At 40.2% G+C, this 144179-nt stretch overlaps 8 protein-coding genes across 15 annotated transcripts in view; 1 reads left to right on the top strand and 7 right to left on the bottom strand.

Annotated features, from left to right (window-relative positions):
• Positions 1–42992: 42992 nt before the first annotated feature.
• Positions 42993–49322, bottom strand: LOC118778088 (galactosylceramide sulfotransferase-like). Of its 2 annotated transcripts, none has more exons than XM_036529426.1 (3): positions 49069–49322; positions 46001–46145; positions 42993–45735 (listed from the first exon to the last, which is right to left on the bottom strand). In XM_036529426.1, the coding sequence occupies exons 2-3, from the start codon at positions 46126–46128 to the stop codon at positions 44580–44582; spliced, it is 1284 nt and encodes a 427-aa protein (XP_036385319.1). In that variant the 5' UTR covers positions 46129–46145; positions 49069–49322; the 3' UTR covers positions 42993–44579. The 2 variants fall into 2 exon arrangements, with proteins under 2 accessions (XP_036385319.1, XP_036385320.1); XM_036529427.1 differs by lacking the exon at positions 49069–49322 and adding an exon at positions 46246–46278.
• A 9401-nt stretch (positions 49323–58723) lies between these two features.
• Positions 58724–59709, bottom strand: LOC118778162 (polyubiquitin-like). Of its 2 annotated transcripts, none has more exons than XM_036529559.1 (2): positions 59630–59709; positions 58724–59284 (listed from the first exon to the last, which is right to left on the bottom strand). In XM_036529559.1, exon 2 carries the CDS (start codon positions 59264–59266, stop codon positions 58757–58759), a length of 510 nt encoding a protein of 169 aa, XP_036385452.1. In that variant the 5' UTR covers positions 59267–59284; positions 59630–59709; the 3' UTR covers positions 58724–58756. The 2 variants fall into 2 exon arrangements, with proteins under 2 accessions (XP_036385452.1, XP_036385451.1); XM_036529558.1 differs by having other exon boundaries at positions 59609–59663.
• Positions 59710–60827: 1118 nt separating this feature from the next.
• LOC118778050 (serine/arginine-rich splicing factor 9-like) lies at positions 60828–66272 on the bottom strand. The gene is made up of 5 exons (XM_036529367.1): positions 66210–66272; positions 64414–64586; positions 64008–64177; positions 63030–63202; positions 60828–61707 (listed from the first exon to the last, which is right to left on the bottom strand). Exons 2-5 carry the CDS (start codon positions 64569–64571, stop codon positions 61480–61482), a joined length of 729 nt encoding a protein of 242 aa, XP_036385260.1. The 5' UTR covers positions 64572–64586; positions 66210–66272; the 3' UTR covers positions 60828–61479.
• A 6463-nt stretch (positions 66273–72735) lies between these two features.
• Positions 72736–92277, bottom strand: LOC118777704 (small G protein signaling modulator 1-like). Its single transcript, XM_036528816.1, has 25 exons — positions 92201–92277; positions 92033–92076; positions 88052–88127; positions 86745–86907; positions 86244–86399; positions 85610–85677; positions 84842–84987; positions 84377–84508; positions 84061–84185; positions 83643–83710; positions 83333–83496; positions 82857–82986; positions 81579–81705; positions 81050–81114; positions 80513–80658; positions 80073–80201; positions 79758–79940; positions 79468–79539; positions 76342–78909; positions 75755–75879; positions 75154–75236; positions 74677–74786; positions 74298–74394; positions 74023–74190; positions 72736–73800 (listed from the first exon to the last, which is right to left on the bottom strand). The coding sequence occupies exons 1-25, from the start codon at positions 92217–92219 to the stop codon at positions 73712–73714; spliced, it is 5253 nt and encodes a 1750-aa protein (XP_036384709.1). The 5' UTR covers positions 92220–92277; the 3' UTR covers positions 72736–73711.
• Positions 92278–97802: 5525 nt separating this feature from the next.
• Positions 97803–106368, bottom strand: LOC118777703 (NXPE family member 4-like). The gene is made up of 7 exons (XM_036528815.1): positions 106319–106368; positions 104802–104851; positions 102721–102888; positions 101251–101903; positions 100531–100592; positions 100193–100408; positions 97803–98347 (listed from the first exon to the last, which is right to left on the bottom strand). Exons 1-7 carry the CDS (start codon positions 106326–106328, stop codon positions 97803–97805), a joined length of 1704 nt encoding a protein of 567 aa, XP_036384708.1. The 5' UTR covers positions 106329–106368.
• A 3405-nt stretch (positions 106369–109773) lies between these two features.
• Positions 109774–112864, bottom strand: LOC118777702 (NXPE family member 2-like). The gene is made up of 3 exons (XM_036528814.1): positions 112239–112864; positions 111070–111209; positions 109774–110318 (listed from the first exon to the last, which is right to left on the bottom strand). Exons 1-3 carry the CDS (start codon positions 112862–112864, stop codon positions 109774–109776), a joined length of 1311 nt encoding a protein of 436 aa, XP_036384707.1.
• Positions 112865–119180: 6316 nt separating this feature from the next.
• Positions 119181–126855, bottom strand: LOC118778191 (NXPE family member 2-like). Of its 2 annotated transcripts, XM_036529598.1 has the most exons (7): positions 126678–126855; positions 125060–125175; positions 124062–124214; positions 122675–123327; positions 122463–122524; positions 121432–121650; positions 119181–120418 (listed from the first exon to the last, which is right to left on the bottom strand). In XM_036529598.1, exons 2-7 carry the CDS (start codon positions 125060–125062, stop codon positions 119874–119876), a joined length of 1635 nt encoding a protein of 544 aa, XP_036385491.1. In that variant the 5' UTR covers positions 125063–125175; positions 126678–126855; the 3' UTR covers positions 119181–119873. The 2 variants fall into 2 exon arrangements, with proteins under 2 accessions (XP_036385491.1, XP_036385492.1); XM_036529599.1 differs by lacking the exons at positions 124062–124214; positions 125060–125175; positions 126678–126855 and having other exon boundaries at positions 122675–123624.
• Positions 126856–136360: 9505 nt separating this feature from the next.
• The window catches only part of LOC118777405 (NXPE family member 2-like), an 8813-nt gene continuing 994 nt past the window's right edge, over positions 136361–144179 (top strand). The window contains exons 1-8 of one of the 5 annotated variants that reach the window (XM_036528256.1): positions 136361–136520; positions 137950–138074; positions 138481–138551; positions 139038–139190; positions 139723–139776; positions 140038–140690; positions 142235–142314; positions 142419–142634. In XM_036528256.1, coding sequence (XP_036384149.1) covers positions 139137–139190; positions 139723–139776; positions 140038–140690; positions 142235–142314; positions 142419–142634 — 1057 coding nt within the window. In that variant the 5' untranslated portion in view covers positions 136361–136520; positions 137950–138074; positions 138481–138551; positions 139038–139136. Of the gene's footprint in view, positions 136521–137949; positions 138075–138396; positions 138552–139037; positions 139191–139722; positions 139777–140037; positions 140691–142234; positions 142315–142418; positions 142635–144179 lie in introns of all 5 variants that reach the window. The other 4 variants (XM_036528252.1, XM_036528254.1, XM_036528251.1 and 1 more) reach the window with 4 other exon arrangements.

The following is a 144179-nucleotide window of genomic DNA, read 5'->3' as shown; positions in this document are numbered from 1 at the left end:
TCCAATTTCACATTACATTCATTTAGCAGACACTCCTATCCAGATCAACTTCCAGCACAACAGAACGTAAGTGTATCCATTCAAGTTGAATGAGCTACAGTGTCAAACCAGGCGAACAACACTCCCAGACCAATGAATGTGAACATAGCACTACTCAAGCCCTACCACAAGTTAACTTATGCAACCTGACTACACAAGGGAAGCCAAGTATACAAACCCAAAATACATCACAATACTACACATAAAATAACAAGCAAGTACTACAAATAGCAGGTGTTAGGAGGCAGGGAAGGGAATCCTCTCACATAGTTTGTACATAAGAATTTTTTTTCAGGGGTCTTCTACTTCTAGCCATTTTTTGAATACAGCTGGTGTTGAGGAGAATCAGTGCTGTTCAGATTTTGATCTTTATGTTATCTGATCAGGCATATGGTCCCGCAGAGAGAATGTATGACAGCTAAACTCTGCTAAAAAGCAGATGAACCGAACACAACTCAAGGTTAATTATGTATACAAACATTCCAAGTTCAGAGGGAGGGAACGGTTTCAAAATACTTTATAATCTAATATTAAACACGAGGAACCTGAATTATGTACTAGGGGAGAATCTACGGAAGACACAAAAAAATGAAAATGAACATGTAAGAAATTTTAGAAAGCTGAACCTGAATTATGTAAGACAATAAAAATGGTGTATTTTGAAATGTCCTTAAATCTTGTAATAATTTAATATATTCTTGAAATTATCATAGGCACATAGTGTGGAATAGATAAGTAAGGATTCTGTTATGTTTTAGTTATAGTCATAAAAGAGCAAGCTTTTAGTCTGTTTCTGAAGATGACTACGGCTTTTCTCAAATGGAATTCACACTAGTAATGAACTCAAAAGCTTTTTCAAAGTTCATTACCAAAACAGAACTGTAGTCACAGCTGCTCCCTTAAAGTGAAAAGGTGAGTTTAACTCAAAGAATGTCTTCACATTTTTCGTACACATATCTCTTCACTGTAATGTTGTGATTGACTTTCTAATTGTTCATTACGGAAAGATGAACCAAAGCAATTAAATCCAGAATGTTAGGAGACCATTTCCTCAATCGAAGAGACTGAGAACTGTAGGACCGTGATTACACTACCTCCACAGACCCCCTTGGACCATGAGAGACAAGCAGGAGAGACCAACTTAGGAGTATAGGAGCTCAGAGAGAAACAACTGCCTGTTTGCTCTGATTTCTGATGCTGGTCTCTGATAGCACAGGAGTGCTGTAGCCAGCACACTATACCCTATCTGCTATACCCTGCTGGGTGAGAAGGAGGGGTGTAATCCGGGTGTGTTTATGAATGCTAGGGCACAGTTGGCTACCATGCTTCAGCGTGTACGTTATAATGCCTCTGAACGGAACTCTGTGTGAGGTTCCACCAGAGTACCGGGAATAAAACCTGTTTTTAGTGTTGTTTTTCTTGAATGACACAGCTGCATTTTACAAAAAGCATCTGGTGCTCAGGATTTAAAGAGGGAAGCAGTCGCCCCTGAAGTCAGAGTCTATATGGATGTGCAAAAAGCACGCATCCCTGCCGCTGTATTGACTTCAGTCACTGTGTGAAAAGGGATTCTTAAAAAAAAAATTGAATTTTACATTTAAATTTGAGTAATGGTGCTGGTGATGTTTAATATCCTGTGCCTGCCTGAAGACAGACACCGAGCTACTCTCCCAGCAGGGCTAATTGTTAACTGATTTTCCAACAGAACAATCCAGTAAAGAGCCTCTATGACAGCTCTTCATTAATCAACACTTAAGGTTTGATCATTTTTATCTCATTTAACAGCAGATAGATTTTTAGAGATGTTTTTCTCCTGTTTTTTCTCCTGTCTCTTTAATTTGAGGTGACTGTGGACAATTGTGATTGGTTCCCTGACATTTTGATATATCTACATCGATGTGATCTTTCCTCTGTTCCCGGGCCAAAAACTGCACTCATGGATGAGACTTTATAGATGCTGGGATGAATCATGGTGCAGCTACAGTTGAACAGAGTCCATACAGTCAAGGATTATCATAATCCACAAACAATCATCTTTTTACTGCTTTAGTGAAGAGGTCATTTGTAAATCCACAATGAACACATTTATCTGCAGAATCACACATGTTTTAACGTGCAAATGTTTGCCCTGCAGATATATGAAGTGTTAATGGAAAGGCAACAGTCCGCCAATCCCATGGAGATGACATGCAGTGAAAGAAAACCAGCTTTCAGATTGATTACTTCAGTTGCTTTGTGGAAGCCTGGTTCTGCTTCGGTTGTTACCTGGTTACCTACTATAAGTCTATACTGTACCTTTGCAGACTTTTTACAGGACGTTTCCATCAGGCCTAGCATATAATGGCATAGTCCCCTGTCCTAAAGACAATGCTTTCATGAATGTGTACAGAGTTCTGTCCATTGCTTTTCATTGAAAAGATAAAGACAGAGGAGCACATACTGTAGGTGTGAACACAGAACATCTCCTTCACTTCTTAGTCATTGATAGTACTGTGATCAGATGTGTTATGATCTTCCTCTCTTTTGAGGTTATTTAGATTTTTTTACATGAAAGACAGAATGGATTGGTATTTTTTTTTTGGTTGGATAAGATGATGTAGCAGAGTGTCAGAACAGCCAGCATAGATGAAGTATTTTTCAATGTTTTTATGCTTTTCTCCCCTTTACACAACCCTGTTTTGGAGTCTCCAATTGCATACTTGGCTTGTCTCACTGCGTCAACCTCTACACTCATGCAGGAGTGCTGAGGTGGGATAAATGTAATCCTCCCATACACTTGTGTGCAGCCAACGGCTATTTTTAACTGTACAAGTAGCGCAGTACGCTCTAGTTTTGTGGGCGCTCATTGTATGATAGGCACTGCTCAATTGACGTCATTCAAGCAGCTTGTATACGCCTGAGAAATTGCAAGGTGCCTGAGAGCAGTGAGTTGCGCAGCCTCTGCAGACCCCTCCACTCCGATCCTTGGTGGAATGAAACAAGTTAGTTCCACTGCTGTGGGCTGACAGCTGATGATCAAAGCTTGGATCAAACACAGGCCAGAGAGCTCACCACTGATCGACTTGTTTTTCTTTGTTTTTAATATCATCGCTGTAGGTGCCTTGTTTGTCAATGTATAACTGCTCATTTTCCCATCCATTCAATGTCATAACAGTTATTAATTGCATTGTTTCATTGAAATGCACTCTGTGAAGCTGTCGGTGACAATGCCTTTGTTGAGAGCAGTGAATTGAATACAATGCCATTGTTTGATTGGTCTATTGCATTTCTTTATATGAACTCCCACGTTTTAACAGAATGTGCTCATTTTACTCCAGCACGCTTCTCACCGTTGAGAAAAAGGGAAATAGAAGCTAATGAATGTGTGCTCCCCAAAAGAAAATAAATCATTCCACCCTGTAATGCCACCATATTTTTATCAGCTGCTGCACTGGTCCATTGAGACATAAGCAGCTCATCTGCATGGAGAAGTCAGTAATTAGATTAGGCCTAATTGAAATATAGTCATTCTTCAGGAATGGATGAAAATGACTGTGGTTCAGAATGTCCATGAGCTGTAGGAGAAGGAGCTTCACAGGTTCAGTGTGCATGTGGTTCGGGGCAGTGTTGGTGTAAGATGTTTGGTATGTCCACCCAAAGACTGCTGATGCCCCTTGTAAGACAACAAAAAGAAATCTATTAATTGATAAGAGCATTCTATAAACTCTTGGAGAAATGATATGTGTTTGGAAGAAAGTCTGCTCATCAGTCTTTAAATCACATTACACTTGGCATATTTCATCTGGGGTGCCCATGGGATAGGTAGTATTATCCATTTTAATTTAGCTGAAGTGAGCCAGGATGGATTCGAAGTATGCTGAATGAATGCCACTGGACGCTTTTCTCCCATTGGAAAAGTTAGACATGAACATGATATTAGTGCAGACTGGAGTGAAAGCTGGCCTGACCCTCTCCCATGAACATGAACAGCTGTGGACTGTGAATATTTATCTTCATTTTATTTCCTGTAACAAGCCTCTTATTGAACACCCATGGGCTTCAGTAGCCCAACTTGTCCTATTATATCACTGACTGACAGTGACCATTTACGTTAATCAATAGTGGGCAGAAGAAAGGACTATTTTTCAGTTCAGAGATTCTTTACACAAAAAGGCACTAAAGGGAAATTATAGAGCTTGTGAGGCAAGCTCAAAGCTGTAATATAGATTTGAGTTGACTGAAATTACCCTTATTAAGCACCTCCTGCAAATCCTTTTCCTGTAGGAACTACCCTAACTGTGCTGAACAGTGCTGAGAATGTGAAGCTGAGCAGGTTATTCTTAAACAAGTTTTGTAAGGGAGTTTTGTCCAGGAGAAAGTCAGATGAGTCTTGAAAACCTTTGTGAGAATCACTGTTTTGGATTACAATATTTACATATGCCTTAAGACTTTAGTCAATACACAGATAATCAATTATAAATTTATAATTAATATTGTCATCCACTATATAGAAAATAATTTACAAATTTAAAGCATAGACTTTAGTCCAATACATAGAACATCAGAGACAAATTAAAGGCAGAATTTGTGTTTAATTATGTACACACCTTTTCTGTTTCTTCTAGGAAAAAAACATTTAAAAATGTGTAAATAAACATGTGTAGCAATGTGTAAAACAAACACAATGCAGCCTTACAGTATATCACTGAATTTAATTCATTCGATCAGTGGCACTATGGCTCACTCTACCTCATTTATTCATGGTTCACTATGTCTTATTGATTGATTCACCTCCTAAGTCCTATGTGTAGTTATGGTTTGGATACATATTTATTTGAGGTCTATCACACTCACATTGTCAAAGTATGTGTGAGTGACTTCTTTCACCTGTCTGTCTGATCCTGGCCCATCTTTCCTTGTGCTCCCAGGAGTCACTGCCAAACACCGTGACTCCAGAGTCACAGCCACAGCTGTGACTTTATGAAAGTGAACAGCTGGGCTCCATCTGGGGAATTCAGTGAGAATGATCTTGGGGACGTATTTGTATGCTTTTTTATACTGCAATACACCTGAGACTTGGCAAGAAGCTGCTGTCACCTGACATGACTCCACACGAGCACAGGTGAGTTGAAGTCGCAAAAACACCTTATCAGTGGAAAAAAGAGCCTCTGTCTCTTTCGCATTCAAAAACACAACCCAGTACAACCTACAGAATGAGAGTCAGCACATTGATCCCACTATGGCATATCAAACTATTGCAGTTGACTTCACCCATTGAGCACTCCTAAATGTGCATTTTAGTCCACACAGCATTCTTCAATGAGTACTTTGTATCTGAATACATAAATCTTAATTATATTGTTTTATCCCTGATTTCCATTCATATAATTTGACCTCAGTCTAAGTTCATTCATATATAATGCCTATATCTAATTTTTTTTTTTTAAATGTGAAGCCTAATCTGCGGCTTTAGATCCTGCTGTGCTGAAGCTCACAGTTTGTTGTGGTGGTGTGGTCCTGTGGGGATGGCAGCTTTGGAGAGAGTCTCCATGAATCAGGCACTTTGAGGAAAAACAGCCCTGCAGTAACAGCACCGCAATGTCGGCTCATTGTGAATTCTGTGCAGGAAGACTCCTTCTCGGCTGCATGGGATGGACAAGTCACTCAATGGGAGGCCTCTCTCCCGTCCTGTTGGCAGGGCTTCAGGGTATTATTCTCTTGGCTTTAATGTGTCTTTCATATGGCATGAATCTGTGTTGTACAGGACTGCATTTGCGATTTTAGCTGTATAGTCCCAAAATCTGCTGAAAAAACACCTAAATTCATATTTACTGTGCAAATATGGGTTTGATTTCATCTTTATTTAATTAGTTAATCTTGAATTTATGTTGTTCTCAAACACATAAAAAACTGACCTTCACTTAGACCTTAACAATAGAATTGTTTTTATTTTCAGCAGGTAATGGCAATAAACAATAGATAACCTTGACATTAAGAGGGTCAATCACCTTTTAAGATGAATGTTTAATCACTTATGGATGGCAAATTGAAGAAAATATATTGTGGTTAATGACAATTTGAAAAATAAAATAAAAAATATATATTGTGCTGTTAGTTGCTGACATGCTTTAAGAATGTGTTTCAAGGCTACACAATTTCTAGACTGCCTTCTGATTTTATCACATATATAGTACTTGTTTTATTCTGGATATTCTTGGCTTTTTCCCTGAGAATTTAAAATTAATTTGAAACTGCACCTGAGTGTGTTACTTGTCAAAAATGGAAAGAATGTTGTGCAATTTCAGTCAACAATTCTAAGTGACCCTGAAATTAACAGGAAAATACAAATTGTCATAGTAAGTATACATGCATGAATATTTCTATTTTCACCAATGCCCCCCCACACACACACAGCAGTGATGCATCAGGTTCATCCCTGCTTCTCCTCCTCAGTTCCGTGAAGATTTTCCATGAAAAGATGACCCATTGTGACCTCATCGAAGGTGGAGGCCAGCCAACCAATCCTCAGCTCCTACCTTCAAAGATTCATGGGCAGTCTCCTGCATCTAATTCCATGTTGACAGTAAGTCATTCTGCAAGATTGTGTTAAACCTGCTGAAAGACACTAAACTGCATACATCAGGAGCAGCCTCCAGCTCAAATGTATTCTATCCTGCTGAAGTGAGTGATGGATCAGGGTTTACAGGTGTTGGCAAATGCTGCTCCTAAACTGAAAAACATTATAACCAACATAATGAATGTGCTTTAATGCATAAATACACAAGTTGATTTCTTTGCTTATGGAAAATACTATTTTCACAACGTCACTCGTCAGGATGAAAGCAGGTACGGAGTAGCATGGTCACGTATAGGCAAGCTTTCTCCCTAATGTCTGAGGCTTTTATAGGACCCAAGTCTTCTTTTCTAATGATGCTCACAGCCTGCTTGTTCTGCATTCAGACATTTCACAAGAAAAGGGACATTTCACTCAAGTAAATAGCAGAATTAGCTGTATCATAAATTACGCTGCAAGAAAACTTGTCACTCGGTCAGTCTGACAGTTTGATGTTTTCCACATCAGCAAAGATTGATGAACTTCCATAGCAAGCGCACACACACATACACTGTACATGTACACAGACTGACAGACACATACATATATATGCATACATAAATGTTCGCACACACACATACGGCCATGTACACATGCACATGTTGTTCACTTATGTGTTACAACAATATTACTGGCGCTGCACTCAATTCCAATCAGGGAAACCTCCATACTTATTTTCTGACAAAGAGACAATGGTTTTGTGGTGTGCTTTTCTAAGGGAAACTAATCACAAGTACTTCAGATTTCAGGTTGACAGTCCAAATGTTGAATTGCACACCTGTGATAATTCTGTTGTAGATGTATTTTGTAGAAGCATGAGATATCATTCTATTGAAGGTTCTTTTGCAGCCTTGAGATTTTAAAACGGCTATGAAAATAACTACTGTGGTTAGTCTGATTTCTGTGTGGACAGCTTCATTCCTTTATTTGCTTTTTTTCTTGGATATAATGGGATTTTCCCCTCATTACTTTGTAAAAATGTAAAATGTAATCAAATACACATTCTTTGTTGTGCTATTTGAGCTCCACCCCATACTCACTCCCAGCACTGTTTTCAGAGTAAAATGACACATCATTTGGATCTGACATATCATTTGGAACTCCCCCCTCTGCTTTTCTAGGCTTATGGGGAAGCATTGGGGCCTTTTGGTCAAAGCTGCAGTTTTGAGTGAAAACAAGGAATGAGGATGGCCTTCAGGGCTGAGCTCAGATGGATAAGGACAGACTCCCATGGCACAGAGCCTCAGCTCGCAGCACAGGAATCGGTGCCACAGGAAAGTGATTCAGCACTCAGTACTGCGCCCTAAACGTCACTGCCACAGACCGAGTCAATCCGAACTGGCTCACCATCTGAGGGCCGCCATGTATAATTAATGTGATCGAGGTTATGCTGGAACACACTGATCTAATTAAGACAGGCAGTGATTTTAAAATGGGCGGTTTGGCAGATTTAAACAGCCCAGCTGGACTCTGAGTGCGATGTGCGCTTTTTTCTCCAGGGTAGCTCCTTGAGCAACATGTTTCCGGATAAACTTTATGGTGGTCAAGTCCTTGGCTGTGACGGTTTGTTAAAACTAGATTAATTGGGTGGGTTGGTTCTGCGCCACTCCTCTAAGAACTGGTGCCCCACACACTCACCCACATATTACTATCCATCCCTACACACACAAATATTATTACCCCTTCCTATACATGTACACAGGTGCGCACACACGCACACACATACATACACATGCACAAGCACATTATTCTTTCCCAGGATCAGCAGGATATAAAAAGAGTCATTAAATTCGATAGATGGTAAAGTATCTTAGGAATTAGGATTTACTTAGGAATGTGAATGAAGCTTCATGTGGCTGTTTAGTCATTCAGATTGCATCAGGTCACAAACGTGCTTGCCGTGTCAACTCTTCTATTGTGAGAGAAATATGACAGATAGTTAATTTTCAGCTCAGACATGCATGTGTGTATGTGTGCATGCATGTTTCTATGCTGATGTAAGCTTGCTCTACTTTTTTACCTCAGCTGATTTTTTTCGGTTTTAAAATATGCAAATCTCAGCTGAATAAGCGGTTTTATATCTGTCTAGCCCAGAACCGAAAAGCACACACTGCAGGTCAAATAAAGTACAGCTTTTTGAGATGAGGTCTCCGAAAATTAGCTGCACTAAAAAGCAGACAGTCTCATCAAAGAGTACCGCCTGTTTGCACCATGTGGACCCAGAGGGACAAGTGGAGGCAAACCCAATTCAAACTGAAAAGACGATTTGGGTCACAGCATCTCAGTGTTCAGTCATGCTCTGCACACCCAAAACAAACACAGCAGCCAGCCGCACAGCTGGAACAAAGCCGTCTCTCTAGAGAGCTTCGCGCTTTACTGTGAACTAAGCCTTCTTTCCAAACAGCTTCAGTTTACACTGTGTCCTCAATGAAGTCCTCTCGCCAGAGTTTCGCTCTGTGCTGTGTCCTCAATGAAGTCTTCTCTCTAGAGGATCACTCTATACTGTATCCTTAACAAAGTCCTCTCTCCAGAGTTTTTCCCTATACTGTGTTTTCACTGAAGTCCTCTCTCAAGACTTCACTCTATACTATGCTCAATCAGTGGAGGGCTGCACAGAGAAAGCAAGTCATCCCATAAAATCACCTGACACATTCAACTAGGCTTCTGAAGAGCTAAAGAGCTAGACTGAAGAGCTCTGAATGATGCAATGTTAAAAAGGAGTCTCCATGCCCCCTGAATTGAAATTCAGAGATTGATTTGGAGTGGACTAACTATCGTCTCCAGCATCTTAATTCACTGCCTGGGAGAGATTTTCAAAGTCCTTTGTGTGAGTTATAGCTCTGAAGTTTTTATTGACCTCGTTGCCAGATTAATTTTAAATGCTAATTCCTAAGTAAATGTCTCGCACCACAACAGCAATTGCAGTGTTGATTATAATGTGCGAGGGCAGCTGCAGGGGGTTACGCAAATGCACTCTTGAGTTAGACGCAAAGCTTTACATCATGTGTAAGAGTCATACCAGAGGTATATGTTGTATAATGGTGGCACTCTAGACAGAAAAATGCTATAATATTATCTCAGTATTGTTGTCTGGGATGGGCCTCAGAAATGTCAGAGCTAACCGACTGGGCAGCATCAGAAGCACATCATTCTGAGATTCCATTAGCCATTCCCTCCATAAGCCACAACACTCTGCCTGTAATGCCAGCACTCCTATGAATGACCAATAAACCACAACACTCCACCTCTAATAGAAGCAGATATATTGCATCATATTGCATTACGTTACTCACCAAAAAACCCACAAGCCTGTCTCTAATAGCAGCACACCTAATACTGACACTTCCAGTCAGTTTTTTACTTTTTTATTTGAAGAGGAAAGCTCCCAGTCCAGTGTTGTAGGCCTGTGCAGGTCTTTAGCTCTTAAACCAGAACATGCTGAGTGGCTCCATACGGGGGACATCCAATAATCTGAATCTGAGAATTAAAACAAAACATTTCCTGTCAGTGAAAATAAATATGTCGAAGTATGTTGATATTCCCAACTCCACCATCTCTCTCCCCCCCCCCCCCCCCCCATCTAGAATCTGGGGTCAAATCCCCCCCACTTCCCCACAAAGTTTACCCCTGACAAGCAGCAAAGAAACTATAAGACTAAAATTTTAATATCTTCAATTAGGAATGAAGCAGCAACCATGTCACTGATGTCACCATCAGATGCAATAATGTCTGTGAGGAATACAGTCTTCACACATAATCTTCCTCCCCAGATGGTGCGATTATGCCACTCTGACACATCAAGTCTCTTACTTTTTGCTGTTTTGTTATGCTAACCAAAAAGCATTACAATACAAATAATTCAAACAAATGATGGAGTTATGCATTTTAAGGAACTTTGATATATGTGAAGAGAGCATGGATTAAATTATTGAAGCTATTTTTGCAGATGAGGCAGCTCAGGTATAGCTGGGGTATTAAGCTTGTGTTGAATGAAAAGGAATAAGCTCTTGGTTTCTGTCTATGGCTGAGGCTTAGTTGTGTTTAAACATCTGATTCATATTTCAGAGGCACCAGAGCAAGAGCTCCAATCAAACATGATTCCTAAATCCCTGCAAACACAAACACAGTCTTGATGCTGCTGCACTGTTCCGGATGAAACGTTTACAGAGCACAAGTATAATATTTATATCAGTGGTAACCTGTTCATCTCAATACTCATGAAAAGGGCATTAACAACAGCACACAAGAGAACCCCCAGAATGCAGAGCACACATAGGAACATGCAAGAGAACCACTGGAAATGATGAGTTCATCTCGAAAGCTTGGTGCTGTGTGAGGAGGTTTCAGACGCTGACAGCACTCCTGTAAGTCTAACAGCATGTGTCATCTGCAGTCAGCAACAGAAAGCTCATTGCGTTGTGATGAATGTTATAATGTCTGAATGCTCTGGTCGCCAGAGCAATGTGCTCCAGTCTCTCCACGGGGACAGGACGTGTGACAGAGGAGTGGGGAGGGATTCACCCCCAGAGCAGAGAGAGAAAAGCTCATACTTACCTGTTAATGTAAAAGATGACAGTCATCACCTGCGTCTGAGTTAGGGGTCAGATGCTGTTCATTGTCATTTTGTGTAGAATTTAAAGGAAATATGCTGGAAAGGGATGCAGGTAAGGACTGGCATCAGGCACTGTTATAAGGGTAACAAGATACTGACAATGAATGTACAGTAGTACTAATAATAAATTTAGCATATTTGTATTATATGTTATGAATGTGAAATACTGTACAAGTGGAGAATAGCTGAATTGCTACACTTGTATCCTTGTGTTGGATTGCATCACTTATCTACCTGAAGAAAATGACTGCAATGCAAGTCAGCTGCTGTACTTTTACCTTGTGCTAAATGCAAAGCATCTATATGCCTGAACTGTGCAATGGCAGTTTAGCACAGAGACCAGGACTGCTCCTGAGCCCACCTCTCAGAGGCACGGTTGTTTCTTGTCCTCTGTGGAATGGTGGTTGAAGCAGGTCTGTGTAATGCCTTATTCATGGCTTCATTAATGTTTTACGGAAGGACCTATTTTTAAACCTTTTTTCCCAACAAGACCGGTACAAATATTACTTATTGTACTTTATGCAACGGCTGGCCTACTTTCCACCAGGGGTGAGTTTAGTAACAGGCAAAACTTTACACCGCCTTGCGTGGAGAGAGGTGATGCCCAGACCACACTGATATGTCATCAGCAAATTCTAGCATTCAACTTCTGTATCAGAACCATTGCGTAATGCTACTCGGTGTTCACCAAGTAAATTCAGTCTTGCTGATGTGAAAAATGCTATTTAATTGCCAAATGCACTGTGGATTACATAAGTATTAAACAAGCACTGTGTATTGGGGATAAGCATTGTGTGTTAGGAGTAGAGCTTCTGAGTTTTAGTTCTTAGTTTTTTTATAAGGACAAACAATACAGAAAAGTGTGACATGTTGTACAGGGGGTTGCTGGCAGCAAGCCTCAGTGGATGTCATTACAGGTTACATTATCAGAAACAAACACAATCACATTAAAATTGATCTTGAAATCTTGTAAGCATTTCACTTTTTTTGAAAATTTGCAATGCTCAGTGGTTTTCTCCTCAATTTTCTCCCATATTTGGAATGGCCAATTGTATAGTACATGTTCTGCAGCTACAACCCCCCCTGTTAATCGGGTGGATGAGACTAACACACACTGCACTCAGAGATTGTCCAGTCTTATGCCACTACTTGGACTAACCAGTGGAGGTCATTATTTGGGTATGAGATGAGCCCCATGCTGACCCACCCTCCTTTATATCGTTTGTGGAGCAAGCCAATTTGTTTAACTGCCTTGGGCTCCTGATTATCATTGGCAGATGCCACAGCTGGGATTGAACCAGGGCAGTAGTGCTCAACCACTTTGACTGGTTGAACCACACAGGAGTCCCCCAAAGTCTTGAAAGCATTTGTCATCTGAGTGATTCCTAGCAGTAAGGTACACTGTGCCAACAAGGATGGCTTTCAAACTGTGATTGATGAATTTTCCTTGCAGAACAAGGATCTGTTGATTCATCTGTGACTAGGCTATATGTAGTTTGTTTTGATCAGTTCTATTTATTTGTTTTTGTACAAGTCGGCTGTCCATGGAAGATAATGCTGTTGAAGTTGTTCTGCTGATGGATTTTCCCCATCGTTTATTACAAGTTTGAACAAAAATGTACATAACTTCACGTTATCCACTTTTCAAAATTAATCAAAGTGTCCATAAGGATAAATTCTTATGTGCCACAATGACAGACAGGGGTGAAAACTAGCTAACACAAACAATGGGGAATATTTGCATATGGGAACACTGTCAAATCATGATTGACAGTGGATACTGTTGCACTCTCTCACTGAAAGATAACCTCTTTGTTGTGGATGTTCTTGACGTTGCTTCGATGGCTCCTTACCTTTCCTCATCTCCCTAAACCGAATGATATATGTTATAATTAGTCAGGTGACTCTCTACACTACTGATAATTAAGTGCCTATATCAACACCTGGAGGATAACGATTGAAATATAGGCTTAAACCCCTGCAGGTCATGAAGTCAACAAAAACAGAAGGTACTTGTTAGAAATAACGAAGACATTGTGCTGAACTGAATATGGACACAGAGCCCTGAAATGATGAAGCCCTTTGTCTTTGCAGAGTTTGAAATGGAAAACAAAGGGTGTATGATGTCAGGATTCTCTTGCACAGTGATTTCATCAATCTGTTGTTCAAGGAGGAAGGTTTGAAGTTAAAAGCAACTCTTCTTTCCTGTTCCATTTTCGCCTCTCTCCTATTTTCTCACTCAGGAGTGACTGACAAACTAGCGACAAACAGCTAAAACCTGATATATGAGCAGACAGAGTGACTGCACAGAAAAACGCAGCATCTGCACAGACCTGGTAAACCTTTTAACTAAACCTTTTAAACCCTTTAGTTTAAATCCAGTGTAATTTTCTCGGTTTGATCCTGTTCTGCCTCAAATCCCCAGCATTCCCTGTGAAGCTGGTCACATGCTTTCTGTCTGTCAGCACAAGGCTAAAGGTTTGCTAAAAAGGACATGAATTCAGTTTACACCAAGACACAGACCAGGTCAATGTATAAGCATGAATATATACCAGCTTTACTAAGTTTTTTGAATCTGTGGAATAATGGAATAATTAACTTGATTTGCAAAGCTGTTTAAGACAGGTAGATAGCATGAAATAGGTTATGAAATCACATAAGGATTTCATATCAAATTTATAAAAACAAATGAAGAGCTTTTCAGTGTTAACCCCTAGTTCAGGTAATGGGTCAATAAGGTACAACGTGTTACATTTGAGGGTTTTAATTAAGTTTCTCTTTTATTTTTTCTTAAGCGAAACCAGAAAATGTGGAGCTGCAGCTGTGCTTTCATTTTACTGGCTTCTTTATCCTGTCAGATGAACTTGCCCATTATCTGCCTCCAGAATTGAACTGTGCCTTTGGTAAAGACTTTACATTATTCCAAAATGGGTTCCTCTTTCTTTAAAAAAGGGACAGGACAAGTGAGTCATCTGCCAATCTGCAAAAACTTCTGTAATGACTAATTAGAAGTCAGAAAGCCACTCTATTTCACAGGTTCAAGAGAGTAGATGGAAAGGTGAAGGTTGGTACGGGCCATTGAGACAGATTTAACTTTCTGGAAGTGTGTGAATATTGAGGGGAAGGGTCAAGATTTTGTGAAGAATCCAATTCCATTTTTTACCTCACTAATGGAATACTCAGAGCACTTTCTCTGCCATTGATTACAAAATTACAAACCCTGACATCAAAATAGCACTCAAAGTTTTTGCATCTTCTTTTTTTTCCTTTGAAAAAATGTCCATAATTAAATACAAAGAAGACTTGCAACTGCAAACTGCATACACAGTACTGCATACTGTATACACAGATACATGGGAACTTGCCTTGTGAAGCCATACAATCCCAAATGAAAGGCAGGTTGACTCAGCTCCTACTGCATGATTAAATCAAAAGGAAAATGACCACACAGTTCAGTGGGCAGAATGTTTAAAAAGGGTTGTTATGTCAAAGTTCTCCAGCCCAGTAATTTAATCGACCTGTTATCGAGCGGGAAAAAGCCCTATTTTTTCCTGTTTCCCAGCAGCGCCTGCGTTGGATGTGGTCTTTGATGGACACAAAGAGAATGCTGCCCCCAGTCCATGGCAAATGGGGAAGGCTAGAGTCAGAGGAGAATTCACAGTGATTCATTTGTGTAATTACTTTAATGAAGTGTAATTAGACAAATCCAGATCAACCCCTTGCATCTGCTGTTCAAGTTAACATCATTTTAATCTCCAGAATTATGAAATATCATGAACTTGCACAATTTCTTTCATATTACATTTTGTAGTACATTTGCTGTTATGTAATTATGATTATGATATCAACTGATATTGGCTTCTACTGGCCTCTTTCAAAGATAGCCAACCAGCAGCTGCCTGTGTCTTATAGTAGCTTGTTAACGTACTAGTTGATTTAGTGTAGTTGGCTACCTAATGTTGTGTGTGTGTGTGTGTGTGTGTGTGTGTGTGTGTGCATGCATGCATGTGTGCATGCATGTGTATGTCTGTGTGTATGTATGTGTATGTATGTATGAGTGTTTGTACACATGTGTGTTTATGTATGAGTGTGTATACTGCACATAAATTCTCAGACTGATGGCTCAGGAGCTAATGACTTTCAGCATAACCAAAGCTCTTGCTGTTTCCCAAGGAAGATAAATTTTACATCTGTGTTGTGATGAAACAACAATACCACTGCTGATTTGTAATGTTTTAATCAAAGATAAAATACCTTTTTTTCCTCAAACAGACCAGTTGTGTGATGTGAAAATATTCCATTCACACTGCTTAGAGTCGGTCACAGAGGGAAGGGGAATGGGGTAGGGGCTTGTTCTGCGTGTTACAGTTCTCTTTACACAGAGACACAAAGGCTAACCTGTCCATCCCATGCAGCTGACTCTGTTCTTACACGAGTTCATATGAGCAGAATTCACAATGAGCCGACATTGCGGTGCTGTTACTGCAGGGCTGTTTTTCCTCAAAGCGCCTGATTCATGGAGACTCTCTCCAAAACTGCCATCCCCACAGGACCACACCACCACAACAAACTGTGAGCTTCAGCACAGCAGGCTGCAAAGCCCCAGATTTAGTCTTCATAAATGAATAAAATTTGGACTTAGGTTCCACATATGAATGAAGTTGGACTTTGTAGACATTGTATATTGATGAAATTCCAGATTAGGAATCTGAAATAAATGACATTAGTGTTGGAATGTTGTGTGTAAAAACCTTTTGTGCGAAAACATCCTGCAGCTAACCATATGTCAGCTCTATCCTGGGAAGTCAAGGTTAAGGCATTGCTAAAGCTCACCTTTTAAAATGCAAATTATTCCTTTCTGAGGTGATGGTGAGACACATTGTCTGCTCTCCACAGGTCATTAGCCTAGAGGTGTCCCCCAAATATTGGTGGTGGGACAGGGCATGCTTAAAAAGCAGTGTCTTCCAGTAGTTGGTGACGTTTTGTTCTCTGTATTTGGGAAGAAGGCCCACTAGTTATTCTACTATATTAACATACCCATTTTGAAATATCAGAACAAAGACTTTAGCCTGCATTCTGTTATATACTGAGAAAATCCACTTTTACTTTTACAGTTAGGATTTTGGTACTCTAATATCAATCCACATCAGATTTATTTATTCTCTATACAGGGAATTGTTTTTGTTAAAACAATAAACAGCAAGACAATAAAATCATAGCTTAATCACTGCAGACTACTATTTTAAACATATTCAGCTTGAGTATTTAATACTTGCACTTGTCAGCATGGCCTTGTGATTTAATAACATAAACACTAATGAATTATTCATAACCCAATTAGAAAACAGAAATGTTAATAAATCACCTGTGAAATGAAAAAAAGAAAAGACCCCTCTGAATATTTACTTCTGTCTTTAAGACCAACCAATATTTAGTGACTGACAGATGCCTCTCCTGTTGATAATCGCTGAGGTGGTGAGAATTGATCGTTTAAGTGCTCTTCCAATAAAGTGTAGTTGAATTGTACTCTGGTTTAGATTGGTTTTGTTAAAGGTCATCCAATAGCTAGCTGCTCTCTGCATGTGATTAATCCCTGTAGGATGGTAAAACCTTTTTGAAGATGTGAGGAAATTACTTTTTCCATTATGCCCGTAGGGGGTAATCCATTAAGAGATACATCTGCTGCTACTGAAGCAATGGTGATTTTTCTGTGATGTTATGAACCAGGCTCACTTATGTGTGATGTCATGAAGAGGGCTCAGTTTTATGTCATGTCATAGACAAAGGTAAGAAAACTCTTCCCTAGAAGCCATAGGGAATAGACCAGAGCAATGTGACATCAGCTTGAAGTAGTTTTGGCGGACACGCCCCGTTTTGGGGGAAAACAAAGCGGTAAAATTGACTGGCAGCAAAAAAGAGATAGAGGTTGTCACCATGCCTAAAAGTTGCTGTGTTGTGTCCTGCACCATCAACAGTAAAACACACCCACACATTCGTTTCTCCTTGCTACCAAGTAGGGAAAGGGAGGGCAAAAGACAGATTTTATGGCTTCAGGCTATTCGGAGGGACAAGGGAGGACCTCAAGGGAAATTTATGGGAACCCGATAGCAAATATGTTTTTGTCTGCAGCAAACACATCATCACTGGTAAGTAATACATGTAGTCTACATTTTATAATTACCATTTTTACTTGTGAATTATTGGACACAATAGGCTATACAATAAAGAAATCAGTAGATCAGAAAACGACCTCAGTCAATGTAATATCAGCTGTGAGGTAGCTGTAAATGTCCAAATATGATACCTCCGGCCATTAATCCATTCCTATCTTCAGGTTAAAGGACACTGACCACCAATACCGCAAACTTTATCTAAATACCGGCACCTGTCATCAGTCGCCAAATTACTAATGTAACTTTCCTGATATGTCATTGCAACTATAATTTTACTATTTTTTAAATTTTTATGTATCTCCTTGTCAAACACCTGCAAAGTCCATTAGCCACCATTCAAATTGAAAGGCTTGTTTTCCCCCAAGAAGGGGAAAAAGAAGTTCCCAGATGATTGCTCTGGTCTATGCACCATATCTACTGCCCAGGGCATGTGATTCATTACATTACATTACATTTTTGCCACATAGCAGCTCTTATCCGACGTGACGTACAAGATGTGAGTATATTTACCATCACATCTACATTTGGAGCCACTCCCAAGATCAAATACGCCCAGCAAAACAGCACAAAGCAAGCAAGGACACCACCATCCACACACAAGTAAGAACCAGTGACAAACACGAAGCCAAGACCACAAATGCGTTTTCAGCCCAACATGCAAGTGCAACATCATACACTTAACAGGAATGTATATATCCTAACGCAACACCAACATACACTCGGAAGTAAAACTTCCACATATTACAGATGGGATTAGATGTACATGTACACGTTTAAGATGTACACAGTTCATTAAGTTGGTTAGAATGGCAATATGGGATGTGACAGGTCCTCCCCCAGTGGCCTCCCTCAATGGACTCATGTAGATAGACGCCATTATCTTCGTACAACTGAGCTTCCGTACAATGAGGCTGCGAAACAAGGCTGCTGCTTCAGTACAGGCACACCCAATATACTCTGTTTATTTACGAAACAGATGAGCAGCCACCTGAGAGGTGGAAGCCTAATGTAAAACTCTCAATTACTTAGGCTAGCAGTTAAAAGGTGTTTGAGAAACTAACCAAGGAAAAAAGTAATAACAATTACCTGATTGCTATACAATACGACATGAATCCTTGTCGTTGCTAAGCAACATACTGACAATAGTCTCATGCAATTACAAGAAGATAGAAAAGTGATACTTAGCTTAGTCCTGTGGAGATACGGAAGTTCACACTATCCAAGCTACATGGTTATAAATAAGTTACAGTTATAATAACAATATGATTCCAGCCATAAATAACACCTGATTCTTAACTATGAGCTGAAGCTGCCTTCAGACAGAGTTCCATTATTTGTAGAATTGTCCTCAGCACTGGCAGGTGATATGTATGAATTAAACAGTGTACAAAATAATTCCAGTATCAATTGGGATATCCCTTCAGGGAAAATGTCTGTTGCAACAGACAATGGTAGTTGCAGATGTTGTAACCTACTGGCATCCCCCTGAACAAAACTACCCAGAACTGACAGCGTGCTGAATGCAAACTGAACTATAAGATTCAATTGATTGTTGTACCAAATGAGTTCACAAAAAGACAAGGCATTAGCCAAAAACTCTTAAGTTTCAACAACAAACCAAATGGCAAACACCAGTGGCTAATATCAGTTACCATCAGATATCCAACTAAGTTTTCTTAACTATAAAAAAAAAAAAAATATGTAAGCACAATCACCTGCCTTTTTTGACACATTCAAACACAATGCTGTTGCCATGACAGTTTAAGTACTGCTTTGATTCCCTCTATTTTATTGTCCTGAAAATCATCAAATCCCAAGAACATGTGACAGTGGTACTGTACAAGGTCAGTGATGACCCATGTCTCAGTGGATCTGAGTCTAAACCATGCCATCCCCTTCTCATGTCCCACCACCAGTGACCTCAACTATATCTATCTCACCTTTAAGCAGATCTATCACAAGCACAGAAACCAACAAACCAGAAAACTCTGAAGGTGTACAATATGCTCTGGTCGGGTCTCACTGTGCACCACATTGTCATCTTTGTGCCTGACACAGTTAGACAGGCTGTAACCTAGTTCACTGGCCTTTGAAAGATTGCGGGGGCAGTTTGCATCCCAAAGGGCAGGACAGCAACATACCAAAAATTGATCTTGAACATCAAATACTATGAAGACAGGGCATCAAACAGTAAATGAAGACAGGACATGCAGTGGAGATAGGACTTTAAATCACTATGAGGACAGAAATCATTGAGAGAGGACATCACAGGCTATGGGAACAGGGCATCAAAGACACATCACAAAAGAGGTTTTATCACTTTGACAGAACAAGAACTCAAAAAGGAAAGCTTTGTACAGAATTACAGTCTGTTAAACTGTAATTCTGTTCTATAGAAATGAAATCAACATTGGAAGGTCAAATTTTCCTTAGGACATTGTAATGATAATAATAATAATAATAATAATAATAATAATAATAATAATAATAATAATTTTTGGGCAGCATTGTTTGTGTGTAAAATATTTTCAGATGTACTGCTTTCTCCAGTCATGGTTTGGTGAGAGACGCTAGTTTTAACAGCTCCCTCACTGCAGTGATTGCTTCCGCATTAGTGCAGTGGGAATAGAGAGAGGTCATTGCAAACTGTTCCTGGGCGGCTGATGATGAACATGGATGTAGCATAGGCCTGAACAATTGGCACAACAGCATTACACCCCACAAGGAGATGTGAGGCTTAGAAACATCCTAGCGAATTCTCATTGATTTTCCAAGCTGTGCCTTTGTCCCTGGATTGACGTATATTCTTCACAAACCAAATTATGAAGTTGCAAGATTTCAAACAGCAATACCAACAGGACAACTGCTTTGACCTTCTGTGGGGGATATGTTTGTGGTATTAAAGCCATCCATCCCACTCCTCCTCCACCCCTGCCTAAGGTGACTATCACCTGTCAAAACCCACATAGAGGGATCTCATCCAAACTGGCCTGTGACTCCACCATCCCCCAAAGCCTAGTGAGCTATGGTACACAAGTATCAGGGGAAATCATTTGACCCATCTCAGGGGGCAATCAAGTGATTCTTAAAGTAATGCAATGTAACATAGGTACAGGCACTACTCAACAGCACCTTATCCAATAAATGTCTGTGCTTGTCTCTTCAAATCAGAAAATTAAGTTTACATCACCAGAGAGTCACTGATCAAAATCCAGCCAGGAGGAACATCAGCAACATTCAAACCAAAAACAAAAGTGTGTGTGCAATCCATCACAAGAGGTTAGATGAAGCACATTAAAGAAAAGCTTCACTTGACATTTATGTGTAGGTTTCTTTAGGACCGTGACATCATCCTTAGGAAACAGGAGAGAAACCCAGGCCTTTAGCATGGCAACCTGATCTTGTCTCTTCTAGGGATATTGTGACCTGATCATGTCTCTACTTGAAACATTATGAGCTGATCTGATCTTGTCTCTTGTGGGGATTTTGGTAGCTGATATTATGTCTTGTGGGGTTGTTGTGGCCAATGGGTTCAGTCTCCTGGATTACGGGTGCAGGGAGACAAACGGGACTATTCTTCTGTAAAATTCCAATCATATACCATTTCCCATCTGACACCCTGATCATATACAATATCCCATGTCTGAAAACTCCAGTCATATACAATATCCCATATCTGAAAATATTGCAAGGACCAACCATTTCAACATGAAGGTCTCTAGCGTAATTTGGCCCTGTAGGGTGTCTTCCACTCGATTGAGCTCCTTATTGTCCCAGTGATATTCAACTGAAAGCATAGCAGAGAGCAGGGAAGTCATTTCTAATGGGGAGATTAAACTGCTCCTCAAGTACTGGAAAAATCCGACAGACGTAAAATTTACATCCTGGAAAAGTGGCCGCAGAGATTTTTTTCACTCAGTGAAAGGGCTTTTTCTTTCAAGTTTTCATTTTCATAAATTGGATTCTTCATGTGTCCTTCTGCTGTTAGAATGAATTTTCTAGCAAAAAAAACCCTATATAGAAATGTAAATCATTTATGTAAATAAATATCCCAGAATTTTTAAAAAGCTCAATGGAAACATTCAGAATTCTTACTACAATAAAAGCACAATGCAGAAGTATCAGTCAAGCATTTAAAAAATGTATTGGGCAAAAATAATCAAAGTTCAAGGAGACCCAAAGAAGGAAGAAAATCCATTTTTAAGTGTTTAAGTGTTTTTCATAGTCTCCACAATTCATAATACAAACCGATGAATTGCTTTAGAGTTAACCTCTCTCACAAAACATGTGTGCCTTTAATAGTATCTGCAAGAATTAGAAACAACAGAACAGATGTACTTCAAAAATTGTTTTTTTTTTATTTTCTAAACACTGGGGATGTTGAAGTATGATTTGTAAAGCATTAAAAGCAGGATATAACAACTGTCAAGATAACAAGTGGAATGACACCCTCAAAATAAACATAAAAACGTTTGACACTTCTAGGGATGCTAGGGAAGAGATTCATTTAGAGATGGGTTGTGGCATCCTGAAGAACAGGGTCAGGGCCAGAACAAGCTGTGCTGCTAAAATACAGTTAGATTTGCCCTTGAGTTTCTGTCATTTAAAAAAAACTAGACATGACAGTAGGCCTGTGGAAGTGTCCATATGTTTGAAGACTCCCTTTGTTTGCATTCTGAGGTTTTTTGTTCATCCAGCTTTCATTGAGGGGGGAATTTTGAGTGAATCACCTGAAAGCTCTCTGTGGATCAACATTACAGCAGCACCGTAAACACCTCTGCTTCTGTCCTTGGTGACTCCCTGACTGTGGAGAAGCTCTGCAAAAAGCTCTGAACAGAACCACGTAACCACAGCATAATTCATGGTTCATCAATAGCATTATTGTATTGCATTATTGAAAACACTATTCATTGTATTATTGATAATAATAATAGAAAAAAACGATAAATCTTGCAATGACAGTATATTTTCTCTACTGAAAGGTCTCAGGTAGCTTAAACACACAGCACGGACTATAGTAACACTTCTCCTTAGTGTAGAAAGAACTGAAACGAAACTGTGTACCAAAAAAAAGAAAAACTGTGCTGCTGCAAACCCAAGTCAGTGCAGCTGACTGGGGCAACACACCTGACCATGCCTTAGCATACCTTAGCATACCTGACCATACTTGATCTGAGCCCAGCATGAAAGCGGGATGCAGGTATGGAAATGATTCTGTTCAGAGTTTCAGAGACATCAGCTCTGAGAATATCAAATGATGGATGTGTATCCAAACATCAGAATCAGTCCAATAGTTGCATCCCACTTTCCTGCTGGGCTCCAGCACGGTTTCTTTCTGTGGGAAATGGTTTCCTTCTGGATATTGATATACTAAGGAGAAGTGTATCTATAGTAGCTCTGGTACTCTCCTGGTAGCTCTGTGAGGCTTCAGCAGTTTGGTATTCAGGGTCAATTTTTACTCATTTTGCAGCTCTTCTTATGTAATACTTTGTGAAACATCTGACTTTGACATGTTAAGGCATAGAATGAGATTCTGGGCTTTCAGGTGATGCAGTGCTTGTGATGAAAAACCTCTGCCTTAATCAAGCACAGAGGCGCTAAAGGCCCACCCTGTGAAATCCTGAAGTCTGGTCATTTCTGCCTTCAGCTCTCTCTGCTAGTCACACCACTCATTTTATAGCATTAGCGTCGCTGTGTTAGGGGTAGGGTTAAGGTTATGTTTATGTTTATGGCCCTGTGAGTAAGGGTTAGTGTTAGGGTTAGACTGAGGATGACTGTCATGACTGCGGCGTCTTAGCCGGTTGTTTTTCTTTTCCCTGTCCATGTGCTTTTGTTTTCCTTGTGTTCTAGCCCTGCCCCGCTCTCCGCCCTGTCTCCGCCCACCTGATTGTCTCGACCTGCCCACCTGCACACCTGCTTCCCATCACCTTATCAGCCTAGCCCTATATCTACCCTGCTTGTCTCTGTCTTGTTTGCCAGTTCGTCTCAGTTTGCTGTTTCGCTACTCGCCGTCTGTTCTGGTTTGCCTGTTGGTTTCTTCGCTTTGCCTGATTATTCGTGACTAAGATATCTGGACCTGATTTGTGGAATGTTTGCTGTGTTTTTCTGGTTTTGGACTTTGCCTGTTTTTTCTGACTTCGTTACTCATTTTTGCCCTGTGGTTTTGGTCGCCGTGTCTGCCCGGTTTTTGACTCTGCCTGCCCTGACTTCGTTTTATGGATTACCCATTCGGATTATTAAACCTGTTTTTGGCATCCATCTCCTCTGTCTGCGCTTGAGTCCCTGCCTGAGTTCTGACAGTGACAATTAAGGTTAGGGTTTCTCCTGATTACATGTCCTTGTTAATATGTTCATGGTGTCTCCATGGCAATGTACATCCTTATATTTTCATGGCATTTCCATGGTGGCTTTCAGGCAGATCTTATTTCAGATATCACAGTTGATCAAGTTTCCACTGGTCCCCATTGCATGTCAACCTAATCTTTGTGCCCCTTCTATCTGAGTATACACACATCCATCACATGAGTTTATCTGAATTCTCCTTTGCTCATATCTTTGTGTGTGTGTTTTTGTGTCATACCTTGCTTTTGTGGAGCCATAATGCTTTTACTCTGTCCCTCCATCTTTCCATGGCTTTGTTGTTCAAAGTGAAGTGCTTTCCAGTCTTTAAGAAGGAGAATGTTCTCCCTTTATTCTCCTTTCCTCCCCTTCCCCATATACATCTATAGGTAGATATATAAATAAAGATCTAGATTTTTTTTCCAATTTATACTACAAGATGTGTATACAGTTACTTACAAGAATGTGGCAACAACATTATTATGATATTCATATATAGGTTTTAAATATAATATAAATGTTCAGTACATTTTAAGATATCAAAAATGCATTTCTAATATTTTAGGCTTGCTGTTAGTTTTTGAAAGGAAAATATATGGAGATGCTGGTGCTACATAGAGCCGTTCATGCTGCAGATGTCTGCAGTGTCCTGTCTGTGGTACAAGCTGAACAGCCTGTTCCGCAGGGACTCCTGGATTTATGGAAATGCGCCTTTGCGCTGACACGCCCCGTCCTCCTCGCGGTCAGGCTTAGCAGGAAGCACTGTGTGCTGTGATTAATCCCGGCAGCCAGAGAGGACGTGTTTTTAAAATAGGGATTCGGAGAGGACGAAGGGTTCATCACCTGCTCCAAAGGGCTCATCATTTGTTCCAAAGGCTTCATCGCTGGGTCAAAGGTAAAGACAAAGACAGAACGGGGCACCTTGTTTGGGTGTGGCTGATACAGACAGGAGGTGGGGCCTTAAGAGTGGCTGATTCAGACAGCAGGGGGAGTTCTAAGATTTTCTGTGTCTTAAAGCCACTGTCCACATTACTAAGGGATCTTCAGTTTAGGGCACTTAGCTACATGTTTGGAAATATGATTGAAGGCAACGTTGCATACTCTGACAGTAAAACTAAGTTTGTGTCCTGGCAACGTCATGATAATTAGGAAGTTCTTATGTGTCACTTTAAGCGGATCTTTCTCCTCATGCAAAATGACTCATGCAGCAGCTTGTGTTTGTTTGATACTCCAGGGAGGAAATGAATTCTGCCTGCTGTATTGCCTGCTGTGCTAAACAGAGACATGGGGCGTCAGCTTTAAATGGAAGTTAAATCCTCATCTACCCTGACCATCTCTCTCCTGCAGCCTTAGCAGGATGTCCTTTAGAAAGGGGACTTTTTATGGAAAGTCTTTTCTTTGGTCTATTTTAATAAGCACAATTCCTGACCACACCTGAGACAATGCATACTGTGGGACACGGGTTTAATGTTGAACTTTTCTGTCTATTTTTTTTTTTCTGAAATGGGTTATAGGTGCATTTGGCACAGGTTTTCTGGTGTATTTATCAGGAATAGCCAGCTTTGGAAAAATTCACTTTCCCTCAATGTTCAATTTTTTAACCAGGAAACTCATCATGTCTCTCCATTATTCTATTCCACTGCTGTCAATAAACTGTATTAATGTGTTTATATGTTTATACATTTATCTTATTGATGACTGTCTCTGTTGATGAGATAAATTCATTTTTGCAAATTACCTTTTCAAAAAAATTACCCTGGAACCTTAAAATCTCACTGAAACAAAACAAATAAACTAATACAGCAAAGACTTTAATGTCAGATTTTTGTTCATATATTTTATTGGAGAGTAAAATGGATCAATAATAAGGATCACAGTGATTGATCACAGAAAATGGCCTCTTTCAATAGAAGCAAAGAAAAATATATATAATGGAAAGGAAAAGCAAGAGTGAAAATCACCCTCCCTCCATCTCTTTCACTCACCCTCTCCCTCTCTCTGTCTCTCTCTTACACCGTGTCTGTCTCTTCCTCTCAGATTTAAATAAGCTATATTGCATGACAAGAGAATGTGTGCTCATAAAACCTTTATACAGGTATGATGTAAGATAAGTGAATAAAACAAAAATTATACAGATGATTAACTCCTGACCCCATTCCAGGCCACAAAATAAAAAAAATAAATAGAAAAAAAAAAACAATTCCAGAACCAATAGTGTAATAGTCCCTGATGAAGAAGTGGTAAAGGGAATAGTGGGCCTCTGTCTCAACCTCTGCCAGGCTGTTTAGAGTGGATAGTCGTGGATTCTGTGCTCCACCAACCCACCCCCTCTCCTGGGCTGCCCTACAGGCGAAGTAAAAGTTCAAAACCCCCAGTCAATTGGGCAAGAGATCTAATGCGGGGCAGTAGATCTAGTGCTTTCAGTCAATCGTATCATTATCCTGTGAGAGGCTCCTTTGCATTCCAAAACAACGAAGGCATCCTCTTTGCAATGATTAGAGCATGTGCTAATGGTGCAGCAGCCTCCCTGTGACTGAGATACACCTAACATCTCGGCTTTGTACAGGAACCAGCAACAATTCAGTCAAATAATCCTGATGTGCATGAAGATTGTGGTCTTCATTAATTCTATTGGGACCAGCTGCCTGGCATGAATGGCATTAACCTTCAATGGCTCAGGCATTCCGACGGGAGTGTGAAATATGAATCCACTCCCACCCTCATCAGAATGAATAATACTGCTGTTTAACAAGCACTACACATACGGATTGAACTCAGATAAAGCCCAAATTAGGCATTAAAGCTAAATCCTTAATCTTCTAATTAATGGATTTTACTGCGGATGAAACCATAAAGAAAAAGAAAATTGCTCTGCATAAAGACTCCCAACACGCCATGTCAGTCAGATAATGGAGAGTGGGCTGACCTCTTTATTTAATGCAGCTTTTATTTGGATTAGGACCTGCATGTACCTTATGAGTATGCAGTCCACAATACCACAATCATGTTCTTCTCTGAAACTACATATTTCTAAAATGTCCAGACTTTGCAATCTACCTAATTGGCTAATTAATGAATGTCCATAATTCATTTGGACAGTCATTGTACCACCATCATTTTTTTAAGGTCAAGCTTAACAATATTCACCACTTGGAAAGATAGTCTCTCTTTTAATTTATAACAAAGAATGTGATGTCAAAGATCAATGCCCCTTTGAAGATTTACTATCTATATACTTGCAATTTATTTACGAAAGAATCATTTTTCATTATATACCAACTATGATTTATTTAAATAGTGGTACACAGCTCCCACAGTTTCATTAGTCTTTATTCTGAGTTTCATCTTTTCATTAACTCATGTTCAGCAGACTTAATCAGGCGTGATTAAAACAGATAACAACAACACCACAAATCCACTGTTTTCAAAAGGAGTGTATTTCTCTGCACTGGACCGAGATTTTGTTAAATGGCTTTTCCCTACCAGCGACCAGATGGTTTCTGGAAAAGTGACTAATGATGCTCTGTTTTGAACCGTAAACACTTTGAGCACTAAAAGCAGTACAAAAAAACACACCTCAAAAGAGATAAAGAATCACCGCTTGACCTGTATCATCAGTGGTATGGTTTCCATACAGGGACTCTAAAGGGTACATTTGCATTTTACATTTATTAATTTAGCAGATGCTGTTAACCAGAGCTACTTACACATTGATGCATGTAATAAGGCTGGGTGAACTGTAGAATAGATGACAAAATTGTGTAATAACACTCTTGAAAGCAAGTGCCATTTTACAAAGCAATACCACAGTAAGCATACTGTCATGCACATATGCCACAGTGAAAAAGACGAAATACTACAAGACAAAAATAAAAGTGTTATAACACCCATCACAAAGTGCATGAGTAGTCAAGAACCTGCAGAGTTATGGTTCACACCATTAACGCTGGGTCTGGAAATAAGGGGCAACCCTTACAACACGTCCATCCTGTAATTTCCAGTAGACTGAAATGGCATTCCATCTGATTTTATACAAAAAGGTTTAATTGCACAGAATGCATGGCAGATTGATGTGAATTACGTGAAAAACAGCACATATGCACAACAATAGTCCTCAGTCTCTTGTTTGAAGTGCTTGTATAATCATTCTGGGAAATGTTATTACTATATTGCTCTATACTTCATATCTTACATTGGTACCTGGGTGCTTATGCCGTGATAGGAAAGTGTTCAGTGAGACGTACCAGTCATATATCAGGTTATTTACCTCTAAAGCCTAGACCTGCCATGCATTTATATTTTAAAAAATAGTGCCTTTTTACAGATTTTACCCCCATATTTTACCAGCTGTTTACATGTGTTTAAAACTCGGTATGATTACATTTGTAAACAAGTATATATGGAATATTTTTATGAACATGAAGGTGCATATTCTTGTACTTAAGGCAAATGTTTCCTGCTGAAATGTCACTGATAACAACACATCTCCTGCTCTGCATTTAATGTCAGAGTGATTTATTTGGGTTACGCATTGAAATTGATTGAAGGCAAAGATTACTCTGGTGCATTCATCAACAGATTAATCTAAGCATTTGAATATATTTGCTCTTAGGGTTTATTATGTGTATACGCTGGCCCACTACTCATTGTAGTCTTTATTTGTAGACCTCAATGTAGTGGAGGCAGATGAGGCATTTTTATTATGCTTCTATCCTGAGCATGTTTTGGATCCTTTCTCCTGCAGAGATGCTCTGAGATGTTTCACATGCATATAACGTCACAGTCCAACACAGTAGAGGTTATTTTTGCAATGGAGCTACAATAAACATCAATGAAACATTGCCTCAGGCACCAACAAAGATACTTCTTCACTGCAATATCATACGGTTTGTTTAGCAATCCTTCTAAACAGAAAAGAAGGGTCAACTAAAATAGTTATTTCCTATTTTCCGTGACTCAAATTCTGTGGTCAAGCCTGATAATTGAAAGAAATTCAAACATTCAATATCTCATATAAAAAATTGTACTCCTTGTGCTGTGTCTTGGTTACGACTCTCCATGTGAACTGTGAGAAAGATTAATAGCCTTATGAAGGGAAAAAACTTTAAAAATGGGAATAATGAGACAGCTTGCAGTGTTAAGATTTGACAGGCAGCATTACTGTGTCAGAAAAGGCAAGAAAGGAAAACTAGTTTTTCATTTTTTCAGATGACAGGCAGAAAACAAAGAGTGATTATGTTCTCTATAAGATCATTATTATTGTCGTTATTCCACAACTGTATAATAACTGTATTATTATAATTACCATAAATGTTATTTACTGTTGTGATATTTCTGTTTTCACTTTATTTTCCTGTGTTTGCTCAGCTTCTGTATTCTTGATCAAAGAGAAATTTTTGATTTTAGGGGTAAACCACATTTAGGAAACTAACATTTAACAAAGAGAAAGGTTCTTTACACCAACTAAAATGCTACTGTTTTATCTATACATGTTCTCTTTGTTTACACATCTATACACGTTTTTCTCACTGATTGCCTTACATCAGAGATGAATGTTACATTTGCATTACTTATATATTAGTGTTAGACATTACATTACAGTGCATTTCCTTATAACAGGAATGAACATTACATTACATTACCATATATTAAGGGTGAATTTTACATCATATTATGTCAGTGGTGGCCAAAATGAGGCCATAAGGCTTCATATAGTCTTTTAGACCCATATGTGACCCTGAATTGGGGGTGAGGGGCAAATGCATGTAGAATAGACTCTGTTTTGCCATCACTGTATTATGTGATTTCTAAGATGAAGGTCTACACCCGATACTACACCCAAATCTAACACCAAAGATTATGTAACCCTTTACACAAATCAAGTCTATTGGAGCAAAACCAGCTCCTTCAGAATCTTCAGAAAGAGCCATGCAGGGGCCACACTACCAGAAGTAAAAAAGAGTTAATAACGTCTTTTCTAACTCTGCATGACATGAAGTGTATAAAGTAAAATATAAAAATCATACATTCATTTACTTCTTCAGAGTGACTTCTTAAGATGGCTCTTTGTTGTCTGAGTGGATAAGTAATTATAAATAAACACAAACACCACATGGCATATTACAGCCTCCATTTAGTCTCCATTAAATGCCTAGGGACTCAAATCCTACTGAAATAACAGAATATACAAATCTGGAGTGAAAGTTAATAAGCAATAATTGCAATTCAGTTGCCTACTACTGCTTCACATTTCCCTCTGGATCTCTAGCACCACCTAGAGGACACCAACAGATGTTACAGCCCAATCCTGAAGGCATTCCCCTCTCTCCAATGGCAGGATTTCAAGATTTTATCATGTTGTTGCCTGGAGTCATTTGCTGTTTGTGCACCAGGAAGGGCAGCTTTATATGTGTTTTTACACAAGCTTCTTTCTTTTGACTTAACCCTTAAATAATTAATTCTGTCAAACAAAAAGAGGAGGTGTTTTTCAAAAAATGCTGCTTGAAATCCAAAGCAGGCAAAGAGCCATTTAGACACATCAGGTATAAACATTCATCTGTATGAAAAAACAGCATGCTTCCAAAAGCCAATAAGCAGTACAGCTTCATATTCCAAAGCCCTGCATGGAATAATGTACCCCATGACAGGTGAATCCAATAAAATTTCTGCACAAGGTGTGTTACTCACTGAACCCCTGTACTTTCATTGACTATTTGATTTAATAAGTAAAGCGCTTTGATTCTTATGTTGATCCCCTTACCTCATCTTATATAGAATCATGTCTGCCTACAGCCCACCTCTTCTGTCTATGGTCATGCTCTCTGTAAATTTGACTGAAAACTCAAACACATCATCCTGAAATTCATAAAGATTCATTTGAACTCCTTTAACCCACTACTCCACTGCTTCAACTCACATTATTGGCAAGTCAAACTTTGCATTACATCAGTTTTGCCAAAGCATTTCCACCATTTCATCAATATGTCAATTCAACATGCACTCAATATCTTCCCCTTCAACTGCAGAATGGATGAAATTTATGCCCTGTTTCTGACCTGGCCACCTACACACCCATGTCCATCCTGCCAATCATGTCCAAATCTATTATTCTCTATGCATAATGAACTTATGTATCTCATAGAAAATTGTCAGCTTCAGTAGGTGTACTGCATCAACTATATAACTTTTCACAGCGCGAACAATTTCCTAAATGCTGGAGCTGTTATGGGAGCCACAGTCAGACTTCATAAGCACATTTTATACTGTCAAACACATTTATAAAACTGCTAAGTTGTCTGCCTCATCCATTACTTTTCTGAATTCCTACAGGTCTCAACTTTTGCATTCAAGCATCGTTTATGCACCCATTCATTCCCCAGAAAGACTGGAATACCTCAATGATCCATTTTTTCATAAACATGTTTCACAAACTTTTAACATGTTCACATTCACATATGGTAAAAACTGCCTCCCTTGTGCATATGAAATTGTAGTTCATACTGTAGACATCTCTACAAGCCAAAACAGCTCACCTCCGATGCTTAATCCTTTGAGCAACAGATTAATCATCTACCCAATAATGCAAAAAATGGAATGCATGTTTTTCTGATCCTGAAACCTGCAAATACCTACAAACCCCATCAAAAACTAACACAACAAATAAATCAGAAAATACACTATATGGACAAAAGTATTCAGATGCCTGACCATTACACCAATAGGGACTGTAATGACATTGTATTCAAATACATATACTTTAATATGGAGTTGGTCCCCCTTTTGCAGCTATAACAGCTTCCGCTCTTCTTGGAAGGCTTTCCACAAGATTATGTTGTGTTACTGTGGGAATTTGTGCCCATTCATTCTGTAGAGCATTTATGAGGTCAGGCACTGATGTTGGACGAGAAGGCCTGGCTCGCAATTTCCGTTCCAGTTCATCCCAAAGGTTCTCGATGGGGTTGAGGTCAGGGCTCTGTGCAGGCCAGTCAGGTTCTTCCACACCGAGCTCATCAAACCATGTCTTTATAGTCCTTGCTTTGTGCACTGGGGCACAGTCATGTTGGAATAGAAAAGGGTCTTCCCCAAACTGTTGCCACAAAGTTAGAAGCATAGCATTGTCCAAAATGTCTTGGTATGCTGAAGCATTAAGCCCCTCATTGGAGATAAGGGCCCTAGCCCAAACCCTGAAAAACAGGTGTGGCCAAATACTTTTGTCCATATAGTGTATGTGTGTGCAACAAAATGTACCAATATCTGCAAGTTTTTTCTATCTGGAATATATCCAAAGAATAATTCCATCCTTTTTAGCCCACTGCCCACTCCACTGTATGACCCCTGACCAGATCCCATAACTAGCATTAGAACATGCATTTTTAGCATAGAACATGCAGATCTACCAAAACTGGTCCCATTGTGCCCTGACTGCAGTGCACACCAATGAGCTAATGTATTCACTTTAGACAATTACTGCATTCTGTTAGTGATAAAACTAAAATCTCCATCTGCAAAATAACCGCCTCCCATGATTATCCTGCATCTTCCTCCTGGCACACTCCATAAACAGACATGTATAAGAATCACCTGCTCCATCACATGCCACCAACCCACACTACAGCCAAGCTACAGAAATGAATATGGTCATAGATCCCTTTTCTACATAAGCACCAAAATGCATATCTCCATCCCCTAACTTCCCACAGCCATCATCTCCCTCACACCTCTCAAATCTTGTGTAAGACATGATGGCACCCTGATAGCAAATAGGGTTGGGCCATCTGTCAGTAGTCTCCTTTTCTGAGAGCATCAGAGACAATGTGTGAGGCTTCCAGAACTCACCTGTCTCTCTCTCTGACAGAGGGAGAAATCGAAGTCTCTTCTGCTTGTGTCCACTGTGCATGGCAACACATCATGCCTGCTGGGCTTTGTTGTTGTCAATTGTTGCAGTTGTTATTGCTGATTTTGTTGTTGCCTTTGTCATGTCTGGTGCTGTTGCTTTTGTTTTTGAATCATGTGATTTTTCCACTGCAGGGAAAGTTAGAGCAAATTCACTCTCTGAAGGACAAACTCTGCAAACAGTAGAAGTCATTTCTCATCATTCATGGCATGTTTCCTTTTGCAGGGTGCTAGGATTTAACACTAAGTGAGGTGTTATTACTCTGCATTATTTATTTGCTTTGCAGAACACTTTACTCAGAGTGCCTCACTTTGCAAAGTTTACGTTTTCCCTATCCTCCATTCACAAAGCAGGAAGCTGAAGCCTTTGTGAGTCACTGGCTAGGTCAAGGGCACAATCGCAATGCCCTAAACCGCAGGGTTCAAACTTGCAACCCTCTGGTTCCCTGAGCTTCTCACATTCTGGGAATGCTCTGAGGATCCATTGGATTCAGGTTTCCTCAACACTGTCTGATATTTTGAGCAAAAATGACACTTGCACTCCTTGCTTTTTAATGAAAACACCTCTATTGAATTAGCACTGCATCAGAAATGGCTGGCTGGGCTCAGAGTGGCCAGGGAGTCAATAAATTTGGACCTTTCTTGATGTTACTTATGTGACACTGAGGGATCCTGAGTTACCACTTGGCATTGATTAATAACAAATGAAGGATAAATAGAAATAATTGTGATTTTTATTCATTTCTGTTTGCAGCTTTTTTACTTTATTACAGAAGTATAAAGACAAAGAAAGAAAGAGAGAGATGCACTTCCATTATTATTCCCCAATAAAGGATCATATTTTTCTGCAGGTTACGCACACCTAAGGCCTCTCTCATAGATTACCCATTTAAACTGACGCTGGCACCCCCCTCTGTCTATGCAGGGATGTGTTGTTTTTGTTAACCTCCTCATTTCTCCTGTATGGTTAGATGGCATACTTCTCATTAAGCTAAAAGTAAAAATGCTTGGTTGTTTTTATTGCTTTGTTATCTGCTCATATCAGCTGTATCATTAATCACTGTGATTCCACCATGAATGCAGCCAGAAAGATGGATCCACACTCTCAGTCACACACAGATGCCAGAGCTGATAGACTGACAGCATTATTAACCACAGCATTCATGTTTTATTAATCCGTTAACACTTATAATGAACAGAGCGGGGTAAGTGTAGTCCTTTCATAATAAATGCTTTGCATTTATGAAAGACTTCAGGGAGCCTGTGTTCTGAGCCTGATTCATCCATCTGTACAATGATCACGATCTTACAGCTTCACAGTTACAAAGTTACTGCGTGAAAGTTTGCACTGATGGGAATTTCTCTCTCTCTCTCTCTCTCTCTCTCTCTCTCTCTCTCTCTCTCTCTCTCTCTCACTCACTCACTGTGCATTTTACTGAATCCTATCCCACTCCCAAAATGCACCTGCCTCATCAGCACCAAGGACAGCGCATCATTCAGTATCATAGCTGCTGCCAGGCTTCTCCATTGTCTTCTGACAGATAATGCCTCAGTACCAAGGAATATCTGCAACACCTCACACTGGTCCTCACAATGAACTCCTAAAATGGTGACATGCTACCAGCTGATACTGCTGCAAGCTAACTTTGCATGTATGACTGCCCAGTTTCCACATGTGGGCAGTAATACTCAGACTTAAGACACCACATCCAAGTGGACACAATATGATTTTACACATAAGTTCCACAAACTCTCAGACAGACTGGTGTGCACAACCGTCAATAAATGCAAGATGGCGAGAGACAATTAAACTGCCCTTCAGCACAGAACAGTAGGTGATGTCTATCCCTCTCTCTCTTTCATCCACTCTCTTCCCTATTCTCACATGCTTTCCCTCTCTTTTCCTCTATCTCTCACACCCCCCCCCCCTTTTTTTTCTCTGTCCTCAGATTACTGCCTGTCACCTCCCACCTGTTATGCTGGCACTGCCAAATAGGTGATAGCACATTTTCACAGACCGTTTTTTCTGTCATCATTTCAGATTGAGTCGAACTTAAGTCACACACAGAAGAAACCAACCTTCTCTGTAAGTAACTGTGTCATCTTAATGTTTTAGGTAGCCATGCCATGGTCAGAGCAGCGTTAAAGTAATCTCTCAATAGTCTGCCCTTTGGCAACTCTGCTTGGTGTGTGACATACTAAACCATCCCCAGAGCTCATTTTAAAAACTCACAGATGGAACCAGAAATAAGTCTGTCAGTCCCCAGAAACCATGGCGACCCATCTAATGAGGCCATGACAGGCAGACCTCTTGGGTACTTGTCCCAGAATCAGAACTGCCTGTAACTACTGAGGGGACAGGAGATGTGCTCTAGAATCTAGACTCCTCACTCGGCAGGTTTCTGATTGACAGAAGTCAAAAATTATTCCACTGAATAGAATGACTTCTAGAATTTTTACAAGCTTTAGACTTTCAGAAGATTTTGAGTTCTGAAGTCCCATAAGATGGCATTGTTTTGAATTGCATCTTGGTAAGTTTTAACGATAGTAGGACTGAAGAAGGAGCACCAGCTGACATGAAAACAATCTTGAATTTGCTGTAATTTCATTATTTCATGGAGAATCATGGGGTATTTTGTAGTAATATACCACGAGGCATACATGATGACACTTGATGGCACAGAGCATTTTATGGTGAACACCAATAACACCAATACTTGTAAAATTAACTGAAATGTTATGGCCTAAAATAGGCTAAAAGCCCCCTAAAAAAGGCAAAATAAATATAAAATAAAATTATCCAGCACAAACCCTCTTTAACAGACTGTCACAGCCCACACATTCCTATTACATCACAATACTACTGCCTGGCAGCTGACCTCCACCACAACCAATGCAATTTACATTTTACAAGTTATCCATTTATTCAGCTTGCTGCCTCTTCAATTCAAGTGAAGCATAAATTTCAGATCACAGTAGCAGTGTCCTGCCTATCGATTTTAGGTCCAGTTTCCCAATCTGCCCCACAGATTCTGAAGATGAATTTTGGCCCACAAAGGTCCTCCACAACACCTGAGCTGATAATGCACTGATAATACAATAATGACACCCTGATAATGCAGTAGAAGTGCACACAATAATGCACTGTGACTTATAACTGCTTAGTTGATTTGTACACACACATGCATGCACACACACTCACAGACACACATTCACGCATGCACACAGGCTGGCACACACACTCACAAACTGCTCATTTTAAGGTCTCTGTTTGTATATGCCTATTCTGTTCCACAGTAGCTGAAAGCTCTCCAACAGCCCAATCTGAATTACACCATGTCCTGACAAAGACATGGTGCAGGCAGGCACTTCACATCTGCTGCAGAGGAGAATGGCTAAATTTGTCAGGATATGGTGCAATTCAGATTGGGCTGTTGTGCATGTTGTGTGTATGTGTGCGTGTGTGTGTGTGTGTGTGTGTGTGTGTGTGTGTGTGTGTGTGTTTTAAAACAGAGGTGCCCAAATTCTTTCCTGTGAAGGGTCAAAAATTAATCCGGATGGAGGGCCGCAGGCCAAAAATAAATGTTGATGCTATGTGAAATTACATTACATTAAAATTTATTATATTTTTCAAAAACATAAAACATCCATATGCTTCTTTTTGGGAGCATAAGCATATTTAAAAGAAAGACACCAAAATAAAACATCCATTTTAGCCATCAATTTCAACACTCGTTCCTGCACAGAAATAGCCACGGTTTGTTTCCACGGTTAGAAATTCATTGTAAGTAAACACTTGGCAGAGTGGTGTTTTAGTGGTTTTTCCAAAGCAAACCTTGTCAGGAATCGGTTTTGATAGCGTGTAACACGATTTCTGCTTTTTATGTGACATCACTGGTAACCCTGTCGAAAAGGCCGACTGTAGTTTATCACAAAGACACGCTTCTTTAGTGCATTTTATTTCCTATTCAATCAGCGCTCGCTACGCCCCTGCCCCTTTCCACTCATTGGTGGAACATCAGTTTTAAGGGGTGCGTCATCTTACCCGGAAGAATGTGGCGGCGGGAGCGCATAGCTCATGGCGGGCCAAAACAAAGGGAGGCCCACGGGCCCCAAATTGGGCGGCCCTGTTTTAAAGCCACACATTAAAACATACATATATATTTACAAAAAAAAGATCCTTTCCACTTCCACTCAGTAGTCCATGTACACAGCTGGACCATTAATCCCCAGAGTCTTCTGCTGTGTCTCAGCCAGGTTATGAACCCACAGCCTTCTGAGTCACACTCCCTAGCCACTACATCATATGGCATTGCAATATGCTGTATCGCCTGCCCTACAGTGCCATATGCAGATCTGCAAACAGTCACAGATCATTCAGCTGCACCTGTCCTTCCTGCTGCTCTGTGTCTGTCTTTCCTTCTCGCTCTGCGTCCTGCCAAAGAGAGGGCTCGGACACAGGAGTTGCCTTCAGTTTTTCCTTGTTCATTTCCTTTTTGTCAGATGATGGGATGATTATGGAGGTAAATAATAAATAATTTCCCTTGCAGCTCTTGTGGTGCCTTGCCTGAAGATGTGATTGTGCCATGCTGTTACCATGCTGTCACCATGGAAACTGTCATCTTGCCTCACAATAGAGATGCTCCCTTTTCAATGAAGGTGAACCCTTCCCAGGACACCACTCTGCGGTACCCTCACCTTTTCATGGTAACTCCGACCCACATCTAACGATCCTCTCTTTCCATCCTCCTCTCTGGAAGAATCCTCTTCTTCTGTTTTATTTCTAAATGCATTTCCTGATTTCAAAGCTAACAATCATGGCACATCAAACTCTCATTGTAAGAGACTTTCACATCCACAGCAATGATGATAACGAATGTACACCTAGACAGTGATAGTTAACACTGTCTTTAATTCTATTCTTGAGCCTAACCATTAGACCCTAGACTAGAGTAAGTTAGATGTTATGCATTAATTTAAGCAATGCTGTTGTCTTTCCTTATAATCCATTACTGTTTGTCCTTAATTACTTGGAGATTCTGATTGAGGATCTTGATCAGCTAGACAGCCCAGAAAACTCACAGAAGTCAAGTACATACACTACCATATATTTCAATGTCACTAGATCACAATTTCCACTACACATTGTGATATTACAAGAAAATAAGTGGAACGTAATACAAGTAACAGGTGCAAAGGCAAATCTGGCTGGTACATATGGTTTGAAGACTGATTGGAGGTATGAGGGGGCTGTCCTATTCACTGTCCTGTATGCCAGCTCTGTTTTGAACTTGATGCCAGTGTTAGCAGGAGCTCAGTGAAGTGAGGTGAGGAGGGATGTGACTTGACTACATTTAGGGAGGTTGTAGACAGTTTTGCATCTGCAATCTGGATTAGATGCAGGGGTTTGATGGCGATAGCAGGAAGGCAAGCAAGATAGGATTTACAGGAGTCCAGATGTGAAAGGACCATGGCCTGAACTAGGAGCTGTATAGAATCCACAGTGAGGTGGGGGTAGATCCTTTGGATGTTGTACAAAAAGAATCTGCATTCTGCAACCTGAAAAGAGAGGAACACTTCATCATCAAGAATTATCCAAAGGCTTCTCACAGTAGAATTGTTATCAGTTAAATAGCTTGTGGTGTCTAGGCTGAGGGAGAGGTCTTAAAATGAGGAGGAGCTGGAGGTGATGTAAATAATCTTAGTCTTAGCCAGGTTAATCTTATGCTGGCCTGAAAGTGGTTGCACCCTCTTATCTATCTGGTAGATAAGAAATTTTGCACGTAAATGAGGACTCTTTGTACCTCACAGAAGTCAGATTTGGTGTCCCAAAAGGTTCAGATTTAGTCCTTCTATTCTCATTATATATATGCTTCCACTTGGTAATAATGTTCACAAACACTGTGTCAACCTTCACTGCTGTGCAGATAATACCTATCTCTACATTGAAACCTACTGAAGTAGTATAAATTGTTCTGGAGTCTTCTCTCAGAGATATAAAGTATGTGATGACATCTAATTTCCTGCTACTGAACTCAAATAAAACAGAGATCTTGATCCTGGGCCCAGAAACTCTCTGGGACAGACTCAATAGCTTCAGTCTAAATTTAGACTGGGAGTCCAGTGCTCCATGTCTGATTTTCAAGAACCTTGGTATGGTTGTAGATTCAAATCTTTCACTCATCAAACATTTCTAGAACAACTTTCTCACAACCCAGGAATATTGCCAAATGCAAATTTCGGCAATATTCAAGATGCCTCCAAATATGTAAAATGCTACTATCAGAATTATTACAAAAATCAGAAAATTTGATCATATTACACCCACCTTGTTTTCACTCCATTGGCTTCCCATAAGGTATCTGGCTCACTTTAAGGTGTTGCTCTTGACATATAAAGTGCTAAATGGGTTGGCTCCCACCTACTTGACAGAGCTATTATCTCCTTAGAGAGATATTATAAGTCATAAGGAGCTGGTTACCTCATTGTCCTAATACAACTAAAAATAACACAGGTGGCAGGGATTCTACATTGCAGCACAGTTACAAAATAACCTGCCTGTTTATGTTCAACAGTAATCCACTATTTCAGTCTTTGAATCTAGATTACAAACTCATTTATTTAATCTATGCTACATCTCACCCATGTGAACCTGTTGTGGGTACCATTTGTAGTCTTAACAGGTATAACATAGCATTTGACTCAATGCTTCATCCTAAAACTGTCAGAGTTTGCATTACAGGGCCTAACTCTGCATCATCCTGGAAAATTAAGTCAATATTTGCTGGGCAGGACCAGATTCACTGCACTGTTTTTAAACAGTCTGCAGTATGAGACCCGAAACCACTGCAGCATACAGGAATGATACTGTGCTCTGTTTTTACAGGTTTAGAATGTAAACTTATTTACATTTATCATTAAATGTCTTCAGTGCATGTTTCAGTCAGAAGAATGTTTGTCCTGCTTTGTCCTTATCTGTGATATTTCACAGGTAATGTGTCTCCCTCTTGACGTGAAAATAGGCATGGCACTAATTCTTGTTCACAAAGGCTTTGAAAAGCAAGAAGAGTTGCGCCATGAAAAACAAGACAACTCTGGAAATGTATCTAGTTGGACATAATATGCAGGTATATGCAAAACTTGTGAGGACAGCTGACTTGGTATGTTCTTAACATGTCCAACCAAATATATTCCCCAGGGTTCATTTTCAGACAAATGTTGAATTTTAAGTTGAAGAGAAATGTAAAATTACTTTCAAGCACAGCTGAGATATGCGGGTAAAATTATCATCAGAAGATTAAACTGTGATTAAACTGTGATTAGTGAATTTTAAAAGAACATTCTATGTTTTATGTGGACATAATTAAGTGGGAGTTCCTGCTCTGTAGATATATGTAACCTTTTAATTCCATCAATAATATATATGTGATCTTTTAATTCACCTCATTCCCAAAGTATCTCAGTCAGGTAAGGTCAGATTGGAACTGTCTGAACTACATTCAACATCTGTTCATTTCCACACCTGCTCATTTCCACACCTCACTTCCACTCCACTATTTGTGCTTTAATGATGCTCTCTGACTCACATCATTAGACAGACAAACAAAAGACTGACTCTCTAGCTCCATTTTTAACAGCACATTAGTGTAAGAACAGAGCACCATTATCGGAGAAAGTGAGACTTACAGAGTCATCATTTCCCTTTATTGTAAAGGTTTGGGGGAGTATTGATCACATGGCACACACAATACGTTCAATGAAACCTTGACAGAAACTGTATCGTCAGTACCAGAAGGACTGATCCTGCATGACTCCTTAAAAGTATTAAAGGTAGTGACTGTTTTTGCTTTCCCTTTATGTGAGTGCTCCAATCACACTGGTTCACTCAGCCATAGGCATTCACTCAGCCACACTGATTTGCCCAGTCACACAGATTCTCAGCCAAACACATTCACCTAGTCATACAGATTCACTCAGACATTACATTACATTTTACATTTATTCATTTGGCAGACGCTTTTATCCAAAGCGACTTACATAGGTTACAGTTGTTTTACAATGTTATCCATTTATACAGCTAGATATTTACTGAGGTAACTGTGGGTTAAGTACCTTGCCCAAGGGTACAGCAGCAGTGTCCCAGTGGGGGTTAAACCGGCAACCTTTCGGTTACGCGTCCTGCTCCTTAACCACTATGCTACACTGCCGCCCAGACACAAACATTTTGATATACATTTCAAATCCATTTTTACTTTAAAAATGATTACTTTAAAAATGATTCACATTGAATAATTACAGCACATCAAAAATATCATCTAGGATTGTAATGTGACATGTAGAAGTAAATTTAGCTAAGTGTCTTCAGATGTTTGAGGCTTTGTGTTAGATTAGAGTTTGTATGGGTGTGTTTTAACATACAGAAAATTATCAGATGTTCCAGAAACTCATTATATTGGCAGCAGCAATTCTTTCATACTTCCTTTTCACTTTTCTGCTCTTACCCCCTTCCTGTGACTCCATCAGAGGAAGCGGATTAAACAACAGGCAGTGCGGCTATCAGATCATTTCCAATAGAGTAACAATACAACTCATATCTGACTCATAACACTGTGCACCAGCACAGTCGGGCTTTATTGTTCCTTCAGGGTATTAAAGCGCTCTGGGAGTTGTTCTGAGTACTTTACTCTTTATCTCAAACCTAGCACATTTCTCACTGGGTAGTTGAGTTAAAATTAGATGGAAAAGCATTTAAATATCAAGCTCAGTGCAAGTGTTTGTTCAGGTTTACAGAGGACATAAGGCATTACAAGACTGGTGGAAGAGTGATTTATTACAACTTTATGCATAGAGTTTGAACTATTATTGTAGTTAGAACATGCTTTACAAAACCTTGTGATCTTTGTCATGATTAGTGTTTCTTTTTCCCTGAATAAATGCAACTCCTGCCTGTGCCAGTAAAGAAAATTGTTCCTACATCAAGACAGATGGTAAACACTGCAAAAACAACTTACTGAAAAATGTTCTCTTTAGAAGAGTGCAAATCTTAAAATGCAAATGAGTACGTTTTTCATCATTTCAATATTAAAATATTACGTGTGAAATTAATTTTCATAAGCATATGATCTTCTTGTTCTAAAATAATATATTTTCATACTAAAAATACATCTTGAAAGAGAGAAAAAATTAAATATTCTGCATTTTCATCTGCTTATATGCAAAGACCATGGCGGAGTTTTTGAACACATCTCAGCTGTAACAAGACACTGCCGCACTGCAGTGTCATTCTGAGATCTACAGTGACACCTACACTGTGCCGTGAGATAGGAAGCAAACAACATGCGGGACAGATCAGATATACACCTTAACAATGCTCTGCCAGAATGTGGAATGGTATGTGAAAATGTGACATACTAACTGTCACACAATGTGCCTGTGGAATGTTCTTAGAATTTTCTTTTGTGTTGAAGGGTGCATTTTTCTTTTCCTTTGGCCCAATGCAAATGCAAGTGGCTAATGAAGTATTTCTGCTGGAGAGTTTTGTTTCCAGATAAGATTTGTGTTGAAATGCAGTCTCGGTACCTAACAATATGCAAACTGCAGCTGCCAGTTTGACCACCAGGGGGTGCACATCAAGCGCGGAGTATTCACAGATGGCTTTATTCTACCTCACAAGACAAATACAAAAGAAAACAGAAAATGGTGGCTGATTGAAATATCAATCTCTTCTCTATACAGAATAGATTAAAGCCACCTTCAGTCCTAGGAATTGCTGCAATATAGCCAGGACAATCTGATCCAATTCAATAAAACCAGAACCCCTGATTTTAAGACCAAGGATCATTTTATGTTCAGTTTGAAGGTTTTATTGATTACATGCGGATCTGGTGTGACACAACTATTCTGTCCCTTGAGCCATAATGGTTGAATGACTAGAAAGCCTAGAATAACTCTTGACAAAATTATATTCCTCATTATGCCAGCTCTAGACTATAGACTATGGCCCTTGTTATGGCATTACTTTCCACAAACCCTTACCCAGATCAATGTACAATGCATTTAAATTACAACAAATACAATATCCTAGAAAACACCATTCAATCCCAAAATTAAACAGAAATGTAATAACAGATAAATAAGAAATGTTACCAATTTATAACAGCTCTCTAACAAAGAAGAGAAAACCATTGTTACAAAAGGATCTTACAGTCATTACAGCACAAGTCCAATCACTTCAGTGATCAGGAATCGGGAACAGCAGATTAGTGATTTTTTTTATTCCTACAACATGTACCTTTTTGAGTTTTGTTTTACATGTTTACCACTAATATTTTAAATCTGTCCTGTGGTTCTTCTTTGGGTTGTCTCCATTTTCATTTCTGATATGTATTATGATCAACCATCAGATAACTCTATCAAGGAGTCCTGAGGCATGTGAGAAATGACAAATGCTTTTTTTTGCCTTTTTCAGGTTTGATGTTTCTGATACAACGCTTTGAGTGCTCCATGTTAAATCTTCAGTCCATCATCAACCTGGTTGGAATGCAATCAGATTATACAAAATCCACAGTGTTTCACAACTCAGATTCAACTCTCACCTGTTTATGTAGAATATTAAGGCGAGGAAAACATATACAAAACTGAAATGTTTTGTGCTTTTTGTTTTATTTATTTTGGAGCTGCTTGTATGTCTGCATGTGTGTGCATGATTGTATGCAGCTTACACATGGGAAGGACACTATGTATCTACTGTGCAACCTTGCAGTCCCACTCTCAGATCTCTCTTTCTCTCCCACACATACACAGACATGTACACATTCTTCCTCTGTCTCTCTTTCTAACAAATGTTCTGCACTGTGTGCTCTCAAATGCATATGTTATTACAAACATCAGATAACATACAAACATTTAATCATATTATGTGGGATTTACACATTTCTATTTGTAAACACTCTCAGATTTCCACAGGTAACAAATGAATGAAAAATTAAGGAGAGCTGTCCACCCCTAGTTACAGAATGAGAGGTGTCAATGTGTGATGTGTGGATTCGCGATGAATAGACTTGTCTTGTATGGAGGTGTGTTGTATGCAGTGGTTTTGTGTGGAGCTGTGTTCTGTGTTGGTGAAATGTTCTTTTTTTAACCCTTCCTTAGATCCCACTGGCTCCAAAGTCATTTTCGTTAAAACTACAGAACATGTTTCCCCTGACGCAGCAGTGAAATTGGTCTGCCTGCTCTTGCAGTGCCCCCTAGTGTTCAGAGTGCAGGGGCAGATAAGGCAGTACAGTATTGCTATAATGAGTGCTGTGGGGAGCAATGCATGTTGCATGCATTTCAGCTGGGTGTTTCTAGTGTCATATGCAGGATTTTACAAATAGGGAGGCAGAGATGGGGCCCAGAGGATCAGTGTAAATTCCTTTGTAATATTTCCTGGTTCGTCACATGCTTTTATTGGTGTTACATTTCATTAAATTCTCTTGTTAAAAATATTGCATATTGCTCAGATAATTGTAACATTTACTGGCCAGATAATCATGGAAAAGCTAATCCAAAATAATGCAATATCCAATTTTAAACTGCTTGTCACATAAATGGAGTGCTGTGCAGATCTGATCTTTACTCAGTCAGGACAGGCTGAAAATGGATGCATGTGATAATATTAACGCAGAGATATACTAGAAGCAAAATACTTCCAAAGCATTAATTTCTGAAAGACCAAACCGCTACTCACAAAGAGGGCAATAAGTTCTATTCTACCATTGTGAAAATTCCACAACAGGGGTATCTTTAAAGGGGAGAAGCCTGGGTGTCAAGGAGAGGAGAGGTTCAGCTTCCCCATGGCCACACCTTTGCATATTTTATGCTCTTCTCTGCTGGATGCACCCCCTCTTGGTTTGTTTTCTTGGATCTTTCTTCCTTGGGGGGTTCAGTATCCTTACCAGTTGATGAGGTCTCTCACACGCCCCCAGAGTCGGGTGACCCAGAGATTTACCCCCAGGTCTGTCAGATACTGTATCTCAGGGGTCAGCATGCGGCGACACAATGTGCGGTAACGCTGGTCGATGCCCTCTTTCAGGTTGTAGCCCAAGATGGACTTCTCTCCCATTGGCTGCCATGGCTGCATGTCCAGTTCCTGGATGTTGTCTGCCTCAACGGCAGCCCCACCCTTGATGCAGATGGCTGCCATCTCCTGGTTCCTCCTGCGCAGTTCCTGTACCTCCTGCGCCATGCGGGCCCGCCCGTATACCTCCACCTTCTGCCAGAAGGTGGCGTTAAAGTGGCGGTAAAGCTTCCAGTCAATTGCATTCCAGTCCAGGGTCCTGGCCCTCTGCTCAGGAGTCAGCCTAGACACTGTGGAGCTCTTGCGGACATTGAGCTTGAAGAACAGCACATCCTCCATTTCCCAGCAGAGGGCGTCCTTGAGCAAGATGAGCGACTCCTCAAAGTGTTCCACCAGCATGACCAGCTGAAAGTGGCTGGCTATGGCCTGGATGCCTTTGTCCACGCGAGGGTCCTGCGGATCCAGGCTATTGTCATACCCAAAGTCAAAGAACAGCAGGTTCTTGAGGTAGAAGGAGTTGTAGCCCTCAGGCTCAAAGTACTTCTGGGGGTCACGTAGGAATTCAGACAGCTTGTCCTCCCCTGGGATCTTCCACGTGAGAGGCACCAGGTGGCCAAAGTAGTGAAAGGAGGACTCAAAGAGGTGGGCGGGGTCCCTTAGAATGGTGACATAGGCGGAGTCAGCCGGGAGCAGCTTGGACACCTCATCTGCATTGAACCGCATGTGATTACAGATGATGTTGAAGCACATGCCTGGCTGGTAGTCTTTTACCATCGATCGCTGGAAGGGCCAAGGGTACAGAAAGTCATTACGGCTGTCGGGGAAGGCAAATTTCAGTTGGTGCTTCTCCCCAAAGCGAAACAGGATATTGAGTAATGTGCTGCTGGCAGTTTTGTGGGTCTTCATGAACATGATGTCAACCTTTGGTGAACAGCTGCTGGCCTGGCCATTGAGATTCTTGGAGGCATTTGAAACGAGCTGTTCACTTGAACGTGAGGGGTGATACTCACAGGAGTATGGTACTAGGACCCTGCAGATAAAGAAAGCACAGATATTAGTAAGGCACAAACCCTGCTCTCACTAGGATAATTCTTTCATCTTGTTTTGCCCGTTTAGATCTATACAAGAAATGTTCATCTGTAGTATAAATTGATTCAGTTTGAGAAGTCTTTTATGCACCCATTTGCTTGTATGAAGCATAAAACCATCTCTTTTGAGACTCCATAATGGCGTCCTTCACTGGAAGCTTGACCTTGTCAACACTAAAAGGTCGAATACCACAGATTCAGACTCACTCCTGGAGGTAGCGCTGGGGAGGTCGTGCAGACAGGCAGTACAGCAGCATCACCAGACTGGTCAACAGAACTCCCAAAACCAGCCCTCTGCCCATGGATCTGCACTGCCTGACCCACCTGGTTAGCATGTTGCCCGCTGGGCGACCTAGAAGCAGGAAGTCACAAGGGTTAGAGCTCGGAAAAATCCTTTCCACTTCCAATTATGCATGTGTTACAAATACACTTGTGATCTCCTCCAAATTCACCTGCCCTTGGATTGCTTTTCAAATGTGGGCTTCCAAAACTTTGTGCCAGGATATGTCATGCCTCCATGCGCAGCCCAGCCTTTAATGCCAACAAAAAGGCCAGTCTCCCTTCTTCGCCCTCTTTCTCCAGCAAGCAGAGCCGTCTGCTGCGTTTTTCAGTCCTTGTGCGCTCTGTCGCCTTGGGGGGCCGCCCATTGCCTCCCGTGCCCAATTATTGGGGAGGGCCTTCAGCTTGAGCTGCAACTCCCCCGTGATCCTTCCCTGTCCCTTATGACCCTGACCATGGTGTTTATGGAAACAGAGCGCGCAGTTAACATTTCAATTAATGCTGAGTGACGTCAAGGCGGACCATTAGAGGGCTCCCGGGAATACCAACTTTTGTCGATTAGTATCGGAAGACAGCGCCCTCACGTCACTGACAGTGCACAGCACCTCCCAGCATGAGGCTCAGACACAAGCTCAGCCCTGACATGCCATGTCCTCACTCTGCATGTCATCTTTCAGTGACACTAAACATGGAAACAGCCTTGCTTTGGGGGCACAGAACTTACAATTATTCAAGAAATACAACAGAATAGGAAAAGATCCGTTGATCTTTCTGTTGTCTTTGTAAATCTCCGAGGTAAAAAAAACTCTGCAAACTTTTGCACTGAGATACGTAATAGAAATCTCTACTTACGTTTCTTATTGTGATCCAAAAAGAGCTTTAAACAGTGTCTCTCAAACAACTGCATGTGTACATGTCCCTGGTAATATCTTTTCTCCAGTGAGATCAATAGGAAGCCTCAAATGATTCTTATAACCTTAATTCAAACTCATATCAGCAAGTCTGGTTGTTTGATTAAAATAACACAAACATTATCAGAAACATATTATGTAACCTAAATACTGAACCCATAAAACTTCAATGTCCCCACCCACTCAATACATGTATTGATCAGTTTTTCAATCCAGTAAAGGAAATACTTTATAGGGAAATTTTTTAATATATTCTATAATTTTAAGAAATATGTTGTCAGGGTAGGAAAAAATCTGTATGTCATTGCGTATGATTATACTACAAAAAATCTACTGGGTGTGTTTGAAATACTAATAAATGTAGAAATGATTCCTTTGCAGTTCAACTCATCTTCTAACAGTGAGATATTCACAATTTTAGATGATGTGATTTAGGGCGCCAGTTTGCTTTATTTCTTTTCCAGAGTATGTATGAGTTTCATACATTACACCAGACACTGAACTTACAGCTAAGGCAATTTATCTTTATCTACAGTTATTTATCTAGGGGCATGACCAGACATTCATGTAACGCAATGTGAAACAAGATGAAAAAAGCTGTGCTCAATTGAACAATGCATTTTAATACATCATAGTACAAGTATAATTATACCCCTAAAATCTAATAAATCTAATAAATCAACTTTTAAATACCCTCAAAATTTGTATATTCACCTGAGCTTGAATGAATGCTACACAAACACCAGTTCAACAAATCATGGTATGAGCCAATATGTAAAAAAGAGTAATTCCATGGTAAATAGTTGAAAATTTTTTAGTCTGCATTCTCAAAGTCTGTAACAAAAGAAAGTGACAAAATGGTCATGCCATTCAGTTTTGAATTCAAACAACTGAGCTTACTTTGTTTTATGTACCTTTCTCTGATGACTACAGTCACAGATTCATGTAGCATTCAAAATGATACAGGCATTTTGCCTCGAGCTGCATAAAATTATGGACAGATTAAAAGAGGAAAAGTTGTGACCATTAACTTAATAAACTAAATCTAGTAGAAGCATTGTTTGGCAGAAGAAATATATTATGGTTTTCAAGCTCAGTCTCTGTCAGTAGAACAAGAAGACAACAGGGGCAAAGTTAGGAAAATTAGGTAGGGTACACTTGCACTAGGAAATATTCATCCCTCAGGGAGTTATTAATGCATGGAGTGGCTTACAAGGACTGATCGTGGAAGCAGAAATCCTTGGAGTGTCCAAGATTCAATTGATATTCTGGTACATACACTCAAGGCTGCGGGGAGAATGATTAGCTCAGATGGACTGTTCTTATCATTAAACATCTTGTGTTGTGTGATACATACAGCGTATGATAAGTATAATAAATTCAGTGGCTGAACATTGACATAGATGAAACAGTGATTATGATAAAACAGACATTGAACACTGAAGATGCAGCAGCATGAGTCTTTAGGTAGCTGTGGTTGTAACCATGTGGATTGCAGGTTTGATTCCCGTTGACAATTCACCATTGAGAAAGCTGTTTAACCTGACCTGACTCAATGGAAAATATATTAAATATGATCAGCTGCACTTTGTCTGTCCTCTGGATAAAGGCACCAGCCAATAATGAAGAACATGAAGAGGCACCGATTCAACACAGAGTGTGGAAAATGCATCAACTGAACATGACACCGTAGAAAAAGCCCTGATTGAACGCCGACTATGTAGAGAATGTAATGACTGAACACTGACCCTGTATAAAAGGCATCGGCTGAACGCTGACTCTGTAGAAAAAGCTCTTAGTAAACTGTCTCTTCAACCAGAGGAAGACACACAATGCTGCCTTCGTGTTTATGTTTCAAACATGCTGAGACAAAAGTACCTTCCAGCCAAGAAAGAAAAAAACAAAACAAAAAGCCTGTTGAGGTATGGAGAGCACTTTATGTCTGTGTTCTCGCAAAGGCAGGATCTCTGCCATCAGAACAAAATTAATCAAGACTTCTGCACAAAACCTCTGTTCTTACTCATGATCTTTATCATTGGACACTGAATAATCCAATAACTCCAGTAAATGACTGCAAAGTCTTACCTGCGGTTCCTGGCTGTCTTAGTCAGTCACACATGCCTGGAGGACTCTCCAAACAGAAATAAATTTGCTCTGCGGGCATTGGGGCACCAGAGGGAGGACCGAGGAGACGGAGAGGAGTGGGAGATCAGCCGCTGTGACAGCGCATTTTGTCCCGAGCCCACATTCCGTTTGTTTGGCTGGATCTGGTTCGCAGCTCTCCAGCTACCATTTCTATCTCACTCGGGCTGACTCTCTCAGCTCACAGAACCGGTTGGACAGGCTGCCTTTATCAGCCCACAGCTTTTGGCAGCAGCGGGAGAGACCTCAGTCATGTCTGCTGATGTAGGGCTTTGTGTCCGTGTGTGTACACTAAAACAAGCGCACCGAGGCAGATCAAACTGGCACACAGAAGCCGGTTGGATCTGAACATCTGGCCTCAGGCAAAAAATCAAGATTCTCTTTTGGTTTTGGTTGAGATTATTATGGGAGCCCTGTAAAACTGACGCATGGTTCTAATGGCATAAGTGCTAAGAGAGTGTTTCCCCACTGTGTGTCAGCCTGAAGCCTCCATATCTATGAGAGAATAATTGAACGCATTATAATTTGTAAGATACTGAATGATACCAATACTTTTTCCACTGGGAATGTATTCACATGGAACCCACATTAAATTAAGTAAAATAGTGTGGGATTAATGTATAATTTAGATGGGGGGGCAACAAAAGCTTAATGGAACTAAAATAAAGATAGCTGTGTACTGTAAACACATTGCTCTACAGCCGGCAGCGTACTAAGGGAAAGCAGGGGGCTGGGGGGGTGCACTACTGTTGTACGCTTCAGTGAAGTATTTATCCTGCATTTCTCCAGTAAATATCCAGCTGAAAATGTCTGTGGCTATAAAAAATTGGTGCAGAGAAATGTTCTTACTGTTTCCCCATTGTTTGTGGGCCTCACTATTTTAACCAAGCCCTGCTCTTAAAAGGACGGGGAAGTCTTGGATCACCCTAGGCCACAGGTCCATTTCTAACTTCTTCCCTTTTTGCTTTCCCTTTTTATTCTATCCATGCTCAATATACTACTGAGAATATATTCTGAGCACCCTTTCTCTTCACTCCACTCTCTCTCTTCCTCGCTTTCTCTCGCTCCTGCCACCTGAGAAATGCTCTTCCGGCTACCGGAAAGTTACCACACTATCATGAACTGCATTCACCCTCTGTCATTTTTTCAGCCTGCATAAACAGACACGAAGCCCAGGCAACCATTTGGAATCTGTGCATGTGCGAGTGTGTGTGTGTGTGTGTGTGTGTGTGTGTGTGTGTGTGTGCGTGTGTGTGTGAATGGTGCACGTGTATTTTTTCACAGGGGCCATATAGGAGTGGAGAGCCTTAGGAAGTTGAATTCTAATCACAAAGACATGAAAGCAGGATGAACATATCTAAACTGCTCTCATTTCAATTGGGTTTCAATCGCATTTTGAGTCAATTAGACCCGAGTCCTGCTTTTCTGTTTGCTTAGCGACTTTTACAATGTTTTTACAGCACTATTATGGCTTGTTTTTTATCGCTCATGCTCCCAGGAGCAGCCGTTGTATGACGCAGAATTTCCATATGCAGAAGTAGGGGAAGTACCCAGTCCCAATAACCCAAATATTCTGCCCACAACCAACAAACATTGGGTCAATCATCAACCTGCCACATCCCTCTCATGCCTCATCCCATCTTCCCAAACCTCTCTGAGGTTCCAACCCACAGGCAGGATAGAGGAGTTACTATAACATTAACGTTACTTTAGTTAAATGGTAGAACTGTAGCTGTATTTTCAGCATACTTGACCCAAAAGTTGAAGCCCTGCTGGCGCCTATTCAATGAACTTGTGTTTAGTTATCACGTTCATTACTTTCAATGCAACACTTTCTTTAAGTGGCCGCAACAGTCTGCACTTCCACAGTCCATTTAACTGGAACAAGAAATATCTCGAAGACTGAAATTAATTTAAGGGTTTATTTTTGGAATGGTACATGACTGGGAAGCAGAATATCAGCACAGCCATAGGACAGCACTTAGAGGCCCCCTTTGGACCTTTTGGAGTAGAAGGAGTGGGTCCTGGCCATAGGGCGATGACAGCAGAACCCTGGACCCAACCAGGGAGAGGGTCAAAGCCAGGTAGAAGGCCCTTGAATCAGGACAGAAATCTACAAGCAGGAGGAGAGGAGCAAAAGCCAGAGAGAGAGGAGGAGGTAGGATGAACAAACAGCTGATGCATCAGGAAGAAAAGGTTAGTAGGCAGTTTATATACATCATTTGATTTGGTTTGCATTTTGTGGGGAGAGTAAGCATAGATATGGAACATTCCTCTCCTCGCAAGCTTGAGTTAGAAATTTCCATTCATGGAGATGCATGGCAACTGCCAAACTGACCCACACATGCTTTTATTCCTGGAGACAGATGGAAGGAAGTGGCATTTAACCAATGAGGTTCAAGTTGGGCATTATCATATGAATAAAGTGGCCTCCATTCATATTACATGTGTATAATCTCAGATTATTTAACATTCATTATCCATCAGATCTTTAGCGTGAATACAGTTTTTCTCAAGCCAATGAGGATCAAGTTGGGCCTTAGCATATGAATAAAGTTAGTTTTGTGAGTCAAACTAGTGAAAAATTCAAGACTGTCATTTCAAACTGTCATGCGCCTCACTCTGTCACCATTATTATCCACCTCCACAGCTGGTTATTGATTGGAGAAAGGCAGGTTAAACATTTCAATCAAGGCTACGATACCAGTATACCCCCAGGGCAAGAGGAGAGGCAGGGACATAGGGTGTCGAGGTCAGACTTCAGTAGTCTGTAGTCAACAATTTTAATATAGAATGTTCAGCAAAGCAACTTCAAAACTCCAGTTGAACCTTCCTGCCACAGTTCCGACGTGTCAGTGCTAAAGAATTACAGTGTTGTGCAGAGAGATGGGCTTGTCATTAGTCAAAGAAAACAGCTGACAAACAACATGGAGATCTCCTACACAGAGCAACAGCAACAGTGCCTAACATGATCACACCTTCTCAGCTCTCCTACACCAGCATAGAACACTGCACACACAGTTTTACCTTGCAGCACAGTTTTCATAATGAAATCTCCTGTGTTCATATGGGAAACATATGACTGGAAATACCAAACTCTGGTAATAGGTTAGCCCTCATTCATACTACACGTGTACAATTTCAGATTATTTAACATTCATTGTCTGTCAGAGCTTTAGCATGAATAGAGTTTTTCTCAAGAATTAACATACAATCCTTGAAACAATATCTCACATTCTCAAAATTATTAACACAATGCTCAAAACAGTTGACTCAAAAAATGAACAAAATGAACACAAAATGCACAAAATGAAACACTAGCATCAAAATCATGTTATTTAACATCCCCAAAAATCAAATATATGCATCAAAGTAATACACACATATCATCATATGAAGAGCTCTCACTGAAAACCAACTTCACATTGCAATGATAAACAGACACTACAGTCAGGATTTAAATGTGTTTATGGCTTGATCATATCTTATCATGGATGCTCTTTATACATTTTTGATTCAAAAATTAACATAAATACTAACCTGTCATACTGTAACCTGTCATGGAAATATTTATTTTTTTCCGAATCATTCTTCAGACACAGGAAAGGCTTGACTTACAGTCAAAAACAAAAAACAAAACAGAATGATTCATCCTCATTCCATTCCTCTTTGGGATGTGTTCAACAGTAGAGATTCTAACATGGTGCATGTCGAGGAACATTCCACTGTCCTATATGATTTGTTCTGAATATCTTTCATTGTAATGCCATTGTTTGCCAACACCATGTTCGATAATTGCAAACATTCAATCCATCAGATAAGTATACACCAGCATACAAATATGTCACACACACAAGCACAAGTGTCTGTAATGTGTTGGTAGTTGATCTTTGTGTTGATCTGTAATGTGTTGGTAGTTGATCTTTTATGTCTGCTGAAAATAATACATTTGGCTTTATTATTTATTATTTCACATGGCTTTATTGCTGAAAGGTTTTGTTGATTAATACTGATTTTTTGATGATTATACAATGGCATGGTTTGTTGTTGAATGGCGTGGTTCTGTTGCTAACATGAAGTTTTGTTCATTAATAGCATAGTTTTGTGTGTTATTACTTGTGTAATGTGTTGTTTTGTTGTAATAACTTGGTCTTCATTTCTCACAACCAGAGATGCATTAAGCAATTTTCAGGGAATATTTATGCACAGACATTCCTGGAATGAAGACCTGTATGTGACTTCTTGGCAGTGAGATGCATGGATTAGTTTCAAGCCTGCCTTAATTCAACAAAGACAGAAACCTGAAAAACATTCCATCTCTTTTCACTCAGGGGATGGATGAGGTGTGACTGACTCTTAAAATTGTCTGAACAGAAAGATGATAAAGCTCTTCAGCACCGGAACTTTTTGTTGTAACTGAAAGGTTAGGGGACATCGGCCAGACAAATTACCACATATTTATCACATTCACACTTTACATTTCATACTGCACCACATATTACGTAATATGATAACACAAGAAGTATAATGACAAAAATGAGTGATTCATCCCAGACATGCTTGTTATTCTACTTATGGTCTAGGGTGTATCTACCTCTGTGTCATATCTGGTTTTAAACATTCTCTCTGGTCCTGAGTCTTTCTGCTTTCCACTGTGAATCCTGGTAAGCCATTTAAAAAATTAATAACTTTCAGCAGAAAAAAATCTTGTTGGATTCAGTATGAAAATTACCTATAACTAATTTCCACCTATGTCCTCTTGTCCTGCTGACAGAATTCATCTTAAAATGGCTTTTGTATTTCACTTGATTTATGCCATTTTAAATTTGAAAATCCTCAGTCAAACCCTCCTGAAACTCACCTTTGTGGAGACTGATGAGATCAATATTCTTGATAGTCTCCTTATATGTTTGATAGCTGGAACCATTCTTGTTACCCATTACCATATACAGTACCATTTGTAAATGTGGCTGTACCTTAATAAAAAAGTACCTGAACAGACATAGATTGAATGTCCTCAAAAGCACACAATGCACACAAATTAAAGTAAATGGCATAAATGCATAAATATATCAATTTGTTTTCAAAACACAGGTTCTACTAAGACTTCTCAAGTGTACTTCACTTTTGTGCTTAATAAATAATTGTAACATATATTTAATATATTTAATATTTATCATAATTGTCAGAATTGTCAGAATGAGACAGTTAATCTCTTAAATGAGATTCAAACTGCAGTGGTCACTGGTGCCTTTTGACCCAATCAGATTCTGTGTTCCTGTAATTACCCGTACAGGTGACATGACACATGCAGCCTGGTCCTCACTTGAGGCCTGTTGTCTGTTCCAGAACCTGTTCAGTAAGTTTCCCAAGTTTACCTACAAGAGAAACTCTAATTCCAGAATGCCTAAGCCACTTTGGGCCTCCACCCTCAAGCAGGTGCAAACTTGTGTTTCCAACCATCCAGCCGTTGAGGAAATAGCATTGGCACAAATGCAAAGCAAAACTCGCCCACGGATTGCAAACATTTTCTGTATACGAGAAGGAATGCCAAGCATAGCAGAACTAGCAAGAAAATTCTTAACCCACTCACAATATCAAGGTGCCCACCAGCTTATGCATCAGTATGTTATGCACAAGCTGGTGTGTGTGTGTGTGTTTGTGTGTGTGCACGCATGTGTGTGTGTGTGTGTGTGTGTGTGTGTGTGTGTGTTCAACATTTAAGTAAAAAATTCAAGTAATTTTGGCCTAATGTCACATTAGGATGTCATGTGCTCAGTTTCCATTTACTTCATATATAATGATCAGAAGCTCATTATATATAAAGTAAATGTTCACTACAGTACATGTTTTTTTTTGTTTTGTTTTTCTTGCTGTTGTCCATTTTTTCGGTTGTGAATCATCAATATCTTTTCAGTCTATTTGTGGTCACCAAACACAAACATTTTATGTTTGATACAGCCCTCCTAAAATCACTAAACTTGTCTGAGGTAACAGCTCTGCCATTTCCAAAATTGTGATCAAATGAGATGTTTTACATAAAGAAAAAACTAATACACACTGCTGGGACTGCTGAGTATTCTGATAAACATGTTTTGCCATTAGTATACATGTGTGGATGTACATGAATAGATTATTTCCTCACTGGATGACATGTTTTTATAGTTTTGATGCCAGCGTTTGATTTTTATAAAAGTATTACAGAATTTTACTATTGCTTTGTTTTGCACACTGAAACTATGTTGTGAAAATTGAGTCAAAGCAATTGTAAAATACTGTAATAATTCATTTTGCAATGGAATTTGGCTGGTTTGCAAGGCTCTGTTTAAATGTCTCACGTTTTGAGAGCATGCACATCGGTTTGCATTAGTGCAATTTGCAATAGTGATCTGCATTTGTGTGTACTGCATAACTGCTGCCCTGTTCTTGTCTGTGGCGTCCATTGGGTCTGCCCCCAACTACTCATCCTGGGTCAGCTTCCAGCTTTTACACAAAACAGCTGGTATTAGAGGTAGATAACATAACCCTGAACCCATGACTGGGAGCAGAAAGTACCGGGTGTGGCCATCGGTGTCCCTATAGGTGCATTATGTTATATATAGAAGTCTCTCTGGATAAGAGCGTCTGCTAAATGCATGTAATATAATATAATGTAATTTAATGTAACATGTGACGATATCGGCTTCATCCTAACCAGTTTCATACACTGCCACTGCACTCTAGTGGTCAAACTGAGACCTGTAACTTCAGTGCTTGTGTATAGTATCAATTTCTGTGAATGCTGTGTCTATGAGACTTATTATTATGAAGCTTGTTATTATCTACTAAACGTGTTTAGTCATGCTTACATACATATGAAGACTTCACTAGAGCCCTAATTTTAGGACTGATTAAAAAAACACAGTAAGAGTGAATGAATGTCCTGTCCTAGGCATGGATTTCTGGGCAAAGGATGATGTCATTATATAAGAGTTTGATACTTTAAAGATGTTGTGTTTCTAATCTACAAGGTTATTCTTCTGCTGTGCCAGAACGACCCAAGGACAAGGATTTTAAGGTATCTAACCAGCCATTTGGCTTGTTTTTAATCAAATTTTGAAAACTTCTCACCCAACCTTTCTAGACGTTCTAGCTAGTCATTGTAAATGTATATCATGTTTTCACATGTCTCACTTTTCCCCAGAGCAGACATTGCATCAAACAGATTTCAAATGTTATGATTTATGTGGCAACCACTGAACTAATCTTGACACACATTTACAATACATTATCGCCATGTCTGTGATTATAGACGTGATTTTCACCCAAAAAGTAAGTGTGGTATTTTCTCAGCATTTTCTCCCTCCCTGCCCAGAGTCATTACAAAAAAAGTATGGCATTTAGAATTTAAGCTCTGTGCACTTAGTGCCTTTTTTGAGTGTGTGAATGTGACAGCCACTAGAGACGTATGACTAATTACAGATTTTGATGAGAATGATCGCAGCATGTACATGTTGTGATGGAGTGCCGTCACTACGGTTGAGTATGTGCTCTGACTGCCATACCAACGAGACTGGCTCTTTGGCATCGCGGCCAAAGTCACATGGTTGGTGCCCCATAGACCCAGGTTTGAGGCCGGGTGGGGTGACTGCTCTCGCCTTTCGCTACAAATGGTGTCAGTAGTGGGATGGCTGGCTGTGAGGCCATCGGAGGCGTGCCCAGTGTGTGAGCCGTATGAGGGACCCCCAGGTTAGGTTGACCCCGGTGTGAGGAACCCCAGAGATGGGTGAAGCACTGGTGAGTAGGGCACCCTGGGATGGGAGAAGTACGGCAGGGGAATGTGCGAGGGATGCCTTGGTGCGTGGTGGCCAAAGTGCTGCCTAATAGCACGAATGCTATCTGATATGCAACATGTGTCTAATACAATAACATGCGATTTCTTGCATACTTAATATTTTTATATGATAAACTGGTATAGCCTGATAAATGCACTACAAAGTAGATCTGCACGGCGCATGTTAGAAATTACGGATATCAAATCTTCCTATGGGAAGCAGTACATGTGCTTGAGATATCAGAAGAATTAGTCGCTTTCAAGACATGAGTAGGGTCATTTGCAGCACAGTCTATATAACCTGTTGGTTTATTATGTTTTTCACGTTAAATTATGTTAATAGTGTAATAATGCAATAATTTTAATAGTATGTTCCTAAGCACTGCAAGAACTAACGTAATGTTGCATAGCGATCTTTTTTGCCTTAGTTTCGCGAGTGCTAGTCAACTGCTCGTCAGTTTATTCGGACGTTTGTGCTGCCCCCCTTCGCCTGGCTGCTCATTCTCTCTCTAATTTTGCAGGGAAATTAGCGGGTGCGTTTGCGCTGAGAAGCGGCAGTTTTGTCTCTTACCAAAGAGACTCTGTCAACAGGAGTACCATCCGAGGAGGCCACTGGGGGGTGCGCTGTCACATCACTTTCCCATACTGTGATCGCTAATTAACGATATGCATCTGATCCCATCCATGGCATATGATAGGTTTACAGCAGATTAAGTGTTAGAATGGCACGGTCCCTCTGCCGGGTATGATGCACTTCCGTTTTGGGCTGGGTTGTTCGTGAGTGGATGCTGCTGTACTTGCTTGTATAACGTTTGGTATCGTTTTTGTTAGATACACGTTGTGCTTTATTTTGGCATTCGCTTCGGAATAAGAGCATCTAATGGATATCAAAAATGTAAATGTAACGGTAACTGTACACACATCTTGTAGGTCGCTCATCTTGTACATCGCCTTGGCTAAGAGCGTCTGCTAAATTACAAATATAGCTATTATATAGCTAAATATAGAGTAATTTTGCGGATTGCATACCTGTAATCCAAATAACCGAATTTATTTACCGTGAAAACCTGGCTCACTCAGCCTAATGGAGTCACTCCGAAGAGTATATAATTTGACATTTTTGAAATTTAAATGTTACATTTCACAGTTCTCTATAGTAAAGACGGGTAGCCTATACTGATGGTGTGATATTTGTTAAAATTGTATCTATTAACTGATGTTAAACATCATCTTAAAGTAAAATTTAAAAATCACTATCCTGGTGGAAAAAAAACTGCAAGAAAAGGGGGGGGGGGGCGTTGGGGGTTTTAAATCCATTTAATTTACTTTCACTAACCACTTGGCAAATGAATGAGTTTTTTTTCTGGGCCTGAATTCAAGGAATGTTCTTACAGTAATGTGGCAGTGACGTAACGAGCTGATGACTCAAACATTCTCCATGTAGAGAAACCGTGGTTTACAATCCGCTGCTCTGTGACGTAGTGTAAGTCAGAGAATGCTGTGAGAGCATGAAGTCACTTTAGGTGTCACTGAATTCTACCGTCGGCACAACAAAAGGATCAGGTTTAACATTAAGTTATATTTAATTTCCACATTTTCACATCAAACGTAAGCAAGGACATTTTTCATGTACGTAATCGAAGAAAGGATTTATCATATAGCGTAGCAAACAAATAACATAACTGCATTAATGCTTAACTTTCCTCCATCAATCTTTGTTTCAAAACAACTCAGTAGCCTATATTATTAGTACAGATACAACAGAAATCAAAGATCGTATGGCGCTTCAAAATTAGTTTAGATCAATTTAATAGCCAATTAGCAAAACGTGGCAAAACAGTCGGGGTTTCCTCCTCTCAGACGCAGTGAAAGAAAGATGGTACTTTCGGCTCTGACGCCGTAGTCCGCCAGCTTTTTGCCGTCATCCATCTGCTTGCCCTCGTAAATCAGCCTCTGTTGGTCCACTGGAATGTTCTCCCTCTCCGCCACCTTGCGCTTGAACTGGGAGACCGTCTCCGCCGGTGAGATCGTGTACGCATGAGTCAAACCCTTGTCGGTTCGTAGGAACACCTGGATGAAAGTGGGCTGACTGGGCTCCGTGACAAGCACCAGGACCACGCATCCCGCACTCACACCGTACTGGCGCAGAGTTTTCGAGTCGTCTTTAAGGTCGACCCTCTGCCCGTTCTGCGCAGTGAGCCTCTGCCTAGCGGTCGGTACGTCGGTGCGTTGCTGGATCAGGTCTTTCAGGCTTCCAACTGTGGTGTCCATGCTCACGGACAAGGAGAACGTTTGTCCGCTCAGAAATTTAATGGTCAGCTGATCCATGATGGTCGTACTTAATGCCTGTGAGCAAACATGTAAATACGCTAAGTAAACAATGTTAGCCTCACACTACTATACTCAAACGAACCGACATCTAATGGCACTTTCGTCAAACTTTTCCTTCCATAGTGTTGTCCAGAGAATTGGTACTGTTTTTTTTTTTTTCATAAATTACACAAAGCTAAGTTACCTCCAATGGAAATTATTTGATATTGGCGTTACACATCAATATAATTTCCTGTTATTTTAACAACTTCACATATATTAGTAAAAAGGAGTTATAGTAAAGCTATTGACACCTACAAACCCTTTAACTGAATAAACGTAGAATAAGCATTTAGCTACCTGTTGTCAAAGACTACTCACAGAAACTTCAAACCGTATCCAGGGATACCCAGAGACTTGCACAGAAATTTCTTAGCTATATTCAGCATTTTATAAGGCAGTAGCGGACCGCCCCTTTCAAAACATCAGTGATAAGAAGCAATCTTTGTTTTTTCGGCACTGGCACTTTCGGTTTCCATTCCCAGCTATTTTAAAACCCCAGCGGTGAACCGAAAGTGACTGATGACGGGCAGTAAAATATACAACTTAGGTTTGTGTGCCACTTGTCATCGTGCATAAAAAGCAGCTTAATTCAGTTCAAGATGATGCAACTACATGCAACACATAAAACCCCAAAACATAAAAGTACCCCCTTCTCGAAGAGAAATGGAACTCAAGGGGGCCGGTCCTTTGAGGACAGGGCGAGAAAATCTGCGTCGGTCGTCTTCTGTGCTCCATTCTCTGTCGTGTTTTTTAAATCACCACTAATCTTACAATACCTACAAACTGACAAAAAATGAAACCTTTGTAACTGTTCATGCCGGCAGAGCCTACACCACTCAAAAATCCATGGAGCCAGCCACACAGGTGTTTTTCCCTGGGTGTGAGATGATGCGCAGCCGCATGACATTTACTTAAAAATCGTATTTACATATTGTCGGGAAATTATACAGCTGGATTAGTTACTAGTGCAATTCAGTTCTGTTTATGCTTATCTGATTACATCCTAAATTTCACTTAATGTTACTGTAAAGAGATTAAGATCATGAAACCCTCTACAACCCTATACGGTAAAGAAAAAATGAATTAAGCGTGTATTACATTATTCTTCTTTAGATAATACTGAAATTTGCTCATGAACACCGCTGAATCTAGAGTGCTTTATTTGTCATTCTAACCAAAGGGATTTTATTGCTAATAGATACCCAAGAAATAAAAGTTGCACATGGAACCATGCACGTGAAAACATGGTCTCTCACACCGCCATTCACAAAACCTTACATATGCTGTTTAACATTTCATAAAACATCCATGAAATTCATGGAGGTTTTAAGGTCTTATCTAGTAATATTTAATATAAAATGTGATCAATTTTTTTAATACAAACACTTCATACTCACTGTCCTCATTTTTGTACAGCCAGGTGAACAGGCTGCCCATGACCTGGGCAGTAAGTGATGTGTCACCGTTTTACATTCAGTGTTTTTACTATTAACACTAGGGAAAACAGCTGCGTGATTCCATCTTTTAATTGGAAAAAATCTGCTTTTATACACAGCCATTACAAGATACAAAGGAAGAACACTGGGTGAACAGAGGCGGTAATCTCTAATTAAAAATGTTTTGCCTCTTAATTAAAACAAAAGAAAAAAAAATCACGTAATAGTCTGGAGACAGAAGCTTGCCAGAGGAGCATCCAGAGAGGAAGACTGTAGAAAGAATCCCTCTTCCATGAAAACAGGTTGAGCTTCATGACAGAACGGCGTGAACCACTGTGATGGGGTAGGTCGATATTCACACTGTATGGGTACTCTATATTCCAAAGGGAGACCTCTGCTCCGACCAAACAGTACTGCACTCCCAAAATGTGGGACAGCACAGCAGTGAAAAAACGATTCAACCTGTGATGAACGCTGTGTGCAGAGAATGTCCACAGTCTCTCAGATGTTCCACTGGTCCACTGACAGTTGGTGGCTTGCTCTCCCACTTGAACAGCAGATCTGGATACTGTATCATCTGCTATCCTCGTCTCTCTGGGACAACTCTACAACTTAAGGCCTTGGGAGGGGGGCAGTCCTTATAATGGAATGTAAATTAAACAAATAAAACTGCAGAAAAAAATTCTCATTGTTGGTGGTTGGTGACCTGTTTCAGGTGTGTTTGGTGGGTGTTTACCGATAGTGCCGGGGAGGGCTGTGGTGCTGTGCTGGGATGCGATGGGGGGGTGGGCTATGGCGGGAGAAAGAATGCCGGCGGGGTGGGGGGGACTGATAGCGTGGGGGAGGAGAACCCCGGCTTGGGTAGGGGGGTGAATAGCGTCCCCGAGACCTGGAGCGGGATCGTGAGCGCCCCCAACTGGAGCCTCTTTCCTCGTGGACTCTGATGTATGAAGTCTCCCCCTACAGGACAGTGACAGAACAGCATCAATTACAGTTGGTTTTTGAAATCGTTAACACACAGGGAGAGGGATTGGTTGGCCACAGCAGGAATGTGTCAGTTTGCCTTGTGAAAGCCAAACGCTTACAGGGATTTAATTTTGTAAATTCTCAGGAGAAAGACATTTCAAGCTTTGATTAAATGATACAGTACATTACATAATACAGTTGGATGAGAGAAAGGCCACATTACAGACCATGATCCCACATTATACCCTGGTTTGTGTTTAATTACAGTTCAGGAAGTTTACAAAATAGACTCAATTCACTGCTATTTGTTGAACTAACCCCTGTGTCTGGCACGGACCAACTAAAGCTGTATCATTTTACTGCTGCCATGTATGCTGCTGCTTGAGTAGACCAAAGGGTGCTCATCTATGACTGCCTCCATGCATACTGAACTGTCCTGAAAGAAATCTAAGTGAGGTGGTGTGCATTATGTGCTCTTGTTTTTGCTTATAATACTGTGGTTTTGGTTGCTGATGCCTAACTGCACAAGTTTCCCAATTTAGTAGTTTTCCTTCATAAAAAGACATGCTCTAAGCAGATACTAATCTAATTTTGCATGTAACCGTCACCATTCACAAGGTACTAGTAATCACAAACAAAAAGAACACAATGCACATCACCTCACTTAAATCATCTGTTCAGCAGTTATTCTATAAATATCTGCATCCCACTCATTAAAAATATTTCAACTTTAAAGGCATATGTGACTGACTAAAGTTTATATTGCTTCAGCTTTTTTAGATAAATGTATATTAGTTTATATATTAGTATATAAACTATCTACCCAGCAATTTGCATGATCAGGCTTAACACCATTTTAAATATGCAAAAATGGGCTACAAATGGGCTGAACAATCTTTCCATTTATAAAGGGCCAAAAGGACACTCTAGCAGCATGAACTCTTCCTCCTTGACACTGATATGAATAATGTGCCTGAATGATGTGAATGAATGACAGGAGTGTAAAGGGAATGTAATATGGATGAATGAATTGATACCATACCGGCAGACAGTGTTTCCCTTAATGTTTGTGGTGGAAAGTGATTTGCACAAACAACCGGTTTGTGTAAACAGCTGGTTAGAGGTTTGTGAAGGAGTGCTGTGCCTTACAAAGACTGCCATATTCCTCCCAGCCTCATTTTTCTGACACTGTGTTTTGTATTTTTGAACTGTTAAGTGACAGTTGCAGTTACCTTTGACTACTTATGTGACTATAAAAGCATCTCAGCTGTCAGATGTAATCCTGTAAGTACCTGGCCTGGGGCATGTGTGGTTACCTGGTGCGAGCGAAACTCAGTCCCGTCCAGTCGGCGCAGAGCGTACTCCATGTCCTCTCTCCGCAGGAACTCCACCACGCCTTCCCCATCCCGCTGGACATCGGCGAAACACACATCCCCTGCCTCCCGCATGTGGTCCTTTAGGTCCTGCCAGCTGCCTGTCGGAGGGAGGCCTGGAGGGGAGTGGGAGGGAGCGATGTGTGTGATGGCCTTACTACAACACAAAGCCTCACTGTGGCATGCATCTGTGCAGATGCTGAGGGGAAAACAACCACACCTCCAGCAGGCACACCTGGGCATGGTTAACATAACTTTGTCAAGGGAATCACTTATAAAAGACCTTATCCACAGTGGAAGAGACTGGAGCAGCAAAAGTGAGAGTGTGAGTGAGCAAGCAACAGACTCCCAAAAGCCCATCTACGGTGCCCTGAAAAGGGACAGTGTTTATATTGTGGTTTATTCTGCCTTTGTCATTAGTTTATTATATTTTGTAGGCAGACCCAAGAAGGCAGGCCTACGAAAAGCTTTTTTCCATTTTATTTCTTGCCTCTATGCTGCAATTTAATAAACACCAATATGCAGACTGGAAACCTTTAATTCATCTGATCTCTCCAATCTAATCATGCCTACAGCGTGTTACACTCATTAACCCTCATTAACACACACTACCTCAACAACAGCATGAGACACAACCCTCTAAACTTGACACACTACACCAGCTTAGGACAGGATACCATCCTTACAGTTAACCTGTGCTATATTCATGCCTTTACTAACGAGTTTATTTAGTCTAGAGAAAGTTCTAATGTGTCCTACTACATTCCTAATCCTTTTGGTAAGACTCCTGATTCTTAATGTTGTAACATGAATACAAATTCAAGTAATACTAATTGTTGTCCATTCTAGACACTGTTAGTCAGAGAAACAATGTGATCGCATTTGTATGCATTTCAAAGCATGTAAACAGTTTCTGCATACCAGTCACAATGACCCGAAACTCAGATCTGCGGGTCGGAGGGCCAAATCTTCCCCTGGGCCCTCCTCCCATGGGGCCAGTGAATTTGGAGGAGGAGCGAGGGTACTCCACTCGCAACTTGCAGTCCCCAAATCCATAGCCATTTCTCCCATAGACTGCATCCTCTGCATCACTAGGAGGAGAGGAATCAGAAACAGGGAGTTCAGACACACAGTCTTTTAAAGCTCATAACACAAAATTAAGGTACAGAGGTCGCATGGTAATCTCTGGTCATCTTTGTGACCACAACTGGTAATAGTGTTGTGATCTCTGAAGAGCATCTTAAAGACCTCAGTTTAGTATCCTGTAATCTATAAGATCACGGTCTGGTAGCCTGTCATCTGCATGGCCACAGCCACAGGAGCTCACCGAGGGTCCTCGAAACGGACAAAGGCAAACGGGATGGTGCCACGGTTGTTCTTCAGCTCAATGTCTCGGATCTTCCCATATTTGAAGAAAAGGTCCTCAATGTCTCTTTCCTGAACATCCGTCGGAAGGTTCCCCACATAGATCCTCCCGTCTGCCATGATTTCACCGGGGCCCTGAGAACACAGCAAGGGACAGGAAGATCACCAGGGTGCACAGCAAGGAGGGGTGGTGGTCCCCAACACCCAAAGAGACAAGGGGAGAAAATTACCAGCATGCACAGCAAGACCACCATCACACAGAGCAAGGAGATCACTACCACACAGAGAGCGGTAAGGAAAGTTCACCACAGGAACCCACAGCACCTACCAATGCCTGGACAGCCTGAAATTATATTTTTATCTCTCTCAAATTCTAGTAAACATTTTCGTGACGGTTGTGGTGAGCACGGGAAACGATTTGAGACCTATCTTCTCAATTGGAGCCTTCGACCACAAAGTCTATTAGGCTATAGCAGTAAATGGAAAGTTCTTTTTGTAAGGTCCCCCCCCCCAAGTGGTACCTTGTGATTTAAACAGCTTGTTCAGATGTAGCATACGAGGAGTTACAGCATTCACTGTGCACTTGACCAAGGAAAAAATCAAGGGCTTACTGAGGGCTTCAGATGGCTCCAAATTGGTTAAAACTTTTCAAATCTTCAAATGATTAATATACTAAATTCATGCGGCCACACAAAAACAGATTTTCAAGTTTTCAAATGGCAGTCGCTACTCATAGAAAAGTTAAAACAGGGACCGATTTTATTCATGTGTTACCCAGAATGCACCAGTCAACCGGGGTTGAAATTAGCAATGTAACAGTTAGTTGTTTAAAACAGTTAATAAACGTAACAGAACAATAAATGTATGTCTGGCTGGTTAATTAGATGATGGCACGTGAAAATATTTAGCGACATGGGTAGAAACAGAATGTTTTCTTAAGCTGTTTATAGTGCTGCAAATAACTCTACATCTAGCCAGCTAACATTACAGTAATTTCAATTTCGCGCTGGCCTATGACTACAGCAAGCTAGTTAGCGTGGCTAGCTTGTTCACTGAGTTTTCTGGACTAACATTACATCACACCAGCACCAAGCAAAATACACTTCGTAGAGTCAGAACAACGTTAATTAGCCAGCCAACACCGTAATAACCTAACACTGGTTAGCAAATATGCACTAGCTAAAGAGCTAGCAAGCTGTAACGTGTCCCCGTAGACGAATCACCGAAACTGAATGGCTAGCTAACTAGAAAACAAGTAAGTGTTTTGCTAGTTCTTGTGATTTTTTTTTCCAGAACTGGCGACTATGTTTCACCTTCCCCCAGCTCAATTTCCGCGAAGTTAGAATATGCAGCCAGTCACCTGCTAACTAGTGTCTGCTAACTGGTTAACTGATTTGCTTAAACCCCTCGGCGGGATCTCGTGTTCCCCGCAAAACGAGGCCACAACCAGCTTATGTACCATGAATATAAAATAATTTTTAGGTTCTAATACCGTACTGGTGAGAAATCAACCATTTCAAAGCAACCAAAACCTCGCTCTGATAAATTTAACCGCCGAAGGTTTCAGCAAGGACTGTCGAACACCATTCAGTCAAACCCCTTTGTTGAGACCTTTCGCACGCTAGCAAGCTAAGTAACAGTCAGCTTTTAGAAAGCGAAACAGCCGGCTACTTGTTAACATTTTGTTGCACGGCTGACATTTTGCAACCCCTGATATTTAGCCGACTCTGCGGCTAAAATGCAAGACATTCCACAAACCTGTCTATATTGTGCGTATTTTCTTTGAGCCCGTTTTATGTCTTTTCCTTCCCCCGGAGCAGGAAGTCGCCTCTATCTGGCCGCCTTCTCCACAGCACTAGCCCGCCCCTACTCAAAAAGACGTAACGTCTAACCATAGATATACGATCGAGTTGTAGATCGAAATGTAATCGGTTCATAGGAAACACACATGACACACTTGTTTCAACAACAGCACTCGCAAAATTTTTACAGTTATGTAATACTTGGATATGTGGCTAGATGCTAACGATAACGGATTATTATTATTTATTTTATTTTTTTTAGAAAGATGAACTCGATTTCGCAGTGACTTAAGTCATATTTCGCAGAAGTCCTACTACGTAACGATTTTGAGAGTAATTGTTAGTCCCTTTAAAACGATACCTATCCATGGTCCTCAGGGCAACCACGTACTAGTGTGAATGGTAGTTATCATTCTTCGAGGTCTGTTTGTGCAGTTCTTTTAACTGTACCGAATCATTTCATTCAGTTCAAAATGACTGTCCGGGTCACTGACTCATTGATTCCAATTAGTTCTTTCCTGTGGGTTTATCAGGCTATAGAAGAGGAGGACCACTTTCCAAAAGCACTATTTGATCCAGCGATCCATTTAATTACTTAGTTCCCATTAACTTCCATCTCATCTTAAAATACCAATGCTTTACATTGTTGCAGGGATGCCTCAGACTAGCTGTCTGCCATTTTTAATAATGATGCCTACTTCAGATCTGGAAAACATAAAAAAAGAAATTTAGTAGCTAGTAGGTAAAATTTAGGAATATAGAAGTGAAAATGCCTTTGTGTGGGTCCAAGAGTGACTCAGTCAGCATGGCATTTGTTTTGACAGCAGGCTGAGCCCTACAGCATCGTTGCAAAACCAGGGGAAGGTTGGCCAGGGTTTTCTTGTCACTCCTGTGATTCCTCAGGCATCGGAATTGCATGGATGATGAGCAGAGTAGCACGTTTCCTCCAAAGAGTGTGCTCTTCTTCATCTACAGTATTAAACCACCATTACCTGGATTTCCAGACCAAAAACAAAAACAACAACAACCTCTACCATCTTGGCTTCACCATCTCAAGAAGAGCAAGATATCATGTAGGACATCTTCTGCACAGCAGGAAACTGTAAAGGAAATGATTCAAAATGAACTAATGGAGCAACACACACACAGAGCTATGCTGTTTTTACTGCTTTGATATGTGCCCTTAGTGTCCTATTTGAGGGCGTCACACTGAAAAATGTTGAGTGCATATTCAATGACCTTTATAATTTATGATAAGATAAAATAGTGGGAAGTGAAGAGGCTGAATCAGACAAAATTTTATGCAGCATGACCAAGGTTTTCACACTGTTGTCATTTAACACGGAGCCAATGCAAACTCTCAAGGGAGGGATTAAAAACACATTCTGTTCTTGTAGGGTCAGAGCTGGCCCTGCCCGTCTGTTGACGTCTGTTGATGTCTGTTGAATACCTTATTTAAATCCAGTTACTACAGAGATTGGTACATGCATGTGTATGTTGAAAAACTTAGATGCTTGTTTCTCCATGTCATCTGACTACAGTTTTGGCTGGCTTTGTTCACCTTGATTTGTCGACACTGTTCTCATGTGAAATTCTGTCACGCCCACAGATATGAAGATGTTTTACTTCCCCATTTGCAGATATCTCAAGAACACACCCCACAAAGGCAAAGGCCACCTGTACTCTGTGTGTACCAGTTAACTCACAAGTTTCATACTCTGCATGTGACATCATATACAGGTGTTTGCCTTTAGTATATATAAAATTATTTTGTGTGCTGAACATACCCGTGTACTGTAAGATGGACAGATTCTCCACCAATGTGCAGATAATCAAAATGTACTGTATGCACTATGTATTGTAACATGTAGCTGGGACACACTAATGACAATTAATGGCAATATCAGTTTGTATCTTTGCAAACCTCACCGGTTGTCTTCAGGAGGCTATAAAGCATACACTTTGCAACTGATAGTGACAGGTTTATGATGTAAAAATATATATCTTTCATAAAATATCTTTCATCGCTTCATTATTAGCCATTTGGAGCAATTACATGATAGCTACAATATTACAGTGCAAGTCTCATCTCTGCATGTTTAAATTCACTGTATTGACTTTGTTCAGTTCAGCCTGAATGTCCACAACACTAATAAAATCACAGAAGGGAGAAAAAGGACTGTTCAGTGATGATAATGCTCTTTAGCTAGCAGCTGATGATTATGCAATGCAAGTTCGTTGCAAAACTCACACTCTGACTGGGTGACAAAACAAGAGAAATAGCAATATCAAATAAATAGCTTCACAAATGAAAAGTAGTGCTGTAATTTCATTTTAGATGGTTCCCATTTAAATAGACTATGAAGTCATGAAATGACTGGCAGACTATATATTCCTTAATAAAATCTCAAGATATAGTTATACCATGATTACGCTATACCGACATTCTAAACTTTATTAAATCCTTATGGACATTGAAAAAATACTTTAGCTAAAACACAGAAATTATTTTGTTTTTAAGTTTTAAGTGGTAGGTCAATGTTGTCACTGGTGGAAGTTTCGAGGTCATGATCTCATGTACTTTATGTAGTTAAAAGATCTGAGGTGAGGGCAACATTGAGAAAACCAGATTCTCTGAGAAAACAGAGATATTACAGGAACAAAGTGTTTCCAGTTAAAGACATCAGATGCGGTTGGTCACATATACCCATTCACTAACTGAAATAAAATGCCAGGGGCAAGGCAACTGGAAAAAAATAGAACAATTACACTTTTATTTCATTTTTTAAAATAAATACTTAAACCATTTACTATACAGATTCATTTGATTATTCGTAATATATCATATACACAAACAACCACCAAATAACAAGTATATTATCCAAGAATAGAAATGCAAAAGAAAAGAGAAGATACTCAAATGTTTTGTTTTTTTTTGCCACATTGGTCACTCAGCTGGATTGTTGAAAAGCTCTTACAATACTGTTTGGATAGCTCTTTGTGAATGCAAACAGCTCAACAAAGAGAAACAGAAAAAAATGACCCTTTCATTTGGATAACTATCTTGCTCATCTCCAAATTTACAAACTAATGACAAAAATGATGAAATGAAAGATTATACTGGCAATCCCCATTGATGACACAGCATGTTCCTGGAAACCCTGTCTTAAACCAGATCATTGGCAATGTGGTCCTATTTTCCTATAGATGCAATGACACGAGTGGGGATTTCATTCCAGAACACAGGCTAGAAGTTAAATATTTCACATAAAAAGATTATATACATATGACATTAAGTCAATATTCATAACATATTAACACTGCTGTGTAGATATGTGTACATTTAAAAATATGCTACTTACACTTGAATTACAGTATAAATATTGAGCATTGTAACACACTGACTGGACATGAAGAACAGCAAGATGCAAATCACGGTCTTAAGACAGGTTCTTCTTGAGCTCTATGGTGAGCATGACAGCACGCACACTCAAACGACTAAACAGCCCTTCTTCACATCCCCCCCTCACAACTTTACTGAATAAAATAAAATATGCAACAAAACAAATTTAAACAATCTCTGATGAGGGAAGCCTCTCCTCATCCTAAATATGGATTTTGTGTTTTGCAAAATAATTCACAGAGAAATGGGGCCCGTTCATACAGGAAGAGAGCAGACAATACTGTTAGTCCACATTACTTCCACAGACAGAGTAAACGCTAATTCTGCACTTAATACACAGGCACTGATATGACATTGCAAATAAGGACTTTTACTTGCTCCTGTGATTAAAAGAATAGCTTAATAGTTGGATTAGACTAAATGCATGAGGTATACCTGATCCTGACTGAAGTGAACAAGCACCAAAAGAAAATGTACTTTTTTGGGTGTGATGACACCATATGGTCACCAGGTGACACAATTTCCACACATCTGTGCTGTTTGTAAGTAAACATATTGATGGAGGTGAGGGGCTCCATGAACCCAACAACAGGTGGAGTTAGCATGCACTGTCAGCCACTGGCTTTGTGACCAATGACCAATCAACAGACTCTGCTCCTCACGGCAAAATGTAGCGACTGGTTCAGATCACCAAGTCACTGATAGAACAGGGAAGGTCCAACCACTTGGGATTCATGAAGCCTCACTCTCCTATCACTAGAAGGTGCAGCTGGCTTTGGAAGGAATCACTTTCATAAAGTTAAGGCTAACAGATCTGTGTGATCTGAGACTAAGATCAGGGGGAACTTGTTCATTCACATCAAATAAAGTGAGCTTCTGCTTCACTAATTACATGTTTGTTGCATTAATATATCTGCATTGTTGAGTCTGCCCAGTCAGCTTTTCATAAAGGTATTCACCAGGTTTTAATAACCGTATTTTTACATTGTAAAATGTTTATAATGTGCCAATATACTTCCATCAGTTAGATACTTGGGTTTCCTTTTGTATTATCCCAGTTTATAATTGTCACACTAGTGTATGTAGCATATTCCACATGGTTACTGGATGTATGGTATATGGTATATATCTTTATGGAAGATGCCCCAATTTAAATTCTCTTATGCTGTATGTAAATTAGAAAACAGCTTCCCCACACAATGTATATGCAATCCCTACACATCTAGATATTATATGAATAAAAGTAATAATTCCCCATTCAGCACAATATACATAATATACAGAGAATCACGGAAATATGAGTAAAAGCATAGTTATATATATAATCTAGATTTTCTATATTCATATTTTCCTTTTTTACCTTACTTTTGATTGTAATTCATAACACATGTGCATCTTATACGATTCTCTACAGATAATGTGTAATAATACATGGTTTTGATTGTTTCTTTCCTCCAGGTACACAGACACTAGTTTTGAACATTTACTATACTCTATATATAATTGAAATGTTATTTCCCCCATTATTACAGTACATTTCACAGACAAAAGAATACAGACATTTCTGAGGTTGGTCCAGCAAAATGAAGGAGAAATGGACTCACTTTTAAAACATTGGCTACAATGGGACTAAATTACCTTTTTCACCTGTTTCACCTGTTTTTCCCATAATGCACTGTGTTTACCATGTCCCTGTTCAAGAACTTGGGTTGTGTTTTAGGTTGTCAGGCTGCGCTCATCTGCATTGATCTCTTGCTGATCTCTAAATTACCCGGATAGCCCATCAAACTTGCTGTGCTCACCACACTAGCCTTTCCAGTTAAAATTGGCTTTTCAGTGGTGTCAGCAGAGAGTGGATATGATTGCTGAAAATGCATGAATTGTCAGACTCCTTGTAGGAATGCCCTACAATTATCTATCTACTTTTATTATTATTATTATTATTATTATTATTATCATTATCTCCATAGTCAGTCTGTGCATTGTCTGTGTATGCAAACAATGTTACAGAGACATTTCTTAAATACTCGCATCAGGTTTCTGATGTTTCTGTATTGAGAGCAACAGCATTAAGCCATTTTACAGAGAAGGTTAGAGTGCCTGAATGGGTTTGTAAAGATAATCATTGTCAATCTCCACATATGTCTTTACATATGATGCATACTCAATATGTCATTCATGCTATTCTAACCTTGTACTGTATCAAAAGGCTAAATTCTTGCATCTATCCTACAGGCTTCAGATAGTTCCTAGATAGATAGTACCTAAAGGCAGATAGGACATACAGTACACCTGCAGGCACACAGGAAAGGTAACACACCTGCAGATGAACGGAACAGGTAGTCTGATAGCAGCCATGTCAGTAGACAGTGAGGTATCCACACAGAACAGTCCTGAACAATTAAGTTCAAATTAAGGCAAAACCAAATACATCAAAGTCATCAGTTTCAAATAAGGGGGAAAAGGGGATTAGTATATATATAATGCAGCAATGTCTTATTCCAGGTCCACAAGCCAGTAAGACATATGACACCTAACCTATCACCCAAAGTAAGGCCCACTCGCTAGACTTCCCCTACATACACACTCGCAGCGAGGTCATTAAATGGAGGTCCAGCCTCCTCCTACACTCACAGACATCACACAGAAACAGCAGAAGACATGCAATGGGGCACTCTCACAATGCATTTGAGTGAAGCTCCATATGACATTGTGACCTAAAGGATAGAGCTCAGCTCTTAGCCACTGGCTACAGTAAGTGGATGCCATCATCCTTAACTCCAGCAAGAAGTGGATGGCATTGACCTCACTATAGAAGGAAGTGGATGGAACTGACTTCGCTTCAGCAGGAAGTAGATGCCATCATTCTCAGCTCCAGCAGGAAGTGGAAAACATCCCAGTGGAAAGCAGAAATGTTTTTGCACCCTCTGCACTGCTGCTGGCCTCACTTGCCTTGAAGCCTTGAAGAACTGAAGCTCTTTTGAATTAAAGTATTAACATCCCAGCTCCTCTCCACTGTGTCCTTCATTAAGGAGTATGTATAAGAAGTACACAAGCAGCTATAGAATAGAGTGTGTGTATGAGGAGTATATGAGCAGATCCAGAGTAGGAAGTGCGTATGAGAAATATATGCACAGATCTAGAGTAGAGAGTGTATGTTAGGACTACATGAACACATCTAGAATAGGGAGTGTGTATGAGAAATATATGAGCAGATCTAGGATAGGGAACGTGTAGGAGGAGTATATGACCAGATCCAGAGAAAGGAGTGTGTATAAGGAGTACATGAGCAGATTCTGAGAGGGGATTATGTAGGAGGAGTATATTCAGATTCAGAGCTGCTCTGCTACCAAGGGAGGGCCACCAGAGTTCTTGAAACAGGGACAAAGACAAAATTCTGCAGGGTACATGTGGATAAACTGATGGTGGATTATGTCAGCCCCTCTGGCAGAGGGACTCTTATTGGTTGCCTGTGAGGCAAATTATGAAAGGGATTCTTATTGGTTGCCTGTGAGGCAAATTATGAGAGGGATTCTTATTTGTTGCCTGTGAGGCAAATTGTGACAGGGATTCTTATTGGTTGCCTGTGAGGAACATTAAGACAGAGGCATTCTTACTGGTTGCCTATGAGGCGCATTATGACAGAGGGATTCTTGTTTGTGAGGCATAAACACTGTAGTGTGTCTGGGTGTAGGGTACATGTGGATAAACTGATGGTGGATTATGTCAGCCCCTCTGGCAGAGGGACTCTTATTGGTTGCCTGTGAGGCAAATTATGAAAGGGATTCTTATTGGTTGCCTGTGAGGCAAATTATGAGAGGGATTCTTATTTGTTGCCTGTGAGGCAAATTGTGACAGGGATTCTTATTGGTTGCCTGTGAGGAACATTAAGACAGAGGCATTCTTACTGGTTGCCTATGAGGCACATTATGACAGAGGGATTCTTGTTTGTGAGGCATAAACACTGTAGTGTGTCTGTGTGTGCATGTGTGTGGCCTTGGACAGAGAGGATGCTGGGACGCCGGTGACTGAGAGAAAGAGGTGGAGTGGGAAGGTCACTTGTTCTCGATGAGCGTCTGGACTTTGTAGACCAGGTCTCGGGCTAGTGCTAGGACCTCTGAGACATTGTGCCGCTCTGCCATTTCTGTAACAAAATGTGAATAAATCCCTTGCCACATGACTGGGACTCATCTAGTTCAGAACTATATTTACACTGTGTTATTTACAGAACTATATTTACAGTGTGATATCAACTGTTCTTGTTCTTCCTGTCTAATGATTATCTGTTAGACTGCTAATGTTGTTATATTAACCGTTGAAGAACTGATAAATGTATTTGCGGTATGTATGTTGTTGTTTTACTCACCGTTGAAGAACTTGATGATGTCAGTGAAGTCCATGTTGTTCTCCAGGATGATGTCTCTGTAGATCTCCACTAGTGCCAGTGCAATGAAGAGAACAAAGTGTCCTGAGGAGACCTGTCTGGCTGCCCAGATGGTCTCCCACACTGAGAACACATCCTCATACACCAGCTCTGGGGGCAGGAAGCAAGGCAAGGGGTCAGGAGGTAACACAGTTCCTACCCAGCCCCAGTATTGAGGACACATTAGCTCTGACTGTAGCCCCACCCAGCCCCAGTACCTCGTTTGAAGTCCAGCAGGAACCAGCGGTAACAGAAGTAGAAATGTGTATAGTCTCCATTCTGCTGCATCAGCTCAAACAGCTCTGAGTCCAGAATCTGAACCAGCACACAGAAAGGTCTGGGATCAGTCAGGGATCACAGGCTACCCACAGGTCTGGGTGCAGTCGGGGATCACAGCACACACAATCCGAGATCAGATAGGGATCACAGCAGGCAAACACTGGGATCATTAAGGAATCACAGCACAGAGAGATCTGGGATCGGCGGGGCATCATAGTAAACATACAGGTTTACGATTAGACCTGTGCGTGAGAGTATGTGTGCATGTGCATGTGTGTGTGTGGGTGTGTTCATGTTCATGCTTGCGGATGTCTGTACCTGGATGAGGGAGCGCATGTTGGCAAAGTGTGTGTCCATGACTCCTCCATGGGGAAAGTTCTGGTTCATCCTCTTCATGAGCTGGGAGAAACAACTGAAGGCTAGGGCCTCTGAGACACAGACAGAGAAAACAGCATTACAGGCTGCAGTGAGACAGGATGACTTCTGACTACAACACAAGTCTGGTGGGAATACATTAAAAAAACACAGCTATTACCCACATTAAGCAAAACATTACCCATTACAACTTTTACCCACATTACTCACCACATTACTCTACATTATCCACTACAGCCATTACCCTTAGTAACCACTACATAACCTACTAGTACCATTACCCACATTGCCAACTACATTGCTTACTACCGCCGCTACCTACATTACTCACTACAGTTATAACCCATATCACTTTCTACAACCATTATCCAAATTTAACCACTGCGTTCCCCACATTACGCACCCAAAAAGCAGACTCACCATCATCAAGAATTACCAGCAGAGGCGCCAACAGGTCACACATGCCCTGCACATAACCGATGTCCAGATGTTGCCACACATAACTACAGAGACAAAAGGAGCACGCAGGCATCCATGAAGGCATGCAGAGGGGAACTGATAACTTTGAAATTTGGTAAAAAAAAAAAAGTTTTATTTCCCTATGTTCTATTTTTGGATATAATATTTTATTCCAAAAAGCTATGCCACTACGTTTCCTTTAGCTCAATGATACTGTATGTTTTCTTTTAAAACTCGCCACACAGTTAAATAATAGTGCAGTTGTGTGGTTATGGGTTACACGGCTTTCAGCGACCTGCAGCGCTGACCCTTGGTCACATTTGGGTGCCCTACTCCTGATTTATAATAGAACAAAAATAAAAGGACAAAGAAGTTAGCTGTTATAAGTACATATTCCTGCTTGTTATATGGCTCTAACCTGACTCTGTGAAGTCCCAACTCATCACTTTTTTTGTTAACACCATACAGGTAGTATCTCTCCACATTCTTGTGTATGCTGCAGAGTATCTCCAGGTCCTGCTTACCTATGCATGATGTTACACTGTTTCTAGGTAGCACTTACCTACACATGATGTTGCGGAGTTTGTCCAGGTTGGCAGGGGTGAAGTACCAGTAGGTCCGGTCACACCGTTGAACATCCTTTTCAATGCGATGCAGGTTTACTGTGTACAAGTCCAGCAGCTCTTGCTGAAGCACAGTGCAAGGAAGAAAGCCATAGTCACATCCATGCTAATACTGTATTTTTACAATGCCTTTACCGGTCATAAATCAGACCATAGAGGATTCAGTCTTCTCCTATGGACATGATGTTACAGGCAGGAGTTACGTTCCTGAACACAAGCAGGAAATTGATCTTTGTTTTCCTGCTTTTTAAAACTTTGCCACTGCTCTTTTTCTGTCAGTCTCACTCCCTACACTCTGATCAAACATCTGGACTTTGTGTAAGAACACATTTTAACAGTGGCAATTTTAAAAATGGCAGAGAGCAGATGGCTTTCAACTAGACCTTTGTGCATATCGCTACACATAAGCCACCTCTACTCACATCAATATCTATGCCTCTGCAGATTGTACTGAGCTGTGCATTATACTGTCCATACCGACGTCCTGAACACCTGAGCAGGTTCTGCTTGACCTTGGGGCACTTACGGAGTAGGTCGTTCCAATGGAGGAGGCTGGAGAGGTGGCATCAGTACCAAGCTCCCCACAAATGGCCAGGGAGTCAAGCTGCGGGAACAGGCTTTCCATCTCAGGCTCCTCCTCTGACAGGACAGGCTCGCTGACCTCTGAGCTGACGTCTGGCTCATCTCTTCTCTCTCTCTCTAGCCGCAGCTCCAGTACTGGAAGCCCAACCCCTAAAACCTCTGCCCCACCTCCCAAATGTGTGGTCTTTGTGGGGGACAGAGGACGGATGGGTTTCTGATGGATCTCCAAGAGTACCTGCCTGTCCCAGGATGCCACTGACACTCTGCCAGTGGGAATCTCCTCCATCTCTAATGCTGAAGGAGAATCATCTGAATCGTCCACTATAGCTGGACATACTTTGGTTTCCATGGTACCAGAGGATATCTTTATTCCTCTTGACTGAGGCTCCTCCATTTCCAAAGTAGTGACCTCCTCCATTTCAAACATTTTAGTGTCTGTTGATTTAGGCTTTATCCCTTCCATCTCAAGTACCTTAGCTTTTCCCGTGTCAAGAACTATGGGTTTGTCTGTCCCAAAAACTTTGACTTCTACAATTTCCAGAGATTTGCTCTCCTCCATGTCAAAAACCTGAGACTTGCCTAATTTTGGAGATTCACTCCCTTCCATTAGAAGACCCCTGGCCTGCCCCATTTCAAAGACCTTGCCCTCTACCATTTCTGTAGATTTGGCATTTGTCATGTCAGAATTATTCACATTTCCACTTTCTTTACATTTGATCTCTTCAGTTTCAGAAACAATTGTCTCCTCCTTTTCAGAAATTTTCATCTCTTCCATTTCTTGTGCTTCTGTGTCCCCTGTTTCAGAAACCCTGATCTCCCCTGTTTCTGGGGATTTGGGCACCCCTGTTTCAGAGACTTTAGTTTCCGTAGTTCCTGAGGATTTTGTCTCTTCTGTGTCACAAGTTTTAGCCTCTGTCACATGCGGTAATTCAGTCTCTTCAATTTCAGAAACCTCAGCCTCTCCAGTTGTGGATGAGGAAACTTCTGTTATTTCACACATTTTAGCATCTCTAATTTCTTGAACTGTCATCTCCTCATTTTCTGAAAGATTACCATTCTCCACTTCTGGTGCTTTGGTCTCTTCAAGTACATTCACATCTGTCACTTCAAGAGATTTAGTTCTATCAATGCTGGTCTGTCCTATTTCTGGGGTTTTACTCTCACCAATGTCAGAAATAATGGGCTGCCCCATTTCAGACAGCTTAGTTTCCATAATTTTAGAAGCCTTAGTCTCCCCCAATTTTAGAGATTTGGTGTCTTCTGTTTCAGAAGCCTTAGCCTCCCCTATACTTGTAAATGTGGCCTCCTCTGTTTCAGAGATCTTAGCAGCTTCTTCGATACCTGTAGATTTGATCTCCTCTGTTTCAGTTGCCTTAGTCTGCCCCATACTTGTAAATATGACCTCTTCTGTTTCAGAAGCCTTAGTCTTCTCCATACCTGTTGATTTGGTGTCTTCTGTTTCAGAAGCCTTAACCTCCCCTATACTTGTAAATGTGACCTCTTCTGTTTCAGAAGCCTTAGCAGCTTCTTTGATACCTGTAGATTTGATCTCATCTGTTTCAGAAACCTTAGTCTGCCCCATACTTGTAAATGTGGCCTCTTCTGTTTCAGAAGCCTTAGTCTCCTCCATACCTGTTGATTTGGTGTCTTCTGTTTCAGAAGCCTTAGTCTCCTCTATACCTGTTGATTTGATGTCTTCTGTTTCAGAAGCCTTAGCATCCCCTATACTTGTAAATGTGACCTCTTCTGTTTCAGAAGCCTTAGTCTCCTCCAAACCTGTTGATTTGGTGTCTTCTGTTTCAGAAACCTTAGCCTCCCCTATACTTTTAAATGTGGTCTCCTCTGTTTCAGAGGCCTTAGCAACTTGTCCCATACCTATAGAATTGGTTTCTTCTGTTTCAGAAATATTGTGCTTGTCATTTTCAGTTGATTTGGCCTCTTCCCCTGCAGAAACCGTAGACACTCTCATCTCTAAATCTATGCTCTCTATTGTTTCAGAGTTACTGGCAGCTGCTCTTTCAGTGACCTTTGCTACTTCCAAGTTCTCAGACTCTCTTGTTTCTGGGGTTTCTGATCCCACTGCTGCATCTTCTGCCCCATTGTCACCAGAGATGTTGTCCTCTCTCTGTGATGTGGCATTGGCTGGAGGTCCCTTTTCTTTAGGTGGGGTGTGGGGCTCAGCTACTGCTGGGAGAGTCTCTTCAGGTTGGAGGCAGGAGTACAAGAGGACGGAAGTGACGGGGAAATTGCTGGATGGAGGATGTCCGGATTCTGGCGAGGAAATCCTCTTTTGGAGAGCTTCATTGGGGAGCAACCCATTTGACAGAGGCTCGTTAGGTAGCACCCCATTTGGGACAGCCTTGCTTGCAGGCACCCCATTTTGCAGAGCCTTGTTCATGGCTTCCCCATTTTGCAGAGCCTTGCTTGTAGATACCCCATTTAGGATTTTGGACACTGATTTGCTGTCTTCATTCTTAAGCTGCATTTCAATCTGATCCACTGACTCAAACACCTGCAGCAGAACAGAGGTAGGCAACCTGGCTAAATACACTGCAGTCTGAGTCGTTACCATTCTTGCAAACTCCAACTGAATGATTCAAAAAATAAACTGCCACAGTAGCAGATGCTCAGGCCTAATTCCGCCTTTTAAAATTTACCACAGCACAGCTGTCTCACTTCCTAACCCAGCAATTACGTATGAATGATGTGTACTGATTCAGGATTGGTGCTTGCGGACAGAACACATGCACATACTCCCAGAAATTAAAATTATAAAGTCTGCTAGCATGAACAATGCGAGAAGCAAGCACAACTAACTCTCCTTCACCTTGTATGAAACTCAACTTAAAATGGCTTCTTAAATACTATGGTCCACATGATCATGAGCAGTGCCTCTTAAGTACAAAAGTAATGTGATATTGGAGTGTGCTTCAGAGACCATCAACCATATCCTACAAGCACAGCCCTCTTAGTCTCCTGTTAAAACAAAATCCCGGCCCCTGGGTATGAAGCCTATGAATTGAGTGTCCACAACAACGCCATGATCCCACAAGCCAGGTGCAGCTGTTACCTGAGTGCTGCTACTTGAGCTGCTCTGCAATCGCCCACGACCCTGTCTGTCTGAGCTGCTGCTCTGGGAGGACTGGAAGGGGCCATGGAGGCGCCCCGGGCAAATGGAAGAGTCATGGCACATGCGGAGAAAGGGAGACAAAACAGAAGTTGATTTTCCTTTATGTGAAAAACCCATCTGATAGCTGGACTGTTTATCTCGTAATGGAAAGTTGTGTTCTCTGCCCTGAGACAAACATGCCACACAGTGACCCGTTAACACTGTCGACAACAAAACCGCAGCAGACTCACCTCTGTGCTGACAGTGGAGTCGCGGTGTGTCGTCTTCTGAGGTACTTTGTCGGAACCTCCCCCAGAGAGGCACCTGGCCAGAGCAGCCGCATGCTGCTCCTTCTCTCGTTGCCTCACGATGGCCTCACAGCCCAGCCACTCACTCATGGTCTGCTCATAGCACGCCCGTACCTGCTCATCCACCTACATGGGGTGGACAGGCGCTCAATGGTTTACATCCATTCTCTCTCCTCTGCCTCTGACATCCCAAACAAAAACACAGACACACCCCTTATCTTCGTGCCTCTGACTACTACATCAAAAACAAGGACACACCTCTTTCCTATCCGCCTCGGACATCCCAAACCGGTAGTGCCCTAACAGGAAGGGCCAAACCTCCCTGCGCAGCTCTGGCTCCACCCCACCGTAGTACACCAGCCTCAGTAGCTCTGCCTCCTCATATGCCTGTCGAAGAAGAGAGGGCTGCAGCCAATCACAGAGACACATTTATATGCACACATAAACACACACATACACATACTCCCAAACAGACATGCACTCACTCACTCACTCCCTCACTTGCGCGCAAGCACGTATGCAGGTACACAAACACACACACACACACACACACATACACACAAGCACCCTCACAAACACACAAACCTCACCCCACACACACACAAACACAGGCACACAAAAACACGCTTTCTGAAAACATAGCCATATAACTGCACAGCTGCCATGAACTGAGACTTGCTGAAAAATTTCCAACTCACAGTGCAGTCCTGGAGGAATTGCTGCCAGACCTCTGCAGAGAGGCCCCCCCCGCCATCGCAGGGCACATCAGGGTACACAATGGTGGGGTTCACCAGGGCGGACAAATGGGTGCGCACAGTGGACAGGTGACGACAGTACGCTAGCCCTGAGAGGGATAGATACATAACCTGTACCTGACAACTTGTAAAGCAACAACTTATTTAAGGTAGCATAAAATGTCTGTCCTACTGGCCTGTTTTTTTATTTTCTGTTGTGATTTATGTGATTAAGTGGTTACACGTTGTTCGGCCTTTGGTCATGAAACACTTTTACAAGTTGAATGAAGTAATATTGCCAAAACAGGCAGCAAACAGGCAGCTTCTAATGTTTTCCCTGAAACTTCAATTTCAAGATCGTCACTTTCAAACTCCTGTTAGATGTTAAATGTTAGAAATGAAACATGATCAACCAACAATTGAGGCTTAACCATCACAATACCAGTACATTTGGAAAAGGCAGGTGTGTGAGTCATGTGACAGAAGTGGATGTGTACGTACAGCCATAGAAAGCCCGTGAAATAATCTGATACTTCATGGTGTCACAGAGCAACTTCAGAGGGGCCCTGCAAACATATATATCAGAGCATGTTTGTACATTTACACACCATCAGCCACTCTGCACTAACACAGCACCACAAATACCTTTTAACTATACTCCAGTCAGTCTAACTACAAGTGAATCTACATGCCAGTGCCATCACATTACATCACATTACATGCATTTAGCAGATGCTCTCATCTAGAGTGACTTCTGGCACAATAGAACATTCCTGTATCCATTTAGGTTAAATGAGCAACCGTGTCAGACCTGGCTAACACTCACAGACCAGTGAGTGTGAGGATACAACCATTCAAGCCCTACTACAAGTTAAGTTGTGCAACATGACTAGGCAATGGAAGCCAAGTACATTACGATACATCAGTCACTAGTGCCAACAGTGCCAACAGTGCCAAGAGCTAGGAAGGCCTTATGCCAATTATGCCATTATTACATTATTGAGGTTTACACCAGGACACTGCTCCTGACCTGTCGTGGTTGCAGCCATTGGCGGGCATGCCATCAGAGGAGCCATTCTGGGAGCAGGATGAACAGGAGGACTTCCTGGGCGTGGGCTGCCAAAGCACCGCCCCCTGATCCATCAGATCCGGAGCTACTGTACCCCACAGCACAGCCGTACCATCATCACCATCATTATCATCATAACAACACGTTATGTCTTATCATGCAGACTGTACACTGGCTGCAAGCAATAAACGCAAACTCCTTCTTGGGAGGGAAGGGGGATGGGAAAATGAGGATCAGAAATAACATTTATGCATTCTTAAAAGGAAATGTGTGCACATGCACACAACACAGTCAACAGACAAGACACATCACATGAGAAACAACAAAATAAAGACAGTGGGTATTTACATATGTGGCAGTCAGGAATGTAAAAAAATGGTCCAGGCACTGACAATACAAAATATTGCCACGTAGGAAAAAATTACAGGTAAAAAGAGATTGGCAATTCATTCAGGAGCTGAATACTTTTTGAGATAAATGAAGAAATTGCACTTTTGGGTCTTATCAAAAGAGTTTGGTTCTTGTAGGGGATCAGCAATTATATTTTGAGCAAGACATAGAATGTACTGCTCAGATAAGGCTATAACATTTAGAAAGGGAAGGCCAGAGACTTGGCAACCAATATTCTATTGAGTTTTTTCTGTTTTGAATAGATAAAATAATCACATAATTATAATGATCACAAAACATCAAATAATCACACACAGATACATTCAGCAGTGAAAAAAATGTGTATGTCCAATATGAATATACAGTATGTGGCATGTGTTAAAATGTAATACACACTTAATGCAATAATGCAATAATGTATAAAAATGCATGTTTCTAGTACATGCCACAGATTTCACATTATAAACATTCCTTACACAAGCTGTGTCTCCCTGATCCTGTCCTCATCTCGGGACCAGACTGACTGCAAACCAAGAGGTCAATGTTGCTGCCAACAGGTCTCTGTCTTTCATGTGTGGCCCCATAGATGGAGTAATGCTTGCAATACAGCAATCCATTCTACAAAAGCATTATGCCTAGTCAAGGCTTCCCACCACTCTTCATAACAAAGTGTTGTTACAGATTTGGCCCCACACACGATAAGCAGCCTTCTGGCAAATTTCTAGCAAAATGAAATCATTTCTGATCAGAGATGTTTGCCGAACCAGACAGCACCTTACTAAAGAGGTACCTCTGGTGCCTTAGCCCTTCCATCTGACATGGGAGTGATCGCAGGGTGCCGTCACTTACCAAACTCTGATTGGCTGCCAGGGAACAGGATGCGGAAGACATAGTCTGCGGCTTCATCCTCTTCTTTGTCAGAGACCGACTCAGACGATCCATGAGGACTTCTCTTCCGGAGTTTAGGGAAAACCTTTCCCTGCAGGCAACCATTTCTGTTTGAGCATCCCAGGCTGTAGTATCACACTGCCACACTGCTGACCTGCCCACTACTACTGTAGTGCTATACTGCCACATTGCCTATATATAAGTCTGTGATTTCTAGGTCAGCAAAAAGCTAAGCAATATTTATCAACTGCGTAAACAGCATAGAAGGACACACAGATATCAGAACACATAGAACATCCTCACTGCTGTGCATACAGCACTGTGAACCCTGAGCGGGTCATGTTTATCATACACATACTTTGTGCTGATATTGCAAATAAGAAAATCCACACTTTGGGATTGATGGATTGAAAATAAAGATGTAAACCTCCACACACCTTTCCTCTCTGGGACCAAAGGGGCGGGTCCAGCTGGCCATGGGGGAGGAGTCCTGTCTCCAGGCAGGACAGGAACTGCAGCAGGTGGCCCCCCCTGGGGAAGCGGAGTGGGGGCAGCTGCACTCCATCCTGACTCACAAGCACTACTGTGCCCCCACTGTCCACTAGGAACACACACACACATTTATAAGCATATATACACACATATACATGCATTGATTACAATCAATGCCACTACATGTGCATGCAATTTGACTCCTGAAAATGAGCCACGGAGGAAATTAGAGGTAAAGCTATATCGCAGTCTTACCCTGTTGGTGGCAGTGCAGATACACTATCTCCTCCAGACGGATTGTCATGGTGTAGTCCCAGTAAACACTGCAAGAGACACACCAAACACACCTTTAACCAAGTAACACACACACCTTAAATACACATTTAAACTGGCAAAACACACATATTACAATTACTTTAGCTGTGCCATAAAAATCTAAATCTTAGCTGTGACACTCAGTTGAAGTTTTGAACTGAACATACTTCATACATTATAAATTTTTGGGAATGTATAATAAATTTGAAAATATATCAAATCATGTCCCTGTATGCAGACAACTGTAATAAATGATGTATGTTTTACCATATGTGAAGCATTGCATTGACTGTCTCTTTAATTTCTTGTCAGAAATCCCCTTTTCTCCAGAGGTCAGACAATGCTGTGGGTCTCCTACCTCCTCTCATATTCCACATCTCCAACAGAGCCCTTCATCAGCTGATTGGGCGTCCATTTCAGGGTCATGACCTCTGCTGTTTGGTGGAGAGAGAGGTACCCTGGGATAGCCTCCATGTCATCTCTCTGCAGGAAGAGGGACGTGACCATGTGACATTCAGGACACACCGAAGGAGCAGAGACTTAAAAAACAGCAGAATGCTGGTAGAAATAAAATTTCTTGTTAAATTGACAAGGAGGTTTGTTACATTTTATTTGCTGGTGTTCAGCTCCATATGACCTGGAGCCAATGTAAATAACTGAACTGGGGTCAGTACCGGCTGCACTAGGACATTGTTCTTGCCATACAGCAGCGTTGCTCTGGAGTTCTGGTGCAGCGACTCCACATAGTCCCGAGCAGAGAGCAGCGGCCGCTCCTCCATGCTGCCACTGGACTGCCTCTTTTGTATCTGCACACAGACACATACACACACACAGCATTCAGCACAGTGCACTTCACTCAGTCATCTTAAGTACTGTGCCCTTCACTCTGTGCACAGGCTCTGGCACAGTTGATATTCAGTGTGTTGCTGTGTTTGAGGGGAGTGCACAGGGTTTGGCGCAATGAATATTCAGTGCGCTGCGGTGTTTGAGGGTGTTTGGTACATTGCTCTCTTGAGGTGACTATGTTTTGGATTCTGGCAGATATGAAGCACAGTAATCAGTTCAGGATGTGTTATAGACCTTCCCAGCCTAGCACCTACATCTCTTCCCCCAACCCTGCCCTGCCCTGCCCTACTCACACACAAGGCGGGGCGCTTGGTGGGGGAATCCTGCCTACAGAGGGCACTGTGAATGCGGTGTCTCTGGACCAGCTCGTCAGCAGATGGATCTGTCCAGAAGTGATCAGCAGTCTTCATCTTGGTGTACTCCAGCGCACAGGGTCCCACTGTGGGAGACAGTGGGCAACAGAGACTGTCATTCAAATGCACTGTCAATGGAGTACCGACGCCACCCCCCCCCCCCCCCCCAAATCAATACAATGCCGCTGAAAAGATCCCATTAAAATTCTCCTTTATTCAGACAGTCACTGTGCCCTGCACTAAATCACAGTGACCGTTAAGGCAGCACAACCCAGTTACAGCAATAATAACAGCATGGATAAGACACCCCCCTCTGTTAGAAGAGAAAGTCAAGGTCACCCATGAGTATAAACTCTGTGGCTCTGTGGTATTAGTTTCACGACAGCTGCTACATTTCTGTATGAATCATAAAGACGAGAGTTCACACACACATACACACACACACACAATAAACACATTCCCATATAATTTTAAGGGCTGATGGGACAACTGGTGATGCATGTAAAAGCGATGAGACTACACAGACTATTTTTTCAAAAAGAGTGCTTTTGGACAAGACATCATTTAGATTCACAACTACAAAGACTTGATCTTTGTCAGGGTTTAGCCGTTTTCACAAAGCATTGCTGCGGTTCAAAACAAGCCAGAGTGACAGGTGTTATCAGGCAGTTGGTAGCATCCTGTGAAGAGGAAACTCATGATCATTACCCAAGAGAGATGCGAGGATGGGTCCATCCACTGGGTCCATCAGAACCGCCTCTTTCTCATAGAACTTACTGGAAGAAAAGGAAAGAGGCATATCATGTAATATTCCTTGTAATATAGGAATATTAATCCATGTAATAATACTCTACAGCAGGATGGGGAAGGGTGATTCCCAGATACTTGTACAACCAGCTGAGGAAACCCAACTAAGGTGCTGTTTTTTTTTAATCTAAATTAGAGGTCACTGTCCTACCATTATTATTACATATTATTATTATTATTATCATTTTGCTGTGGCTTAATTTCTTATTCATTATTGTTTGTGCATTATGAAGTTATGTTTTATCTTTATCAGTAAATCTTCTGTGATATGATGATTTTCCTATGACATCCATAGCATATTTTCCGTTGTGTGGAGTTACCATACAGCTAAAGTATAGTATCGTGGATTGACTGATCAACTAATAAATGAATCAATGGCTCAATCAATCAGTCTATGGATCAATCAATCAATGTAAATCAATCCTACTATACAATGAATGCATCTTCATTGATTGACTACATGGTTGCTGCATTAATTAGCATTGTCTGATCAATAGAGCCATTTTGATCAGTGAATTGACTGAATAATCCATACCTGCTGTTTTCCACTAGGTAGAGGACCACCTTGTCCAGGACCTTCTCCATGAGAGCAGTTCTGATCCACAGATGCCTGGCTGCCTGGGGGGACACGCTGGGTGACTTGGTTGGTTTCTGGGCCACCTCATGGTTCCGTGAAGCCTGGTTCCGTCTGCTGCACACCCAGATCCACACAGGAGAACAGCAATGACAACTCTGTGCACTTTCTCTGTGCAAACACTGCCTTCAGTACACTGCCTATCTGTGAGTTCAGTACCGGGGGTTTGCACAGTGCGTGACCACAGGGGCCCACCGCTAGAGTTCGGACAATTTTTTTTTTTACGACCGCCATGTTAGCTAGTTAGAAGCTGGTACATGTCAAATGATTTAACAAAAGTAGATGGCACACTTCCTTTCTAGAATACACATATATATACATAGACATGTACGGAGATCCACTTCCTCGTATGAAAGTTGGGCGTGGTGTGCTGTGAGTGTTGTGATTGGTGGGGGGCCTCACTTGTTGTCGATGATCTGCTCCAGCTCCTGGGCTTTCCTGCAGAGCTGTAGGGCAGGGCCATAGCTTTTCCCCACCTTCAGGAAGAGTGCTGCCACTTTATTACTGCGCAGGAAGCCTGCAGCTCTCCGCTTCAGTCTGTGCAGCACACAGGCCTCCACTGCAGCTGTGACAACACACACACACACACACATCTGTATGCATATGTATGCATATACACATGCCTCCACTGCAGCTGTGATCACACACACATATGTATGTACACATATACACATGCCTACACTGCAGCTGTAACACACACATATGTATGTACACATATACACACACCTCCACTATAGCTGTGACAATACACACATATGCACACACGCACGCACACACACACACACACACACACACAATTCATGAAAGCACTTCTTTATAACTCCATATTTTTCATATTCTGTCTCAGCCTCTTTAAGCTGGCATTGTGAATACTGGCTTTCCTCTTTAAGAAGCACTGTCTGCCTATGACAGCTGGTCTCTATGGCCAGGCTGTGCTTGCTGTGTATACTTTTTTTTTAATTTTATATTTTGACCCTGGTCAGATATTCAGTGCATTCTCCTTTTATGGCTAGATGTTACACCATTTTGCTTTGCGGTATTGTGTTTCCCCATGAACATTGTAGTTTTGTGTGTGTTTTGTTATATTTTGGTCCACCCTAACTGCATTAGTCTGTATTGTGCTGTCCAGATGTTGTGCGGTGTTCGTAGGTGGTGCAGTGATGCGAGTCCAGCTGGCTGAGGACACTCTTCTTCGGACTCAACTTTTGGCAGGTTCTAAGATGCTCTAAGATGTTCTGCACATCCCTGCCATAAAAGGAGACACAGCTCCTCCCACTCTCTCTGTCTGAGTGGACCACTCAGGAGCTATTTGCTAAATGACTCCTGTTCGGGAGTGTTGTAGAATCTATAATGATCTGTGCTATTTGTCAAGGCAGTAAACTGATCTGCAGATGTAAGTAATGAATGCAAAAATACTCTGTAAATACATGCAAGAAGGTTACCCCTCTTACCCCTCTCGTGCCCAGTAGAAACACCAAACTTTTTCTGTATCTACCAGTATACATGAATGTAATCTTCAGAGACTGAATCCAATTTTGGGCCTGTATTAAGACCACTGAAATACCAGAATCCCCACTATTTATAGGCATTACAGTGGTCAGTACACTGGCCAAAATAAAACTTTGTTATTTTGTTTTTCAGGATGCTGCTTATTGGAAAGCCTTTGCAATCCCTCAGGGCAGAAGAAAGACAAACTGACATAGACTCACCACAGAAGGAGATGATGTGACTGCTGTCTTCATGCACAAACTTTCTGGTTACAGCCTCCTCCATGATCTGCTTCACCTGACAGTCATACAGACAATTGGGACAGACAAACAGGCCATCACTCTCCTAAATAAAGGCAATGTGGCTCTTATTTTCTGCAAAGCCAAATGTACAGAGTGCATAAATGTGTGCCTGTGTGTAAGAGAGAGAGAGAGAGAGAGAGAGAGAAAGTGAGTCTGCATGTATGAAAGAGTGTAATTGTGAGGGTATGTGAGGGTAAATGTGTAGGAGAGTGGGTATATGAGAGTATGCATGTATCTGAGTGTGTGTATTTGTGAGAATGTGAGAGTGTGTGTGTGTGTGTGTGTGTCTGTCTGTCTGTCTGTCCCTGTGTCTGTGTGTATGTATATACATTAGCCCATATGTTTGTGTTCACAACATAAAATAACCAAGATACCTCTGCTGTTGAAATTTAAATACAACTCATTTTCCCAAGGAGACTGTAAGAGTTTCTGAGGCCTGCTTACATTTGCCACGGAAGGTGACATTGCAGTTAGATTGAATGCCACCCTAAATCAGCTAATATGAAGGGATAGTGTACTTAGCTTCTTTCATGCTATTGTCAGTACAGCCCTATAGGCCAGCCCTGAGTTGTGGGTGGAGTGTAGTGGTATGCCCACATACTCTGTTATGCCCCCTCTGTCTCTTTTACACCTACTTTGTCTCTGAATTTGTCTAATTATTTAATCTGAAGTGGGTGCACCACTGAAATATACCTGGGCAGCTGATCAAGCAGCTTACTATCACTCCCTTCATGAAATGACAATGTGTTCTCCCAATGTACTATTTTATGACCATAGCAGACTACAAAACAAACACAATGCCACCTCTCACAGATAAAGAGCACAGCTTTACATGGCTTTACATGACTACAGGCGACAGTCAGCCAACAATGTTTTGATGCTTGATGCTTTGAGTTTGCTCATGTATACACAGAAAGAAGCAGTTTGGCTATTATGGGGTCAACTGAGGTTAAAATGTTATGGTTGCGATGGTCACCGAGCTTCCCCTATATATTGTGAATAATAAATCTCTTGTCTTCTTTTATGTCAGCAACTCCTAAATACATGATACTCAATAAACAAGCCGCTGTGCATTTGCTTTGCAAGGCGTAGTATAATCATCACTTTCCTCATGTGTGCTGTGATACTAAAAGTTAGGAAACTATTTCTTAGCAAAAGCAAGAAAACACAATTTTACACAAACCTTTAGACAGGTAGGTTTACACAACCATTAACAATTACCAACCATCAACCATTACCTTACTAAAATAACTAAAAGAAAAGGAGACGAGAGACAAAGTCTCGTGTCCCAGAAAGATTTCACAGTAAACCAGAGCACAGAAACACATTGCATCAAACTACCATACAGCACAGAAATATCTACCTTTTTTCTACTATAATGTAAAATGTCAGGCTAACACTGCAGCTCAAATTAAACACAATGCACAGCAATGAGGCTTTCCATTAGCTGCACATTAAAATGTATCTATTACAGCCAGGTTATGAGCTGTGAGGCTCTGTAGAGATATCTGAATACAGATCCTACTGCTGATGCTGTGTGACTCATCCCTCAAGGCTTGGCTCTGTGTTTTCTGATGGCTTATTCTCCTTCAAGTACATTCATTTTCTCCCCATTAGTGACATGTTTTTTTTTCTGCCTGACTGTAAAATTGCCAAAAGTAGACTTCCATGCAGATCTTTCCAAACACTAATCAAGTTTGACATTTCCAAATGTATTAAATTACATCTATTTAGGAGACACTCTCATTCAAAGCAGCTCCTATGGATTACAATTTCTATGTGTGATCCATTTATACAGCTGGACATTTAATGAAGAAATTCAGATTAAGTACCTTGCCCAAGGGTATAATAACAGTGATCCATCTGGAAATTGAACCAGCAACCTCTGGTTTATGAGCCCTGCTCCCTGTGTACACTGGGTGACAGCTATTACTCACCATCATTTTTTGAAACTGTTACTAAATTCAATAAAAAGCTACTTTTTTAGTCACATTAAGCTTGGTTTTATATCTCAAAAGACATGAAGTCCAAAGAGTGACACAGTAAGCCGGGAACTCCCCTGGCTTTCCCATCTTCCAGCAGATACAAACGTCCTGACTGGTGAAGTATAGTGTGTGGAGTCACCTCAGACAACCTATCACTGGATAGGCCAATCAGCAACATGTAAACACCACTGGAGAGGCCAATCAGAAAATGCTGAGGATTGTGATGTCCTCTCAAACACAAACTACTACTGCAATGTACACCATATGTACTACTGTAGATACTCCTGGCAGATCCTGCTACCCTTTGAAGCTCAGATAAGTATGTTTTCAACAACAAAGCCAGCACTGTGTGGGAGAGCCATATCACAGATGCTTAAAATAATGTCTTCTGCAGCTGATAGCACTTTCTTCCCTTAATCCTACTTTATTCCCCACCACCTTTGCCTTCACATACATTTTGTTCTGTCAGGGTATGTAAAACAATGCTCCCTTGTTTGTTTCCATGGGGATTTATGGAATAATCAAGCAGATCTGCAGTTGCTGAATCACACCAATCCAACCACTGAAGCTAAATCAAGGCCTGACTAATGGCTTGATATGGCAGACATAGCACTTAATTTCATTTGACTTGCCCATAATAATGCTCACACTCTGATAAGATGTAACTGTATCAGTCACCAGTATTTTCAGAAAAGACACCTGCCTGGAATTTTTCAGTCAAAGCTTTTGTCATTAATCTACTGCATGTACTCAGGCATTTGTTTATAAAATGTGCTGCACAGGTCCATTAATTTTTATATTACAGTAATACATCAATATTATCATCTATTTCCACAACTGGCTGTCCAGATAAAATCTGGATCAGTGGTTCACAGCGCATCCTGTGAATAGGCAGCTAACGGACTCCTCCAAGTTGGCCAAGAAGGCAAGTTAACTACGATTAAGCCGATCAGCTGATGACCTTGAGTAAATTATTACTGACTTGCTTATCTGATGTCCTTATCCAGGAACACCTAGCCAGTTTAGACTTTTTTTTTATTCATCCATCTACACAGCCAGATCCTTTCACTGAAGGTATTCAGGTCAAATACCTTGCTCTGTGCTACAAAAAGGCAATCCCTCAACAGGTTTGTGAGCCCAGAACCTTTTGGCCACACATGCACTTCCTTACTCCCTCTGTGAGTGTTTTACCTGGGTGGCCATAAGTGTGGAATGAGCCTGGACTTAGCCATGTGACACGCTCGCTCAAGAAGGCAGATCAGGCCACACCGGGACCCTCAGCCATGCATTCCAATCCCAAACCTCTCTTCCAGCATCAGACTGGTGGTCAGTTTTTGAACTTGCTCTCCGCATTCACCTTCCAACCAACTCTTTTGGCTATTTAGTAGTGATGACAAAGTAAGATTTCGGAAAGATATTAAATTATCTTTAAAAAAAAAAAGATTAATTAAAGCAGTGCAAAAAATTCATTATTCAGCAATATTTCGACATGTACCTGGATTATACCGTAGGCTGTTCCGTTTGAAAACGCAATGGATCGGCCAGATGGTTATTTGTGCCCGTTCTGTTGGGAGTGCTATCGAAGATGCAGTATCGTACCTAGTAATATTTGATAGAGCTGCCAGTACATGAACACTTTTAATCTCCATTTTTTCTTCATAATTGGTATCTACAAGAGGCCACACTGCACCCCTAAGAATACCTTAAAGCCGACTCCAAACGTTCGATCATGTTAGACACAACAGCACCTGTGCAGCGCATAAAAGCAATATGTCTGCACGTCAAACAGCTACGTTGGAGTCATTTATGTTCATTTCATCAAATGAACATAAACCAGTCACGTTTGTCTGTGTTTTACATACGCTTAGGTTTTTATTTATCAATTCCGCACTGATGAAGCGTAAATCGCACCCACCTCCTTCTTGACGTTGCGAAGCAGTTTTTGTCGCGTCTCCGCTTCTGAAATGCCACGAAAACAACAGCACATTACAATGCGTTTTATGTCAATATTCTGCTAGTTAGTTGTTTACTACAATATAAGATGTTCAATGACTAAAGTATTTATTTATTTATTTCCTCTCACCTGCCATTGCGGTTGCCATGGATGCAGTCGCACCAGTTCAGCTCCGCTCTGCTCTCCACGGCTGCCTACCCCCCCACCGCGCGCTTACCCCCAGTGTACTGAAGATGCGCCGTTTAGTCAGCCCTAACGGCACCGCCCCCGTGCGTCACTTAAAGCGCCACAGAAAACAACAAGGCTGTGATCAAGAGGGGCAAATATGTTAACGCATAAGTTAAGTCTGCACGTGAGAGCATTTCAAGTTGTATGTTAACACAAGTGTTATAACAGTTGCCATTATATTCTGTACATGAATAATACTGTAACACAATTTCAGCAGCTTTCACTCAACACAGTTTCAAGCTATTTAATTAGGTGTTTGCGTTGCATTGCTGTCCATGTTCGCTCAATGCACTTTTGTATGTGCAATATAATGTGGTAATATTTCAGTGCATCTGTACGGAACATCAATAACATGAGATTCAGATACCAATTTAATACAATCAGGAATGGACTGTCCTTTCAGTCTATAAATTTTTCCTTTTTGCATCAGAATAGCAATGATGACAAGGGCTTGCTGGTCCACTTTGTGTTTTTGTTACAGACAGCATATCATAAATTGTATTTTTCCATTTTAAAATACCATCACCAAGTACAACAACAAAAAACAATTATGAAAATATTGAATGCACAAATGAAGTCATTCTCAAACATTTTAACATTGATTTTACTAACAAAGCATATAGTACACAATAGGGAGCCTTTCCTTGTAAAATCCATGTTTGCTGCCAGATGTTACGCATGCCTGCAGTCCACATTTCCTTATTTTATGCAGTCATTTTTTTGATAAGATGGAGAGACTTCGCTCTGTCAGTCCATCCTCCTACAACTGTTACTACTAACCTCAGACAGAGGCATGTACCTGGCCAGGTACCAACCAATATGTGATGCAGAAGAGGATGGAGAAATGGTTGCACACAGGAAGGCATTATATCTGAAAACCCGAACTTCTAACAAAGGTTATTTAAATAACGCAGGCCTTTGTAAAACCCCACCTGGCATACTTTTTTCCTGTTTGTAGACCTACCATTAAAAATATTAATTTCATGTTGAAAATCATTTCATAACACCTTCAACAACATCAGAACCTTATCCACAACCTAGCAGGTGAAACAATAATTCTGAGATGTAAGGCACAGCTCTTACATCATGTTCATAATAGACCCCAGTTTTCCCAGCAGCTCAGATGCTTTGTTAATGGAATAGGAGTTTGAGCACCTCACCTCATCCCCACATCATCCACATGCTAACTGCAAAGCTGATTCTGCAGTCACAGATAAATGGTGCAAAAAGACAGTGCAGGACACTAAGAACCCCTGCAGGGCCATGTCCAGTGGAGCAATACTGAAGGCAAGGACAACAGTCTAGCAAAACCTCTTAATATTTACTTCCCTCTAAAAAATGAGTAACTGGAGCTATGTGTTGCGCAAAAAAAAAAATGCACCTATATCTATCTTATATTTTAGATTCTTCAACCAAAATGTATTTAAAGTTTTTGTGAAGATATTTACAACTTCACTAGTTATATTTGTCTAAGAAACAAATTTCAAGCATTTAAGCATAAGTCTTTACATCAAAATGTCTTTGAATGCATGTTTCCCATTACCTTAATCAGGTTCGTCCAAACTTTTGACTCAAGTACTATACTTGAACTAAGTATTGGCATGTCCATTCATATTGAGCTACTCAACTGGATGCTGGAATCTTGGAGAACTAGGGACTTTGAAACATTGTTCCTGTTCATGTAAGCCCTTCGCTGTAACATTTGTCAACTCATTTGAACAGTCAGCCTCTTTTTTCTCTGGGCCTGTTTTCTTCTGCCCCCAGAGACTGTCGACAACCCCTAAAGGACTTCTTTTTGGAATAGGACAAAGGAGCTGTTGCCAATGACTGACATTTATGAAATTTCAATAACTGTGCTACCCTGTTCCAAATGAAATGTTCATTGTCCTGATATAAGCCTTTTGCCTGTAGCAGGCCAAATTTATATTTGTACAGCATTACTTTCATAGTATATTGCTAGTATACAATTATTTAAGTTGTTAGCATTCAGCATAAACTGAGGAGAATGGAAATGTGTTCCTTGTTAAAGAACTCTAACCATGGAAGATGTCAGGTGAGTTAACTTGCTGCATAGAGCCACCTATAGAGCCATTAGTATATTGCTCTAATCATTCAATTTCACTTTGTGAACTTCTCAACGTGGCTTAAGTGAACAGCACCAATGTCTGTGCTCTGATGTAAACATCTAAAATGACAGTGGAGGCTAGAAATGAAAAGTAAACTCAGTGCTAGTTAAAGAACATACATCTCTACCTAGGTGAAATTTTACTGAAATTATACTGCATATTTTCCAAAGAACAGTGATTCATGTCACTCCTTGAATTTGTGTAACCGTGATATGCTGTGCATACACAGTTCAAAAACATCGTGAATTCTACATGTTAAACCCCATGTTAAAATGGTTCTTAAGGGATAACAGTTTCCAGATACCCTTCCAGTCAACCAATTAAATTACTTCTTGGCATTTAAACCTTGAGATGCGCCTTCAGAACCATAACAATGTATTGTCTTGATATTCTTCCTTGAAGAAAGATAGCATGCAGGGCTGTCTTACCTAAAGGAGTGCACAATTTCAACACAGTTTGTGTCTGTTTTCTTAAAAAGAGAGGAATTTATTTTCACATCAGCAATTCTCAGTTAACATATTTTGCAATGTAGAAAAAGTATATTCTCACATTTCTATTTGCATCATCAAGTTAAGTTTCTAAGTTCATATTGTATTTTGTACAATATTGGTATCATGGTGGATCCCAAAGGACATTACAGGACATGTGGAAATCTATGATTCTATATCTAAATGGTTCTAACCATCTTACATGCTATAGGTTACACAAACTTGTTTGACACTTTTGTGAATAAACCTATGATTGAGGCACACTTTTGTGAATAAACCTATTCTTCTCCATTGACATCAGCTGACATCTGGAGGTTAATTTTTATTACAGGATTCTATTTTCACGTTTTTTAACCATCGAGGCTGCTCACTGAGAAGGCATTTTATTGCAACTGGCTCTTTCGGTTTGTCTTTGGCTACTAGACAATTGCTTCGTTGCTTTACATATAATTACAGTTTATTACTGGGTCTTCTTCTCATGAATGTCCTCATCCACTATTGGTTGGACTGACACTGTGAAACTATCCGTCAGATGACGTAACATGGTGACACTGCACATAGTGTCAGCCTGTGTCACCTCCCTTATGAGCAACCAATGCTTCTCCTACTGCATTTAGAATGTCAGGCTGACATTGTTGTGTACACTCATTCATTAGAACTTCAGTTTTAACTGGCTGCCTCAAAAGAAGGTTTGCATCTGTTAGCAGTTTCAGGCCAGTATTTCAGTGTGAAATGCGAATCTGCCAGTTCTGCTACTTAGTAATGTTCTGCTTTGTATACATTAAAGGGTTGTAATCACTACATATAGTGAGGTGAGAGGATTGGGAGAGGTAATCTCAGAATCGCTTCGTAATGGCCCACTTCAAAGCCAAAAAATCAAGTTTCTAAGAATTAAGATTGTAGTTTATTTTGACAGGAGTTTTGAGTCTGTGATGCGTGGAGAGAAAGGCCTGGGGTATTGTAGGAGAATGTCCTGTTCAGAGAACTGCAGGGCAGGGCTGGCATTTGGATGCAGCCAAAGTCCCTTGTCCCTTTTATCTTTGTATTCACATAGAGGTTTATCTGTTTATCTGTGTTCAGTCAGAGGCTGCACAGAGATTTCTCCGTTTTGCTCACGATGACAAAGGTCCTGGCATATGCAGTCTTATCGTAATTCTGCTTGCCAGTTCTCCTGAGGAATTGCACTGCCTCAGCGGGATGAATCAGAAGCACAGAGACCTTTGCAAATAAATATAAAAATTAAATCTAAAATCATTGGTTTTGTAAATCTGGATTAAGATATACATTTTTTATATAGCTATAAAATTCAGTTTTTAAGTTATAATCTATACATTTTTTAAAGCTAAACGTTTATTTTTAAAGTCCAAATTTATTCTTTTTAAATCCAAATTTAAAAGCAGTGATATGTTTTCGGGTTTTTATAAAAAGATTTATTGATTGGTTGAAATTGGCTTCCTTCCACCAATTCGAGACATTCCGGGGAGGGTAGGTCGGCCAGAGGCCTGCTTTATTGTACGTGGGCCACCCCTGCTGGTCGACCGGGCGCTTGCATATCTCCCCGCACGAAGCTGTGTAGGAAGTCTCCTCCTCTGACTCACGTCTGCGCAAGCTTAGCATGGGGGCTGCAGCGTGTTAAGAAGCGCCACCATACGTCACGTGTTTCGGGCCCTTCCCGTATTTATAATATTGGTTGCAGCAATAGGTGCTGCCTGCGTCTAAGCACATAACGAGACATTCCAAACTGGAGAAAGGGGGAGAAAGCACTGGGCGTTCTAAATTAAAAATAAATAAATAAACAAATATATTACTGTGCCACTCTTGTCTGAGAAGAAGGTTTAAGATTTCCTATAAATCTTGCTAAGTTTTAGTTTTAAGTTTTGCTGAGATTTATCTTAAATCTGGGAAAAATACATGACACGGCTATGTTGCATCATTTTCAATGTAATGAGTCCTCAGAATTTGTCTCAATGCAGTTATTGTCAATTCAGGCCTGCTTTCAAGATGACTTCTTAGTTTTGCCCCAGAAGCAATTGACTGAAAGACCTTTTCAACAGTGCACCTCCATCATAGCCCTTTCTCAAAGCTCTTTCCCACCCTAAATCTGGGAAAAATTCATGCAAATTTTTATGCTGTGCATCACATTTGGAATTCCATAGAAAAAGTTATACAGCTCTGTAGCACCGTTTTCAACGTAGTGAAACCCCAGAACGCAGAACCTGTGCAAACAGGACACCACTAGCCACACATGAACAATCCCTAGCAGCAAACATGCATACAAAGTACACGCAAAGATCAACATGTAAGTGCAATGCAATATACACAACAAAGCAATGCAAACATACATGCAAACATATACCAACCTAGATATATCTAACTAGTAATATACCTACCTAGGTCAGCTATCTTAACTTACCAGCAAAGCATCTCTAATTTGATTTACATTAAAAACCACCTTGACCCTGCGGCATGAAATCACCTTGGCTTGCAGCCATGCCACATAGTAACTCACAAGCAGGTCATTAGTAACTCTCTTCCTACTGTACCCTAGTGCTGTTCAAAACGATTCTTTTTAGTGATTCAGTTCCTTTCGTTCAGAACAATAAAATGATTCGAATCTTTGACTCACTGACTCGTTCATTTCCATATCCGGTCGGGCGGCATACATGAATCTGTAAATAGTTTTACTGCATTTTAAAAATTACCTCACATTGTTCCAAACATCATGTCCATTATTAGCCTGCTCTGTGGCAAAGCATGAATGCTTGACTTTTAGCCATGCCACATACTAACTCACAAGACAGTTATTAGTAACTCTATTCCTATTGTACCCACATATTATCTTGGTAATGGACATAGACATTACCATGCATATAGTCATACTAGACACCTCTACAGATTATGACAGAGGTATGACAGTGCGACAGCCACTTCGTTAGAGACAACAATCTTGTTAGGATGGATGGAAAAGGTATTTGCAGCTACTGACATGTCCCAGGCATCTACCAGCCCCACCTTCAGGTCCCCAAACACCTTCCTCTGCGCCAGGTTCTGCATGTGGCCGTACCAGTCACTCAGACGCAGAATCACTGAGCTGAACTCCCTGTTGTTCTCCAGCTTGATGAAGACCTGGGTTTGAGGGCTGCGGGCCTGCAGTCGTAAGATCGCTCGACGGATATTGAGGAGCCTGTGGATGAAGAACTCCAGGGGGAAGGCCCGGAAGTGCTGTCCTATTCCAATGACTACTGCATCCTGACTGGCCTCGCCAACAACTAAACTGTCCAGATCTCTGGAAATGTACACAAACTCCTTCGTGCTGATGTGGTGGCCAGTGATCCAAGGGGGATTATGTTTTTTCCATTGAATAGTGATGTTCCTATGGTCATCAAAAGCCAGAAAAGGCATCCAAGTAATGGATGATTTTTTTAATGTCAGACCTGAGAAAAGACAGAAACAGTTAGGATTAACAAAAAGAGTGTCCTGTAGTATTGTGGTGGATATTTGGGATTCACACATAAGGCAATTGTTATCAGTTAGTGCAGGTGTGTGATCATTTTGCACAGAGCAGATACTGTGGGGCATATTTGGAAAATACACAGAAGTCAGATCAGAATCATCAGTCAGTGGGTGAATGATTTTGCACAGCTGGCTGCTGCCTCACTCCCAAGGTAACCAAACATACTAATAGCAGTATTGTGGTTTCTGTTTAATGTATCAGTTAAACAAGATTCCACAGCGGAGAACCCACATCGCTCATCAAACACAGCTGCTTTGCCATCAGAGCTGATACAATTTCTTCTCTGGTGAAGTTTTCACTGATACACTTGCATGAGCTTGATATGACAAGGCATCAAACATAACTAAAGAAAATTCCAGTATGTGCAAGACTACCATGGACCTTCACACAATATCAACCAGGAGGCAACATTTCAGCATGCCAAATGAAAAAGAAGAAAACCCTGAACAACTTCTGCAAAAGAGCCAACAACCCTGTGAAAACTCTATCAAAGACTTCGCACTTACCGAAGTTCACCAGCTTCGGAAATCTACATTTGACATCCATAAATGTTAGCATATACTTTGCTAAATTGGAAAATTATAAAGACCAGGACAAGGGACAGGGAACTCATTAAGATAAGAGCGCACATTCTCAAAGTTAAAAATGTCAGCCTTGACCATCAATAACCATAAAAATGAACAGAGATTTGGGCAGCTGTTTTTAAAGCACATGCAGGTAGACAAAATAATGTGCATGCCATACTCTCAGTCTACAAGCTGTTCATAAATGGGCAACTTTTTAGAGACCTCATCATTACTGTATCATCATTACCTCATCATGGCTATACTCTAAGCAAGGTATGCATTACTGGTTAATTCCCTGAACACAAGACTATCCACAATGGGCATATATTTAGGCATCTAAATGTGTTTGTTATAGCTGAACATGTATACATTAACAATGCAGTCATACAGCTGCTATTAGTTCTTTAATTTCCCTGTCCTTTGATTCATCCAATTTTTTACTTCCCATTTTATACCACCCCCAAGATACCTCCCTACAATAACTTAAATGGTTCTTATTTGTATAGATAGATTAGAGAGATATTCTCATCATCCACTAACTCAAAAAAGGAGAATGGCATTTTTACTTGACAGACTATTTACATTATATTTAGTTGCTTTGCAGACACTCTTATGGAGAGAAAATTACATGCGTTACAATTTTATTAGAGGACATTAATCTTCTCCAGGAGTACTTATAGACAATACTTTTAGAATTTTTTTTTTTTTTTTTTGCTCTAGGGGGCGACATCTAACAGGCTTACATGTTGACTCCTGCTTCAGAGCTCTGTTGCACTTGCTGGAGTGTACAGCCTGCATTGTCAATATACAAAGTCCCACAGGTCCACAACATCTGTCCTCTTCCTTCCAAATACTGACACAACTTAAAGCCCAATTTAATGACGTATGAGACACACAGTACATGTTCTCACATTTAAAAATGTTGTATTTCCTTCAGCCTTGTTTTCAGAAACAAACCTCAGCTACACAGGTCACTTAAAACCCTGAAATAGAATTTTAGCTGGGGAAAGACTTTCAGCTCCTAAGATTCCTGCACATAAAATAATACATTGCAACCTCTTACACAAGCATAATGCTCATAATATACTACAGAGGGAACATATCAAAGAAAGTTATCCTGCAGCAATGGATCGACTCCTGTACTCCCATGGCTATTTGGCTTGTTGGAAATATTTGGCATGTGCAATGTTGTTGCTCACCTAGCATTTCTCCCAAATAGCTGACCCACTGCCATGCTGTAGAGTCACCTCTGACATGCAGTCTCCTTCCTGTCAGACAGCGGTTAATGGCATCTTCACTAAGGAAGGGGCCTATCTGACAGAAGGAGGAAAACCATCTGTTTGCAAAGAAATAGCCACTAGGAAAAGGGGACTTCATGCCTGGCACACACTTTTCAGATGGTCTGTGGGCTGCAGCTGAAAGAGAGACAAAGAGTGACCCCTAAAAGAGTGATAACTGCCTCATCACAGTGTTGATTTTTGAAATTAGAATTGGAGGAAAAAATTAGAGTGGTACATATTGGCAAAAAGCGACATACCAGAACAATTGATGACCCGCACAGGGCTAATGTTGTGTTTTACTTGTAATCCAACATTTGTCCTTGAAAGGAAAATAATAAAACATTATTTTTTAAGTTTAAAATAGTTCAGGTAATGGAACACATTCTCATAAGCTTCATTTTCACTGAATTGCATTACTTCCCTTCAGACAAATGAAGCAGCGGGGGATGTTCTCTGTTTTAATATAGTCAGAAAGCATCTTTCCTGGGTAGGAAGCAGTCTGAGCCATTGGACCAGAACAAGCACCTTTCTAATTCATCCAGTTGGGGGCCCAAGACAGGAGATTTTCTGTGTTTTTAATGCTCACCTTGAAACCATTTTGAGGAGACAGAGGTTTTAAGAGCAGCACTCTTGTTCCCACCCCACTAACCAGCCTCATCATAATCGGCCGCATCATAAATGGCCTTGTTCTAATGTATCAGATTCACTGATCCTCTCTCTAATCTCTCTCACTGGTCCTCTCTCTAATCTGAACACATAGTGGACATGGATAATTTTTTTGTTTTGCCCCTGGTAAAGCATGGCTGTCTTCACAAAGGAACACTGCCCCCTCAGCTAGCTAGTAAACACAACACAAACTATAGAGTCTAAAAGTGATTACAGCTTTAACTGTAACATATCGGGTGTTTGTAGACGATGTGTTATTAGGCCAGTAGCAACACTTTAAATAACTGCACTGTGCGTTGGTGATACATTACTTGGCTAGTAGCCGAGTCTCCTCCTTTGACAGAACAGGTCCTGGGGTGTTGTAGGAGGATATGGTGTTCAAGGAGCTGCAGGGCAGGGTTGGGGGTTGTACACAAGCAAAATATTCCCCTTCCTCCTCGTCTTTGTATTCACACAGAGGGGCTTTTTTGTTCAGTCGGAGGCTACATGTAGATTTTTCCGTTTTGCTCCCATTGACAAAGGTTGCTGTGTATGCAATCTTATTGTAGTTCTGCTTCCCGGTTCTCCAGAGGACTTGGACTACCTCAGAGGGGTGGATCAGAAGCACAGAGACCTGCACCTCCCCAGGCCAGAACAAGGTGAAATGCACACGGTAGGAGCCATTGCGGAAGTCAGTGACATCTCCTGATGCAGAAGCCTGTAGTTTGGGAGAGTGGATCCGGGCCAGAATGAAGTCTCCTCCATAGGCCTTTGGTTGTCCCCTATAGTCTCTCATCTCCACCAGCACATTCAGTGTGTCTCCCACACAGAACTGGGCCCTGGGCTGCTCCAGTCTGGCCACACTGTGTCCGGCACTGGAAGAGCTCTGGAAAGAGGTGAAGTTGGTGGCTGTTGGGAAATTCCCCCGTAAAGAGGACATTACATCCTCTACTGTCATCTCTTCGTATGGTGTAACAAATAGCTCCTGTTAAAATGGTGGAAGCAAATTAAAAAGTTATGTTATTATTTACTTGTATTTTTGTTATCAATATGAATGTGTCTAATTTGAAACAGTGAATTGTGTAATAGTGAAGCAAACATGACATCTATCTAAAGCTTGTTTCATTATCTTGCCATGTATACCTCAACAGGACAGTTTCCTGTTTCACTGAGTGTACTGGTGGGACTGTAGTGTTTCTATGTCATGAGGCCTTTAAAAGAGCATGTGAAAAATCTACTGTCATCCACTGTCACCTCTTTGTATGGATTAACAAACTGCTCACGTGAAAAATGGCAGGAAATTCCAAGTTGGTTTGAATTCAGGTACATTGGGAATTCAGAAGCTGTTATTTCTAATTTAATTTTTCTAACCCATTGTACAATTGATGTTTCCAGACAGGGTTACATAAAGGGGGTAAAAACTGGCTTGGTGAAATACCCTGGAATAGGAGAAAGTAGATTGGAATCACCAAATGATAAAGTATGCATATTATATAATCATCTGCCTGCAGTTGCTGAACTACACAAGTGTTACAATGTTGTACCTTGGATTAAATTTACTCCATCACGATCTGCTCCTACCAATATGCTGTAGCCTAACTGCTTAATTCGCAACTGATTGCTCACCAATTAATTGTGAGGCATGTCATAATCTGCATATATGAGTATACAGTAAATTGTCCTACAGCAGTACATTAGTTTTGTGGTTTATTAATGTTCCCCCCTCTACCCACCGAAGTTGGTAATTTATGTAAAAGGGACCCTGATTTGCAGTAAGTGTTATGCTGCACCACAGTTATTACCGTTACTGTTGTCCATTTTGACATCTTGGAGATATACAAACGATAAAAAAAACAACAAAGAAAAACCATTAAACAGAGAGAAATGAAGGTAAATTTCTTCAGTGAACAGTTCCATCCCCTTCTTGCAGAGGAAATCCCATCTTTCAATGGATGGTCTGGCTCAGCATCCTGTAAAACAGGCAAAGAATAACACAACTGTACATACTCAGTGCTGCACAACAGGGCCATTATGGCCTGAAATATTCACGTCATACAGTAATATTTCAGAATGTTTATAAAATGTCATACAGGCTTGACAGAATCCAGGACGGATTTATGAGAGTTTCAATTTGAATTGAATTTAAATTCAGTTTGTAAAATGACTTTTTCTTTCAGAAGAACAATGGTGAATGTGAGTGTCCATTGATTAAAATCCTGCAGTAACACACTAGAAAAGGAAAATTCATCAAACCGCAAAGACCTATTTTTAAATGTGTCCAAAATGTTACACCTTTCCATTGAAACTAAAGTAAATTGTTTCTCTTTTGCAGGTAAATCCAAAGGCTTCCTCATATTTTTTCCTCATGTGCCACTCTAAAATTGCCTATGTTTAGGGAGATTTTAGACAAGTCATGCAGCTGTATTCTGGATTAGTTGCAGGCAGGAAGACAAGCAAAATGGGATTACAGTAGTCTGGGTGTGACCTGAACCAGGGCCTGAACCAGGAGCTGCGTAGAATACATAGGTAGGGGCAGATCCTTCAGATGTTGTACAAAAAGAATCCGCATGCCCAACTCGCCGCTCCAACCTGAATAGGAGGACAGTTGGCTATGAATAATTACGCCAAGGCTTTTGACAGTAGCAGTGCTATTGGTGAAAAGGCTTGTAGAGTCTAGGCTGAGGGGAAAGGTCTTCAAACAGGGAGGATGGTTGGGATATAAAGCTTCTCAGTCTTAGCCAGGTTAAGTTTTACGTGGTGGTCTACCATCCACTGTTTCCTACGACTCAGCATAGAAGTGGTAGGAAAAGACACGGGAGGAGATGACAGAGCCAAGAGATTCCATGTTAAGAGAGAAGCGGAGGGGCCAAGTACAGAGCCTTGAGGGACAACCGCAGGCAGGCTTTGGGGTCTATACAACCCAAAATACCAGGACACTGTGAAAGAGTGTCCAGAGGGGTAGGACTGAACCCCAAGAAGAACAGTGTCAGCAATCCTAACATAGCAAGGGTGGACAGAAGTAGAGTGTAGTCCACTGAATCAAAGGCTGCAGAAAGGTCTAGAAGAATTAAGACTGAAGAGTGGGAGGATGCTCTGGCTAATTGAAGGGCTTCAGTGATGTAGAAAAGGACAGTCTCTGTGAAATGACCAGCCCTGAATCCAAACTGTAAAGGAGATTGTCCTGGGAGCACACAGAGTTTCTTAGCACACAGTGTGAAACACTATTATTCATTTACTCATTAAGCTTCAGGAACTTTACATTAGGACAACTGTAGTGCAACTGGGATGATATCATGTGACTAGCAGAGAAGCTGAAATGGCTTATGACATCACAAGCAGGGCAGTAACACTACCTTTTTAAAAACTGGAAATAGTTTTGTACTGCATCAATGGGACAACTGTACTTGTATTGTACCTGTTGTATATATTATTATATATATAATTATCAATATCTTTCTGGTTTTCACTATACTCATCTTCATAGTTTTAAGACCTGAACTGAAGTCAATGAAACCATTTTTTAAATCTAAGCTCTGGTGACCTTATGAAATTTTCAGATGACCCGCCTTTCCTTTACCTATCCTAATCTTATCCAACTAATATTGTGAGCAAAATGTTGTTATGGAGGTAATTTACTCCCACAGTGGCCTCAGATATATCCATCAAATTACAGGAACTGTTATGGTTTTGATACATGTACAGATTTTTGTCAATTTGATTAACATCAATTAGATCAATTTAATCAATTAGATGTGATATAAATGTTCATTCAGGTCTGCTTTGATTAAGATGGTCTCATAACGCAATTACCATGACTGCTATTTGCACATCACAAAAACAGACAGACTAATAAAAGATAAGTCTTGTTATGATGAATACATACCCATCTCAGACAAAATGCCCTCTCAGTCAGCAATGGTCTTGTGCTGTGTTCTGTAAAACAGGTGAATAATAAGACAAAAGCAAGGAACCTTTACATCAGAAGTAATATGTAACCAAGCAGTTCTGTAAATCTGGGCCAACCAAGAAGGCTACATGAACTTGCAGTGTGCAGTTCCACACTCTGTTGTCATTGCATTCTGATTTAACAAAATAAATATCCACAAACACATCACATACAACCAAATCTATTTGAATATTCATAAAATATACTGAATGAAAATAAAGGCTACATTGAAAATATGACTGATTTCAAAATATAATGGTAAAACAGTCATAGTTAAAAAAAAAAAAGAGTAATTTTTTTGCCACGCCTAGCTCATTTTAACAAGATGGGAGATAATTCATGCAGCATTGACTTTATTACACTTCCGGACCAGAATGACAACTAGCACAAATTCAATACTATCATAACATACCGCCATTAATAAGTACACTTCAGATGTAATATGTCTGTGTTCGTTTATAAGTAGCTTGAAGATTCACATTATCACCTTTTAAAGTCTCATCTTACATGATAACACACAGTAAAGACCTACACAGAAACTGTAGTAATATCTCAAGCTATGCATGCCACTTATTTTTAAGATTCTGCAATATTTGAAAAGATATAAAAATGTCATTTATTTTTTATTCATGTAACACATCACAATTGAAAAGCAACCCCCCAGAACAAGCATATTAGCTCTATTTGCTAAGTAAAAGCACTATATCCTCAAACCTCCTCTTGTACCTATGGCACTTAGCAGAATGCCTTATGTTATGTTATGATTCCTACTCTCCGTTGTGATCCTGATTATTAGGGTCAATAAAGTACAATAGTTACATAACCACAACATACGTAGGATCAATCTCTACCCTCTGTGTGTCGAACTGCTATGAAACCATACACAAAATACTGTCCTGCCCGAAACCAACTTCTTGGCCTCTTTTACGATTATTATCTCCTGCTGTCATCTCAATACGTGCTCCAATTCTATTATTATTATTATGGACATTTCCTGACTCTTTTCCGTCTTTTCCATTTGTATTTAGGAAAAGTTGAGCTAACACTGGAAACAAACGAATTTAGGATAGATAGCTTTGCTTTGCAATAGTGTTTATTCAGTTTCTATAAACCCAACTTTACTTCCCTTTTGTGCGCGGTGGCCCACTTGGTTTCATTTTGGTATCAGTATTTTCATGACAGCCCTATGTTTGTAAGCGTAACCGTACTTTAGACACTCTATACTCAAAAACAACTTCCTTGAAACATTCCTCTGTTGATGTTAAGTTACCAAAGCAAGCTTATAACATTGCAAACCTTTTCGTTCGCATATTTTAAGTTCCGGAGTTTCAGAAAATGCGTGAGATTTACAATTACAACGAATAATTTCACGTGAAGAACAAACACACGGTCATCTGGAATATAAAGGTTAATTTGTTGTTTGCATTTTACAAAATTTGAAATTAGAAACTTACGTCTTTCCATCCCCTTCCCGTAAGCTTGCAAGTCCTCGCATGCTACAGTTATCGCGTACTATTTTAGAACTAACGGTTCCGCTAGGAGTGTCTCTCACAGGGGATATAGGCTACAATACCAAAAATGGTGTCTATAAATGCTGTCGTGAAAATTGTGTAACGATGTGTACTCAACGTACCAAAATCAGTATGTGCGTGCTTTTGGTACATTTTGTTTTAGGGCTTTCTACCAACAGTTGTTGGTTATTCTAGTAGTGGAGCTTCAACCACTTATCTGGCAGTTTCTCATTTTACCCGTAGCTTAACCGCAGCTTCCTGTTCAGTTACTTTGAGATATACATTCACATATCACAGAAAATCATAGTTTTGTTGTTCTGCAGTTTCTCATGTAACAGAGCTTTCTGAGGTAAATAATTAAATAACAAGAGCCGATCAGAAATGTCTCTGGAAGACGAAGTTTCTACGTCGTTAAATCTTAAAAAGAAATTGACAGCAGTTTTTCTCATGACAGATGATGTTGGAACAGGTAGCCATATTGATTATTACCTGGGTTTTAGTTGTTTTTAAGAGGATACACGTTGTTTCAAGTGCTGCAGTAGCCTATTCTATGTTAGTTGTCGTAATCAGTTTCTCACAAGTTATGCAGTTAATCTGAAAGTTATACCATTGGGTCAAGGAGACACTTGTTTATGCATAATAGTGATTCACCATTAAACGGATCATTATTGCTACTGTAACATTAATCATATATTAGTTGTAGCACATATCCCTCAAATTCGCCCTTCATTTTCTCTGCCCTGTTCTCCACCATACACCACTGTCAGTCAGCAGTGGGCAGAGGTTATTAGTATATCTTTCAAACGATCTAAAGCTAAGATTTAGACCTAAATATGTCTTTTTTTCTATGCGAATATTAAATATATAAATAAATGTCTAATTATGTACTTTTTTAAACTCATTATTTAAATCTTAAATCTTTGTTTTGCAACTCTGATTAAAGGTTATTTCTTTTCTATATTTATAAAACGCAGTATAATCTGTATATTTTTTAATTAAATGTTTGTTTCTCAAATGCATATTTAGGATTTAAATTCTATATTCAAGAGCACTGATGTAGTTTTAGATCTGTTTAAAAAGATTTATTTAACGTTTGAACAAATTGGCTTCTTTCAGCCAATTCGAGAGATGTAGGGGAGGGTCGGTCGGCCAGAGGTCTGCTTCATTGTACATCCCCTGCTGGTCGATCGGGTGCTTGCACTTCTCCCAGCATAGAGCTGTATAGGAAGTGTCCTTCTCCTTAGCCTAAATCTGGGGAAAATACATGAAAAAAATATAGCTGCAAGCAGCAATGAAGGGGCCAAGCACCTCAGGGCCCACCAGGTAGACAACTAATGAGAACAATCCCTGACCAAAACACCAATCCATCACAGGCTGAACAGACACATTGGCACCCACTCTTACACTCACATGTATCACTCTGTGGGCAATATAGCATGTCCAATTGACATTACCTGAATGTGTTTGGACCAGAATACCCAGAGGAAATCCACATGAACACAGGGACAAGGTACAAACTGAAAGCAGACGCACCCCGAACTTGAAACCTCCATAATGTTAGGCAGTACTGCTACCCATTTGCACCACCGCACTGCCCCCCACTACATATATGTCAAGCTTAAACATAAGCAGTGCCATAAAATGCAGTGTGCCTTCTTGGGACATTGCAATGAGAAGTGCCAACGTTGTTGGAGGAGTGCAATTTTTGGGTATTTGAAAAAATCCAAAATCATGGGTACATGCTGCTATTCCCCTCCAAATGTTTACAAAACTGAGTGTATTGTTTATGGAATATGTTGTTTTAATCCTCTTTGTAATTTATATACACTGTTGATATAGGAGAAACCGCATTTCATTCTTGATTGTACGCAAGCACATGATAAAATGACAATAAAGGAAATCTCAATCCGAAATCAATTTAATAAAATACACTGAATAAAACAAGGTACTCTGATATATTTTCTACATCTGTCAGATGAAATTACCACATTTAAATAAAAATAAAAATAAACTAGTCTACTGGGATTTCTAATACCACTCAACAATCTCAGATAAATGGCGCCATCTGCTGTTCATATTGTATAATGAAAAAAAAATTGGTTGCAATATCTGCTTTTCTTTGTGTGGTTTGTGCCTTGTGATGTCCATTAGAACAAAATGTCATAAACAGTACATGGACACATGGGTGTTTAAACCTCTTTTTTCAGTATAGCACCCCAAAGTGTCCAAATTTCACTAAACTTGCTGTGTGGCACCCAGGCCTAATTGTAAGCATGTGTATCGACTTTTATGCCAATGAACAAAAGCATTGCAGAGATATGGCCACTCTTCCTTTATGGCGACTTCAGGGGTGAATTTGTGGGTACACTGTGGCCACATTGTTCAACTTGGCAACTATCCTTTAACATGTGTTAAAGACAATGGTCCAAAGAGGTAATACACAAAACCTCATTGTGCCATAACTCTAGGAGGAGGTGGTTAAATGTGTTTTTGACAAAATCAAAGATGGATGAAACACAAAATGGCTGATGTGGAGGTTTCCTAAGTTCCCAGATAGGATCCTTAACTTTGATGAAGCTCAAGAAATTTAGTTGAGATATCTGCTTTTCTGCCAAAGTAATGGGTATTTTAATGATTTTTAGTGGTATAGCGCCCCCAAGTGGCCAAATTTCATGAAACTTGGTGCATATCCAGTGTCGCTAATACCAACAGAGTGTACCAAGTTTGGCATCACTCCAACAAAGCATTGCAGAGATATGACTCAATTCAAATTCAGATGATTCAAATTATCAGTTTGTTATTCAGCACCTTCAGGAGTTCATAACGAGTTGATCATTTGAATCAGCTGTGTTGGAGCAGGGAGAGATCTAAAACATGCAGGACATGTGGCTCTCCAGGAGAGGGTTGGCCACCCCTGATATACATAATGAAGATGCAATCATCTAGACTATGTGTAAAGGGAATTTGTACAAGAGAAATAGACAAAATTATGATTTTTGGAACTCCTGGAACTGCTGTGGGCATTCATAAATTTTGCTAGCTAGCTAGCTAGCTAAATAAGGTAGCTTAATATAGATACCTAGCTAGCTAGTTATCCAAATTATGAATCACATCATTCTGATACAGTGCAACTCATATAATCAATGATGTAGACATTTACCTACTTAGTAACATATCAACCTAATAGTCAGCTATTCTGACATACCAGCATAGCATCTCCAATTTTACTTAAATTGAACACCACCTTGACCTTATGCCATGAATCGCTACCTTGACTTTTAGCCATGCCACATACTAACTCACAAGACAGTTATTAGTAACTCTATTCCTATTGTACCCACATATTATCTTGGTAATGGACATAGATATTACCATGCATATAGTCATACTAGACACCTCTACAGATCATGACAGAGGTATGACAGTGCGACAGCCACTTCGTTAGAGACAACAATCTTGTTAGGGTGGATAGCAAAGGTGTTGGCGGCCACTGACATGTCCCAGGCATCTACCAGCCCCACCTTCAGGTCCCCAAACACCTTCCTCTGAGCCAGGTTCTGCATGTGGCCGTACCAGTCACTCAGACGCAGAATCACTGAGCTGAACTCCCTGTTGTTCTCCAGCTTGATGAAGACCTGGGTTTGAGGGCTCCGGGCCTGTAGTCGTAAGATCGCTCGACGGATATTGAGGAGCCTGTGGATGAAGAACTCCAGAGGGAAGGCCCGGAAGTGCTGTCCTATTCCAATGACCACTATATCCTGCCCGTCCCCACCAAGATCTAAGGTGTCCAAACCTCTGGAAATGTACGGACACTTATTTACTTGGTTGCTGTGATGAGTAATCCAGGGATGCCCGTGATTTTTCCACTGAACAGTGATGCTCCTATGGGCATCAACAGCCAGCTCAGATGAAAAAGGATCAACTGGTTTTATGTATGTCAGACCTGAGAAAACACAGTATGACACACAGGATGAATAAACAGCACCATAGTATTCTAGGAAACCTACTGTCTTAGGAAAAACTTCATATGTTTTTATTTAAAAATGAAAAAAACACCTTTACTGCAGTCTTGCACCCCAAAGTGCTTGCAGTAACAGAAAAATAAAACATAATAAGCCAGCATTAAAATAAAACAGTGAAATAATAAACACAAAAAACAGGAATATGAGAGGTATAGATAAAATAAAGACTTAAAATAGCAAACATTAAGATTTTTTAAAAGCAGCAATAAAAGTTGAATTGTTGGCTGCTTTTTACATTTTTCAACAAATGGTGCCTTTGATCTGCTTGGGTAGGGGATTCCACAGATTAGGTATATAAAAACAAAAACAAGCCTCTCCAATTCTTCTGTAATGTAATATACCCTATGACCATTAGAAGGTCGGCATCTGCAAATATAAGGAAACATTGGGGTTTGTTATCTTGTGTAACCCAATGATAGATTTGCCACCATGGAAGAGTGAGTTGTGTAATAATTTGAACACAGAGCAACAGCAGAGGTGGTTCCCTCAGTGAATTCACCAGAAGTTTCTTTTTGAAATGATGCTTAAGGGATGATACAATCAGAAAAATCAGATTGTGATTGGCTGTAATCCAAAATGATATTATTGTCAGTTCAGCACCTATTAACTCTTTAAACATGAAGACTTCTGTTTCTTTAAACTTTGTTTCCATGAATTCTGCAAGTTTCTTACCTTTCAAGTTCTTTTCCAAATACTCTATCCACTGACGTGTAGTGGAGTCACCCTTGAGGTAGAGTCTCTTTCCCATCAAACAGCTGTTAATGGCATCTTCATTAAGAAAGGAACCTGTTTGACAAAAGGAGGAAGTCCACCTGTTTGCAAAGAAATAGCCACTAGGAAAAGGAGACTTCATGCCTGCCATACATTTTTCAGTTGGTCTTTGGGCTGTGACTGAAAGAGAGAGAGAGAACGCATGTAAGAGTGATAGACATCTTTGCTGGTGATGTCAGCGTAGTCAACTCAATTTCAATTGACCTTTCCAAAATTATTTTAGCTGTCAATACCACCCAATTCTATAACTATTACCATTACTGTTACCTATTTTTTCTGAGTCCCATAGATCTAAATGGTTTTATTAGGTTCTTTACAGTAGAAGTGGAGGTAAGTAAATTAGAGCAGCAGACACAGGCAAAATGGGACATACCAGAACAACTGACGGCATGCACAGTGGTGAAGTTGTTCTGTATTTGAACTCCAATGTTTTTCCTTCAACAGAAATGTTTAAGAATTGTATTTAGAGGTTTAAGCAGTACAAGTCCTAGAACAATGTATTCCACTGACTCACATTAGCTGTCTGAAGTACGGTAGTAGGTTGGTCTCCATATCAGACAAAAGTAGACATGTTTATCCCATACCATAGTCAGAACGTGTCCCTTATTCCTGAGCAGGTAGCAGGTTTTTATTCAAGAGAATAAGTATTTCATAAAAGTTTTACCTTCTGTGCTGCATAATGGCTTTGCATATAATCAGCATCATTAGCCACACCAAAACAGAAATAATAAAAGTACAACATTCTTGTATGGAAAGTCAGTGAGAAACCCCACATTTTAGCAAGCGAGTGAATTAACTCATTCATGATGTGGGTGGACACAGACTGTTCTGGAAAATCAAAGTTATAGATATATCTTTTTCAGCAACATTTAAAGAGAAGGTGAGACTCAAGTACATATACAGTTAAAAGTACATATACAGTTAAAGCAGGTCAGTGCAAATTTTACAAAATCAATGGCACTTTCCCACATCATTTACACTTGAAGCTTTTCAGATTATTACACTGTGTCTACTTTTGGGGCAAGTGACAACACTGTAAATTGTAGCAATATGTGGCTCTGATACATTACTGGGCCAGAAGCTGGGTCTCCTCCTTTGTGAGAGAAGGTCCTGGGGTGTTGTAGGAGGTCATGGTGTTGAGAGAACTGCAAGAAAGAGTTGGTGGCTGGATGCAGGCAAAGTATTCTTCTTCCTTCTCATCTTTGTACTCACACAGAGGTTTATCTGTGTTCAGTCGGAGACCACAAAGAGATTTTTCCGTTTTGCTCCCATTGACAAAGGTTCCCGTGTATGCAACCTTATTGTAGTTCTGTTTTGCTGTTCTCCAGAGGACTTGCACTGCCTCAGAGGGGTGGATCAGCAGCACAGAGACCTGCACCTCCCCAGGCCAGAACAAGGTGAAATGCACACGGTAGGAGCCATTGCGGAAGTCAGTGACATCTCCTGATGCAGACGCCTGAAGTTTGGGAGAGTGGATCCGAGCCAGAATGAAGTCTCCTCCATAGGCCTTTGGTCGCCCCCTATAGTCTCTCATCTCCACCAGCACATTCAGTGTGTCTCCCACACAGAACTGGGCCCCGGGCTGCTCCAGTCTGGCCACACTGTGTCGGGCACTGGAAGAGCTCTGGAAAGAAGTGAAGTTGGTGGCTGTTGGGAAATTCCTCCACAGGGATGACATTACATCATCCACTGTCATCTCCTTGTGTGGAGTAACAACTGGCTCCTGTGAGAAACGGTTATAGACTTTTGATTTATCATATTTTGCTTTAGTAATCTATGATGTGTTTCTATAATATGTTTCCAAATCAAACCTAAGATGACTGAATTTTACATTAAGGAAGAAAACCAGTACAAGCCTGTTTCATTATCTTGCCCTATATCCACCCATGAACGAGGACTTTTTCTGTTTAGTTTAGTGTTTCTGTGTCATGAGGATGGCCTAAGGCCTATATAAGGGCATGTGTAAAACTGCAGTCTGTACCTCACTTGCATGTATCTTCTCAGTTTTAGCATGGAGCTGAAGATCCAGAAGAGCCTGGAGTCAGAAGAGATGGAAGGTAGTGGATCAGTTTGTGTATTGTCTATTTTATCACTTCTGCATTTTAACTCTACCACATGACTAACACAGACACACTCATAATACTCACTGACACTCATACACACACACACTATTTAGAGTCACTCAGTAAAGGAGACAAGGATTAATGAGAATCAACTTATCTGTTTATCCTTATCTGTTTTTCATGAACAGAAAGAAAATGAATCCATAATGACGTATGGTCATTTAAATATATTTAGAGAGAAACCATGATATATGAATGCAGACATATGACAAGAGTTTGTTCAATGACATCTATTCATTTTTTTTGTTGTTTTTGTTGTTTTCCTGACACATATGTTCATTATTAAAATACATATTTAGCTGTGCTGGCAAACTGTAACACTGTCTTAATTATTCATGGGTAGACTGAATGCCCTCCCACCCCTAAATAAACAATAAATCAATAAATAAAATAGTCATTACCGTTATCGATGTCCATTTTAACATGTTGGAAAAATATAGAAAAAACAAAATCATGATACAGAGAGAAATGAAAGTAAATTTCTTTCCTAAATTCTTGCATCCACATATCACAAAACTATATCTCTCCATTGATGGATGGTCTGGTTTAGTGCTCTGAAAAACAAATAAACATGCAGACTTATTTCATCAGTAACACTTCTGTAAATACTGTAGCTGGTGTTGCAAAATAGGGCCATTATGATGTGGTCTCAGTTTTATATAACATCATCTTCATCTGTTCTTTGAGCACTATAATACAATGCTATGCTGCCCTCATTGAATAGGTCAAAATTTAGAGTATATTATATTCTTTCAGTTTTTAAATTTAATATTATGAAGTTTTGTTTTTGAGATATACCAAATAGATTTCGTTAAGAACTTCTGTCATATTTTTTCATACAGACACAAATGTTGAGAGTAGCCTGTTAATTTGGCCTGCCCCAAAATAAGTGCATCAAGTCTTGTTTTGAAATATTTTATCTATATGATACATGATATTATACATTTGATATATCTATATGGATGCATTCCTTTAATCTGTTGTGTCCACTAACATTTTTCATTTTCTTGAAAAACATGCACTATTTTAGCACTACATGGACAGAGACAAGTGGAATGACATCATGTGACTAACAAAGATGTTGAAGAGGCATATTAAATCACATAGTAATTTAGCCCAGAGCCAACATGAGTTCAGCTTATGATATTTTTTTTATATTTGATGTTACTACTTTCAGAAAAGTCAGTGCGTATAAAATTATGTATTAATTCAGCAATACACTAGTGCAGCGTTTCCCAAACCTCTCCTGGAGGACCCCTTATCCTGCATGTTTTAGATCTTTCCCTCCTCCAACACAGCTGATTCGAATGATCAACTCGTTATGAACTCTTGCAGCTGCTTAATAACAAACTGATCATTTAAATCAGCAGGACACGACAGAAAATCAGCAGTCACGCCTTGTCTTTAGCTTTGTGTACACAATAGGCTGTTGATTGTTAATAACTTGGCATATTTTATTTCACAGTATGGAACACAATTGCGTTCTAGTATAAAATGAGTTTCAGTTGAACAAAAATAATTGCATAGATGTACCTGGTGATCGGAGTAAATTATTTATCATATATCATTAAGTTAGATGCATGATCAGTACTTCTAGAACCTTCATTCATAGTTATAATACCTAAATTTAAAAAATAAATAAATAAATAAAAAGCCATGCTGGGTAACTTGGCAAATGTACAGACAAGCCACTCTTTTCCTTACTTATTATGATTTTATTCAGATAATATTGCAAATAAAGTGCTGAAAATTCAGTGAATCCACAGAAAGGCCTTAAACTTCTATGAAAAATTACAGGAACTGTGATTAAACTAAGATGATTAAACCATACTCAAACAGCAGTTTTAGAATTTACCAAAACATAAATGTTGGTGAAAATGATAAAGTGGGGAATGTTTTGGAAGCTGCTTTATGCTTTGATTGAACTCTTCCCTTCACCTCCTAGAAATAAAACAATTACCATGATTGATGTTCACTGAATAAGAAAAATCACACAGCGATGAACAGAAGATAAAATCCAAAAGCTTATAATGGCATCCCCATCTCACACAACAGGGATCCGTTTGCCTAGTAAAGTGTTCTGTAAAACAAGATAGTAAGGGAAGAAACCTAATTAGTTATTACATCAGAATAATATGTACCCACTCAGTTGCATAAAATTGGTATTAGTAAGTAGGTTTTATTGCTGTGGAGCATGTAATGGCTTTCTATGCAATAAAATTCTGCCATAATATAATGTCGTCTGTTGAGTCTGATAAAACAAAATGGCCCAACCACAAACATTTTTAATAATAAATAACATATTCATAAAAACAAACTTCAGTAAAAATTAATACGTGGTTATCAGTCTGTAATGTGATGAATGCATCAAGAACCTGTTTGACAAAAGGAGAGGAAGTCTACCTGTTTGCAAAGAAATAGCCACTAGGAAAAGAGGAATTCATGCCTACCATACACTTTTGTGACTGAAAAAGAGAGAACCCATGTAAGAGTGATAAACACTTAATATCAGTGTAATGATTAATTATTGTTTGTATGTATGTATATACAGTATGTATTAGCACCAGATGGTTAGTGCTCTTTTTGTAAAACACTGGGCATGCATACTGACCAGCAGAGAGCAGTAGAGAAACTTCACCCACCACAAACTGGATGGGGTTATTTACAGTCATTTTCCCCACAATAACAATTTGCTTCTCATGGTGTTAAATGAGGTTCCAGAGTTCATTAGCTGCCTACAACCATTATATCTTTGTTGAAGCTGTTTTCATTTTTAACTGAGAGAGCACCACCATAACTCTGAATTTTTTTATGCAAAACTATTGTAAAACAGAGATACAAATATGTTTTACGCATTAAAATATTTCAACTTCCCGATACAATACAGACTTTGTTTGGTTTTTATCATAGCGGACAACAGTGTTGGCACTCCAGTTTAATGTGTCGCCAGTGAATGTGCCAAGATTCTTGCATTCGGAAACATTCTTGATGTACATCCTAGTATTATGCATATAACCAGTGCTTTCTATTCTGCAATGAATGATAATCACTTCTGTTTTTCTTCATTTTATCTAAATTTTATCTTCATTTAGTAAAAGCTCAGACAGCAAATTTGACCAAACTGTTTTAGGAGCAGTAGAGGAGTCATTGAATGGAATGTGAGCATAAGATTCTGATGTTTGTGAATTTGTGTGTATTTAGAATGGTCATCGTTGCTCAACACTGTGTTTATCACTGTAAGCAAAATGAAGTGGAATAGGTTAGCTTGACACAGTTTTCTGTTCATTTTTAATACAGTGTCCTCAAAACATGTATTTAATTGTTAGGCTACAGGTCTTATATATGAAAAAGCCCTACCTTCAGCTGACCTCCCAAGCCAATCAGACAAATCCTGTATTGAGATACTGTACATCACATTAGAGCTTTGGACATTTAAGACTATTTACCTGGACATTCCAGGTGGCATTTTTATTTATAAGCACATCTTCACTCCTTGTGGTACTGATTGGCAGGCGTTATCATTTTCAGCCAATCCAGAGCAGCACAGTTGTATGGGAAAAAAAATTGTGTGTGCCACAAGGAAGAAAAGATAAGGTTTTACCGCTGAAATGACAGCTATAAAAGTACCTTAACTCCCAGCTGCTCCTCCAATTTAAATATGCTTTATGGTGTGTACACTGACCTGTGATTGATGTAACACTGTGGATGACTTGCAAAACGTCCATGTTTGTATAGCCTGTGCAATGCCCACATGTCCCCATTCTGCATCTACAAGAAATATTCTTGTTTTACCTCTGTGACAGTAGGGTGACGGAACTTACACCTGTGACCAAGCAAGCTAGTAGATAGTCTTGGAGAATATTACAGAATCCACAGATTGGTGAAATCCTTTGTGTTTCAACCACTCAGACACTGATATAGCCAAAAGAGGGTGCCATTTGGCAGTCTTTCTACAGCCCTCATGCCATTGTTTTTGCCTTTCCATCTCATTCACCCAAATGGCATGAAGTCATACCTAGTGTGTGTGACTCATTTTCATTAACCATAATTTTCCCATGGATACTAGGACTAGTTTCATTATGGAAATTAGTCTGACTATGACTACCGGAATATGATTTTTTCATATTTATTGTAATGTATATGCTTCCTTCTGTTTGTCTCTGGTGTATTTGTTTTCAGAACAAATCGAGTCCTAAGATGTTACAAGCACAAGACAGGGCTGTCATGTTAGTTGACAATGACCAGCAGTCTGCAGGAGTGAAGCACAATTGGCTGTGTTCCACAAAGGGTATGCGGGTTATGTCAGCCAAGTTTCCCTTCTCCCACTGCTTATTTGCGCCAGAGGATGCACCTGAGCTTCCCTTCAGTGTCTCCCCTGCTGTCGTGTACTGTTGTACTTTTAGTGTGAAAAAAAACTGTTGTCTATGTGTGAGTGTTGGAGGGTTGCTTTTCTTGTGCTTCATTTGGCCTGCATGAGTGCAAACAATGTTGCAATATGGTGAGATTATATTGTGTGTGTGTGTGTGTGTGTGTGTTATATGTGTATATATATATATATATATATATATATATATATATATATATATATATATATACATATATATTAGGGCTGTCAACGTTGACGCATTAATGCTCGTTCGTGATTAATCCGGTGTGACCATACGCGCGAAAGGGTTAAAATGAAATTAACATTATTAATTATAAACAATTATTAATTATAATTAATAATTAATATTAATTGATTTATAATTAATTCCCCCTGAAAAGGAGGTGGAGGGAGGAGTATAAAACTCTTCCTCTGTAACATATGGAACGGAGGTTTAGGGCAGAAGATACACACACACCACTCCCATCCCTAACCATGTTACCTACATTATCCTTTTACCTGAGTGTCTGCTGCAGGATTCTGTGGAATGCCGGGCAGAGGGAGTGCTAATGCAGATGGCTCTGTTGCCTGAGGGATGGGGTGGTAGGGTCTATCATTTCTTTGCAGGTGACAGGAGAGTATGAATTGTTCGGATGGTATTTTCTTTCTCTGTCTTGAGGTGTAGTTTCTTACACACAATCACAGCTACATTGGCAAAGAGTGAGATAGAACTATCCTTATTGTGGAAAAGATTCATGTACTGCACAGCACCTGGGTGCAAATATGGATTTTACAGGCACACGGATACTGGTAAACTTTCATTCAGATGCTGGAAAGTAAAAATGCTCATTTTTGGTGCCAGTGTTCTACAAAAAATTTTTAAAGAGAACTTACTACTTAGCTACAGCACAAGACAGGAAGCTGTGAGAAACATAAGTTGAAATGGAGGAAAACATCCTTGTTTTGGACTAATATATGAATGTGGATATTGGTATTGATAAAATAATAGTAAATCCTATTATACTCAACGTGGTCTACATTATTCAGGTCAATATCTGTTTTTCTTAAGCATGGAATTCACACATTCTCATGTTGGTTATATTTTTACAGTTTCATTCCCTCTGAAAAATTCCACGTGAAATGCTCTGTAAAATCTGATTGCACTTGATATGCAATGAAAAAAATGATTAATTGTTTTCAGTTCTACAAGAGAGAAGTAAGAGGGGACAGCATGCAGCCCTGTCTTGTGTCCCTCCAAGGAGAGACATAGTCAGAGGACAATTTATTTGTACAAACAGAGTCCATGGGTAAGGAATCTGTTCAAAAATTTTGCAAATATTACAAAAATGCAGTTCATCAGACCATAGAAAGTATGATCAGTCTGATACAGCTCATGGTTGTAAGTGTATAACAAGCTTTAAAACCCAATATCCCACCAAAAATGTTCACATATTTACTAAAAAGAAACATTTTTGATCAACTGCAATTAACAAATATAATATAAATACAAATAAGTGGTGCAACATTTGTCAAAACATCGTACATGACAAGACATTGTGTTATTTTTGGTGACACCATATTGCAGCTTAGCAGTTTTTGTTATATATGTACCATTTATCATGATATTTAACATTGCTTCTGACTCCCTACCAGGTCCCAGCATGCACAAGTTGGTGAAGTTGGTCCAATCATAAATAGAAACATGGCAAAATATATTCCGGGATTTGTATAAGACTTTGATTGCTGTTGATTATGGAATCTCACAAGAATTTCGAATATACTTGTTTTACTGCTTTTAAAAATAAACAGCTCTTTTCTGTTGATTTCCACTTCAGTAAAAGAGAGAAACAAGCTGATAAAGGTTGGATTATCCTTACTTTGCATCCTAACTCATCTCTTGGGTACTTGTTTAACTTTTGATCAACTGTTTAAACATGGCCAAAATATTAATCACAGGAAAGGCTTATTAATATCATTTCCATTACTGTATCTAAACACCACAAACACTGAATGTTCACTTCACCCACTTGCATCATTTTGGCAAATGGAACCACCTTTTGCCACTTAGAATTGGCATCAGCAATGTTCATTAGCCTGCAAAAAATAGCATGCACATGAGCCCTTTATTGATTACTAATTGGATTAATTTAGTAAAGGGAAATTAGTACACTGTAAACACTGGCTCTCCAGGAAGATGTAGAGTAGGATCAGTACCACTATGGATGAGGACAGAGGTGAGACAGAACCACAGCCACTTCATTGGAGACTACAATGTCATTAGGGTGGACAGCAAAGGTGTTGGCGGCCACTGACATGTCCCAGGCATCTACCAGCCCCACCTTCAGGTCCCCGAACACCTTCCTCTGAGCCAGGTTCTGCATGTGGCCATACCAGTCACTCAATATCAAAATCACTGAATCAAGTTCCCTGTTGTTCTCCAGCTTGATGAAGACCTGGGTTTGAGGACTGCGGGCCTGCAGTCGTAAGATCGCTCGACGGATATTGAGGAGCCTGTGGATGAAGAACTCCAGGGGGAAGGCCCGGAAGTGCTGTCCTATTCCAATGACCACTATATCCTGCCCGTCCCCACCAAGATCTAAGGTGTCCAAACTTCTAGAAATATAGACACATTTGTTTACTTGGTTGCTGTGATGAGTGATCCAGGGATGCCCATGATTTTTCCACTGAACAGTGATGTATCTATAGGCATCAAAAGCCAGCTCAGATGAAAAAGAATCAACTGGCTTTATATACGTTAGACCTGAGAAAATACAGCAATAGTTAGAATGAAGGAAAGGATAAAAGAGGAAGATGAATAAAGAGGAAAATGGATACATAGCATTTTTCAGGAACTGCCATGCTCAGATAAAATCATGCCTATTTACCTATTTTAACTTCAAAGGTTGTCATAGGGATCACACAATGATTTAACATTTTCATTTGATCATTGTTCCTTTGTTATTTTAATGTTTATTTCTCTCAGGTACAGTTTTCAGGAGACATGGACCTTTTATTTGTTTCTGAAAATTAGTGCTGGATGACTTGTACTTTCATCAGACTATGAGTGCAGCTGTGACATTAGCATGCACATTATTCCATGTGTATTGCTAGTTTGGATAATGTGAACCTCGTTGTCTCCACCGGACAAGCTAGCTAGCACTTTTTCGTTATTGCTTTAACTGTGTTGCTTTTAACACTATGTGGCTACGCACTGCATATAATAACATATTTAGTATTGTTCATTATTTGTTAGGCTACAGATCAGGTGTTTTTGCCTTCCTTAATCTGCCCAGGGTGCATTTCCCTGCTAATTAGTGAGTTTTGTTGCCCCATCTTAACTGGACGCTTATCCTCTCATTATCTGAGCAAAGAACTTACTGAATGTGCCTGCGCTGAAGTGGCAGCGGCAGCCTTGTCCTATGAAGGCCGCGTCCCAATAGTGCTAATTTGTGTCCTTGTGTGTGACTCCTGGAGTTGCCCTGGATGTCAACAATGTAAATGTGTTGTTAAATGTTCATGTTGTACAGTGCCTTGAATAAGAGTGTCTACTAAGCAACAAAATGTAAATGTAATGTTATTGGCTATTGGTTATTGTAATTGTGATTGGCTGTATGTGATTTTTATTCAATGTGAGTGATTAGCTATGCATGGTTGTGATTGGCTGTAATCCTAAATAATATCACCCTCATCGCCTCCTAGTTCTTTAAAAGTTAAAACAATTAAACTCCTATTTCTTTACAGTTTTTGTTTTCATCAATTGTACAGTACTATTACCTTTAAGCTTTCTTTCCAAATACTCTATCCACTGACGCACAGTGGAGTCACCCTTGAGATGGAGTCTCTTTCCCTTCAGACAGCTGTTAATTTGATCTTCACTGAGGAAGGAACCTGTCTGACAGAAGGAGGACGTCCACTTGTTGCCAAAGAAATAGCCACTAGGAAAAGGAGACTTCATGCCTGCCACACACTTTTCAGTTGGTCTCTGGGCTGTGCCTGAAAGAGAGTGAGAGTGAACTCATGTAAGAGTGACCACAGCTTCATTTCACTGTTTGCTGCTCTTTGCATTCAACGGCCTCATTTACGGTTTTAGAATTATCCGTTTTCATCAAGTAGGCCTGTAAAATCCTCTTATATGCACACAAACCACAACTGTTTTCATACTAGCCTCACAGTGCACCAGTAAGCAAATATATGGAGGATAAGTGCATCAGCCTGACACTGTCCAAGCAACTCATAGGCACCTGTGCACCTTGCAGCGTGCTGAGAACAGTAAAACAAGGCAACACTTGCTGACATATCCACCCTGACATGGCTGGGCTCCAACCCAGGCTGTAGATCTCAGCATGCAAGAGGACAAGTGACCAACTTGGCCAACTGAGCCACTTGGGAACCCCAGTCACAGGAATCTGAAGCGACCGAGGATATTTTAGCAATGAATGCCACCAGGTGTGCAATAATGCGTCAAGGACTACTTTGCTATTAAGCAATTGTGTTCTTTAACCCAGTGTATACTTTCATTTTGCACTACCTATTTATTACCTTTTACCTATTTTGTTGTGTATTGTACATCGTGTGAGCTACTGGACACCTGAATTTCCCTAAGGGGATGAATAAAGTGTCTATCTATCTATCTATCTATCTATCTATTTATCTAGATTTCAGAATGCAGAGGATCCCATTGCCATTCATAAAGCACCATAACACCACATTATATACCTGATTTTTCAGTTTTTAATATTTGATTGATAGCTGAAAACAGAACTGGGAGAAAATAAATTAGAAAGCAGTGGGAAAATGGACCATACCAGAACAAATGATGACTTGTACAATGGTGAAGTTATTTTGTATTTGTACTCCAATGCTTTCCCTTCAAAAGAGAGTGATAAGAAATATAATTAGAGGATTATAAAACACAAGTCTTGAAGCTTTGTAAATGATTGCAGTGTGTGTAGCTGCTGTGTTACCAGGACAGTAGCAGCAGTGTAAATGATTAAACTGACGGTTGCTGGGGTGTTACCGAGCAAGTAGCCGAGTCTCCTCCTTTGTGAGAGAAGGCTGTGGGGTGTTGTGGGAAGCCATTGTTCTCAAGAAGCTGCAGGGCAGGGTTGGGGGTTTTACGCAAGCAAAATATTCCCCTTCCTCCTCATCTTTGTATTCACAGAGAGCACTGCTTTTGTTCAGTCGGAGGCCACATGTAGCTTTCTCTGTCGTGCCTCCATTGACAAAAGTTCCGGTGTACTCAATCTTATTGTAGTTCTGCTTCCCGGTTCTCCAGAGGACTTGGATTGCCTCAGAGGGGTGGATCAGCAGCACAGAGACCTGCACCTCCCCAGGCCAGAACAAGGTGAAATGCACACGGTAGGAGCCATTGTGGAAGTCAGTGACATCTCCTGATGCAGACGCCTGAAGTTTGGGAGAGTGGATCCGGGCCAGAATGAAGTCTCCTCCATAGGCCTTTGGTTGTCCCCTATAGTCTCTCATCTCCACCAGCACATTCAGTGTGTCTCCCACACAGAACTGGGCCCTGGGGTGCTCCAGTCTGGCCACACTGTGTCGGGCACTGGAAGAGCTCTGGAAAGAGGTGAAGTTGGTGGCTGTTGGGAAATTCCTCCACAGGGATGACATTACATCATCCACTGTCATCTCTTTGTGTGGAGTAACAACTGGCTCCTGTGAGAAAAAAAGTGTTATCTGTTACCATGTGTTTAGCTTTTGTAATCAGTAGGAATGTGTTTTGTGTGGAGAATATATATGAATGTTTCTCCCTCCCTCTCTTTCTAATGTTACATCATCCATAATAATACAAGGTAATCATGCCCTACTTATGTGCAGAAGCCCCATGTTTTACGGTTCAAAATGTATTTTTTTCCTTTTCTTATGGAATTGTTTAACAATTTTTATGCATTCATACCAGGGAATACACACACACACACACATACACACAACAAGAAGTCTTCGTAGTGGACATTTCATGTCAGGTGATTAATATATTGTTATTATTATTATTATTATTATTATTATTATTATTATTAACATATTAGTAAAGTAAGTAAAATTAGCCAGCTAGTTATGTAAAATAAACTACACCATGCTTCTTTAACTAGTTAGGTAGTTAATCCCCCTCCTTAAGCAATGTTGACAAGTTGAAAAATAAATGTTAGCTACCAATGCAGAAAAGTTGGCAAGCTACCTTTACATTTACAGAGCAATACTGAAATATGAATGTGAGATAGGAGAGAGTGGTTGGTTGTTCTGTGACATTCACTGGCATCACAAATGACCTTTACTGTTGAATATTAAAAGAAAAATTGGATATCTGTATTGGCAAACCCCTCACTCAACCCCCTTACTCATGGTTAGACTGAAAATGCCCCCTGAGCTTAATGAAAGTGAATAGTTATTACCATTATTGATGTCCTTATAAACATTTTGGAAAAATAGAGGTAAAAAAAAATGATGAAACAGAGAGAAATGAAGGTATATATCTTCAATGAATACTTGCATCCCCATTTCACACAAATGGGTTCATCTGTTGACAGATGGTCTGGCTTAGCGCTCTGTAAAACAAGTAAATAAACAGGCTAATAAATAAACTTATTCATGAATATAATTATTGCTTATACTCAGCTGCTTCTGCAAAATAGGGCCATTTTTGGCCTGATGTTATCTTAGCTGATGTTATATTTGAATATATTTGTAGTCATGCTGGTTTGCATGTATTATTGTAGTGTTTGTAGTTTCAGAACTATAATTCAAAGTTATTCTGGCTTAACTGAATAGTATCAGAATTTATTTGAGGAATTACATTTCTAATTTATTAAAATTGCAAACATGTTTTGGATTGAACAATTGAGGATATAGTGACTGTGAATGTCCGCAGACTACAGTCCCACAATATCACGTTTGCAAAATTTATCAAACACGTTTTATATTTAAATGTGTCTTAAACATTTGACCTTCCCACTGAAACTTTTAAAAATCATAATACTTACCGTGGTAAAATATAAACCTTGCCCATCACATTTTTGACATTGTGCAGTATCTATCCATTCAGTATCCTTAGTCGTGTGGCACTCTAGTGATCATATGTTCATCAGAAGGCAGCATTAGCTATTGTAATATTTGACGTGATAAGTGAACTATGTTGCTAAGCCTTTGCAGCATCAAGAATACATCTATGATTCAAACAAGATCTGAGCTTAATAAATCACAGCTCAAGCTCAACAGCTTGGAGGCAATTGTTATAAAAAATTCCAAACCCTTCTTCTTGGCCTTTCTGATACTTGCGTAGCATTAAGCATTAAGAGATGCGTTAGTGAAAGTAACAAAGCATGCAGCTAATATTTTTGGTGTTTTCTGCTTTGAGCTTGCCACCTTTAAATCATAAAAAATACACAATTACCATGACTGCTGTCCACTGAAGAACAAAAAGTGGCCAGAGACTACTGAAATTTTCTTAAGATGAACTTGTCCCCATCTCATACACCAAACTTTTGCAGCCAGGTCTTGTGATGTGTTCTGTAAAACAAGTGAAAAAGAGAAAGGTAATTAATTATTACAACAACAGCAAAATGTAAACCAGCAGTTCTGTAAATTTGGGCCTATCCAGTAGGTTGTATGGGCTTGTAGTGTGGGCGGCAGTGTAGCATAGTGGTTAAGGAGCAAGACTCGTAACCGAAAGCTTGCCGGTTTGGTCCCCGCTGGGATGCTGCTGCTGTACCCTTGGGCAAGGTACTTAACCCACAATTGCCTCAGTAAATATCCAGCTGTATAAATGGATAACATTGTAAAGAACTGTAATCTAAATATGTCGCTTTGGATAAAAGCGTCTGCTAAATGAATAAATGTAATTGCACTATATACAGTGTCAATGTTCTTGTTTCACAGCATTTCACAAACCACATTCTATAAAATTCACTAAACATACCAGAGAAATGAAACTTGATGTATTTAAACTCCGACTGGTTATTATGGAGTTAGATCCATGTCACTGGAGAATTGAATTTGAATTTGAATGAAAGCTATTTTAATGTCTTCATTGCATCCAATCTCTCAATGCATTTACTTCCATAAATTCAAATTCAAAACATGAAAATTCAGATTTTAAAAATGCAAGTGACATAGTGGGTAGGCAGGAAAAGTACCCAGCATTTAGCCCTTAACCAGAGCAACTTACAACAGTGCATACAAGTCAGGGTAAGAGCAGAGAGAATATCAAATCATCAGTGTAGCAACAGCTAGTAGGAACCAGTACATAACACACATAGCATTTTACTGAGTGCAATAGTAAGTAAAAGAGGAAGTTTGAGGATGTAGTCCTTTTACTTAGCAAATATATTTGAGGATATAAAATGAATGATCACATTGAACACTTAGGTGAACCAAGATGCAGTTTGAACAGATGAGTTTTCAGTCAGTGGTGGAAGATGGACTTGGTTTTCCTGTCTGAAAAGTATGAAAAGTATGAAGACAGAGCGGGCATTGCCTGAGATGTCTAATTCTCACAGGGTTGCTCAAAGGACCTGATAGTCAACTATAGCAAAATTATTCTTAATAAAATGATAAAATAACCCCCTTAGCATTATTCTCTGCAGGCCTGCAACAAAATTGAAGCATGGTAAAGATATTGTATTTAATGACATTGCTTCACTTAAAAAAGCCATTCGTGACCAAAACACATGATGATGGTCATGCGGCAGCCTGTGAAATGACAAAGAAGTCTGAGCACGACCCATGGTTAGTAAATCTCTCCTAAATATTTGATCATTTCAAATTTTTGCTCCCTGGTAGCCTCTGGACTAAAATCACATTTTTTTGGTACAACATCTAAAACGCCATCATAATGTTATTTGTTCTCAAAATACTATATTCATTATTTAAAAAGATGAAATAAAAAATAGGTGATCAAGTAATTGCTTACACATCTTTTGGAAAGAGATGTGAAGGTTTGACTGAATACACAATTTATTTTATATTTTAAAAAAATCTAATGAATCCTCTTTTTCAAAATAGTAACTCACCTCAGACGATTTCCAAGCTGCACTGTAAACATCCAAGAACACTGAAAACTTAATGTTTTAAAACTTTAACGTGTTAAGTGCTTTAACGTGTTTTAAAGCTTTAACGTGTTAAGTGCTTATTCCCTAGAGTAGAATGGTTGTGCTAAGGAGGGACAAACATGAAGATCCCCATCCTTCAGCGGTCATATCCCTTGTGGCAATTCAGTTTGCTGCTTCACTACAGTTAAACATTGACTGATGAACACGTCACTAGTGTTAAAAAACCAGTTTCACCTGTTTTGAATGTGACAAATACTCTGAGAACTTTGGCCATGTGCAATAACATGCAAGAATTTATGGGGCAAGGAACTGAAAGAGATCCCAGATTTAGATATTCATTTCTGCCTCCACAAAGCTTGTGTAAAAAGCAATGTATCTAGAATGGTATGTTACAGCTGAGTACAAGCACCCCATTACATTTTAGGCTACATGGTTCAAGTGGCAGTTAAGTCAGTAGAAAACAATACTTCTTTGAAATTTCATCTCTAAGATGTTCTGTATGACAGAGTTTCTTGCCTAGACAATGTTTGAATTAGTTTTTTTTTTATTCTAAGGTTGTATGACAAACCCTCTTGGCTATTCTTGTTTCAATGTCAAAATAAGAGAAACAACACAGCCTCAAAAGTGATGTGTGTATGAGACAACTCAAGCACTCAAATATGCAGTATTTCAGGCAGTGGAACTCTTGTCATATGCCACACTGATTTAAAGTAGGTGAAAGAAATATGAGCCACAAAGGCCTCTGTGCTCACAAAGCATACTGTGTCAGTGTAGATAGGGCGCTTTGAGTGTATTTTTTACCATTAAACTCCATGGTGGTACACTTTTGCAAGGCAGTGTTCCGTCAAATTCAAACACATTGTAAATTTTATATAAAAAGTTGTATCATTTAATTTGTGTGCTCAGGTCTACGCCGGCTGAAAAGGAATCAGTTTTACTATATTATATTGTGTCATCAAAGTTGGTAAGTGTTGAGACCCTGTACCACAAAAGGTATCAAAAACATTAAGTAGGTGTCACACAATGTGTGTGGTCAGGTCTACACAACCTGAAAATCATACAGATATACTGTGGAAATACTTAATATTAGAAACTAATATTTTGTAAACATCAAATGCCTCTAAAGTACACAAATGAGCACCTTTAAGATCCTGTAACTTAAACATTGAAAAGATTTATGCAAAGCAACACTTGGATTAGATCAGATTTAAGTCTATGTGTTTTGAAGATCATACAGTTTTACAGTAGAAACATTTAGTAATGGTCATCAAAGTTGTTATTTATTAAAAAGCAACTTGGTTTCATAAGTAAGTAATAATAAGTAAAGTCAAATGGCGACGGTTGTTCATTATCAAAAAACTTGCCTATAGGTGTGCACAACATGGCATTAGATGCATTAACAAACCTATTTCAGGTTGGTTGTTGATTCAAATCTCAAATTTCCTGTGCTGTGGCACAAACTGTCAGAACCTTAAGTTAAAAACTAAAAATATTCACCAACACATGTGGGGAGACACATCTACACCCCACAAGTGACATAGCTAAACAACGCAAATGACAATGCTGTCTACAGCTGAAATGAACAACAAAGGTACTTTTTCCTTACAAAAGGTCAGAGCTGGCCTGTGGCATAGGCGGTATAAGTGAATCCATCCATAGGGGCGCCCCAAATAAGGGAACAAAAAAAAAAGTTCAAAAATTTTAACTTTTACTATAGGGAAGAAAAAGAAGAAGAGAAGAGGGGAAAAACGGGAAGCAGACAGAGGTATTGTGATGAATGAATAGTTTATCTATTGCATAGTAGTTATTCTTGGAGCAGAGTGCTACTACTGGTTAAAAATGGGCTTACATTCAGGGAAAAAAGCTAAATAATCCATCCAAACAAACATCATGAATATACATTTACATTTATTCATTTGGCAGACGCTTTTAACCAATATAAATGTTAACTAGATCAAACATAATGTTTACAAGAAGATAAAGATGATAATTTACCTTGATGGTAGTATCCTACACGAACAGGCCGACGACTTTCTTCTAGTTTCTGATAAATTGACAATCAGCAGCACCTGAGGTAAAACAGTTGACGCTCTTCAAAAGAAAGAGGTGTGAGATACGTTTTGATGGACACTTCTGACAGCCAATCAGATACTGCTAGTGACCAAATTAAGCATCTTTCCATTGGTCTTCTGGATGGAAAATTCTGACAGGCGCATTCAATGTATGGTGGGCTACAGTACACATTTCTCAAACAAGAATTAATTATGAGAATAAAAATGTCTACACCACCTTGTCACTTGTGCAACAGTGACAGCAAATTCTCACTGGTTTGACCAGATTACAAATGATTTGTCAAATTCATGCAAATATACAACCCTATGTCATTGATCAAAATATAGGCCTGCTGATGAAGTAGCCTATAACTCAAGTGATGTTCAAGTGCTAATATGCTTTTTTTGACGAATGTAAGCCCATTTAACCACGTTATGTACCCTAATGTGTAGGTTGTTGATTCTTATGGAGAAAGTTCAGTGTATCTCAATATTAAATTCATGACGGTCAGTTCCTTATAATGGGGGTCAATGAAGAAGAAAGACTTCGCATAAGTTAGTTACCTCTTTCATTGGATTTCGGTTTTGATTTTTTGATATGTTAGAGTGTTTTGACAAGAGACATGTGAGAGAAATTTGGTCTTCTTTGATCGACGTTTACGTATATTAAGCCACGTTAAGCGTTTTAGAATGTCCCCTACACTAGCACGTGGTATTGTTTACAGACACAGTGGCTGACAGGCTTGTAATTGGAGCGGAATAAGTGAAATAAGTGCCCATGACCAGCTCAAAGGACGAAGACATCGTCGACAAGAAAGGTCACTCAGCTTCAGTAGTTTGGAGATATTTTGGCTATTTACAATCCAACAAAAAAAACAGAGCAACGTGCACTGCAAACTGTGCCGAAGACACGTGCCATCAAACCTGGTTCATCAATTGAAGCAATATTACCCGTTATAACACGCAGAAAGTAAGAAATTACAGTCCCAAATGAGTGTGGTTAGTGGACCCTCGACAAGGACCAGGACAGTACCCCAGTGCGACTACCTAGCAGCAAACGATCGTATCAGCATTTTCCAGCACCGTGCCTTACGACAAAAAACGAAAAGACACAAAGATATCACAAATGCAGTTGCATTGCGAAAGACATGCTTCCCATTAGCACTGTTGAAACTGGGGGATTCAAGAAACTTAACAGCTGTCACAGGGCAGCTTTAAAACCTGAAACTGTAGACAGACTTGTCTTTCTTGCCCATAACTTGTAGGGTAATGGCTATTCTTAGAACTTGTACAGAAGACACTGATCACAGTTGAGATTTTTCTTTTGTCTATTTATTTTATTCACATTGTAAGCTAAAACACTTACAAATGTTTCAAACAAAGGGTCTGTACAAAGGGGTTGACATGCTAACCAGAATTAAGATTTCTTTGTCTATTTATTGTTTTATTTATTAACATTATCCTTTAAAACACTTTTAAACTTTGCAGTCTGAGCCATCTTACATGTGTGCTGTATCACACTGCAGCACTTAATTTCTATTAAGACATTTCTTTTGTTGAGGAAAAAGGACTGAAAAAGGATTTTACTTAATTTTACTCATGCATATTTTGATGTTGGAAAAAAAGATTTTATCATTATATTTGTTTTGAATGTTCTACCTCAGATTTGTAAATGCTGTTTGGCAAGTGTTTGTCATGTTATGACCATAAAGAATAGTTTAAAACCACAATAAACCGTGGTGGTGGAATTAGCTGCGATGCCAGGGGCTAAAATCTTGCCTAGGGCACCAAATTGGTCAGGGCCGGCTCTGCAGAAGGTACATTCATTAACTAACATCCTTGACCAAGCACCTATCAAATTCCTAAGGTCTAACATTGTACATTTCACACAGAAATAAAAAAATCACCCAGAAATGATTGTCTATTCCCAAAAATGTCAAAGAAGTATTGTTATGAGTTGAGTGGTGACATCCACTAGTTAGATGGTTAACGACTTCATCATTTTTCTTGTGTGGACAAGCGTAACTGTTTGACTACTTTCCCAAGAGACAGAAGAACAAATGCCTCCTATCCAGTCAAATGCGAAACTTCTGAAACTCTGTAACTTCCACGGTGTGTGACATGCAGTGTTAAAAATAGCCGCTAGCTTCATGCAAGTATTTCGGAGGATTGCATTCACCTGCTATCGAGCCTAATATACAACTGAAAATTCCAAAATAGCGTTGAATAAAGGGGGAGATGCATTTTTTTAAAAAAGAAATGGGAAATATTTTCATAAAAAATCATCAGCAATATGTGAGTCTGAAACAACAACTGTCTTGCTAGCAAACATAACTCCATTCATCGGTAGCTACACACCAGTAAATTAGTTCACTGCTGGCTAGCTAACATTTCTTATTTGATAGACATACTTATGCTAACTATACTGACTTAGTCAATTTACATAACTTAACTAACTAGCAAGCTAACTAAACAGGCAGGAGAGTTTATGCTCACAAATGTTCACATTTCTTGCCCACTGGAGCTATGCGATGCAGGCAGGTCAGGCAACTTGGGCAGAGACAGCGACTCAACGTGGAACCAGGTAGCCTAAGTTCTCTAGTTTGGAGCTAGACATTACTTTGCTTGTGTCTCATCAAAAGCAGTGCCATTTGTTCCATGAGGATAACAACTGGGAGCGAATGGGATGAACACAGTGGCAATTGTATGGCCATAGTTTTCAATTGTATGAAAATAGTTTCATAACATTAATCATTTTGAGTAATAAAAAAAGATTTATTTATAATTGCAATGTTGTGACAGCTGTGTGTGGAGTCTACACTGTCTGTCCAGGAAGTTAATACCTGTTCTCAGGTTGTCCCCCATTGGTGATATGCAGAATCACTTGCAGTATGCCTGCTTTTTACAGTAGTGTTTTACTGCTGTGTTGGGGTAAAGTGCCTTGCTCAAGAGTGTAACTGCAGTGCCCAACATGGGCTGTAAACAACCCCTCTATTTGTTCTCTGACCACTACAGCACATGCCTTTCACACAGATACAGGTGTGTAGATGTCTTATGAAAGAGGTTGAGATATGCTAGCCTAACATGGTGAGGTTTATGGAATGTCGGTTGACAAGTCGGGGGGGCGGGGTGGGGTTGGTTGGGGGAATGCAGAATTCTTTTAAGGGTCTGTCCTGTCTCCAGATCATTTTGGGTTCCTATGCAAAATATGTAGTTCGGCAAAAAAAAAATTGATATGAATTCTTGGTTCAGTGTGCAATACAATTCACTCACAGTAGAATGCAAAGAATGTTACTGAGACAAGGAGTGTCTCAGTAGGAGGATGCTAGGAGTGCTGCCGCTGCGAGGGAGGCTCCTCACACGCACACCACACAAAACGAACAAAACGAAAACGAAAGTATAAGGGGGGACGTAGCTCAGCCCGTGCCACGATGCAGAGCTTCGCCTACGTCCCCAAAAAAAAAAAAAAATTAAACTCCTGTGGTGGATATCCCCCTGGTCTGGGCCAAATGGACAGAGGGTCTTCCACATTTTGATGCCTTCCAGAAAATAAGTCCTCACAGAGTCTGATGTAATCATGGTTGTTTGGTTTATTGCATATGGTGATCAATCACATACAGTAAACCGGGTTGGTCCGCAGAGCAACAGGTGTATATGCGGTGTGTATACATTCACAAACACTCCCCAATCACTTCCCTGCCCCTCAGCCTACATCCATCCTTTATGCCTTTTCTCACTCCTATCCCAGACCACAACTTCCAACTCCTCCCAGGCTCCTCCTTCAAGATCATCCCATTTTCCATTTTAAGACACCATTATTTAATTTTTAAGCTGTTACATTTACCCCGCCTGGAAAGTCCCATAAACTCCATAGTCATTAATTGTATATTATTTTTAAACATAACACTTTTGAAATTTCCCATTATTTCCACTCCACACCTATATGATTTTTAAACATAATTAAATAATACACAGCATATATGCCTGGAATATTACTATTATTTCCAGGCCCACATTTAAATAATAAAAAAGGTTAAGTAACTCAGTTAGCCAGACCACGGTGCTGCAGACTGTAAGGCGGCACACAGATATCTATGTGCCATAAGCTACAAGGTTAGGCCTTAAAACAAAGGGTTAATGTAAGAACTAGGCCCCGTCTGGACACGGCCCAGGAGATGGGCCAGAAGAACTAAACCCTGCAAAGGGGGGCCGTTGGCTCAGCACTACTATCATGGGCAACTATGACAAACAGCAGTAAATCCACATACAGTTGGCAAGCATTTGCCAGTAGATGTCAGCTAGGCCAAAGCAGGCAATCAGCTCTTATTTTCTATCTGTATGACTCCTAAAAGGAAATATAAAACTAATATGGGATGCATATGTTAAAAGGAGGCAAAAACATGCTGACACGCTGTAGGGGCATGTCAGAGGAAAAAGATACAATAAGCGTAGACCGTAAACCAATAGGAGAAGTGAAGGGAGAGAAGATACAATAAGCGTAGACCATGAACCAACAGAAGTTGGCATGACTATAGAACAGCAACATAGTGCACGAAGGTTCTGGGGTGACTTCCAGGGAGGGCCAATGCTGAAGCCAGTGTTCCTTCTCCAAGGTCACCCACTGTCCTGTAATAACCCCAAGATTACCCCCCTAGCGGTGTCTTACAATGGCCTACATGCAATGTTTATGACCTAGGGTAACCCCCAGCATTATTTAGGCATAGAATCACATATTACTTTTCAGTAGTAGTGCTTAATGCAAACAATATTTTCCGCCATACAAAGTATAATAGAATACATATTTAAGGCTAACATATTAGATTGCCTGGTTTCCTTATACACTTCCAGACCTCCACATGTACAGTAAAGAAAATAAATATCTAATATATATCAACTTCAGTTAATATGTCAATAACTGGTTAAAATCAAAAGCTAACATCTGTTGGCAATGCTTATGATGTTTGCTGGCAATAACTTATTTCCACCATGTAACAAGCTTAATCGTACCACGTCAAGCTCCGCTTTTCTCGGGGGGGGGGGGGGGGGTGAAAGTGGCAATACTCAATTTACATATGGGGTATACACTTTATCAAAAATTTTCCACCACACTCCAGACAAGGCCCCCGCGCCACTCCTGCGGGGGCTGGCGGCTCCGGCGGCGACCCACGTCTTCTCCCCGGTAGTAACTCCGCCGGCTCACACTGAGGGAGACACAGAGCAGCAGCCGGTCAGCCCTCACTCTCTACCCCGTGCTGGTGACTCACGCACTCTTGAGGTTCCGCGGTGCCACCTCCCTTCCAGCTAGGGGATCCACCTCCCCAGCACGCACTTCCACGGGGTGGGGGCTCTCTTCGACCCCGGCTGCGTCCGGAACCAAGTGATTTTTCCCCGCTGGAGCCCCTTTGGTCGCCGCTCTTCTGAGGCCACCCAAGACACACACAAACACTCGGCCCAGCACACCAAAGCAAAAAAAAAAAAAAGGAAATTTAGCCAAACAAAGCAAACTCAAAACCCGCTCTGGGTCGCGACTCCCAGAGCTCAAACTAAACGCAAAGAAAAAAACAGCAAACCAAAAAAAACAAACCCTAAACTCAGCTGTGCCGGCACATTCAAAGGAAAAAAGAAAAATCAAAAACCTAACTTCACACTAAAACCCCGTGTGACAACCTCCGTCAGCGTCTCTGGAGTGCTACTCCCACTCACCTGCCTAAATAGTCCTGGCGAAATCACTACAGACAGGCAACAGGTGCGGAGCACACACCAGGCAGCGAACACCGTCATTAGCCAATTATTCAATCAATAATTCAGCCCTGCTGCACGCCCGAGCCCCCTCGCTCTCCCAGGGAGTGCAGCGCGATCATGTCAGGAGAAACTCCTGACATACACAGTCAAGAATGTCTCCATGAAGGCTCCTGTAAATTGAAAAAAAAAAAAACTCTTAAACGAAAATACAAAATTGGAATTGTGTTTGTTTAATCCGTCTGGATCTGAATTAAAACAGTAAACAATGTTACATTGTTCATTTCATTTGAAAACAATAACAGACAGTTCCAACATAGTATTTTCTATAAGCAACTGTACATCAATATTTCACAGGTGCTGTCTTTTGATGGTTCCCTCAAATGAGAGGGGGTCAACTTCTCTCAGGGTGTGTCTTTTGTTTTTGTTCGCTTGTCCTTCCTGCCTCCCCACCCTCCTGTTACTCGGCCACACCCATCACCTGAAGCCTGTTCCACACACCTGTGTCTCGTCCCCTCAACATCTGCCTGCCTACATATACACCCCTGTTTGTTTTCTTTGCCTGGTTGTTGCAGTTGTTTTGTTACTGCCATTTGTTTGTAAGCCTGCTCTGTTTCTGCTTGTTACCAATTCTACTTGTCCTGGATTTCTTTTTTGCCTGCTGTTTTTGGATGTTGTCTGATTTACATTGGAATTTTTGGTTACTAACTTGGACTGTTTTTTTGACTTTGATTTTGCTTGTGATTTTTGGACTTGTCATTAAAGAATTGCCTTTTCGTACTGAATAACAGCCCCAAACCATTATCCCTCCTCCACCAAACTTTATAGTAGGCACTGTGCATTCTGGTAGGTAGCGCTCTCCTGGCATCCACCAAACCCGGATTTGCATAAAATCATGCAGATATGAGTCAGGAGCTTCAGTTAATGTTCAGATCAACCAACAGAATGGGGAAAAATGTGATCTCAGTGATTTTGACCATGGCATGATTGTTGGTGCCAGCCGGGCTGGTTTGAGTATTTCTGTAACTGCTGGTCTCCTGGGATTTTCACGCACAACAGTCTTTACAGTTTACTCAGAATGGTGCCAAAAACAAAAAGCACCCAGTGAGCAGTAGTTATGACAGAAACGCCTTCTTGATGAGGGAGGTCAACGGAGACTGGCCAGACTGGTTTGAGCTGACAGAAAGGCTACAGTAACTCAGATAACCACTCTGTACAACTGCATCTCAGAATGCACAACACGTCGAACCTTGAGGTGGACGGGCTGCAACAGCAGAAGACCACGTCGGGTTCCACTTCTGTCAGCCAAGAAGAGAAAGCTGAGGCTGAAGTGGGCACAGGCTCACCAAAACCGGTCAGTTGAAGACTGGAAAAACGTAGCCTGGTCTGATGAATCTCGATTTCTGCTGAGGCACACAGATGGAAGAGTCAGAATTTGGCGCCAGCAGCATGAATCCATGGACCCAACCTGCCTTGTGTCAACAGTCCAGGCTGGTGGTGGTGGTTAAATAGTGTGGGGAATGTTTTCTTGGCACACTTTGGGCCCATTAATACCAATCAGTCATCGCTTGAATGCCACAGCCTATTTGAGTATTTGTTGCTGACCATGTGCATCCCTTCATGGCCACAATTTACCCATCTTCTAATGGCTACTTCCAGCATGATAAGGCACCATGTCACGAAGCAAAAGTCATCTCAAACTGGTTTCACTGGTTCCTTGTACTCAAAATAAACAGGTGTATATACTTGGGTGGAAACAGGTGGAACTGGTACTTCAATACTGGTGACGTGTTCATCGGTGTATGTTTAACTTTTATAAGGCAGTAAACTAGTTGCTACAACTGATAAGTTTGCTGAAGCATATGAACCCTTTTTTGGTTGTCGCTGCTAAGGACAAACTTACTACTCTGGAATAAACCTAAAATTGAAATGTTTACATTTTCCAAAAGTTTATCTTTGAATCTTCAGTTTTTGAATTGTTGGGAAATTGAGTCCTGTTGGGAAATCCTCTTAAGTAAGTCACAATTTTTTAAACCTACCATTTAAATATTGTATAGGTTATTGATAAGTATTACATTCTTAATATAATATAAATGGGATTCTCAATCAAACCTTAATGTTCTGGAAATTCAAGGATGTGTTGTTTTCTTATGACAGTAAATGTTTGTATTTTTTGTGTAACAAATACAGAGAGTGCAGCAAAAAAATGAAAGTGTTAAAGTGTGGGACAAAACTCTCTTCCTTTGCAAGACAGAATGTTAAGAATTTACAGGTGCCAATTTTTAATCCCTTCAATTTGATGTTGGCTCGCTCATTGTTCAGGTTTCAACCAGCTGTGGTTCATTTAGGAGAGTAAATAATCAGTGGCGGCGGGTGAGCTGGAAACAGGGGTAGCGGAAACATTACCTTTAAATCTGTCATTACTTTCAACCTGTTCCCCTTTATCCTCTTTGATTAACAATAAAACAAATATTCTTATTCACAGGTAATGTTTCTGCTACCCCTGTTTCCAGCTCACCCGCCGCCACTGTAAATAATATTATGTTAATATCAATTCAAAGACCAAATAGTATCATGCACAGTTTTAGACCTTATAGACCCTTTTTTGCCCTTAAGAGTTTACTATGAGTTTGCCATGATTCTTACATATTGTAAAGTAAGCATAATATGAGTAATTAAAGTAAAATGCAGAAAAAGGACGAGGGTTTATTTAATCTGTCTTCCAGTGCAAGAAAAGAGAGTGATATGTAGAAAGAAATAACTGCTTGTTTGATAGAAACATATGGTGATCTTGTGTCTGCTGGTTGTGGTAAATGTTTCATGATAATGCCACTTGTCATTTTAGTAAGCATTTGTGGATATTGTAACACCACACATTTTCATAGAGTTACAATGTTCAGCCTCTGAGATATAGATGGTTTTGGTTTCTGAACTCTTTTATCAACCTCACCCAAATTTCTCTGAGTCTTCCATTTAACTTTTTCACTTCTTTAAACAATCAGTCCTCTCTTACACAGACTCAGTGTCACTGTCCCTATCTCCCACCATTTCCTGTCAAGTCATAGAACAGCACACCAGCGTACCAGCAAAAACTGACATGCTGTTTTGGTTATGGTCACCTTAGCTTACTCTTATCCCTTTGGCAAGAGACTGCTTCTAGCTACATTACAGTATGTAAAAATGTTTGTGTGTAGGTGTGTACCCTGCCCCCAACTTTCATGAGAAATATGATTTTGCATAATTATATAAATAGTATATATAATCTAATACTCATTTTACTTTCTAAATATTAATTTATTGTTTTGTTATAACTGTAAAAGTTTATCTTACTTATGTGTTGCAAATATAGAGACAATAGCTAAACAATGCATTTTAAAAGGTGCAATAGGTAGAATTTTTCAATTATTCATTACTCTTCTCTGCTTTATTCACTTATTTTACAGAACACCACACAAGACCAAACACTGACCAAGGAGGGCATGTTGTGTGAGATGGGGATGCATTTAAAATATTAATGTTTAGTCTCTGTGTTATTTTTCCTCTTCGGGGAACCTCTTCAGGAATCATGGTAATTGTATTTCTATAGTTAAAGAGAAAAACTCAATCAAAGCAGGAACTGGTGTTGCATAATAAAATAATGCATTTTACCTATAATTTTGAATATTTTTCACATTTTGCTTATAAAAGAAATTTAACAATGACCCATCAAAAAATTATCTTACCATATAATTACAAGTATAATTACATTGAAAACTTTAGGTGTCCTAATTTTCATTTTCTTATGTGATATTTCAGGACTGTGATGAATGGATAGTCATAATCACTATTATCATAATTGTTCAATCCAATTTAAACTTGACTTGCCAAATGCTTTTCTTCCTCATTTGGAGTGTCCAGCTGTAGCATAGACAAGCTACTCATCGCCACAAACATGAAACAGGTGCTTTCAAGCACTGCTTCTTTTCACACCACAGTCTCCTTGCCAATCTTGCACAGACATGAGTTGAAGGAAGACATTTCATGTGAAGCTTCATACAAGCAATCTGTAAGTGGCCAAGTGATCAGTGGGGGTTGTTAGTGTGTGGTGAGATGGACAAACCCTGGCTGACCTACCCACCCCTACCACCTGGAGGAACAAAGCCAATTTGTTCTGCCACTGTAGGCTTGTGGTCATTGTCAATGACATGGCTTGGAATAGAACCTAGGCTGTAGAGCTCAGCTTGTGTTCAAAGCTAACTCCTTGACCATTGACCTACTCCAGAGCCATAATATTTGTAATTTTAATTGACAAATTAGGAATTTAATTCCTTTAATAACTGTTGACACCATTTGTCAAGCTAGTAGAATTATTCCGTTGTAGTACTTACACAACAAATATTATACAATATATACAAACAAATATGGCTACAAATATAAACAAATGTAGCATCATGCCACAATGGCCTATTTTGCAACATAGATAGATATTTTATAGTAATTTTTACAGTGGTGTAACTGATGAAATAAGTCTGTCTGTTTACTTGTTTTACAGAGTTCTAAACCAGACCATCCATCAACAGAGGGGTCTAGTTTTGTGAGATGGGGATGTAACTATTCAGTGAAGAAATTTACCTTCATTTCTCTGTGTTGCATGATGTTTCTTTTTCTATATTTTTCCAAAATGGTTAAATGGACTTCAATAATGGTAATAACTGTTCAATTTCTTTTTTGAATAGTTTCCATTCAATTTCACAATCTTTCGGTTTTTGTGTAACAATGAATAATTGAATCAGTGTTAGAGTGTTCAAGCACAGTCATCACGTTTTTTCTTTTAAAAATTTTCAACAGAACAACAGAAATACCAACTTACTTTCTAATAACTCTAATAAATAAATTCTCAACTCTAACTCTAATAAATATATTCATGCATGTCTCACAATTACTCTATAAATGTCATTAAATAATTCTAATTCCTTTGCAAAAAAAAATATATATATACAGGCTTAATTTTTGGCTGTACATGACTACCAACTAAATCTAATTTTCAGTGCACATTTTATCTCTCTCTCTGTGTGTGTGTGTGTGTGTGTGTGTGTGTGCGTGCATGAGTGTTATGAGTGTGTTTGTGCATTTCATAAATGTGACTGTAGGTGCCACTGTAGTAGAGAGAGACTAAAATTCTGAAATTATATGGACAGTATCCAGACTAAAGCAAAACCTTCCCTTTCTTACTCCAGGCTTTTTTGGATCTTCAGAACCAAAATAAACCTGACCACACACACATGACTGAGGTACAGACTGTAATTTCTCATGCCAAAGGCGTTATGACATAGAAACATTACAGTCTCGCCCAGCACACTCAGTGAAACAGGATACTGTCCTATTCATTGGGGTATAGATGGCAAGATAATGAAACAAGCTTTAGACAAATGTTATGGTTTGCTTCACTATTATACAATTCACTGTTTCAACTTAGACACATTCGTATTGATTACAAAAACATATGTAAATGATGACATTACTTTTTAAATTTGTTTCTACCATTTTTACAGGAGCTATTTGTTACACCATACAGAGAGATGACAGTAGAGGACGTAATTTCCTCCTTAAGGGGGAATTTCCCAACAGCCACCAACTTCACCTCTTTCCAGAGCTCTTCCAGTGCCCGACACAGTGTGGCCAGACTGAAGCAGCCCAGGGACCAGTTCTGTGTGGGAGACACACTGAATGTGCTGGTGGAGATGAGAGACTATAGGGGGCGACCAAAGGCCTATGGAGGAGACTTCATTCTGGCTCGGATTCACTCTCCCAAACTTCAGGCGTCTGCATCAGGAGATGTCACTGACTTCCACAATGGCTCCTACCGTGTGCATTTCACTTTGTTCTGGCCTGGGGAGGTGCAGGTCTCTGTGCTTCTGATTCACCCCTCTGAGGCAGTGCAAGTCCTCTGGAGAACCGGGAAGCAGAACTACAATAAGATTGAGTATACAGCAACCTTTGTCAATGGAAACAAGACAGAGAAAGCTACATGTGGTCTCCGACTGAACAAAAAAGCCCCTCTGTGTGAATACAAAGACGAGGAGGAAGGGGAATATTTTGCTTGTGTACAACCCCCAACCCTGCCCTGCAGCTCCTTGAACACCATAGCCTCCCACAACACCCCAGGACCTTTTCTGACAAAAGACGAGACTCGGCTACTAGCCAAGTAATGTATCAGATACACACAGTACAGTCATTTAAAGTGCTGCTACTGGCCAGATAACACGTCATCTACAAACAACCCAACCATTTTCAAGTGTTACTGCTGGGCTTTTTAACTAGACGTAGTGCAATCATTTAATGTACCAGTTACACACTGCAGGTGGCCATTGAATAAGTCTGGCAAAGGATTAAAATGCTTCAGATATCAGAAGATGTTTTATCTCACAAAAAACTAGAGTACAAAAGATGTAGTGATTATTTATGCTGCATATTTCAGTAGGAATAAGACTGACATTAAAATTATTCATATCAAATGAAACCACCAGAATAATCTAGGCCAAGTCACGCAAACTGAACAAGCAAAACCTGTGGTAGGTGTTCTATATTGTAGAGCTTCAGGAAATAGTCTCATCATCCCCAGAGGTACATTCCAGTAACTGCCTCACTGAACACTAATGGCTGGAGGAGAATGCTAAAGGACATGTAGCACACACATTTGATCTTAATGCATTCAAAAAAGCTCAGTCAATGTAACATGGCTGCCTATTCAATGGTCAATGCTGAATAGAACAATCAAGCAATAAAAAACAGAGTATGCATCAGAACAGTCCAAGGGCCACAGCACTAAACAGAAACAATGTTGCAGTTTATAACCTTTCATTTCCAACTGATGATTCCATATCTGTATTAAATATATTTAACAACCCGCAATTTCTACTCAAGAGCAGGCTGTTTTCCACCAAACGCACTTTCTGAGCAATAGAATATCTCCACACCCATCCATTTACTCCAAGTTAACTTGTCAATTGTCACAAAGTGAGCCAGATAAGTGATGTAACTGGAGCTCAGACTGTGTGTCTCTTGTGTCCATGTTCCATTAACTGCACACTGGATTGATGTCAAGAACCGGCTATTACTGTACACGCCCAGGAGTTTAGTGACTCAGAGACTGGGTGGAGGGATGTTATGGTTGAAGCTCTAATCACTTTTAGACACCATGGTTTGTGTTCTGTTTCGGCATGCTGTGAAACATTACTACACAGCTGAGGGGCAGTCTTCCCTTATGAAGCCCCCCCGGATGGTAGTTTATGTAAGTATCCATGTCCACTATGTGTTCAGATTGGAGAGAGGGTCAATGAATCTGCAATGTTAGAACTAGGCCATTTATGATGCGGCTGATTATGATGAGGCTGGTCAGTGAGGCAGGAACAAGAGAGCTGCTCTTGAGACCTCTGCCTCCTCAAAAATGCTTTCAAGTAAGTTTTAAAATCACAGGAAATCTCCTGTCTTGGACTCTCACGTGGCTCTTTCCTACCTAAGAAAGATGCTCTCTGACTATATTAAAACACAAAACATCCCCTTCTGCTTCAGTTTTTTTAACTCTGGACCACCCAACTGTTACATCTGGGGTTGGCTAATATATTGTTATACAGGTGTGGCTGACACAGAGGTAATGGAAGTCAGTGAAATTGAAGCTTATGAGAATGTGTTCCATTACCTGAACTATTTTAAAACTATGAATTAATGTTTTATAATTTTCCTTTCAAGGACAAATGTTGGATTACAAATAAAACACAACATTAGGCCTGTGCGGGTCATCAATTGTTCTGGTATATCGCTTTTTGCCAGTATGTACCATTCTATTTTTATACTCCAATTCTAATTTCAAAAATCAACACTGTGATGAGGCAGTTATCACTCTTTTAGGGGTCACTCTTTGTCTCTCTTTCAGCTGCAGCCCACAGACCATCTGAAAAGTGTGTGCCAGGCATGAAGTCCCCTTTTCCTAGTGGCTATTTCTTTGCAAACAGATGGTTTTCCTCCTTCTGTCAGATAGGCCCCTTCCTCAGTGAAGATGCCATTAACCGCTGTCTGACAGGAAGGAGACTGCATGTCAGAGGTGACTCCACAGCACATCAGTGGGTCAGCTATTTGGGAGAAAAGCTAGGTGAGCAACAACATTGCACATGCCAAATTTTTCCAACAAGCCAAATAGCCATGGGAGTACAGGAGTTGATCCATTGCTGCAGGATAATTTTCTTTGAAATGTTCCCTCTGTAGAATATTATGAGCATTATGTCTGTGTAAAAGGTTGCAATGTATTATTTGATGTGCTAGAATCTTAGGGGCTGAAAGTCTTTCACCAGGTAATATTCTATTTCAAGGTTGTAATAGACCTGTATGGCTGAGGTTTGTTTCTGAAAACAAGGCTGAAGGAAAAACATTTTTCAATGTAAGAACATGTATGGACCATATTCCATTAAACTGGGATTTGAGTTCTGTAAATATCTGAAAGGAAGAGGACAGATATTGTACATGCGTGGGACTTTGTTTACTGATAATGCAGGCTGTACACTTAAGCAATTGCAACAGGCCTCTGAAGCAGGAGTCATCATGTAAGCCTGTTAGAGATCGCCCCCTAGAGCCATAAAAATAATAGATATGGATATCTGAAAGTATTGTCTATAAACACTTCTGTAGAAGATTGATGTCCTCTAATAATGGCTTTAGAACACTACTGAAATCACCAATATGATTATTTTGGAATCTTAAAACTGTAAATTGTAAATGTCATCTTCTCTTCCATAAGAGTGTCTGCAAAGCAACTAAGTAACATGTAAATGGCTTGTTGAGTAAAAATGCTACTCCCCTTTTTTGAATTATCTGTCCAATCCAGTTATACAAATAAGAACCATTTGAGAGTTATTGTAGGGAGATATCTTGGGGTGGTATGAAATGGGAACTAAGAAATTGGATGAATCAAAGGAGAGGACTACTTAAAGAACTAATAGCTGTATGACTTAATGTAAGCATGTTCAACTACAACAGACACATAATGGTTGGGTTGTTTGTAGATGACGTGTTATCTGGCCAGTAGCAGCACTTTAAATGACTGTACTGTGTGTATCTGATACATTACTTGGCTAGAATATGGAATACACATTATTTTATCTATGTGCATGTGCTTTAAGAACTGGGGAAGCTTCCCACATCTCTGTTCATTTTTACAGGTTTTGCTGGTTGAGACATGCCTCTTTTCTCTTATTCCCCTCTTCCGAGTGGAATATCATTATTGATGAATGGCATGGTCAGTTTTGAACCCAGCCTGTAGGGCTCAGCCTGCACTCAGAATAGGCACCTTGTTGACTGAACCACTCAGAAGCCCCTATGTTTATGTTCTGAAACAAGAATCAAGTTATTGTAGCTTAGTAAGCAAGCTTTATTCTTAAATACATGGTTAATAACCAGCTAGCTAACTTGGTCATTGCTAGACAGCTAAAAGATAACCTGCCAAGAGCCTATTTAGTTAGCTATTAAAATGTTTGTTTATCATGGCAGTCAGCAGCAGCTAGCTGTTTTCAATCATCTATTCTATGCAAAATCGCTCACCCACTGACAGATGATTCTGATTTGATGTCTGTGTATATCCCAAATATGCCCCACAGTATCAACTCTGTGCAAAATGATCACACACCTGTACCAACTGATAACA

Source organism: Megalops cyprinoides, chromosome 5 (genome assembly GCF_013368585.1).
Source record: "Megalops cyprinoides isolate fMegCyp1 chromosome 5, fMegCyp1.pri, whole genome shotgun sequence".
NCBI lineage: Eukaryota > Metazoa > Chordata > Actinopteri > Elopiformes > Megalopidae > Megalops > Megalops cyprinoides.
Note: the sequence above shows the minus strand (reverse complement) of the source record. Positions and strands in the feature narration are given on the sequence as shown.

Coding starts and splice junctions, on each gene's coding strand:
- LOC118777703 (XM_036528815.1), bottom strand. Junction 101,904..102,720: donor CAAAATGGACAACAGTAACG/GTAATAACTGTG, acceptor CCATTTTAACAG/GAGCTATTTGTTACACCATA. Junction 100,409..100,530: donor GCGGGTCATCAATTGTTCTG/GTATGTCGCTTT, acceptor TCTCTCTTTCAG/CTGCAGCCCACAGACCATCT.
- LOC118778191 (XM_036529598.1), bottom strand. Junction 123,328..124,061: donor TTATAAGGACATCAATAATG/GTAATAACTATT, acceptor TTTTTCTCACAG/GAGCCAGTTGTTACTCCACA. Junction 122,525..122,674: donor GAGACTCGGCTACTTGCTCG/GTAACACCCCAG, acceptor TCTCTTTTGAAG/GGAAAGCATTGGAGTACAAA.
- LOC118778050 (XM_036529367.1), bottom strand. CDS start 64,571: ATGGCAGACGGGAGGATCTATGTGGGGAACCTTCCGACGGATGTTCAG. Junction 63,203..64,007: donor GTTTCGGGTCATTGTGACTG/GTATGCAGAAAC, acceptor ACTCCCCTCCAG/GCCTCCCTCCGACAGGCAGC. Junction 61,708..63,029: donor CTGAGTTTCGCTCGCACCAG/GTAACCACACAT, acceptor ACTGTCCTGTAG/GGGGAGACTTCATACATCAG.
- LOC118778088 (XM_036529426.1), bottom strand. CDS start 46,128: ATGCTAACCAGGTGGGTCAGGCAGTGCAGATCCATGGGCAGAGGGCTG. Junction 45,736..46,000: donor CCCCAGCGCTACCTCCAGGA/GTGAGTCTGAAT, acceptor CTTTATCTGCAG/GGTCCTAGTACCATACTCCT.
- LOC118777702 (XM_036528814.1), bottom strand. CDS start 112,864: ATGACAGTGGATGATGTAATGTCATCCCTGTGGAGGAATTTCCCAACA. Junction 111,210..112,238: donor GAGACCCAGCTTCTGGCCCA/GTAATGTATCAG, acceptor CTTTGCAAACAG/GTGGACTTCCTCCTTTTGTC. Junction 110,319..111,069: donor TTTGGAAAAGAACTTGAAAG/GTAAGAAACTTG, acceptor GTGTTTTCTCAG/GTCTGACATACATAAAACCA.
- LOC118778162 (XM_036529559.1), bottom strand. CDS start 59,266: ATGGATCAGCTGACCATTAAATTTCTGAGCGGACAAACGTTCTCCTTG.
- LOC118777704 (XM_036528816.1), bottom strand. Junction 83,497..83,642: donor TCTGCACTGCCACCAACAGG/GTAAGACTGCGA, acceptor GTGTGTTCCTAG/TGGACAGTGGGGGCACAGTA. Junction 82,987..83,332: donor TTTGGTCCCAGAGAGGAAAG/GTGTGTGGAGGT, acceptor GGTTGCCTGCAG/GGAAAGGTTTTCCCTAAACT.